The sequence below is a fragment of the Lytechinus variegatus genome, chromosome 14 (genome assembly GCF_018143015.1).
Source record: "Lytechinus variegatus isolate NC3 chromosome 14, Lvar_3.0, whole genome shotgun sequence".
Taxonomy (NCBI): domain Eukaryota; kingdom Metazoa; phylum Echinodermata; class Echinoidea; order Temnopleuroida; family Toxopneustidae; genus Lytechinus; species Lytechinus variegatus.
In genome coordinates this window covers 9,141,319-9,285,497 of record NC_054753.1, presented here as the reverse complement: position 1 = coordinate 9,285,497, position 144,179 = coordinate 9,141,319, and the positions used below count along the sequence as shown (strand labels likewise).

Genomic DNA, 144,179 nt, shown 5'->3' with positions numbered 1-144,179 from the left:
AAGCGAAACTTTGAAATGTCATAACTTTTTATTTTACATCCGATTTTAATGAAATTTTCAGCATTGTGCTTGTCTGATTTTTCTCTATTGATTCAAATCAACATTTTTCTGAGGTGGACTTGACCTTCTCTCTCTCTCTTTCCTTCTGTCACATCGATCGACCCTCTTCAATTATCCTCTACCCAGTTTGTTCATATACACTGTAGGCAGCGGAAGCGGGGGGGGGGGGGGGGTCCTGTACCCCTAAATTTTAGGTGGGGGACAGACCCCCCAAAATTTATGTTGACAACTTTTTTTTGGTTCTTTTTGCTTGTCAATTTTTTTCCTGCATCCCCCCTAAATTCAGGTGGATCCCCCTAAAATCGTTGCGGTCCGCCCTGAAATTAACCCATTTTTGATGCTTGTCAGATTATTTCTTTTGTTTTGCATCCCTTCCTAAATTTTGGGTTTATAACCTTTTTTGCTTGTCAGATTATTTTTATTGCGTCACCCCCTAAATTTCTGGTTGATAACCCCCCCCCCTTTTTTTTGCTCCACCGAGACATTTTTTCTTTGAAGACATTCGGCATCTCAAAATAAGTTCTGTGAAATTTCTGAAGTCTGTAAATCCGTCTCTGTAGCTTAATGTCTTTTTTACGTACTTAAAAAAAAAGAGTTCTTGGAAAAAATAATTCGATCTATTGTTGACAGAGAAATATCACAAATTCACATGCCACAAGTTACATAAGCCCCCTAAAGCCCTATACCGTACATGTACCTATAGTTTCACAAATAAAAGATAAATAATTTTCAGAATACCTTGTAGATCCAGTCCTTGTCCCAAAAATCAGTCTATTTCGGTCAGGATCTATGCTTGCAAATTTTTTTTTAACTCCTCCGAAACGGCAGATTTTCAGTCTTAACTTAAGTTTCACAATACATGCTATACACGGTCAGTATTTTCGTGTCTCAGTCGTGATATTCTTCTGTCCAAACATGATTGATAAACTCATAAAACTTGGTGACATTTGTGAATATTAATAAACTGAATATTCATTTGAATCATGGTTCATCACGCTTCCAGAGAAATCACAACAATCGATAACCCCCCCCCCTCCCCCGGAGTTTAAAAGTTTTGGAAACGTGCTCTGGTAATTTAGAATTACCACACATGTATTTGAGCACATGGGACTACATAAAGTCTACAACTATGCAGTTCACCAGCTTGTCTTATCTGTGAAAAGTAATCCCATTTTCTCTGTTTCCACGGTCGTCACAATAAGTGCAATTATACGTGGCACAGGACGACATCTTAAACTTTGTATCAGGTATAAATTCACATTGAAAAGTGCTGTTATAAGAGTTGATTTGGTAAGTATAATTAAGAATTGACACTATTGCCGTGTACCAGACTTTACTCCGATTTTGACTTTTTTGGGGGAACTCGGCGTGCGGAGGTACCAACTTCCGGTGCTTCAACACGGAATAGGCCAATCAGCGTTATTGTTCCCATCCAGGTAGGGGAGAGATCAGTGTGATAAACAGATAGGAAATGCAACCTAGTATAATTACTTCAGAATGAATTGGTTGTAAAACATTGCCCAAGAGAGGGCAGCATCACACTAAAATCCTTAACTGTGACACTGAATAAATGAGTGGAAAAAACCTAGACTATTTATTTCTCTCTTTATTCCCCTTTCTCTTTACAGTTCCTCAGGATCTAGATGTGAAAGCCAAAGCAACTTTGATGGCAACAAATATTCTTATTGTGAGTAAAAGAAACCTCATTTCCTCCCACCCCCCATCCCTCCATTATTTTTTGTCTATTGCTCTTTTTTCGCTCTTCTCAATCCTTGCTCTTACATTTTCTTTCCTCTTTTTTTTTTCATCACCTCTAAAGTTTGTAATGATTCTCTCGTTTAGTTACTTTTAATTAAGTTCCTACCTGCTTCCTGTGGTAGTGTTTTTTTTTTTGGGGGGGCAGTTTGTTTGTTGTTTGTTTGCATTTATTTCTGCGTTCAAAAAACACAATTCAAAATTATTTATGATTACAATATACAAAATAATTCACAATATAAACAATGTGGTCATATTACATAATAAATACAAATAAGGATGTGAGTATAAATTAATCTTTTGTAAATGTAAACATATATATATAATATAATAAACGCAGGAGACCGCCATCGTGAGCGGTTAGGCTTGAAGGATAGTTAGCTCAAGGATAGAGTAGATAGATAACTTGTAGTTTTAGTATCTTGTTCAAAAATCTTGCAAACATTTCATTGCATACAAAGAACTTTAGAAATAGCAATTTATTGATAGGATTCATGCATTCATTCCTTTGATTAACCCAAAATTGATTGGGCTATTTCAATGCAAAAGAAGACATGGGGGCTGAATCAGCCCCCCCCCCTTGTGATCACGCAATTGCGACGAAAATTGGCATGTGCGTTACCCATGGCAATCTGCAGCACTATAAAAATCTCATTGCTAATTAATTATGCTACTTTATGCGTAAAATTTAACTAAATACTTTTAGGTTCACACTCATAGGAATCAGATCAAAGTGACTGTGAAAAATGTCAACATTTCATTATTTTCTTATGTATTGAATTGTTTTCTAAAGTTATGTATTTTCTTGTTTTTTTTACTTTATGGGGGACTTTATTTTGACCATAAACAAGATGAATTAATTTGTTTTAATTAGTAAAGGAAAAATAGTGATACATTTATGAATTTTGGCTAAAACACTGTTTGCATTAGATTTGTACAGAAATTTTGTGCGGCGGATTTATCTTATTAGGGTTAATGCATCATATATAATGAAAATTAATTTTGACGTTTGTTGGCTTTCCATTTCAAGAACCCCTACATAGAAAATAGCAATAATATTGAAAATAGTAGAAATTAAAAGGGCCTATAATTTCTTCGCATTTTTTCCCTCTGAATTTCCTATTTTTTCTCCCAGATTTGCCCCATTATTCACTACTCTGAAAATAAAATGGATCTTTGTATTTGTTTTATATCATTTTACTCCAATAAAGGAATTCATGATATACGAGCAGCAGAAGAACAATAATAACTAAGATGTCTCGCTGTATGTGAGGTCTGCAGGAGCAGTGGTTAGGAGGTGGTCGGTTATCATGCATAGGAATAGATTTCACCACAAAAACTTTCACAAAACTGCCTCAACATGATGCATTATCTTTCACAGTTTGTTGCAATTTCGTTGGCAAATTTTGTAGTTAAGCATGATTCAATGTTTTTTTATTTATGAGGTCACTAGTTAACATGAAACTGACAATGGTTGTTGCAATTAGAGCAGTACCAATGATATAAATATATATTTTAATTCATACAGTGATATTGGGTGAATGTTCATGTATCTTCTATCCATAGATGTTTCTATTACAAGCGGTTTATCCCTATACATGTATAGCTGATTATTTTGTGTTTGTAAACAATTCTAGCAAACCTCTGCCATAGTAGTCTCAAATATCTTGGTAATGAACTTATTCAATTAGACATTCCTATTCCCAAAGCACAGTACTACCATGTAGTGATATTCACCATTTTCACTGTTTTGCAATTATGCAAATATTGTTTGCCATTCAATTATTGTGTCAGGGAAGTCTGTCATTAGAGTCTTTTGAGTCTTTTCAGTTAAAATGAAAAAGAAACCCTTTGCTTTCATCTCAAATACCCCTCCCCCTCTATTGAGATTACATGATTTTTATGGACATCTGTATGAAAATGCTAATATAACTGACCTATGTATATATTATTTTATTAGTATATTGCTTACTACACTTTCAAATTGTTTCAAATTACCAGATTTAATTGAAAGAATTAAAGTAACAGCCTATTATTGTTTCTTATGTAAAATCTGAACATTTAATTCTCCTGCAGTATGATATATTCTGTGCAATGATATAATGTGTTGTTTTAAATAGTGCGGTTTTCATAATAGTTATTGCTGATTTTACAGAGGCTGTTTTTTTTATTATCATGTGAGTTCAAGTTGTTTGAATTCTCATGATTCATTCTACCTATATGTGAAGAGATCAATATTCATCATAATGCCTTAAGTTTGGAACCAGGTTATTTGTTCATCAATCCTATAGAAGTGAATAATTGAGAAGATATTGACAAACCACATATTAAATTACATGGATATGTACTGAAAAAGATATGGCAATATATCTATGGATATATCTATACCATTATATATGACTACTTCAAAAGTCAATGCTATTGGGACGTTGTGCCTTACCACTTGTTATTCAGGAGTCTTTTCCTATTTTCATGAGAGGCTATAATTCTGCTTTCAAACACCTTTTGGTCTATATAATGTACTCTTTTTAATAATAATGTTATACCTCATTGTTTTTACTACATAGAGTACTATGCAGTGCAGTAAAAAATGCCAAATGTTTGTAGACAATCTCAACCCTCAGAGCTTGAGCTGCCTCAAACGTTTCAAAACCATAACCATGGTAACCCATTCACAATGGTAAAAGGGGAGCTTGAACTCAGCTTTCAATGATACTTACCACGGTAACACTGCCACACAGTCTAGTTTTTACATACCGTATGTTGTATTTATTCACAAAAAATGTCTTTACAAAAAAAATATATATCTAGATTTTTATTTTGTTAATGATATACTGTATATACTTATACCCTAAATGCATATTTTATTGAAGCCATCGCATTCAAAATTGCTTCATTGTTTGTTAATTTGTTTTCATTGTTGACAGTATTACTATTTTCAAGTTTTACAGGTTTTTAAGACGAAACAATAGACGTAAGCTTATGTGATATAATAGCATTTTTTCATGTTCTACTTGTTTAATTCAATTCAAATTAAAAAAATATATATTGTGTTTTACCAAGTTATGTTTTTTCTTCAGTAGCAAACTGAATTGTGTATGTTATACAATGCTACACTTCATGTGATCAAAGGCCGGTTACACAAAACAATTTGAAGGCAACTTTTGGGAATTTAAACCCAACTTGTCTTTCAGCCAATCAGAGTTGGTTATGAGGAACTTCTGATTGACGCAGGTTTTATGCAACTAGCACTTGATATGAAGATTCAAGTAATCCAAGAAAAATCAGAGTCAGAAGGTAACAAGTCATCGGATGATAATATGAACTTATGCCCTTGTGTCTCTGAAAAGCTGGTGCCAGATTATTTTTTTGTCATCACAATTCCTCATCAAAGTATTATGTCCGTGATCAGTTGTTAGACATTTTGCTATGTTCCACGATTTTGTGTTATTTGCAAAGCAAATGTTTTTAATGCCTATAAAGTAAAGTTGTTTATCACTTGGCTGTGTAATTTTGAGGCTGTGAACATAGAGTTTTAATAAATTATACATAGTATATTGATACCAAATTATGATATTGATGTGTATTGTGTTGATTTGATGATGAGGAAGGTGAGTGAGATTTAGTAGATTCCTGTAAAATACAGTCCACACTGGCCACTGGGAATGGACGATGGTGATGGTAGTTGTGATGATGGTGATGATTGCAGTGGTAATAGTGATGATAAGGATAGTACTTATGATGATGATGGTGGTGATGAGAATTATGGTGATGATCATGATGATAATTATGGTGATGATGTTAATGATGGTGAGGGTGATTATGATGATGGTGATGATGATCGTGATAATTATGGTGATGATGATGGTGATGGTGGTGATGATCATGATGATAATTATGGTGATGATGATAATGATGGTGAGGGTGATTATGATGATGGTGATGATGATCGTGATAATTATGGTGATGATGATGGTGATGGTGGTGATGATCATGATGATAATTATGGTGATGATGATAATGATGGTGAGGGTGATTATGATGATGGTGATGATGATCGTGATAATTATGGTGATGATGATGGTGATGGTGGTGATGATCATGATGATAATTATGGTGATGATGTTAATGATGGTGAGGGTGATTATGATGATGGTGATGATGATCGTGATAATTATGGTGATGATGATGGTGATGGTGGTGATGATCATGATGATAATTATGGTGATGATGATAATGATGGTGAGGGTGATTATGATGATGGTGATGATGATCGTGATAATTATGGTGATGATGATGGTGATAATGATGGTGATGAAGATGATGATGGTGATGATGGCAGTGGTGTAAGTGATGATAATGATGGTGTTAATGGCAGTGGTGAAAGTGGTGATGGTGATGATAAAAATGTAGATAATGGTATTGCTGGAGATGATGCTTATGATGATGATAATGGTGAGGTTATGATGGTGATAACGGTAATGATGATGATGATAATTGTGGTGGTGGTGGAAGTGATGATTATGATGATAATTATGATGACGATGATAATTGTGATGTTAAAGGTGGTGGTGGAACCGATGATTATGATGATGATAGCAGTGGTGGTATGATGAGGATGATGATGGTGGTGGTAGTAGTGGTAGATGGTGGTGGATGGTGGATGGTGATGGTGGTGCCTTTGGTGATTCCTCTGTTGCTTAATAACCTTCTAAAGCACAAAGCCTGATTTTCTAAATCTAATTGGTGACGAAATTCATTCACAACTGACTGTTGAATCGTAAATGTATTCCTTAAACTTGACGTTGTTCTTTGCGTTGTTGATTCATTACGTCATTTTTTCATAAGCCCACTCGTATGAGATAGCAAAGACTTTGCTGTATGCCTGCATTTCTTGAAAAAAAAAATCGAAAATCAATGATATGAATGCCCATGACTATCTTAACATCGTTGAAAATGGTCTGCTTAATTCCACGGATATAGGTTAGTTGACCGATGAATTTTATTGACAAAACAAAGCTTTGCCTCTAAGCAAACGGGGCGATTTTCCCCGTACTTTAGACCCTCTTAACAGAGAATAAATTAAGCCAGAATAAGGGAAGAAATTTTAAGAAATTCATTTTGCCTTCGTTGGAGGTGGTTCGAGTTATAGTTGACTTCACACATTATACGATCTTTTGTTTAATCATGGAACGTGATGACTATTACCTAATCGTGTCCTGATTGTAATCTACTCAATACAAACACATTATAAATCACGTATCCTTTGGAATAGTGCATTTAATTAGAAGTAAGAAAATACGAATGGCATAAAACAAACAAGAAAAGGGTAATTTAGCCAATTTATTATTCAGTGTTTCGTCGCTCGACATGGCCTCCATTTGGGCTAAACATAATTTAGTTTAATATACACTCCTGGGTTCCGTTTCTTATTTGCAAGGATGGTGATATACTTCGATTTGTCTGGCCGACAGTGACTTTGTTATAGAAATTATGCATATGTTATTACAACAACACTGTAAAAAATTACAGGGTAACATTTTTAACACCACGAGGGTAATCATGCGTCGAACAAATTTTGTGCATTATTTTACTCAATGCGGGAAAAAACAAGCATCAGTTTAGAATGGGCAAAATTTTCATCACACTGAATAAATGAACATGCCAAAAATGCTCAATGTTGGTTGGACAGAGAAATACCCTCAAGCTCATAGCGCATTTTTACCAAATATTTTTTAGAGAAAAGACTTTAAGGACCCAGAAAGTTCAGCCATTGGCGGATCCAGGTTATCATAACTCGCCAGGCTCAAAGAGAGCATTTCCTTTTTAAAAAACGATCTTGGTGGAGGGGGCCGTAACCCCGGTACCCCGCCCCCCCCCCCCCTCCACCCCCGCTTTCGAATCTGCGCCTGAATTAAGGTTTGACATTGACGATAGCTCTCCATTTCCCATGTTTCACACAATTAATAACATCTGATATTTTGTAAATTCATCTCATCAGTATGAAAGTGTTTTAAAGTTGGTATTTTGTCCTGGACTTCCTGGACTACAGTGCGTATAAAAAAACGGGACAGTTTTGAAAAGTCTATAAAAAACTTGTTTCAAAATATATCTATAATTTTATTTACAAATTTATCTATTTACCTGAAATATTTTGCTTTTTATTTAATTTTCTTCTACCTTTGAATTTCCCTTCATAAGTAAGATAAGAACACTTTTTGTCAACCCAAGTAAGAAGATTTGCATTATTAATCGGGAGAATTTGTAATTATTCAAATCCTTTTATTATGTGAAACACATTATGTTATGGTACCTATAAAAGACATGAATCCTATTTAAAAGGGTTATTGAATCCTTCACCAAGTTTAATTATGTCCTTGACAGGACAAACAGGAAAGGATTCATGTCTCTCAATAGCAATAATGTATTGAGTCAATTTTGAAGGAGCAAGATATGGCAGATCTGGTAAAATGTATTAATAAGTTGTGAAGCGAGCAAGCAAAAATTTCCACTTTTTTATTAAAATATCATATTTTGTTATTTTGACATAATATTCAGAAAATGATATCATACTTCGCTTTCTATGTTTCCTTTTTTTCTTGGTCGTGATTTTTTTTCATTTGGTGGGGGAGCACCCCCACCCCCGCCCATCTGTATGCCACTGTTCAAAGGCACCATAACCTTTGTAGCACACAATGAAAGGATTTGAAAAAAAACACGCTCTCCCTTACTTCGGTAAAAAAAAAATGTTCTTGTCTAAAGAAGGAATATTCAAAGCTAAAGGAGAACATATTAAAAAGGAACAACAACAGAAATATTCAAGCATATAAGTAGATTTGGAAATGAATTTTGACCGGATAATTCGAAAATTATGGCAAAGATAATGAAAAGGTTAAGATGAAGTCTGCTGATTAGCAAGAAGTCCGACCATCATATTCATCATTTTATGCCATTTTGGCGCAAGCCATTATTAACCCCAGACAAAACATTCCGTGTTCGCTCAAGCATGATTGAAACGAATTATTTTAATGGTATTTGAAGGATAAGATTTCAGAGCACCTATTGACACCAAAATATAGAGATCATGATTTGAAGCAAAAAATTTTATAGACTTTTCAAATCTGTCCCGTGTTAATACGCACTGTAAAGGCATATTAGACGAAATGGGCATTGTGTCATTTGTATACCAGACAAAGATGTGACTATGATAATGAAATGGCTATTTATAGTTCATCATTATTGGGCAATCTTGTACGAAACGGAACCGGATTCGACCATTATGAGGCTCTAGAATAAATGCGAAACCCACGGACTTCACCCTTTAAGTTAGTAAAGAGTTTAATCAGTAACTAACGAACTTTGGCTCATCACAACATTACACCAAGGTATCAAGAGAAGACGACGAAACAAGTGTGAACTCCGCCTGACCATTTAAGGACTTTACAGTTAAACCGTTTAAACGGAATATCATGTCCGACCCATCAGAAAACCAACCAATAAGTAGGTAAGTTTCTAAACTTACCTTTTAAAGCGTTTTGATATTTTTTTCGTCCATTCCATCGATCTGATTAGCCGTTCTCAGGATTTTGGGGGAATACGAATCCTGTATCGTGTAATAATTTCTTCTATAGCATTAGTCAAAATGTTTTGGAGATGATAGATATATACAACATGATTCTATTCATTAAAGTGACATATTTACTTGAGGCATGATCACGAGAGAGGAATTTCGATATTTAACTCGATGAATCTTTATTTCTTTTATCGATACATGATAGTAAATCAATATTTAAAAATAGGCCTTTCATATTTTGTCATAATCCCATACTTCCGGCTGTGGCCTTTGTTGCAATCATTTTTTTTTTCAATTAATATATCTTGGTAGTACCATTGTAACGCTGGATTGTTTATATTTTCATACCCCTAACATTACAGAGAAGTAAAGACCTATTCAAACATGGCCGCTTCACCGAACTTTGACGCGGTAAGTAAACAGGGATTTTTTTTCAAAAAAGTGGTATACATAAAATTATTTACATTTAATACATGTTTATGTAATTCCATACAGATTCATTTACTTTATCTGTATGGAATATGCGCAGTGTAAATTCTAATGGATCAGGGATCGACTAAAGTACAATCCTAATAAACATATGATGAACATTAGCAATAATTGGATAGCTGCCTTCGGATTATCTCAGACAATTTATATTATCATTCTAATTGAAGTTATCATTTTTAGCCATAGTAGTAGTAGTAGTAGTAGTAGTAATTCGCCATCGTCAATCAATAAGTCAGTAAGCAGCTCAGTAATTAATCGCCGAAATGATCCACAATGTGCTGCATTCAATCAAAATTAGATAAATAGGTACCAGGTGGGTGTTTCATAAAGCTGTTCGTAAGATAAGAGCGACTTTAAGAACGACTGGTGATCCTTACGCGCAAACCATCGCTAATGAATATACCATTTCTTGAAGTCGCTCTTAACTTACAAACAGCTTTATGAAACACCCACCTGGTACCTATTTCATGAAACGCTTGTAGGCAATTCCATAAAATATGTTCATCCGAACCCATGTATAGCCTATATGTGAGACCTTCATTGGTTTTTCTGTCTCTTATTTCTTGTTCTTTTGACAGTCTGTATTTTCTCAAAGGCGGGCTCAAAGGACCATGTTTGGTCAGTTTATGAAGTAAAGTAAGAGTTGAGAAAACAGGGGGCCGGACGTAGAGAAAGGTTGATTATTGTATGGAATTGGCCTTGTGCGTTGTTAAAGGCTTGCCGCGCTAAAAAGAAAGGGTAATATCATAAAATCCAAAGTCAATTTGGAAGTGAATAGAACGTTGATGGTATGAGATATGCGCATCACTAGAACTGAATATTATTTTCATCTTAAATTTGACCAATCAATCGATTAATCAATAAAAGAAATTATCTATGTCGTCTTGCCTAGATTGAGATGCAACCGGGCAAGAAAGTGGAATGGATGACCAAACCTGACCCAAGCCAGGTCACCGGATGTCCTCCTGGTCTCGAATACCTCGTCCAAATCGATCAGATCCTCATTCACCAGATGGTCGAGATCTTCGAAGGTAATAGGTAGTTTTCGCATTTACTACGGGAAAACTCTCTCTACAGCGCATCGATTCCTTTGAAAATGCAAACTTAACATCACAATGGAAAGCTGAGAGGTGTTTGTCGAAAGTTGGCGGACTGGGACAGCAGATCATCCGAAGATTTGCACCGGACGAACAATTGCAAATATGTCGTTGTCCAGATTCAAGAGATTCCGAGGCTCTCCCGGTCCACCAACTTTCGACAAAAGCCTCTCACCTCTCCGTTGTGATTTGACTTGCATTTTCAAAGGAATTGTCGCGTTGCAGAGTTTCCCCGTAGTAAATGGAAAAGTCTTGAATAAAACCTTATAAGCCATGCGCACACTATACGATACGAAGCGATTCTTTTTTTTTAATAAATTGCATTTTGCATGAAATATGAAAGTTCCAAGAAGAAAAATTATTTTATTTGAAGTTCGGCCTAATGTTATGAATAGTAGATTCATAATGTTACTTTGCGGCAAACTCTCTGGTCGGAGTAAAGTCCAAATCGGCTTCAAGTCGCAGTCGATGATGACGTCATTACGATTTGGAAATTAAATTTGACTTTTATTCCTACAAAAAGGCTCAAACTTGACTGAATTTCAATTTCTGAACTCTGATCGCTAATATATTCCTGGTTAGGATGTTCATATTAAACGTTATTACAATTTCTTTTAAATCAGGATCGCAACAGATAATGAGGCTGGGCTTTACAATCTTGAACAGTAAACGGATTCCAACTAAGTTCACTAGGTGGAGCAGATTGCTAAAGGCATAAATCTGGTCGTTCCCGTAACACTAAGGTTAGCGAGTAATCGTACGCTTGATTTTCTCGATTGATTCCATCGACTCCAATATACAATCAATCGTAAAAATCATGCGTACAATTAATCGCTACCCTTTGTGTTACGGACCCCAGGTCCTTGGATGGGATACTAGTATCTGGTTTATTTCTTCTAAGTATGTATTTACCAATTTACAGCTTTTTCTGAATTATTTCTCAACAACTATTTATTATTCCGGCCGTTATGTGGTGCAGATGTCTTTCAGTGATTTTGCACAGGCGTATTGGTAGAGTAGATAATCTTCGGCACCCTGAATTCGGCATTGTCATGACGCAATGCGTCATTTTGCGCCGAATTTGGTTTTGTACCTTCTGCCTCGCATCCGTGCCTGGCATACACACTCTCTCTTTCTGTCTGTGTCTCTCCCCCTCCCTCTCTTCTCTCTCACTCTCTGCCTCAATATCTTTATCTTACTCTCCCCCTCTCTCTCTTTCTTCGTCTCTAATGTTTTTACTTGTCCCTTGGCCGTATATTATAACTATCTTTTTCTATCCTCACGTTCTCATATTATCTTTTTATTCTATCTAACCTTCTGTACGCCACCACCCCCTCTCTCTCTTTCTTTCTATCATTCTTTCTTTTCCATCTTTCTTTCTTTCTTTTTTCTTTCTTTCTTTTTCTCTCTTTTTGTTTCTTTCTTTCTTTCATTGTTTTCTGTCTTTTATTTCATTCTTTCTTTCTAACTTTCTTTCTTCTTTATTCAATTATATCTTAGATCTTAATATATTAAATCATATCACTTCAACCTATTTTCTTGATCTGATTAAAATCTTCCCTAACCACCAATATTTCTAACTCAGCTTTATCTTATTTCTTTTTATAGCTGTAACAAATATTGAGATGAAGAATAAGTACGCCATCAAGAATTCTTTGGGTCAACAAATATTTTATGCCTTCGAAGGTGAGTCTGAATTAAATCATCACATATAATTTATATTTTTAATACTTAGATCATAAATCCATACATATGTAAAATATATATTTATCAGAATCGCAATCATTCTTTGTGCTTTTGAGCTGTATTATACTATCAATTACACACCTGTTAACCATTAACAAACCTGTTACACCTGATCGACTCAAGTAATATTTGCCATGCAATAATATTTCGTTTGTTATTGAAATAGGGCCCGAGATTTTGAATTGGATTTTAATTCATAGATGTATCGCGGAGTATCCATGTTGATTAATGAATAGCCACCAAACATACTAGCAATCAACACTGCGCTGATGAACTTTAAACAAATTTGATCATTTGTCAAATGATCAAATTTGTTATTGACACTTGCTCTTACAATACGATCATTTATTAATAAAGTTAAAATACCCCGCTGGAATTTTTTTTCCTGCTCGCGACCTTTAAAATGCTGGACAGATCTTCATCCATTTTGTTGAAGTAATAAATATTAATGTAGGAAATCATTAGACCAAAAATATGCAAATAATTCTTACAAGGCGGGGGTTTTCATTCGTGGAGCGTTGTGGCCCAGTGGATTAGTCTCCGGACTTTGGAACAGAGGGTCGTGGGTTCGAATCCCAGCCATGGCGTGATTTCCTTCAGCAAGAAACTGATCCGTAATGTGTTGCACTCAACCCTGGTGAGGTAAATGGGTACCGGTAGAAAGTAATTCCTTATTAAAGAAGCTGTGTGCGCTCTGAACGCCTAGCTTAGCCGGGTAATATAGGAGCGCTTTGAGCATCTAACAAGGTGGATATGTGCGCAACATGAATACCCTATATTATTATTATTTTATTATTATTGTATCATTGATTTTCTAAATTGTATCTATTCTGTTTCCTCCCAGAATCGACCTGTTGCCATCGTTACTGGTGTAGACAAGGCCGGGGTCTCGATATCCATGTGATTGATAATGAACAACGGGTGAGTTACGCCGCTGCAGTCACATCAACGAACCCGACTCCAGACCGATCAAAACTGTTACGTTATTTCAAATGATATACTTTTGGTCAGTTTGGAGTCGGTTTCGTTGGTGTGACTGTAGCGATATAATGATTAGTGAAAGATTTAGGTGACTGAGGGTATTTCAAGCCTATTTTTACACCCCTTTTCTTTGTACACATTTCGCATGTGTCACAAAATTATCTGAAAAAATACCCTTTACGAGAGTACATAACCATTGAATGGTTTTCAACCCATTGAAAGGATAAGACGTTCTTGTCAAAGAATTTTGAAAATGGAAGAGTGTATTCTTGCACCTTGTCTTCTTGTATGACGTCCTTAGTCCGCCTTGAAATTAATCACGAGTAAACGTACTGGTGGTGTTTTCGGGGTTTTTCTTTCTTTTTAGCTTTTAACATAGGCCTATCCACAATGTTCCGTCCATTCTGTAGGCGCTTTACCTTAGGTCCTAGGTCATACCGGTTAAAATTCTTCCTAAATTCTTGTAAAATCTCCAGTACGAACCTCTTATCCTCTTCCATGTTCTCTCTAGGAGGTGATGAAGATTGTTCGGCCGTTTCAGTGCTGTGCTGGGTGCTGCTGGTGCGCCGATACCGAGTGCTGTGCCTACCTCATTCAGATAGAAGCACCACCGGGCAACATCATCGGTTATGCCAAACAGACGTAAGATCATGAATTACACATTGTAAAACTGTAGTGTTAAAACTTACACCAGTTGGTGTTCATATAGGACCACATCCTGAGGTGTTGAAACAACACCCTGGAGATTGATCATAACACCAAAGAGTGTAAATGTAACAACCCAAGGTGTTGTAATATACCAATTATGTGTTAAACTAACACTGTCAATTTAACACCGGTGTAAAATAGCTGGTGTGGTCCTCTATGTACACCAGTTTACATCACAGTTTTTGCTGTGTAGGGAGTATTCGCAAATGCAACGGGAATGGAATCAAGAACACATGAAATGTATTGAAAAATGCACGTAAAATGACAATAAAGAGCCGGAAGGTCTTCATCCAAATAACTACTGTTTGAACGTATCAATCCTAATCATTACGGAGTTTTTGCTCCACGACCCACGACAGATTCAAGATCACAGAACATTTAGTGTCAAGAGCCCTTCTGACAATGAACCGCCAAGAGGTCTTTGTCAAAAAATGGATGAACCTGGAACAGCAGTTTCGTCCTAAGTTTCGGAGCTGACGAAAAATTGCAGGACGAAACTGATGTAATCATTCACCAATTTTCGACGAAAGACTTATTGTTTTTTTTTTCATTGTCTTCAAGGACATTTGACAACACATTTTGTATATTGTTGAATCCATCGTGAGTTGGGGAGCGAATACTCCATAATGTTTAGGACTGATACGTCATAAAGTCTCTATGGGGATAAGTGTATTGTCATCGTGCAGGTAACATTCCATTTGCCAAATGTGATGATGGTACACTGTTAAAAATTTCATACTTGTCGCCGGAAAAGAGCAGAGCGGATTCCAACTTAAAAAAAAAAAAATTCCTCCAGCAGATTCTCAAGAACACCAGTAATCATACTGCACTGTGTAATCTCACATGAATTTGTGCACATTTACAGAATTTGATATTTGTTGGATGTACTCTTACAAATTAATTGCAATAAAACTGATTTCCTATTCTTAAGACAGACCTGTTGTAGAAAATCTTTCGTGTAACAGAATGATTTGGTTATTTTTTCTGTAAAAGTTTTTTTAATTATTTTTCTTCTGTAAAATCTTGTTTTTTTTCTAACAATGTATGTCATATTTGGTTTACCTGATTGAAATCAATTAAACCTGTAATTTTAAATATGAAATCAAGGATCTAAAGCTTTAGGTCGTATCCGAGAGACCTAGTAACAAGTACTGGTGCCTTGCCAAGGGATAAGTGTTAGCACGCCGAGTGAGAATCGAACCAGGTCCCAGAGACCACCGCTCTATGACTGAGTTGCCACGTCTCCTAATTGTTAAAGGTCAAGTCCACCTCAGAAAAATGTTGATTTGAATCAATAGAGAAAAATCAGACAAGCACAATGCTGAAGATTTCATCAAAATTGGATGTAAAATAAGAAAGTTATGACATATCAAAGTTCCGCTTATTTTTAACAAAATAGTTATATGAACAAGCTAGTTACATCCAAATGAGAGTGTCGATGACGTCATTCACTCACTATTCCTTTTGTTTTTTATTGTTTGAATTATACAATATTTCAATTTTTACGAATTTGACGACTAGGACCTCCTTGCCTGAAGCGCTAAATACATGTACTAAAATAATGGAATTCCAAGTGTTCATGGAGGGATGAAACTTCATTTCACATGGCAATGACGAGAAAATAAAAATATTTCATATTTCATATAATAAAATACAAAAGAAATAGTGAGTGATGTCATCAGCTCCTCATTTGCATACCGACCGAGATATGCATATAACCGTTTTGTTGAAAATAAGCGGAACTTTGAAATGTCATAACTTTCTTATTTTACATCCGATTTTGATGAAATTTTTCAGCATTGTGCTTGTCTGATTTTTCTCTTTTTTATTCAAATCAGTTTTTGTTGAGTGGACTTGTCATTTTAAAAACTAATACCATGACCCTACTTGTCAGGGTAGTAGGTCCATGCTAATACTAACCTATATACTTCAAGAGCATCATAAGTTTATCACATACTACAGATAGCCATGGAGATTCTTGTCGGGATTTGAGGACACTACTTAAAGGTCAAGTCCACCTTGGAAAAATATTGATTTGAACCAATAGAGAAAAATCAGACAAGCACAATGCTGAAAATTTCATCAAAATCGGATGTAAAATAAGAAAGTTGTGACATTTCAAAATTTCGCCTATTTTTAACAAAATAGTTATATGAACGAGCCAGGTACATCCAAATGAGAGAGTCGATGATGTCACCCACACACTATTTCTTCTGTTTTTATTGTTTCAATTATACAATATTTCAATTGTTTGAAGCACAAAATGTTAAAATAATGGAATTCCACGTGTTCAGAGACGAATGAAACGTCATATCAAATGATTAGGACGAAAATAAAAATCTTTCATATTTCATATAATAAAATACAAAAGAATTAGTGAGTGATGTCATCAGTTCCTCATTTTTATACCGACCGAGATGTGCATATAACTGTTTTGTGAAATGAAGCGAAACTTTAAAATGCCATAACTTTCTTATTTTACATCCGATTTTGATGAAATTTTCAGTGTTTTGCTTATTGAACAGTTTCTCTTTTTATTCAAATCAAGTTTTTGTTGGGTTGGACTTGTCCTTTAACTTCAATAAGGCAGCTATACAGATAATGTAAATATCACACAGATAATGTAAATAATGGTAATTACTTCAATCTTAAGCTAAATTCTTTAATGATGACTCAATTCTTTGTGGTCTGTAGTAAGAGCTGGTGGTACCCACACATGGATGTGATGGATGCCGATATGAACCCGATACTGAAGATCAGAGGACCGTGCTGTATCTGTCAAACCGTCTGCTGCAGATGCGATGTGGAATTTAAAGTAAGTCCTCCCAAAGACATATTCTAAATATTACCCCTGTACAACAACATGCCCATATCAAAATAGCATAGGTCGCTGGAGAAACCATAATATTTTGTGGAAAAGAAGACTTATTCCCATAAACATTGCCGAACTCCCACGTTAGAAATATTTAGGTATTGTAACTCCAGAAACTCGTTTTTTACCCCTATACCTGTTATATAATGCACGTATCGCGTCTCGTTTTCATAGCTCAAATCACAAAAATACACATCATACACTTTCTAGTCCGGCTTATAATATGTGCAGTGTGCGGGAAAATGACCCCCTCTCACTCCGTATTGCCTTAAGGCTAATGATATGACAACACCAAGTTCACTCGTAACTTATTTGTTAAAGATAAAAAAAAATATTTCTTTCTCTGTTTTCATGGTTACCTACTACGTAACAGGTGATGTCAAACGACCTGAGTAGTGAACTAGGTGTCATACAGAAGCAATGGTCAGGTTGGCTGAGGGAATGCTTCACGAAAGCCGATCACTTTGGCATGACGTGTAAGTATTCATTCTCTTCTCTCATTTTTGGGTGGTCAATTTATTTTGAAATTTTAAACATGAAATAAAAGTATACCTATGAATGTGACACAAATGCATTGCCACATCACAAAGGCATACAACATAATTTTACCGGTAAAAGCATGCATGCTTGGGCCCGTTGCATAAAGCTTTTTGCCTGAGAAATCAGACTAACCTTAGTTTTCACTTTTTACCAGAGTTTTCTCAGGTAAAAAGTTTTATGCAACAGGCCCCTGGTGTCTCTCAAGGCAGCCTCATGTGGCCTTTTTTGTTTGATTACTATGACTAAATTTAATTATTCGTAAAATTTGCCTAAATCGTTGAATAGACTCTGAATCACTTGCCGCACAACAAACCTGTGGTGTGTTCAAGGTGTTAAGAAAGGGTGTAAACATTATGAATAGTTGGTAATAAACTCGCTAAGCCAATCTTGAATATTTTATTTGATATTTTTATAGTTCCTTCAGATCTTGATGTCAAAGCAAAGGCCACCCTCATGGGAGCTTTGTTTCTAATTGTGAGTATAATATCTGTCATTTTGCTTTTCAAAATCGATAACTCTTAGATTCGATCAACTTAAAAACTGATACAGTTTTGGTAATATCCTTATTATATTTTACCTCTTTGCAACTCCAATTGGTTATTTAGTGATTCTATCATTACCTATTTCTTTAAATTGTTTGCTCCTAAGTGAATATTTCCTTTTCCCCCTGCAATGAATAATTTATGGACAATTTTATGTTTCTATGTCCGTAGCCCATGCATATTATACATACCCCTGTTGGAAAAAATCACAGAAATATGTTTCTTTAAATTTTGTTTATCTTTTAGGAATTCATGTTTTTCGAGCAAGATCAGTGAATGTATACTACCCAGTGCTATCGTCAGAAGAGACAAAGTGGACTATTTTCAAATGGATATCAATGACAACCTGTAAAGGAAGCGAATAGGAAATAGTTATAATGTACAACAAACCTTTGCTTTAAAGGAAAGGTTATACCTTAATGTAAAATTGATTTTAACAAATATGGCAGATATATATGAGGAATATTTCACAAAAATCCTATGGAGAGTAACAGTAATGAATGTTGAAATTAGAAATTAAAGTATTGTTTTAGGTCATAGCAGCTCCTCACATTCCATATACATAGAACTGACTCTTTTATGTTTCATGATAGCCGAAAATATTTATTTTTCTCTTATTTTCTATAGAAGCGTGTATAGTAATTATATACTTGTAAATAGTTTTGAATGCACTGGTAATGTCATTTGACACTTCCTGAGAAGTCGTAAATTTATGGAATGCAAGGTGGGGTTGATGCCAGCAATCGATGTCCCAAATTTGGATTTAAAACAGATCTTAACTCGCCATATTCGCCAAATACTCGTTAATTTGTTTCCTTAATTTTACCTCTTTGATAGTTTATCACAGATACATGAGAATAAGGTTTTTAAATCCGGAGCGAACTGGCCAACAGTTATAAGTGTTGTCTCTCATTGAATGTGTGCTATGAATAACTAGTCTTGAAAATATAAATTTTTGAGATAACCATCAATAATACAGAGAATAGATTGGCCTAAACTCAAATGGTTTCTATTGCTACTTTGGTGTGATATGAATTCATTGAGTGGTTAATTAGTGTTCTATCATTCAAGTTGGGCTATACTACAACAGTAAACAGCTCAGAATGCTTCATAATGCTGGCCAAGTGTTAGTAGTTGAAGACTCGATGTGGCGCTATCGAGGCTTCTGGTTCGTTAATGCTTTAAAGAAAAATTCAAATCATTCATCGAAAGCGAGAATGAATAAATGTATTTAAAGTTATCTCTATTTGTATGTATTTATGTACATCAAGGGATTTACACACTTAAAAATGTTGGGCAACATACTGTCCATTGTGCTCGGTAATGTATGTTGGTAAAAAAACGTGTATGTATACATGATATATATGTATTCTGGGCAATTACTATCCAATTTAGCAAATGTATTACCCAATTATTAGTTTTTATCACCCAATTTGGTTTATTTTAACCAATAGTTGTGTGAACAGTATGTTGCCCAGGTTTGGTCTAAAGTTTTGCCCAACTATTTAAAAGTGTATACGCCAATATAAACTCCTCAAAAAAGGTTTGGAAATCTGACTTTGATCAATAATCCCTACTCAGTTTTAGTAAATATCAATGTGTAATTAATATTAATGAATAGATAATTTTATTTTCTTTAAAATGATACCCTACATGATATGATTGTGCCTTGAAATGTGGGGCAAGGTTAAAATTCAAAAGTTGCAAAATGACACAATATTGAAATTCTCCTTCCGTGGTGATGAAAGAGTTTCTCAGCGGTTCCTTTTAATTGTTTTCATGCACCTTAACATCGACATTAACATGGAATCAAACACACCTCTGCACAAGCAAACACATAACAAACAAACCATCACTACATAAACCACAGCAAAACATAAAAATGAAGAAGCAGGGGCTTGATTTGAATGGATTTTCATCTCTATTGACCATGTTGACACAGACAAAAGAATTATGTTCTGTATTGACCTCCATGACGAGTTTTGCTCATTTTGCAGCTTTTCAGTTCAGACCTCGTCCAACACTTTTTAATCCTGCTCTTTGTGTGATGGCATGATCATGACAAGCATGGTATCATTTTAAAGCGAATTAAATTATCTTTTGAATGATATAAAATATGCATTGTGTAAAATTGGAAGTTGGGAGAAATATGGCCGAAGTCAGATTTCTAAACTATTCTTGCTCGTTCTGCAGCTTTCCAAATCAGACCTCATCCAACACTTGTGAATCCTGTTCCTTTCATGATGGCATGATCATACAAAGCATGATATCATTTTAACGAACATTGAATTATCTTTTGAATGATATCAAATATGCATCGTGTAAAATTGGGAGTCGGGAGAAATTAATGGCCAAACTGAGATTTCCAAACTTTTTTTGAGGGGTTTATTTTTCGATTAAATTTTTGAAAACACATCATGCCGTGGCCGAGTGGTCTATTTGCTCCATGGCACCGTAAGCAAAATATTTATCTAACATTGCTCTTTTATCCTATATTCAAATACATGAGTATTTGAAATTCTATATTCATGGTATAAGAATTGTTTTACTGAAAAAAAAAACATTCGATGCGATATTATCGGCATCATAAGCGAATCATTGCCCCATGTTTTTATGTAAATCCCTACTTATACATTTATTTACTTGTGAACATTTTACGAATAAATGAATTTAAATGTACGTAGATACCACATGAAATATGTTATCTTCAAATAAAAATGTGTTCATGGTGTGTATTAGAAACTTTAAGAGTTTTTAAGGCAGGGAAATGATTTCATATTTACCATTTTTACGATATAAATATTACAATGTAGCTATTTAAACATGATAAAGGAAACAAGGTGTGACTACATTTTCAAAATGTTAGATCAAATTTTGATCCTGTTGATCAAACTGGATTCTTTTGATTATAAAAATAAAGATGTATTTTTTACCACGAATCGTTGTTAAACGTTCGAAAATTGGCTCTCTGTTCCCTTTGATTTATTTGATGTGGGATCTAAATATGCTTACTTGAGTTTAGAGACAATACCCCGTATTCTAAAGCCCGGTTTAAGTCAGGCCACAGTCTAATCTTTGTTGAAATTATGGAAAGTCAAAAATATCAAAGTTGCATTTACATTATCGTTTCCTATCTTTACTTTGCTCTTTCCTCCCTCTTTTTCGTTTTGTTTTAATGATGAAGAAATCTATTTCGGTAATCATTTCCACTCAGTTATGAAAGATTTGAGTATGAGCTGACAGATTGAACTACATAAGTATATATATATATATATATTGCATGTACTAGAATAATGATACTTTTTTCCGTAAAATCGCCACAGCATTGGCATCCAAAATTTGAAGGACTTAGAAATAAGTAAAAGAAATGAGGGAAAAATGGGAAGTTTGTGAAATGTGGTGATATTTTTTCAATATTATGCAATAAGTAAGATTTTGATCGTCAAACAAATTACAAAATTTCGCTCGCTCGCGACTTGTTTTCCCTTATTAGAAATTCTTCCCATTACACCATATTGTGACTCTAAGAAAATTGCCTCTTCGCCTATTTCTGATTTTATGTATGATGATAACACAGTACTGTACAGTACTGTGTTATCATCATACATAAAATCAGAAATAGGCGAAGAATGTATATAGGGCTAGAATGCCGTGCCGGAGATCGAACATATACATACGCACACCCACACTCTTCCATAAACCCTCCCCCACATCTCACACACACGCTCAGCACATACACACACACATGTACTGTACATCCCACCCTATTCCCACGCACCTTCTCATCCATTATAATACACAAACGTCATGTACACACACAGGATGCTCGTCATTGCTCGATTGCACTAAACAAACGCAGTACATATGCACCGATTTAAGAGACAACTGCGTGGCTTTTACATGTTTTTAACGACAAAAAAAATGCATGCTGAATCATATTCCCGATATTTTTATCACCGACCACCATCGCTTCTTAGCAACCAAACTTCTCTTTTACCTTCTCTTTTTAATGTCAAATGAGAAAGGTGGCAATCTTTATGATTTTATCAATACGATATACAGTACGGCAACAAAATGGATGCATTAGTCATTAGTGTGAGAGTCATTATAAATGTCATAGATATGTATGATATTAGATTTTCACTACCTAAGAAAGAACGTTTTCGCATTAAGAATCACCCTTTTGTTTAGTGGCAAAATGATTAAACATGTTGCTAAGTTATGTCATATGATTGCATTTCTTTTGAATTCTTCATGCAACGGCTTCATTTTATTGTTTCCTTCATTCATTATCCTCGCTTCAAAAATCGCATTCCACATTGACCATGTTGACGCATCTATGCAATTCGATGATTGTATAAACCATTGAAAATCAATAAAACATATGAAAAAATACATCTATGCATATCTGTCCTAACAAAAAAAAAATTAAAGAGCGCACATACCGACATAGATAAGCATTTAGCGGTTAGCATGCTAGTTAGGACCACTAAGAAACGAAAACTGTCATGTATTTATAAATAATTTGTAATAATGGATATCAATCTTCGCTTTGAAAATCCAAATATACCTGGGTGTCATGGCAACGAAAGGCACAAACAAAAGTGCAGTGACTATATTCTGAAAGGCAGAATTGTTATTCATTATCAGTCGTAACAGATTTTCTTTTCACGTGCTCTCTTCGTCCCATCACCCCTAGTGACCGGGTTAAACAAATTATTGGGTCAATGGACATTTTGTGTTTTCAACCGATATCTACGCATGCGTGTCGAAAACAGTTGCAGCACGGCATTGTGATGAAGTTCGCAAATTATATCTATATTATATCTATAAAAAGGTGAAGTCCATAATATATACGGATATTTGTTTGTCGAAATATGATACAGGGATCACCTCATCAATAAAACTGATCTGCTTTTTCATTGATATTCCTACGCATGCCTGTCAAAAACAGGAAAGAGTGCAGCATTTTGACGATATTGTGCACGGTTCGGATCACAGATTAAACTTAAAATGGATCCTTTTCTGTCAATAATTAGTGAAGCACTAATTCATGTTATTCAAATTAGAAAAATGACGTCACTTGTAGATTGTCATGTACAGTGGCGTACCGTGGGTCACGGCATGTGGGGGGGCACCAGCAAAAATTTCGGGTCACTTAGGGAGCGCGCGAAGCGCGCTCAGTTGTCAGGTATACTGACCTAATAGAGATATTTTAGGGACATGCAGTGCCATCAAACGAATATGTATCTCATTGATTAAATAATGCGAGCGCGAAGCGCGAGCTGAAAATTTTGATATTGAGGGCTAAAAATTGACATTATAAGCAAATTGTTTTGTAATCATGATACTTAACTGTCTCGTTAAACAAACAATGCGAGCGCGAAGCGCGAGCTAAAATTTTTGTATATACTGACCTTAAACAAGGACATTTTAAGGATTATATTTTAGAATCCATTAAGAGTATAAATATCTCACCATAGTCATCTAATGCTAGTGCCATCCTTTGCTGATTTTGTTAGAATTACATCTAAACACAGTCATGAAGCACCATTTGTAGTAATGTAATCATGATTATCATACGTATCTAACTAATCAAATACTACAAGCGCAAAAGCGCGAGCTGAACATTTAGGAAATATAGACATGAAGAGGGGCATTCTAAGGGTTGTTTGTAGGAATTCTCTAAGACCCTACGTATTTGACTAACCAAATGATGCGAGCGCGAAGCGCGAGCTGAAATTTTTGTATATATTGACCCCAAAACATGGATATTTTAAGGACTTTAGTTATACGAATCCATTAAGTCAGAGTATACATATCTCACCATAGTCATCTAATGCGAGTGCCAAGTGCTTGCTGATTTTGTTAGAATTACATCTAAACACGTGGAGCACTTTTTGAAGTCATTGTAATCATGATTATCATACGCATCTCACTAATGAAATACTGCGAGCGCGAAGCGCGAGCTGAAAATCTAGGAAATTCAGACATGAAGAGGGGCATTCCAAGGCTTGTTTGTAGGAATTCACTAAGACCCCACGTATTTCACTAACCAAATGATGCGAGCGCGAAGCGCGAGCTAAAAATTTTTTATATTCAGACCAGAAAAATTGACATTTTAAGGACTGATTTTAGGATTTCATGAAGAGCAGAAATCTCACCAATCCACTAATGCGAACGTTAGCACGGACAGGAAATGTTTTATATTAAGACCTTAAAATAGGGCAATAACTTTCAGTAGTCATGAAAAAGAATATATCACTACTTAAAACAATAATAACTCTAATTGCGAGGAAATATATTATTTTGTTGTATATTGATTTGAAAACGGGAGGCTTTAGTACAGCAGTTTTATATGTCTCGTTAAAAAGTCTATGCGTGCACCAGGAACAATGAAGACACAATTAAGCAAATAATGTTTCATAAAGTTGTGAAAATGCTTCTTATGTTATATAACATAATATAACACTATGATAAACAACAATTTCTTCTTTCCCCCACTGCGTTTCTTTTCCTTTTTCCCTCTTTTTCTCCTTTTCCCCGTTTTTTTTTTTTGGGGGGGGCCAGCCGATTGGGGGGGGGCACGTGCCCCCCCATGCCCCCCCCCCGTAGTTACGCCACTGGTCATGTACCTCCCCACCCGACGCCATTCTGATTGTAAGCCAGCTTCGAAAGAGGAACTATTCAATCGAGAACAGAAATTGGATTAAACGATTTTTAGACGATCCCTTGGGGGTATCCGTGGAAACAGCTGCTAGGAAAGTGCAAACAACGCCGATATTGATAAAAGATCAACGATTCAGATAATATCACTCACTCAATATTTTGCATTCAGACGAGGCAGGTTGCAGTGTTTGCAATTACTCCAATATCTATTCAGATCTTGCTATTTTTTCATCAATAAGCTATCAATATGCGTGAAATCGTCCATGTCCAAGCAGGCCAATGTGGCAACCAAATCGGAGCCAAGGTAAATATATATTCTTATAAATGAATATGAACAGGCCTAATCATTTACTCATAATGATTATAAGGATATATATCAAAGTATAATATTAGTGTACGCCACGTTTTTTTTTTTCATTTTTTTATAACATAGCTGTTTAAGTTTTTATTATCCTTTCAGATAAGCCGTTAAACCAGTTTTGATATATTTTCACATAGTAACCTTGAATCAGAGTGCATGTTTAAGGGGGTAAGATGAAATGTGGAAATTTGTATTTTCAAACATGATTTCTAACGAGCTTAAAATCGTCACTACCCTACCCACCCGGGCGGGTGGTCCGGGGGGGGGGGGGTAGGGACGATCAGCACTATGATTTTCAAGAAGTGAAAAGGTAGGAGGAAAGAGAAGAAAAGACGGAAGAATGCAAGAGAGAAGAACGGGAAACATAGGAAAAGAAAGGTATGGGTCGGGTAGTTCTGTTTTACCATTGTAATACAATTGTCATTTTAAAAGATTATCGTATTACCCCCCCCCCCCTCCTTCCTCTTTGAATAACCTTGCACCGCCCTTGCCTATACACTTAACGTTAATTGGATATGACACATGATGATGATTATGAAATTATAATCTTTATTTTACACCATGTCAATGAGAAAACTGCATTGAATAAAAATGGTTTGTTCAGACAACTTCATAGCAATCAAAGGCTGAAAATATAGACTGTAAAGTTTTAATAGCCACGACAAAATTGCGTGATATGATGATAAAAAATATGTCGAAATGTTTTGTTTGGTAAAGTTAAATCGAATCAGAATACGTCAAAGTCGAGTGTAAATTTGGAAATCCTTACTTTACGAATTTGTAAACATAATATTACTTTATAGTATCTGAATGAAATAAATGGAAATGTGCAGAAGTGAAACTTTGCAAAAAAATATATATTCACCATTGTCTGTGTATTATAGTCCTTAAGAGCATTTTGTGTGTGTGCATGGCGCCACGATATTTTTGTGGCATTGGTAAGAAAAAAAATCTTGATCATTCTGTTCTGTATGTCATATAAGCATGTCTGAACCGTGCCAAATCTTGATAATTTTCCGCTAAATAACCGAACACCAAAGTTTAGTATAGTTTTTTTTTTATATATCCGCCACCAAACTTTTTTTATTACTGAAGTTTGCAAGCTGAAAATTCTTGATCCAAAATAGAATTTTGTATGATATTGACTATCAACATTACTGTCGATGGATTTTTTTTCTTATTCAGAAAATAGAACTGTCGATTTAATGCGATTGCGATATAATACTATGTTCTTATTTGTTATGATAATTATGATGTATAATATATTTGGTAAATCATCTCACTCGTAGGAGCATGGAGGTTTATGCAAAGGAACACATGTAAATCGTTATTTTTTATGAGGAACTGTTGTTGTCTTAGTGATGCAACAACAAACCAAAATGACACGGATCGCTTTAAAACTTCATTCCCAAAATACAGCGGTGGATATACAGGATTTACCAGTAAGGGGGAGGGGCCCTTTTTTCTTCAAGAGTTTCCTTACAAGCCCCCTCCCCACACACACGCACACGCACCCTTGACGCCTAGGGCAATATTTTTACACACATTTCAATTGTCATTTTTGGTTTAATCACATTTTCTCACTGTAACCCCCCCCCCCCCCCTCCGCTACGCCACTGCGTAGACTTACCAACTTTTCCACATGATTGATTATGTAATTTTTGATAACCAAGATCAGGATTTATAATTACATCTTTTTTACATCATTATGATCACGAATCGATAAATATAGAATAACGTTATTTTTGGAGTCAGAAACGTCTTTATTCCCTCACATCATGCTTATGAAGTAAAGATGAATACTGTATTGTTACTCATTATCCTTCATTGCAGATTTATACAGTGCGTCCCACAAAAAGGAAACCCGTTTCCAGAGATAGATTTTGATTGTTAAAACTGTATTTTACTATAAATTTGATACTCATGATAAGATTGGAATTTCATCTCTTATTTGAAACCAGCAGCTCAGCAGAGCGTTCACGCATGGCAGATAACAAACAATACATATTGGGGCATATCAGAAACAATTTGCGCAGAAACTTACGTGTGGATCTGAATCCACTCTCATGTGAGGGATTAGTAAGAGAATCTTAACAGAAAATACAAAAGAAATGATAATGAGCCAATCGTCGATTAAGCACGATCGTCGTATCACGAACCAATCTTGTCCCTTTTTTCTGCTCAATCTGGTTTTGACGTTAAAATTTCACACTCGTCTTGCTCATTGATGCGTGAAATGTTCGTCTCATGTTGGGTTTTAAAACTAAAGAGGAATAATTGATTTACATGTATATGATTATGTAAAGGGAATATCATATTTCACTTGCCTTAGAAGAATAATGACTTTGGAATCCAGGTTTCCTTTTTTTCTGGCACGCACTATTTTCTGGCACGCCTATCAATAGTTTATTTTCACCGACTAAAAACATGAAAAGGCCCGTTAAAACTGTCGGACTGACACTTTGTCGTGTTTTCTCTCTGCTTATTCCGCTTCAGCTGCTTTCCGTGTTTAAAATACAACAGATGCGATTAGCATAGCGTATTTCTAAAGTAAACCTGACAAATAAATTTTCAATGAATGCTTTTTATCGCCATACTCACAATTCATTGCCTCCTGGCCGGTTGTGGATTGACGATCATGACCGACACCAACAAGACCGTTCCCATGGAAACCATCTCACGCGTCCTCGTTCACTTTGTTTTCTTCTTTTTGTGTAATAAGTGTGTTTTTCATACCTTGATACAAAAAGTCCACCTCAATTGATTGCAGTGCTATTTCATTACAATGGAATGAAATGAATAGTCATTTTTGTAATCAATAATTCATATGGATTTACAGTGAATGTTCGATGCCAATGTCAAAATGATCGACAGTGCAAAGGAAATGCAATGATAGTCTAATTTCTTCAACATATTAAATATGTGATTGGACAGAGAGTGCTTTGAAAAATGATGGCCTCGCGTATTGTCGCTATGCTACAGTCACAGCAACGATACGGACTCAAGGTCCCCGTCTTACAAAGAGTTACGATTGATCCAATCAATCGCAACTATGGACGGCCAGCAACGTCAACATCTATTGTGCATGTTTGTTCAAAATATTTTCTAACTATGATGTATATTCATGCATTAATTGTTTTCTTGAAAAATTCACTGTGCTTCTCTATGCATACAAAGGTCATTGTGCATATTTTTTGGAGAAAAAATTATGACACTGATGGATTTCCATAGAGTAACGATTGATCGGATCAATCGTAACTCTTTGTACAAACGGACTCCAGGGCCCCGTCTTACAAAGAGTTCGGTTTGGAGTAGGTGAGACCGTGTTGTTACATTTTTAAAACTGTAGGTTGTGTCTGCGAAGCTCACATAACCTGATCCCGTTCACAAGCCGGTTTTTACTTGATTATAACTTGCTATTGATTATAACTTGAATAGAAATAATTTTTTACGTCATTGGTATGGCATTACTTGGCCGATATTATGTATTCCACAAACCATTTTGTTACTAGTGTTAACAATTTCATACCACTTAGTTCTGGGAGGTGATCTCTGATGAACATGGTATCGACCCTACCGGCACCTACCATGGCGATTCTGATCTCCAACTCGAGCGCATCAACGTCTACTACAACGAGGCTACCGGCGGCAAGTACGTTCCGCGAGCCGTGCTCGTCGATCTCGAGCCAGGCACCATGGACTCGGTCCGATCAGGTCCATTTGGTCAGATCTTCAGACCTGACAACTTCGTCTTCGGTCAGAGTGGTGCAGGGAACAACTGGGCCAAGGGCCATTACACAGAGGGCGCTGAACTGGTGGACTCTGTTCTTGACGTCGTGAGGAAAGAAGCTGAAAGCTGTGATTGTCTTCAGGTAAATTATTCTCCTTACTCTCAGTGTTAGGTCACTAGTACATGATAGAACCGTCAGTCAAAATGATTATGACGCAAAATAATTTGAAATTCTCATAACCATGAATGCTGTGGACAAGACATTTCTAGTACGACAAAATACAGCTATATATAAAACGAGAAATGACCTGTACAAGGCTTCAGAAAATCGTGATCAGGCCTACCTTAAGCTGTCAAGAGTAAGAAGGAACTGATTTTTAGAATATTATATTCCCACTCTTATAAACCTACTGCCAGCGTCACTTCATGTTTCCTAATTGTTTTCTGTTTCACAGGGATTTCAACTGACACATTCCTTAGGAGGTGGTACTGGTTCTGGCATGGGAACCCTCCTCATAAGTAAGATCCGCGAGGAGTATCCGGATCGGATCATGACAACCTTCAGTGTTGTCCCCTCACCGAAGGTGTCGGACACTGTCGTTGAACCTTACAACGCCACACTGTCAGTCCATCAGCTGGTTGAGAACACCGATGAGACGTTCTGCATCGACAACGAAGCCCTGTACGACATATGCTTCCGTACCCTGAAGCTCACCACACCCACCTATGGTGATCTGAACCACCTTGTCTCTGCAACCATGAGTGGTATCACGACGTGTCTCAGGTTCCCTGGACAGTTGAATGCAGATCTGCGTAAGCTCGCTGTTAACATGGTGCCATTTCCACGTCTGCATTTCTTCATACCAGGCTTTGCCCCACTAACGAGCCGTGGTAGCCAGCAGTATCGAGCTTTGACAGTTCCTGAACTGACCCAGCAGATGTTCGATGCTAAAAACATGATGGCTGCCTGTGATCCTCGACATGGTCGATACCTTACGGTCGCCGCCATGTTCCGGGGGCGTATGTCCATGAAGGAGGTCGATGAACAGATGCTCAATGTACAGAATAAGAACAGCAGCTACTTCGTCGAATGGATCCCAAACAATGTCAAGACTGCTGTCTGTGACATCCCTCCAAGAGGTCTGAAGATGTCTGCTACCTTCATTGGCAACAGTACCGCCATCCAGGAACTCTTCAAGCGCGTTTCAGAGCAGTTCACCGCTATGTTCAGACGAAAGGCCTTCCTTCACTGGTACACGGGTGAGGGTATGGATGAGATGGAGTTCACTGAAGCCGAGAGTAACATGAATGATTTGGTGTCCGAGTATCAGCAGTATCAGGACGCTACCGCTGAAGAAGAGGGTGAGTTCGACGAGGAAGAAGAAGATGAACAGGAACATGCATAGGCGGCTTCCGATTTTTGTTCAAGTTGGGGCGGTAACAAATACAAAGTAACAAAACGGATACCTCGAGGGATAGATCGGGAGTGGGGTTGACTACGGACACACAAAATTATTTGTACTGGGATGAGAACTCATTCTTGACACTCCTTGTATAATAATAAATGGTCGATATTCTTCTCTTCTAGGATAAAGATCGAGATGACGCACTCGTTGCCACAAGATGGCTTCAAGGCAGGGTTGGTTTGGAAGATCGCCTGAAATTGCGAGTAACGTTGGATTGAGCGCGCACCTTGGGGATGGGTGTAGAGAAGAGAACAATCTTTGATATTGCTAACGTTTGAAGAAAGAAAGGTCGTATCCATGCTTTCTACATATATCTACATATATCTGTTTGAGAAATATTAAGAGAAACAAGGTTGACATTTTCATGCTTTAAGTCGAAAATTTGTGGACTTCAATAAATTTTGTTGGATTAAAGCATGAAAGTTTCAACCTTGTTTCTCTCTCTCTATATGTATATATATCATTGTGTGATATCTGCACAATGACGAAAATGTGTAGAGTGAGAACCATTTCATGCTACAGTCACACCGGCGAAAGTGATTCCAAACCGACCGATAGTATGCCATTCGATATAACGTAATAACTTTGATCGGTCTGGAATCGGTTTCGTTGGTGTGACTGTATCCTTATGTTCCCTCCGTTCAACGTGAAGTTCGATTACTATCAATATACTATATACTGACATTTAAGGCGCAATTGTACTCGGGACGCACAAAATACTCTTTTATTACAAAACAGTATGAAAACACGTAGCACAGAAAGGAGAAACTGCAGGGTGTAAATCTTTTTAGCACTGAATAGTCGAAATATAATCTGCAATCTATTGATTTCATTCATAAAGTCTGTCATTCAAAGTGTGGTTCAAAGTGTTGCATATCATTGTTCATAAACAATAAATTTTCGTTCAAGATAACGTTGAGTGTTAAGTTGCATTAGTCTGTTGTCTTGTTGTTTAATTGGGAAGGAATACTTTTTGGAATCATGGAGTGCATTCTTGTGACCATAATTTGGGGATGTGATAAGGCTGTTTTCTAACCTTGTGACATCGACCGTCTGGCTCGATTATAACATCTATATTGCCTATCATCATGATCATGAAACCGTCAACAGGATAGGTAGCACTTTGGACTTTGCGAGCGTTTTCAAGTGCTAGGATAAGTACTCACAATGATGCAGGTATATAGCGATTTGTTAATATTAGCAACATTTACATCATTACGAACATTTTCCTGTTGAGTCTTTGCTTTCAAGCTGCAAGGAATACATGGAAAAAAGCGAAAATCGCCACTGATTGATTAGGCTCCATCATGACGATTGCAGACCTAGAACTGGGCTCCTTGTTGAGTTCTGGACTAATTTGTCTTCTAATCGTTTGGTTCGTTAAACGTTTGATATCACGGCCAAGGAACATGCCCCCCGGTCCTACTGGAATAAGTCTCCTGGGCGATGCATGGCAGCTTTTCAAGTACGTAGTTCTGAAAAAGACGTCACTAAGCATGCTAAGTATACCATGATGGGCCTTTATTTCACAGGTCGAAGATAATTTCTATAGGAAATTGGCATAATCGTCTTTACGAAGCGTTTAAATGTTGCGTTTTGGTATAATGTTCTGGCCCCTTTGACTATTTTTTCTCTTTTTCAAGATTCAGGTGCCCGTTTCGTACACAGCAAAAACTGTGGTGTTAACCGGTGTACATAGAGGACCACACCAGTTATTTTACACCTGTGTTAAATTGGTGGTGTTAGTTTTACACCTATAGGTGTTATTACAACACGTTTGGTTGTTACATTTACACTCTTTGGTTTTTTGTTCAATCTTTAGGTTGTAATTTTAACACCTCAGGGTGTGGTCCTCTATTAACACCAATTGGTGTCAGTTTTAACACCACGGTTTTTACAGTGTAAAGACTTACAACTGCTGTAACTTGGACATTATGGCAACTACCATGGAAACCTTGGTTATGATCGACTGCTGAGCTCTGTTACCATGGTAGTTGCCATAATGGCAAAGTTACAACAGTTGCAGGTCCTTTATCAAACGGGCCCCAGGAGTTCTTTATTTTATGATAGTAACTATAAATTTTTTTTCATGCTAATGTGTAATCAGTTTGATCAATCCATAACGTTTTACGTCTTGTTTGCCATGAGAAAAAATGAACTGCGCCAATTGGAGGAGACATTTTAACACATTTCGGTCGCTTTTTTCAAAGATGTAACATTTGATACAATATTGCATTTCTCAAAATGACCATGGAACTACATAGCGATTTCTATTCTAATGACTTTTACTCTGACCCGATAACGTTTTTTTTTATCGTAGGGCTAGTTCAAATCCTCTAACTCTCTTTTCATCATGGTCTAAGAAGTATGGTGAGATCGTGTCCTTCTACGTTGGTACAAAGCCTTTCGTTATCCTGAACTCTTACTCCATCATCATGGAAGCCTTCCGTCATCCAGATCTTCAGGATCGACCAAGGAGTCGGCTGGTTGAAGAAGTAACTGGAATTAAAAATGGCGGTATTGAAATTTACTAAAGTTGTTTAATAATATAAGGTATATTTACCCAGGGTAGCCACTTCAATTTCGAAAACTGTTCTACCATCGGGCCCTGCTATTATTATTACCCCGGCTTTAGCTGAGCTGCCTATAGGCGCTCAAGCATTCAAAAAAAAATTCCTACCGGGTACCATTCACCTCACCTGGGTTGAGTGCAGCACAAAATGGACGAGTTTCTTGCTGAAGGAAATTACGCCATGGCTGGGATTCGAACCCACGACCTTCTGTTTCAAAGTCAGAAGACTAATCCACTGGGCCACAACGCTCCACAAAAAAAGCACGATTTCGACGCAATTGATCTTATGAACATAATCTGGGTTACTGTAACTACTAACTCTTTCCCACCCGCCTAAACGATTTTGAGCCTCCAAAATCTTCCCGTCTTACCCACATTTTTTTTCACTGGAAATTTAATTATTTGCCAACCAACTTGGCCCAGACCCTGTAGTCCCAGGGTTTGGAGATCACTTGATCGTTTGTTTACTTATCAAAACATACTACAGTCAATATTAGGAGCAAATGGAGCGAGTGATTATGAGAAATGTAGACGTTTTGTTTCATCATTTAAAAAATGCATAATCATCATATGCCTGAGATATATAAAACAAACATAACCTTTGATCATTATTTTGCCGAATGTGACTTCAATTTAAGCTCAGTGTTTGCAGCCCAAACATTTTTTTGTCTCTAACAGCGGGCGACAAAACAAAATCGTTCATGCATCCTCCAAATATGATGAATGCCTAATTCTTCTGTTCATTCAGGGGTAATCAAGAATAGCTAGACACTTCGCTCTAAAGACATACCGATAACCAACACCATGCTGATCAGCTGATGGAATAAGAGTGGTCACTGCCAGAAATTTTTAATATGAATTTTACGAGCGAAGATAGTGATCGACAATTAGAAAAAAAATATACTTGGAACCACCTAAATTATTCTCACTTTTATCTAGTTACTATACTAATGGTATTTTATTCAAAGACTGTTCGCAGCAAGAGCTGAATTGTACAGAACTTTTACATAAAAAACAGCATTAAACATAACAGTATCAAAATAGAATTATAAAAATACACAAAGCATAAAAAAATCTACTATCATTAATACTTTGGGGGTTAATATGAATCAACAGAATATTTTCAAATATAAGTAACTGCAGAGGTTTCAAATTTTGCTGAAGATATAGTACATGTATACGAGAAATCTATCAATCTAACAATTCTTAAATTGTTATCAAGACTGAAGACAACTGAAATATTAATCAAATTAGAATGCTCATGATTTTAAAAACAAAGGGTGCTTGAATCTTTTCGGGATTCAGCTCGTAAGTTCGGGATCATCTCCTTCTTTTACACCACTGGTTCTGTTTTATGAAATATCAATCATTTTCCTAATGATCTAATGATATAATCTGTGCACTTGTTGCATAAGAATGATTATGCGCCCATATTTCTTTGAAGCCAGGTAAAATATGTGAAAACGTGCACTATGAAACACCAAACGATATTTGACATTGCTTATCATCCTTCCCCCTTCTTCCGAGGTGATCAGTCTTCCTGTTTGAAATCCGTTTTAGGTATTGCTTTTTCCCGAGGAGGAAACTGGAAGGAGCAGCGCAAGTTCACCCATTCTGTATTTCGAAGTCTTGGAGTTGGTAAGAAGAGCTACGAAGATACTGTCTCAGCCGAAATGTCTCAGCTGAGTTCCGCCATCGAAGAAAAGAAAGGGGCTCCGTTTGATCCTGGGACTCTCTTCATGCAAGCAATATCAAACATCATCAGCACTATTATCTTCGGAACGCAGTACAAATATGACGACCTCGAGTTCAAGAAAGTGAGTATTCATCCATTTAATTCAGTGGCCTTGAAAGTAAAATGATCTAAACCATGGACCTGTCTAAACTAAGTACTACCCCCTCGTCTGAAAGATAGCAGATAAAGATATGTTTTTGGTACCAAATCTGTGTTTATTTTGTCGATTGTTATTATAGTACAGCCATCTAAAAGCCCTTATCTTTGGAAAAGATTCTACGTTCTCTTTACTAGCTAGATTGAGTGACATATCTGTGGGGCTGGGGATATTAGTACCCCGGGAGCGAATTGTCTCGTAAGTACTTGTGCACCCAACGCGAGGGGTCAGTTGGAATGACGATATGACATGGTTGATTAATTTTATTCAGAGTACGCCTCATGAATATTCAAGTACATGAAACATTCATATATATCGTAATTTCCTCCTAGGTGGATGGGTGGGTGGGATAGGGGGTCGAATGGGGTCTATCCACCCTAACGCTAACCTACACCTGTAGCATGGCCTTGGGAAGATTTTCCTTGGAGGTGCTGCGTGAATTGTTTCTCGCAGGCAGCACCCCCTGGAATTCTGGAAGGTGTGAAAAATTGATAAAATTAATATAACCCAAATGACCTTCATTTTAGAGCTAAACCACCACTCAAAAAAGGTTCGCAGTGCCCTGATGACCTGTAGTTAGATAGGTATGTAAGACATATAAGATGACCCCTTTTCTGAGACTGAACTAACAGCACTTTTCCCCATGTTTCTTTACATGTAGCTTTTGCATATGATAAACACGAACGTACGATTGACAGGAGGAGGTGGATCGACTTTGTTTCTTCCGATTCCGTTTATGTCCCGGATACCATTCGGTATGTTCAAAACAATGACGGACAATATCCGAAGTTTTAATGACTTCGTCGATTCTCAAATCGATTCTCATGAAAAGAATCGGGACCGAGCAACTCCAAGGGATTTCATCGACCAGTATCTTAATAAATTGGAGAGTACCAAGGTGGGTATTTCTGCAGATATTGCGTTTATTTTGTTTTTCTTCAAATCTTAAGAACACCACTCTTGCCCATTGATTGCCTCTCGCATTTCTCAGAGGCCCCAAATCATTAATACCTCGGACTAGTTGTCACAACTTGGGTCTGTTGCATAAAGAGAAACTTTAGTCTAAATATCAAGCGCAAGTCCAGAATACGGATGCTTCATTGGCTGAAAATCAAGTGACGCAAGATTTTTTTAGTTGCGTTTGATCGCAGCTGTTTATGCAACGGGCCCCAGGTCATATAATTTGATACGATCTGATAAGATCACTACGATTACTCCACGACTAAGTACGCCATTTGAATCGTGGCAGTGGGAACGTAAGTATTAAGACCGCAGTACATGCAACAGCCAACATCTTCACGTTTGTCTTTTCCAAAATAATACACACCCGATTAAAAACAGTTGATTTGGAGTTATAGGTGAGTGTGTGGGGCGGTTTCGGTGTATGTGCATGGAATACTTGAAAATATGGTTCTAATCAAGGAGTTGTCTCCTCACAACTCCCTGTTCTAATTGTGGTGACAATATGATAAAAACATTGTTTCTGTTCGATCGATCATTGAATTGAATTGATCATTAAGAAGTTCTTTAACCTATTTTCAGGACACAATTTCGTCATTCAGCAAACTCAATTTAGTCAGCTGCATCGATGATCTCTTCATTGCCGGGTCTGACACAACGAGTACTACCATAAGGTGGTGCATTCTATTCATGATGGCACATCCTAAGGTCCAATCACGTGTTCAAGATGAACTGGATCACGTGGTTGGCAGACAACGAACTCCAAGACTCGATGATATGAAAGACCTTCCCTACACAATGGCTGTTTTATTAGAGGTAGATCTTTCGTAGTATTTATTTCCAGATCGAATAAAGCGATGAGACTTTAAAACATAAATGAAATCTTTTATATTTCTAAATATGCTGTCGTCATCGATATGGGTTGTTGTTGTTGAGGAGGGGTAAGGCCGGATCACAAAAATAGAGTAAATTAAGTCCAAAATTAAAAAAAACCCTCATAATTGTGTAAATGCTGTGGATCAAAGACTTTTCCGATTTTATTTGGAAGGTCCAACGACTTGGTGTGGTGGCGCCACTAGGTGTGCCTCATGTAGCTGCTGCGGATACAACTATAGGAGGCTATACCATACCGAAGGGCGCCATCGTTGTGTCTAACATCTTTGAAGTTTTGAACAGCGAAGAACTTTGGAAAGAACCCGGTAGCTTTCAACCTGAAAGGTTTTTGACTGCAGATGGAGAGCTCATAAAGAGAGATGAACTAATCTTCTTTAGCGCTGGTAAGTCAGGAGAAGTCAATCTTAAGGCCTGGTCGAACGTTGTTGGAGCGGTCGTGGAGCGGTAGGGGAAGAGGGTCGAATTTCGCTCACAAAATTGGGGAAAATCGAAAAGAAAAACAATCGAAATCGAAAATGGTGAACGGTAGCGAGCGGTGATGATTTTTTTTTCTCTCCGCTCTACGACCGCTCCAACACCGCTCGGGCGGTGTGACAGGCCTTACGCACATTAAATCTTTTAGATCGAAGGATAGATAGACCAATCAAAAGACGGTCTAAAAGAAAAGGTTAAACCTATTTTCATCCTAGTTTCATTGCTCGTAGACCTAATTGCCAGATCGATAGACAAATGTAAGTTGGGCGATTTTCCCTCAATTTCAACATCTGTCTTGTTTCTATTCATTAAAGAGACGTGTGTCAAAGCTTAAAGTATGTATTAAATCAACCCAATGATGTACCCCAAAAAATAATGCTGGGGCGGTGGATATTTAATCGACTCTGGTAAAAAAAAGCCATAATAATAATAATCATCTTTCATGGGTTGTATTTATTTCCAGGTCAATTTCTGTTGAGGGTAGGGGTGTGTTGGACAGGTTTGATTCAAGTGTAGGCTGGGAGCCATTCTTACGTAGTTCTGTATGCGCCTTTCACAGTGTATCCTATAGGTACAAGTATATAAATTGTCTCATGCCTCTTTTATCATCCTCTCAGGATTTCCAATTTTCACATTAAAAGCTAGTCCTGAGCTGTCTAGTATTTTTTTCTTCAAAATTCCAAATCAACCCCTGTAGGTCGCCGTGTGTGTCTCGGAGAGCAGCTAGCCAGAATGGAGACATTCTTGGCATTTACCAGACTCCTACAACGATTCACCTTCAAGAAACCTGATAGCTCACCTGCCCTGTCTTTTGATACTGTGCTTGGATTTGCAAGGAGCCCGGTACCCTATGTTACAAGTGCAGTAGAAAGGACATGAAGATGTTCTGATGGGAAAAAAAACATACTAATCCGTTGATATGATTATTTTAATGATTTTAATGATATTACTCTTGAAAATATGCTCATCATAACTTTACGTCATAACCAATTGGAAATTGTGAACAATGGGAGGCCAAGATCTAGCATATAAATCTTTCAGCAACCATATCATGATGGCATGATAGCATTTATTTCATGCCAACATTTAAAAAAATCAAACAATTTACAACATCGTTGTGTGTCTCACTGCTGTGTAGAAGAGTGCAATGGGTTTCAAGGTACACCATGTATTTGGGCATATTCTTTAAAGTGGTAATGAAGGGAGACGCTTTGACAAATTAATGGCTTCTTCTGGCTTCCAAGGTTACAATCCTTTGATAATTTGTTCTGCATTATCATAATGAAGGTGGATATGCTATTATTGTTTTTTATGTTACATAATGGATGTTGAATGGAATAGCAAAAATTATGTCAGTCGATAATCTTGTATAGGTGCAAAAAATTTATTCATCTTTGTATCGATTAAATTCACTAGCTCATTTATTATTTCCTTTCATAACGTACATTTGACAATTAATATAAGTATAATGATAATAATAAAGTATTTTTAAAGCGCCAAATCCACATTATGTGCTCAAGGCGCTGGTAGAATTTAACACTATGTATTAAACCCGTTCTGATTATTGGCGTTGATTATCTTATAAATGATGCTCGTCATACAGAGGATATATTTTCGTACAACAAGCCACTTGATCCTGGATACAGCCCATAAGTATTTTGTTGATATCTACATTGTCTATCAATTGGAATAAATTACAATTACCCGTACGTTATGTCAATTTAACAAAAAATCATTTTTTTATATTATACATATACAAATCAATATTGTGTCTTATCTGCATCAAGTGAAATGAAACATGTAAGTGTACGTTTTACAACAAATATGATGAAAAAGGAAAATAAAAAAAATCGCGGTTAGGGTTGAATAATATGATATCATATTGTATTTTGTATTCAATAAGTATTTTCTGTATTTTGGAAAGTCTATCACGTATCAAATATCATTTAATGAAAACAAGCGAACTTTGTAATTCTATGTGTTAATATTCAAACTGACTTATTTCAATCATCAAAACCTCTAAAATCGGGGTTATTTTCACAAAACAGATGCAAATCAGAATTGGAAGGGTCATCATGAAGGGTGTGTGGATAAGTCCCTAAAATGATATAATTGTAAATCGCATTAATGAAATATTTTACAGACAAGGGACCCGTTGCAGAAAGAGTTGCGATTACACGCATCAAAAAATCTTGCGCAACTTGATTTTCAGCCAATGAAGCACCCGTAATCGGGACTTGCGCTTGATATTTTGACATGCGTTTAAACGCAACTCTTTCTGCAACAGGCCCAAGATGTACCAGAATACCGTGAGTGTGTATGTGTGGTGTATACGTGTATAGACCAATTTCACAACGTGAGAGGGCAGCAGACTGGTCGCCATGCTGCGGTGGGCGAATCAACTTTTATAGTACACAAGTCAATAGGGTATTTGGTACATTCGTTCGATTTTTTTTATATTTTGGACCAATTGAGCAGATTTCTTGTAAGATTCACAATGAGCATTAATCGGAGAAGTTCAGGTCGCAGCTGTGATGTGTTCAATTGCCACAACAATTGGAGAAAGCTTCAGGATTGGAAGCAAAGTGAATGTGAAATTCACTCGCCTTGGACTCATGAAGCCTGTTTGTGTGTGAAGCCGTACTCCCTGCATAGGTTTACAGGCAGTGATGAAGGAATGCGTCGCCAGTGGATAAAAAACATCAACAGAAAGGACTTTAAAGTTAAGAAAGATAGTGCTATCATAACAACTTTTTATGAAACAGGGCCCTGGCCCTCTCTTCCCCTTCCTCCTTCCTCCTTCCTCTCTGTTTTATTCTCCTGCCTTGCCCCCTCCTTTTGGATACTTATAGGCCTGCATAAAATGTGGTGGTGGTGGTTTTTTTTGTGGGGGGAGGGAGGGAGGATTTATTTGATGGAAATATCAGTCCCCCTCTCTCTCTCTCTCTCTCCCCCTCACTCTATGTCTCGTTCACTCTCCCGCTACTCTAACACAATTTACTAGCAACAAGAAGTGAGCTCCCTGATGAAAACCAACAGCGATTCTTGGTCATCATCAACTCACTTTTACTGACAAAACTAAGGGGAAAATGTAGCCAAAGTGCAAAAATTCATCATACCTTCATCTGTCAGATATGGCCATTGTCTTACATCGTCTACCCAGGTGTCCATGCTTTATTTTATTGATTTATGATGAAGTTAATGACACAATATCAGAGCTTATCTGTAATCTTTCATTGAATTTGTACACAAAGCCAATCGCGGTCAGCGCACTTGCCCACCGCAGCAATGGCGTCGCCGATAGAGGGCCAAATACATAAACCGGCCGTGAAATTGGTCTATAGGACCATGAATGTGTTTGCGCGGCGTGTGTGTGTGTGCGTTTGTATGTATTTCCTCGCTATCTCTCCTGCACTTTTAAAATATTGGGCAACATACTGTTCACACGAAACATCCAACTCTGGGTAGTTTTCAACCAATACTGTGTGGTCTTCACCCAAAGCACACATTATTGTTTTAAAACTGCCCTTTTAACCAATATTGTTGTGTGGACAGTGTATGTTGTCAAACATTTTAAGAGTGTATATATATATACTTGCTTCTCTTTCATTATTTTCCTTCCCTCGATTAAATCCTTCCCCTTGAAACTCATCCATCTTTACATCACGCGCACGAAAATATTAGTTCTTTTGGCAAAACTTTCAGCGCAAAATTATGAATAGATAAATGAAATAAAATTAGAACCCAGCGTGTTTCGAAACTGAAGGCTCTTGTATCTGGTATTACCATCTCCGATGCTAGAAATCTATTTGATTACCGTCTCACTAGGCTCTTTGTTTTCTTCATGTCATGTTGTGTCTGTTTTGTGGAAGGGCGTAAAACATAAAATATAAAAAAATCTTACAATCAATAAATTCAAAAGTTGTGTTGAGACACTTGCATACGAAATTATAATGCGACATAAACAGATACAAATCATATTGATTTCCTTTCAAGTGCATTTTGTTCCCCTTCGTTTTAAGTCTAGTGATGTTTTATTTTGCCTTGGGTATCGTCACACCCTCATCATGCACCCATAGATAGTGGAAGCGTCGTGGTGTAGCGGTTCTGACTATTGCCTTGTAATCAGAGGGTCGTGTGTTCGAATCCCACCATGGCCTAGCATCCTTTGGCAAGGCGTTAATCCACACTCTGCCACTCTCCACCCAGGTGTTAAATGGGTACCCGGTAGGATGCGAAAGCCTATGTAGTATGCCTAGCAATTGAGTCTCGGAACTCTTGTTGGAATGCTCCCCAGGGAGTGGAGAGGGCGCAAACATTATATGCGGGCATGCAAGGATCCGATGACCGGGGTAATAATATGTCTGTAAAGCACTTTATACAGACATCGTTCCGAAAGCGCTATATAAATGCGGAATATTAATATTATTATTATTATACATATATACACACTATCCGCAGTCTCCTCATCCAAATCACACACACACACAAAAACGCATTAATCGACTGCTTCTTGATGTGAATCAGATAATAGATACCTTGACACTGTTTGTAATGTTTTACCTTCTCATTTTATAGATGTTTACCCACACACCCTCACGCGCACCCTCACACACACACTCACCCCCACACACACAACTCGTACCAACCACACACACCCCAACACATGCACGTCATATACGCACACTATCATAATTGCCGTTCTTCACCATGTTCATAACCACGTTGTTACTCATCAACTCATCTTTACCGCTCGGAGTAATTATGTTTACCTTAAGTAAATATTGTCCACACACACAACCATTTGTCATCGAGGATGCAGTCCTACCGGTGATATCGATATCAAATCTACCGAAGTAACTCGATTTATGATGCTCAAAAATGGTAAGCTTGGAGACGGATTGTGATCAGATGTGCCTGGGTTTCTTAACGAACGATGTCATCCATTTAATGAGTCGTATATCCATGGATTTTACAGGGGAGTGCATTGAAACATCAACACCTTCTAAATCTTGTATACATCTGGGTGACCCAGGGGCCACTCCCATTGACACCATTATTACGTTACGTACGTAACGTGCCCAATCTTGGAAAAAGAGATCCTTTTTACGCGTTTCTTTGGTCGCGCCTGGTATCTAATCGTTAATGGAAGTGCCACCGGGCTGGGGATGAGGTGGTTTCGGGGTTGGAGGTTTTGTGGGATATTATTACTGTTTACAACCGTAGAACAAAAGACTCAATGAGAAGCAGTGTGTAAAATTACAAATAGTAATACGATTGTGCATAATTTTTCTATACCCCAAGAGAAAGATAAAGTTTCGTTACACTGTATTTGCAAAACATAAGGGTGCCCCTTTCGCATCTCTCTCCCACCCCCCCCCCCCCACGTCGCTCAGTCCTACTGTTTCTGCGTTGGGCGCTTTGAAAAAAAAAAGATGCAAACAAAACCAGGATAATAATTTTAATTCAACACCCAATCACGTTCTAGTAACCAAGACACCAGAAGAGGCCATTGTTGATGGTCCTTGAACCATGGAAGAATTCCTTTCAACCTCTACCTTTCCCTGGCTTTGACGCGATCGCTCAGTGGCTGTAATATAATATGAATATGAATGTTAATAGATATATACATGTTTTTCGATGTCTGTGATCGGATATTGTGAGCGTTTCGACTGGTAGGCAGTGCTATACTGGTGGTTCTTTTGTTTTGGAACTGAAACGTTATCCTTGTTTTTATACCCGGTCCGTGCTAGAAATGTTCGATGTTATAACCAGATCTAACCGAGATTTTTTATTGAAGTTTGAGGAATAATCTTTGAGACTGCATGCATTCGTTAGGATTGAATTCTACCTGAAACATAACTCTTTGAAGTATGTTTGAAGGTTTCAACTGCATCAAAGCAAATGAGAGTACGACTGCCTGATCATGCTGATAAGCAAAGGATAAAGAAAAATAAATTGTTAGGTGAGTGCTTCAATACCATTAAAGTCATGAAAGTCATGTTATGTTGTCCTTTATTGTGTTGTGTTATGTTATGATAAATTATGTTATTTAGATGATGTTTGTTATGTCATGTTATTTTGTGTTATAATATTTAATTTTTAATATGTTATATTGTGCTATGTTAATCATTACGTTGCACCATAGCATAACATAAACTCAAATATCATAGACTTTGTGTCTATTTACTCTTTACGTTTTACTTGTTTTTTCACCTTCAGTTTAAAGCTCCATATTATTGCTAATAAAGATAATATGGAGCATATTATAATATGTTCTATGATAGTGTGGTGCCGGGTTGCATGGCATTTTATTGTGTTATATCATGTTATGTAATGCTACACTGTAAAACTGTGGTGTTAAAACTGACACCAATCGGTGTTGATAGAGGACCACATCCTGAGGTGTTAAAATAACAACCTAGAGATTGAACAGAACACCATGTAACAACCACAGGTGTTGTAATAACACCTATAGGTGTAAAACTAACACCACCAATTTAACACCGGTGTAAAATAACTGGTGTGGTCCTCTATGTACACCGGTTAATAACACCACAGGTTTTGCTGTGGTATATCCCTACTGGAAATAACGCAGAGTCCCACAGTGTATTCACAGTGTGGAACACAATGGCCCTTATTCTAAAGTCGGGTTTAACTTAAACTCAGCTTTAAAGTTGTGGTTTAAGTATGGACAGCTATTAGTTACATAATTACTAATAATAGAGATATCATACTTCAGCTCATTCGGCTCTCAATACATTCATAATTGTGTAGGAAGTATAAATAGAGGATTGTCTTTACCATCGATGAATCAGGAGAGAGCCCAGTTAACATAAGAAACATACAACTTTGATACTTTTGGCTCCCCATACTTAAACCACAACTTTAAACCTGGGTTAAAGTTAAACCCGACTTCAGAATACGGGCAAATGTCAGTCAGATTTACTCAGAATTACTCACTCAGATTTGAACAGTTCAACAGTGTGAATCACATTCACATAGTCGACCGTGTGAAAACACTGTGAACATTCACTCTGCATGTCGAGGTGTCCACAGTCATGACAGTGTGAAAACATCTTCACACTGTTGAATTTGAGCATTTTTTTCCATTGTGAATCACATCTTCATATAGTCCACTTATTACGTCAGCCACTATGACTGATTAAACTAGACGTAAAATGTTTCCAAAGTAATTGGTTATATTTCAGCTTGGCGTTTACCAGCAAAAAAATGCTGTCCTGCCGAGTTCCTACGGGAGTTACCGCAAACAGAAACAGAAACTTTGTGAACACACTGTGAAAACATACACTTACACTGATGAAAGGTTCAAAGTGTGCAGTTATCCCCACACTCTTATATCTGACACAAAATTACAAAACTGCATAATGTAAGTTATTCGATTCAATCAGAACAGCATTATATAAACTAAAATAACATTTCATTTCATCTATTGCTTTTGCATTTTTTTTTAATTACAAAACAACGAAGAAAATAAAAACATGTACATATTAACTGAATATTGAACAATACAAAATATGAAAAGGGGAAATCCAAAAGGTTGCAGGGGTTGCTATACATAACACTTAAAGAATGTTCTTATTTGGTAATTTCATGGGGGTTTCACAGGCCAGAGTTACTAATTGATTTTAAAACTGTTGGATATTCGTTTCGCTTTGCCAATTTCCAAGTGTACCATGTAAAATAAAAAATCACAGCCCCTAACAATTATTGCCACACTACGCACGTAACTGTACATGCCTATTTATGGAATTTTTTACCTGATTTATTAAGTCCAACATGCATGTTTGGCATTTTTAAACACTGACTCATGTATTCATTAATGGCATTGATTTGAGGTAGACGGGTGTTTAACAATAATTGGTGCATTATATGAGAAAAAATATAAATGGAATTATTATATTACATTACAAAAAAATGGTAATAAATGTCATTATTCAATTCATGGCACGATGAAATTAAATCCCTATTATCTTCACAGATGCTTTTAAATTTTATTGGGTTAACTTATGAAGAAGGGATTAATATCTTTGATGATGTGGGAGAATTTCATCATGGTTAAGGATTGATTAGAAGAAATAACCTGTTGTCTCATGAGACAACTGGTTTATTCTTCTACTCATTGATAATATCTTTGTATTTATCTTTATATCTTTGTAATAAACATGAATATTTCAATTGAAATTGAAATAAAAAGGTATAATGTCTATTCCTAATTCACGCAAAATGATCTTAATATTGTATATTTTTTTCTTCTTCTTTCTCTTGTGTTCTCCTGTCGAAATAGAGTCTTCATCGTAATGGAAAACTGCTTTGTTCTGAGTTTTGTCTCCATGCTTCTCGGGCTCATAATGCTACTTAGTCTAGCGCCCTCATCGTCCGCCCTCCGTATCGCTAATCTCACCGTGGATAACATCACAACGACGAGTGTTTCATTTAACTGGCTGATCATTGAACTCGACAGCGACAACCAAACGGACTTACTGCGAAATTATATCAGACTTCAGTATAGTCTCAACTTCAATGTCGGTTCAGGTTGCATGTTTGTCAACGAAACCTCGAAGACATTTACCGGTATCCAGCCATACACGTCATACTTCGCTTGTGTGGACGTCGTCCGCCTCGACGGGGACGATGATGACGACGAGTGCAACTCAGATTCTGTGGTCGTATCGCAGGAAAAGGATCAATGCGTTGCGTTCACGACGGAGTTCGCAACGTGGAGTCTGCCCAACATCGCCGCCTTGGGCTGTGCGGGAGGGATACTCCTCGTCGCCGGGATCTCACTCGGAATCCAGGTCGTATTTCCGGTACAAACATTGAATGAAACGGTGGATGCTAAGAAGATGAGAGAATGGTCGAAGAAAAAGAGGACTGAGAGCGTTCGCGACTTCTTGGAAGCTGTTGATGGTGATCATGGTGATCGTACACCTTGAGCAAGTCAAGCACTCTCCGATTCTGCAGAGGTTACAGAGGTTACTGCATCATTTGCGAAAAACATTCTTTTTGAGACACCCGGGAAGCGTTTTGTGAACGTGAATCATTTCATGAGAGCTTGATGTTTTACCCGACATAGGCCTACTACGTTTTATCTTGAAGATGTACATTTAATCTCCACGGTATTATAAGTTTTTATAGGAACTTTACTCAGCCAATCAAAATCAATGAAAGTTGCCAGACGAAAAAAAAAACTAATGATACACTTTCCAGATCTGTATTAACATAGAATATCAATACCAACATTATACAGTGCGTCCCAGAATAAACGAAACCGAGATTTAGCGATCATTTATCATAACTTAATCATAAATAGAATAGACAAATGACCTACCAATTTAAAGCTTAGAATCTCCTCTTTCATCTGATATTACTTAGGTTATTTCTTATTCACGCATGAGTGAGCAAAAACCATTTGAACAAAGGATACCAAAAACTCATTTGGCGGGGGCTATCTTGGTTTCAAAAAGAAAACCACATTTCTAAAAAGTTCAATATCTGCTCTTTAATTTGGTACCAAAATTACAAAAAATGGTCAAGAAATAAAAAAGTTCTGTTCATTTGAAATAAGGCTTGTATTTCCATAATTTCATGAGATAAACATGTTTTCACCGGTTTCCCACAGAAGCTTTCGCATGGTGAACAAAAGATTTAATGCATGGCTGATCGTCAACAAAACAGAGTGTCGAGAGAGTTTGAAAGCCATCCTGGAGAACCTCTTCATTTTATGAAATTATTGAAATTCAAGCCTTTATTTCAAATGACCAGAACTTTGTTATTTCGTGACCATTTTCTGTAATTTAGGTATCAAATTAAAGAGGAGATATTGAACTTTTCAAAAATGTGGTTTTCTTTTTGAAAACCAGATACCCCCCGCCAAATGAGTTTTTGATATCCTTTGTTCAAATGGTTTTTGCTCACTCATGCGTGAATAAGAAATAACCTAAGTAATATCAGATGAAAGAGGAGATTCTAAGCTTTAAATTGGTAGGTCATTTGTCTATTTTATTTAGGATTAAGTAATGATAAATGATCGCTAAATCTCGGTTTCGTTTTTTCTGGGACGCACTGTATATACGCGTGTCATAAAAGGATTTCATAAGTACTATTACAAAACAAAAAAAAAAAACAAAACAAAACAAATGATTCAAAGGAAGTATCAGTAACAAAAGCAGATGCAAAAACTATAATGTGATGATGAAAAGTGGTCACATGACACATTTCGGTGTTGATTTGACACTGCAGCAGACTGATGATACTTGGTGTTGTACACTCGACTATTCGGCTAGGTATAACGATACGCATACAACAAGAACTATGGTGTTAACTGGGGTACATAGAGGACCACACCAGTTATTTTACACCGATGTTAAATTGGTGGTGTTAGTTTTACACCTATAGGTGTTATTACAACACCTTGGTTTGTTACACTTACACTCTGTAGTGTTATGTTCAATCTATAGGATGTTATTTTAACACCTCAGGGTGTGGTCCTCTATTAACACCAACTGGTGTCAGTTTTAACACCACAGTTTTTATAGTGCATATTTTTTAATTCAGGGTGTAAATTGCAGCGACGACACAAGGGTGTTGATAATAAGACCAGTCAATTTTAGCGAAGAACCTCCCACACGGATGTTCAATTACACCCTGCAAATTTGTCATAATAATACAATAATAATGAAGTTGTGATATGGTTTTAAACTTACAACATAAATCCGACATTGGTGTAAAGTACACGTGTGATCATTGGGTTTGCGTAGATTGACGTTATGTTGTTGTGTGCATGTGAGGGGTTTTCTGTCGAGAAATTAATCTGAGTTTTCATTGTTAACTTTAACAGTGAAAATTTAGATTAATTTTGTCCCCCCCCCCCCCTCACATCTCCCCCTTTGGTTTTCCCTATTATCACACAATGAAGTAATCGACAATTGGCAGACATTTACGGTACTAGTACTTAAAATTGAAAAAAAGTGAAGGCCTGGTAAGATTATGAGCAATAGTTCAAATAAAATGCAACAAAAGTGTGTTCGTTGCTGTGAAATGAAAAACAATAAATAAAACAAACCATGTGTAATATATTTTCTATTTTTACTCTTTCCTTTCGTAATATGCAATGTTTTACAAATGTTTTTTTCATTTATAAAAAAATTACAAATTTAAGAAATTAAAGAACCCCTGATCTATTTTTTTTTCTTTTTCTGACAAAGTAGATTTGGTTTTCAGTTTCCACTGTCTTGATTACTTGCATTAGTTTCATTTGAATAAAATTATAACTTTCTTTCAATTTCAGTTCTGATTGAATGATTTGTTTTCTTTTGGTATATATTTCATAAAAGTAATGAAAAAAAAATGTGTGCGGTGAAAAAGTAAACTTAGTCAACATTTGTCATGTAAAAACTCTCGATATGTATTGAATGTTCATAGCCCTGGACAACTCCAGGATTTCTTTCTTTCTTATTTTTAGTGGATTGGGCAAGACTATTAGTAATTCTCTTCTCAATCAAATGCTCATTATCATTATGGGTATGATCGAGTTTCACAGTCAAGATCTCGCCTTCTTATGTTCTTCTTCTATTTTATTTCTCCCTTTTCTCTTTTTTTCGGATGTTTTTTTCATATTTTTTAATGAAAAGTGGAAGAAGGGTGTCTCCCCTGACCACCCCCCCCCCCCTGTGACATCACCCATTATCGACTCAGCATATTAAATTCGTAATTATGGTCATTATCTTCATTCACAATTAATGATAATATCCAATGGCATCAAACCTCCTCTTCCACTTCCCTCCTTTATAGGGGCTGTGGAACGGGGGGGGGGGGGCTGAGTCAAAAGTGGAAGACTGACCATGTAAAAACTCACAATCTGAAGGTTATGTTTACGTTTTTGTACCGCACTTTTGGAAAAAGTGGGGCGCTGACCATTCAAAAAAACACAATCAGATGGTCATTTTTACGTTTTAGTTTTGGAAAAAGTGGGGCCTGAAGCCCCCCCCCCCCCCGGTTTATGTGGCTCCTTCTTCCTGCTTTTCCCCTCCCTCCCACCCTCTGCCTCTCTCCTCCCCCTCAAGTTCTACCGACTTTTGGGGGGCCCCCCTCTCCCCTTATCGATCCATCGTTATCGCTCTCTCCTTTCTCTTTCACTTCCTTTTTCTCCTTTCTCCCTTTTCCTCTCCCTCATACTATTTCCGTGTTCCAATTGCACTCTCGTGAAAACTTTGACTCGATCGGATCTGATCATGCTTGATATTCAAAACCTTGTCAATACCAAGCCTCTATTGTCAACAACATTCCTTTGGTATTCCAAATTAGCATAACAATTTGACGTCCTCTGATGCGTATACAGTTGGAGATTTTTTTGTACTTTTTCTATTGAATTACACCTAAAGTTGGAAGTTCATTTTATTTTGGGACCATACAGGTCTCTGTTCACTGGTTGGACTTCGTCTCTATTTAGCGGTGAGTATTTTTACTTACAATGTATGCTATTTCAAGAAGTAGGTTGGATAATCTGTTTTCACGGGATCATTTCTGTCTATATGTCCACAATATCAATTACCGTTTGTAGTGATATAATGTACACATTGGCTTTAAAAAATAGTGAAAGGTTCCTGTATTCCTTTTTATGGACTTTTTGTGTGTATATAAACGAACTGTTGATGGGCTAGCGTGAAGAGCGGCGTCGGACGGTGTGTGCGCTTTATAAGATAACACTGTTGATATTATTATTGTTATTATTATTATTAGTAGTAGTAGTAGTAGTAGTAATTGTATATTGTTATTGTTCTTAGTAGTAGTAGTAGTAGTAGTAGTAGTAGTAGTAGTAGTAGTAGTAGTAGTAGTAGTAGTAGTAGTAGTAATAGTAGTAGAAGTAGTAGTAGTATAGTAGTAGTAGTAGTAGTAGTAGTAGTAATAGTAGTAGTAGTAGTAGTAGTAGTAGTAGTAGTAGTAGTAGTAGTAGTAGTAGTAGTAGTAGTAATAGTAGTAGTAGTAGTAGTAGTAGTAGTAGTAGTAGTAGTAGTAGTGGTAGTAGTAGTAGTAGTAGTAGTAGTAGTAGTAGTAGTAGTAGTAATAGTAGTAGAAGTAGTAGTAGTAATAGTAGTAGTAGTAGTAGTAGTAGTAGTAATAGTAGTAGTAGTAGTAGTAGTAGTAGTAGTAGTAGTAGTAGTAGTAGTAGTAGTAGTAGTAGTAGTAGTAGTAGTAGTAGTAATAGTAGTAGTAATAGTAGTAGTAGTAGTGGTAGTAGTAGTAGTAGTAGTAGTAGTAATAGTAGTAGTAGTAGTAGTAGTAGTAGTAGTAGTAGTAGTAGTAGTAGTAGTAGTAGTAGTAGTAGTAGTAGTATTACTATTATTATTGTTATTATTATCATCATCATCATTATTGTTATTATTATTATTATTGTTATTGTCGTTGCTGTTGTTGTTATGTTCTTGCAGTTATTTAGCGTTTATGTCTTTTTAACATACCTACGCCATTCCGTGTAGTATTCGTGGCATTAGCCAAAGTTAATATAAAACAAATCTTTTCAAATTGATAGATTATTTATCAGAGAGGCACTTGATAGGCAGTTTCTATCAACAATTACGTAATTTCTTTTCAAAAGGAATATAGTCACTTTTTACCATTAAAAAAAGTGTCCTAAAACAAGATAAGCCATAAAATCAAAATACTTTGCAAGCGAGTTTTCAAAAGAAACTTGTTTTCTTTTATTACCCTAATTGTGTTAATTGAGACTTCGCATGGGTGGGTTGTGTTGTTGGCGGGGTCATTTTGTTTGGGGTTTTTTTTGCTCCATGATGTTAAATTCACAGTACATTTTACAATCAGCGTACTTTCCATGCACGGTTTGATAAATTCAAAGAATTGGAAAGAAACTAATTATTCTCCGAAAAAATACAACTATCACATGTCGAGATAAAACATGTTAAGAGTAGAGAGGCATACTTAAAGGTCAAGTCCACCTCAGAAAATGATGATTTGAATCAATAAAGAAAAATCAGACAAGCACAATGCTGAAGATTTCATTAAAATCGGATGTAAAATAAGAAAGTTATGACATTTCAAAGTTTCGCTTATATGAACGAATCAGTTACATCCAAAATGAGAGAGTCGATGATGTCACTCACTCACTATTTCTTTTGTTTTTTATTTTTTGAATTATACAATTTTTTTCAATTTTTACGAGTTTGATGATAAGGACCTCCTTGCCTGAAGCACAAAATGTTAAAATAATGGAATTCCACGTGTTCAGGGAGGAATGAAACTTCATTTCACATGACAATGACAAGAAAAATCAAAATATTTCATGTTTCAAACAATAAAAAACAAAAGAAATAGTGAGTGAGTGACATCATCAACACTCTAATTTGGATGTAAGTGACTCGTTCATATAACTATTTTGTTAAAATGAAATGTCATAACTTTCTTATTATACATCCGATTTTTATGAAATTTTCAGCGTTGTGCTTGTTGAATTTTTCTCTTTTTATTCAAATCAAGTTTTTGTTGGGGTGGACTTTTCCTTTAATGTTGTAGTACAGTATAAAGAGAGGAAAATGATTATTTATAATCTAAAACTTAAAATTTAAATGGCAATTTAAAGAGTGACCATGCACATTACCAATAGAATTACACTTATGAAAATGAAAGATTTAAGACTATAATTGTTGGCTTTAGCGTGATAAAGTTTCATTAAACCAGACAAAAGGTTTTTATCTCACATTTTGAAAAATAATGTATTCATAGTCACTCTTCGATTTAACAATTTAGATTTAGAGTTCATCTGGAAGCAATTGTAAACGTATATAGCCATATTTATCAACGATTCACTTTATTCACCATTTCCCGTGTCTGACGTTTATTATAGTTAATTAGGTGTTCCCCAGGGATGTGTCTTAGTTCCTTTAGAAATGTCAAAGGAAGCAAGAGTGAAAGGAAAGAATCACTGAGGCAAGCTAGGCAACAGCAAGTTCGAATTTGTGATGGTGTCAAGTTTTGTGTAACTGCCCGTGACCGGCACTTTTGATAAACTCCATCAGAAACGATCAGAGTACCCCACCCCACCCTCCTCTCTCCCCCCCCCCGACCTCCCTCTCACTCCCTCCCCCTTCTCTCTCTCCCCAACCTCTCTCTCACTCATTTTCTATCTATCTATCTGATCCATTTATTTATCTATCTAAATCTATCTCTTACATAAAGATGAGGTGTTTGGGACACCCCCTCCGCGCCGCCTCCTCTCCAAACTTCCACGCTCAAGAAGAAAATTGAAAAACAGAAAGAAAGGAAAAGAGTGAAATGTTAAATCATTTATTTATCTATCTATACCTGTCGATATATGTCTATCTATCTGTTAAATCTATCGTTATATCCTTTAATGTACTTAGTAAATAGTTACCGGCGACTGAAAAATGATAAATCACAGTCAAATAAACTAGCGTTAATCATTGGTTGATATGAGATCACGACCTATTATTGTGTACATTGCTAATACCCATCATCATCATGTTATTGGGAGTATGGATAATGATCGTTAAGGCCTATAATGACCTATAGTGGAGAGGAGAAATGGAAGAAGAACATAAGGGAGACATTATGGTTCGATTGTCATGATTGTGAAAAGGGCATAGACGGTGCTGTATCTATTTTAACATATATGTATGAAGAAGATTGTTGACAATAAATGGAGGTATACCCCTAGGTATACAGGCCACGAAAACAAGTGAATGGGCCTAAAACGAAATCTTTTTATATCCAACATTTCTAAGAAACTTTCTTTTGGGTGGGGTAAGGGTAATGTTGTCTAAATTTTTTCATATGTTCGCCTAGCTGGCAGACACGCATTTTTCATGCTCCTGTTCTTGAAGTCATATACGTGTTATTATTTGGTATCAACAGATCATTTACTAGTATCTTGTGATGTAGTGTTTCTGAATCTTTCATTTAGTATTTATGTATTTTATTCTAAGTATACCTGTATAAGACTTAATTACCTCCTCTGTAAAGCGCATAGAGATTCTGTAGAATATTATGCGCTATATAAGCATCTACTATTATCATTATTATTAAGGGTATAAAAAAGGCAAAAGCAGAAGTTGGCACTTCTCATGAAAAGTTCAGTTAAAGCCAAGCCAGCAAGCATCAACCTTAGTCCTGGGGGCCGTTTCATAAAGCTGTTCTTAAGTTAGGAGCGACTTAAAGAACGACTGGTGATCCTTTCTTACGCGCTAAACTATCGCCAATGAATATACCATTTACCACAAAAAAAATCACCAGTCGTTCTTAAAGTCGCTCTTAACTTACGAACAGCTTTATGAAACGCCTACCTCTATTGTTCAAGCATTTCCTGATTCTTTACCCGTACTGTGTAGGTTTTATATTGTAGTTGTACTTATGTATATATTTTTTCCAAATAGAATGATAACACATTTTTCAACTATACATTTGCATATTTCATACCATAAGAGGAACAATTTTGACACCAAATATATACTCATTTGGGGGGTATTTACTTTTTGAAGCGCCTTAATTTCTTCAAATATTTACGATATATAGCTCACAAAGCTATAAGATGATCAAACAGTGCGATTGACCTCATTGGATCAGATTCTACCTTTATTTGATAGGGCAAGATGACAAAAAGGTGATGTCATTATATTCTCCATTTAAACGGGGTATATATATTTACATGACCCATACCTCTCGTTCTAATGCACTTCTTTATTCTTCCATTTTCATGATTTTCATCTTTTTATTCTTCCTTTTCTCCGTTTTCACGTAACGTGGGTCACGGGAATGGGGGGCAAAAAAAATTGAGTCACTAAGTGGCCTCGCGAAGCGCGCTCAATTGCATGTATGCTTGCCTTATGGATACATTAAACGGATATGTATCTCACTTATCAAATAATGCGAGCGCGAAGCGCGAGATGAACATTTTTATATTAAGACCTAAAAGGGACATTAGAAGCATTTTATTTTCAAATCATAGTTCGTCCACTTTAAATACTGTTTTAAGGATTCATGAAGATCAGACATATCTCACCAATCTACTATTGCGAACGTAAGCACGGACTGGAAATGCTTCATATTCAGATCTTAAAGGAGGGATCTGACTTGACCATGTTTACGGAGTAATGAAAAAGAAGCATATGTCACTACATAAAATAACTCGTAGTGCAAGGAAATATGTTTGGTGTATATACTCAAAACGGGATGTTTTAGTACAATATGATTGTATTTTTCATTAAACGGGCAATGTGAGCACCAGGAATGATGAACACATAGGCACTAAGCAAATTATGTTTCATAAAGTCATGAAAAATTATTTCTTATGTAATATGATATAAAAGATATAATGAAATGTAACAAAATATGATTAATAATAATCTTCTTCTTCCACTACGTTTCTCTTTCGTTCTTTTTTTTCCTTCCCCTCTTTTTTTACAAGCCGATGGGGGGCACGTGCCCTCCCCCCGTAGTTACGCCACTGATCATGATCATGTTCATAAGGGGCGGTCGCTCATTCCCTCGTAGCGCTATCCTCTCTTCCTGCAAGTAACGGATATGGAATAGTATCAAAACCTGCGAAATATACATCCGGACAAAAATAATCTATATTCTTTATTTTGACAATATCAACCTTGTCAACAGAAACAAGTTGACCGTAAAGATTTTAATGAAGAGTGTCCTGTGATATTAGGCTCGGTTTCACTGGAAGGGTAACTGGAAACCAACGAGGATGTAATCATTAGTTATTGGATGATATCTAAACTCGTATAGTTACTCAAATGAAACAGACTCCAGACATATCAAAGCTAAATTATTTTAATGGCATATTGTTGATTGGTTTGGAATGTTTCCCGACAAAAAAAACGTGACGAAATAAAAAGAATAATTGGTTCCAAAGTTTTGTTGGTAAATTCTTATTTTGGTCGGTAACATTGATTATTTGACCAATCCAGTGGTCGCTTACAAGGAGTGCACTAAATCTTTAGAACATCCTCCTTATTCCTCAAGAACCAGTTACAGTTTATGATATTGACTGACCAGCAATAGTTTAGGGTCATGACCTCGGCGATGAAAATTAATCATATCGGCCTTTTATTGTATCATAAAAGTGGGTGTGTTGGTTATCACAACGGAACCGAAAGAAGAAGTGTTGTAGATCCGATATACCCCGGCCGGTCATCAGATACTAGCCCATACTAGCATAGTCGCATAAATTCTGTGTACTGTCTCCACTCCCTGGTGAGCATTCCAACACGCTTTCTCTCTATCCTCCTTCCCTCCCTCTCTCTTTCTTTTCCTCTCTTCGTTCAGCCTCATTCAACCTACCCTCTTTTTTTATTCTTTCTATCTTTCACAGTCGTGTAAAGCTATATCTAGATCTTTTCTGTGATGATCGATTCCACGGCCCTGGCGGAAATCCATTGATAAGTTTTTATCCCCAAACACGCCAAATGGTTGATTTATTCAACATCTTCAATGTCGACATTATGACTCTCATCAAACGATACGTATAGGCCTATGGGGGGTAGTTCCCCTAGTTCCCTCTGTACCTTTCGCTACCCCGGCTTGATGCATGCTGAGCCAGAGGAGGAAGCACTCATAGAATATGATACCATTCTGCTTAAGACCTTGCCTGTATTGTGATTTTTTTTCTGCCTGTCTTGTTGGTTTTTTGTCTGTATTGTGTAGAAACCCGAAACTGTATACTCACATGTAATGTAAGCCTCGAAGAGATTTCTGTCATGCCTGTATATTAATGCGAATCCATATTTCGGGACATCTGTTGGAATCGGTTGCATTCTTGAATTGAAAAGGACAGCCAACATAGTTACAGGCAAGCTTAGAGGAAGCGAACCCTTTACGTGATTTTGTGTCATTATCTGGTAGTTATTATACCCATGATGAAGTTGAAGAGTAGAAATGATGCATGCATGGTTGTCGTTGCGCAGTTTTGGATATTGAGAAATTGAGAGACAGTTTGCATATACAGAGGCGGCTTGACTCATGAATGCATACGGGTGAGTTACATATATATTGATGCCAGTGTACCAGTGTAAATTATGATCATCAATGATTTTTAATGGTATAATTACTAGCACTTTTTGAAGGCCCGGCCGTTATACTAAATGCACAAACATTGATTTTATTTCCGGATATGTGATTTATTTCATTATCAGTGCTGGTTTATTTTTTTCCCAATATCCAACATTTACAAATCAGAAATAAAGCTTTTAAACTTCTGCCGACCCGTAGAAAATCCGATAGCTATGAGGCCTTAGCTTATGGATTTCTTCGCATTTTTACACCCTGTGTCTTACGATTGAAACGGGAAGATATTATCGCGAAACCAAATTTGATATAGAATCCATGCATCTAAGATCAACGCCATAGCGTATTATTCACCAAATCCCGACTTCCTTGTTCATTTCTTCAACATGTCCACCTATTCTCCACTGCAAAAACTCCGGTGTTGATTCTATACACCAGCCCGGAAGCTATATATGTCCACACCAGAGAAGTATGGAAACAACACCAGTTTGGAATCAAACCTATGATGTTTTAATACTAATTGGTGTTGTATAAACACCTTTCTGGTGTTAGACCAAAACGAAACTGGTGTTGTTTAACACTTCTCTGTTGTGGACATGTATGGATTCCGGGCTGGTGTTAATCAACAGCAGAGTTTTTGCGCTGTCTTTTTTTGTGTTAATTCGGTCTTAGTCGTGGGGTAACATTATTTTCCATTCTTTGAAAATATTTCATTCCATCTTTTTTATTATTATTCTACCTTCGAACCTTTCCTTTATTTCTGGTTCACTTTCTTCACATGGTATTATCATGCTTTCTTCACTGTAAAAACTGCGGTGTTAAAACTTTTAATAGAGGACCACACCCTGAGGTGTTAAAATTACACCCTAGAGATTGAACATAACACCAAAGAGTGTAAATGTAACAACTCAAGGTGTTGTAATAACACCTATAGGTATAAAACTAACACCACTAATTTAACACCTTTGTAAAACAACTAGTGTGGTCCTCTATGAACACCGGTTAACACCACAGCTTTTGCTGTGTTTTTTCATCATTGTCATGACACTGCAAAAACGACGGTGATAATTTGACACCAGTCTGGTATCCATATCGGCGTTAGGCTAACACCAATTAGGCATTTTAAACAACACCAATTATTGTTAAACCAATATCTATTTGATTATTAACCGGTGTTGTTTCAACGCTACTCTGGTGTCAACGATAGAGATACCAGGCTGGTATAAAATTAAAACCGGCGTTCATGGCGTTTTTGTAGTATACGAAAGTCATATAATGTCATGTGTGCGCGCTTAGAGACAGATCGTCATAAAATGAAAATAAAAATAATGTAAATCGTTGTTGTTATTATTATTATTTTTATTATTGTTATATTTATCATTATTATTGTAGTTATAATTATTATTGTTATTATTATCATCATCATATTCCTCAATCTGTATGAATACATCCTTCTTATGAAGATTATTTCTGTAATATGATAGAATTGAATCAAATTACGTGTAATACTAGCAAGAAACATGACATTGTAAGAATCAACCAGTACAGTCGCGGGTTATTGAATTCATGAATAGTTTCGTACCCAGGTAAACAGCTAATTATTTTGTAAATCAAGTCAGAATTTTCATAATTAATTTTATTTAGTCACTAGATCTTTTTCTCTGTCAGGCAAGATTTTTTCAAAACTTTTCTCAAGAGAATAAATATCATGATTCTTGTTTAAATGGGACTAACATAAATACTGTATCATTATGATTTCATTTTTTTTTTGCCACAAAGTATGGAATTTGCTGCAAATTAGGCTACATCCTGGTTTGGTATGTTGAATACTTTGCTCCATACGTCATAACCTCATACGTCACTTCCGCTTTCGAACCCCATGAAGTCCCTTGGGCGTTTGATAATGATCTTGTTGAAGTTTCCTTTCTGAGCCTTAATGGAATTGTGCGGTTATTAATAACTTTGATAATTATGGGGGTGGTTGTGTATCGTTGAGGACCGAATAAATCTGCCAATCGAATCAGGGGATTATGGTTGTATGACCGCTTTGCGCTATATATTACTCGACTTCACAAGGAGGGGGGCACTCGAAGGGTACTCCATGGGCGGATCCAGGATTTATGAGAGCGAAAGGGGGCATTTTCAACCGAAAATATTGACCAGCAATAACAATAAAATGGTCCAAGAGGTGGGATCAATACCGATCATATCCCACCCCAAATTCGCACTTGGGGCATAACGAAGGCACGCACATGTGCAGAGGCGTCGATCATGGGGGCAGGGGGGGCGATCACCCCACCTATGAAAATATTGGGGGGCAAACATATCGTTTTGCCCCCCCCCCCCATAATTCCGCATGTGCAAAAATGAAATAAGATTGTAATGTTACACAGAAATCAGCAAGCGAGATCGAGATACACCAACTCGTTCTTTAATTAAAATCGTGCATAAAATGAACGCTTTTCAGATTGGAATATAAAACAAATTCGCGCTCGCATCATTTATGTAGCAAAAACCCGTACTTTTCATGTTAAAATAGGTGAATAGAATGTCCCATTTTCAGTTCTCCTCAAAAGAACTCCCGCTTCGATTTACAATAATCTTTTGTTGGATATTCATATCTTATTCTTTATTAAAAACGTCCATTAAACCCAATTTTTTTCAAATCAAATTATCAAAATTTTCAGCTCGCACTTCGCGCTGGCATCTATTGTTTTTTAGATACATCTTAACCATTGGTACCAAAAATGCTTAGAATATCGAGCTTTCAGGTCAGAATATAAAGAAATATCAGCGTGTGCTTCCCGCTCGCATTAATTTCTTGGTGAGATATGTATCTCTATCTCATGAATCATATATATTGTATATAGGCATGTGTGTGTGTCTGTGTGTGTGTGAGTTCGTTTGCTTTGTGTGATCGAGCGCCATTGGAAAGTTGATTCATGTTCCCCCCCCCCTCTGAAAAATGGATCGACGCCCCTGCACATGTGTTCACGTCAATGTGGAGTGATAAAGGTATAGGAGTTCATCCAAAGATAACGAGAAAAATAGAAATTCACTTCACCCCAGGATCCAAACCACATGCACTGTGCATTCCAGAAAAAAATCTTTGAAATTGATTTGATTAATTTTGATTGATTTTTATATATAAATCAAAACTTATTGATAATTATTGATCAATGAAACGTGTTTTTAAAGCTTTTATCCTATGACACTCATATAATGCATATTCACTTAAGAGATGGTATAAAGAATTTGAAGGATGTATCTGGAAAGAAAATGCATAGCAAGTATACTGACGTTGCAAAAAAATTTCATTTCAGCCTTTACAGTTTCATGAATATGCATAATGCATTTCCTTTTTGCCAGATTTACATTGGAATAAGGAATATTACCTTCAACTTTATTAATGTTTTTATGTCTTGTGGTCTGTTTCATTCATTGAGAGTTGTCTCATCAGTTATATAAACTGATGTCTCTAAGGGCCTTCGGATGAAAATACACAACGGGGATGTATAAATATTAAATTGGTAAAATAGGTATCAGGTGTATGACGAAAAGTCCCACATGTATTTGCAAATATCTCAAAAGGTCTGGTACATTAATGAAGAAAGGTATTTTTACTCATGGAACTATATAAGACTTCTTTTTTTTATAATTATATGTGGAACTAAGACTTCTTACTGTTCATTTAGTTATTACTATTTTCTCTTCGTCTTGCAGGGTTGGTCAACGTGACATGTGAACTTCCAAGTAACAGAAATGATCTCCACATTGTAGCGTGATAATGGCATCTATCGGTATGGTGGGGAGGCTCATCTGGATTTCTATTCTTATTGTTATAGAGACATCTCTCCGAGCTGCTTCACAGACTGTCTCCATTTCGGATATCACCCACAGTTCTGCCCTTCTTTCGTGGGACATCGCCGTTGAGGGCGCCACACTCCGGGCATTCCGGATCAGCGTTGACTGTCGCATCTGTGTCCCTTTTGAGGTCCCTGCAAACACTACCAGTACTCAACTGTCAGGACTCAAAGACAACACCCGCTTCCAAGCCTGCGTCACACCTTACACAGCCGCTATTGAATTAGGCTCAGAGTGTGTTTCATTCAGAACCAGTTTATCTCCTGAAACAGTTGGGGCATTGTCTGTTGGTATTTTCCTCGTTGTGTCTTTCTTCGTGTTGGTCGCGATGGATTTGTTATGCCGTAGACACCAAATTGAAGTGGAGGATGCAAAGCGAGATGAACTCCTTGAACAAGGATGGCAGACCTTCAAGAGAAGTAGTACGGGGAGAGTCGCGAAGAAAGTGTCAAGGGCATCAGCTGCTCCCTTGGAACCGGCTCGATCGGAGGACGATGCCTTTGATAATATTGGTGATGTCACTTTTGAAGAGGATTTACCTGAATGAACCGGTACAATCTTAAAAACAGGATTTCCCAAATGCTGAAAAGAGACGATATGTAATATGAAGAAAAAGCTAAAGACTCGGTGTGCACCGTGGTCCTGATTTTGTAAAGCTGCAACGTAAGTTGATTACTGATAGAAATATTTATCAATGTGCTAACGTGTACCAATGAATGGCTCTTTGTATTCTATATACTTTTTGGATGTGCCTATCTTCGAAGGTGTTTGGGTTTACAATGGGGTTATCATGATTCCAAAGGGCATTAGGACATTCCTTCACCACTCTGTAGTTTCACTCGGCAGTCAGGTAACTAATATCCTGTGGAAGTATCCTTTCGAAGTCTAACTGCTACCACATGCATGACACCAGAAATGACACGAAAGTTTGATCCCACGCATGACTTCTCAGACACGAGCCAATTCAAATGTTCTTTCTAATGTTTCAATCCTTCTTGCAAATTCGGCCACATTCTGGAGGTAGTCTTGAAGTTACCACTAAGCAATCAATGGAAACTTTTAAAACACAGAGAAAAAATGGTATGAAGATTGATGAGAACACGACACTGTAACGGAAGATACGATCAAAATAAACGATTGATTGTTAATCTTAGTCTATGGAAAACCATATTAAAAAATTAGTTGATTGTAAATCTGAAGTCTTTATTTGTCTTTATTTCAAAAGACCCATGAATCGCCTGAAAGATTACGATGGAACTTTATGTTCTTTCAGAGATATTGAGTGACATGGCCTTTAATAATTTTCTATTTTTTCCGAGTTCTTGACCAGTCTCATCAAGACATTAGATGACGATTTTATTTACAGTTAGGTATTTACAGTAAGGTGATCTCTCTCTCTTAGTAATTTATCATTTTTTGAAGCCGACTTCAGTGGCAAACTTTGCCGTCCAATAATGGTTAACTGCATGTACCACAGTAACAATGGATAGCAGTCAATCACAATCAAGGATTCCATGCAATTTACCATCGGATGGTAAAGTAAGTTTTGTGCATGAGGGTTCAAGTCGTAAAGAATGTCGAGATATCTTGCCAATCTTGATCTCTCTTTGGTCTGAATGGGATTTGCTTTGTGGGGAAGAATACAGTGAAAGCTCTTAGTGAAGCGGAGGGCCTGGTTAAGTTGTGTCAAAGAAAAATTAGAATAACTTTTTCGTATTCAATTAAATTTACATGTATTTCAATTATTTTACTTTTTAAATAAAAATTAATGCCTATAACAGTTGCAGTATATTTCTTTTTTATTTGTGTTTGTGGCAATACCTTAATGAAATTAATATGATTATTATGAAATGTTTATGAACGATGAATAATGCGAGACAAACTTGTGATATTTTAAAGAAATGTGTATGATTGGGAGAAGAGTGATTGAGATAGGCCTACACTGCAAAAGAACTTTTTGAATAGACCAGTTCGTAGTTACTTCATGGACAATTTTGGTCAAATGAAGATTTCAAAGCAAGATATTACGTTAAGCTTGCCTTACATAGCAGGATGAAGAAATTGAATAGACCAGGTGACTAGAATAGCACACAATGAACACTTAATGAAGGCATTTGTTGCATTCCTACTTTAAATGCATATCTTAGCATGTTGCACAATGTACTTTGCAAACTGTGAAATACCAGTCATTCGTGGAAGGATTGTTGTTTTTGTGGATGTAAATGAAAACGACAATTCAAAAGAATATATGAATAATCAAGACATCAAAGTTGGTGCTTATCTCATTAGATTTTAAAGCACCATGTCACTTTATTACAAATGACCTGCTTCTGATCATGCGTAGAATCTTTTGATCATGCGCAGAAAGGAACTACGAACTGGCTTATTAATAGGGATGACGACTTGAATTTTGCAATAGATAACGATATTTTACAACAAAATTTCACAAATGCAGTTATTTATCGGTTTCAATTCTGGCGTGGCGATTAGCTGCATTTTATCATTTTTTTTATCTATCGTGTTTGAACACGATGATCTCTTCTCCTTCTGCTCTTCTCTATCAATTATACAATTTACATGAATATGAAAAAAAGGTAACATAAAAGTAATTCATCCAAATCACACCAAATTTACCATCTATGTAAAATTCATGTATTTCCATTTTCTGTTATGGTAACTCTATAACAGAAATTTCAATTCTTTGTCAAAATTTGGAATTGTGCCATAAGAACATGGCTCTATAACATTAGGCTCATTAAGCATTAAAAATGAATGAAATATGGATATCTTGAATATAATTTTTTTTGAAGAGCAAGTCCACCCTAACAAAAAGTTGATTTGAACAAAAAGAGAAAAATCCAACAAACATAACACTGAAAATTTCATCGAAATCGGATGTAAAATAAGAAAGTTACGATATTCTAAAGTTTCACTTAATTTCACAAAACAGTTATATGCACATCTTGATTTTGATGAATTTTTCAACATTTTTCAAGTTTGATTTTTCTTTGTTTATTCAAATCAAAATTTTACTGGGGTGGACTTGACCTTTAAGAATACATGTATATGCAATGATAAACAGCCGACACTTTATTGTCCTGGTGGGTGTTTCATAAAGCTGTTCGTAAGTTAAGAGCGACTTTAAGAACGACTGGTGATCCTTTCTTATGGCAAATTGTATATTCATTAGCGATGGATTTGCGCGTAAGAAAGGATCACCATGTCGTTCTTAGAGTCGCTCTTATCTTACGAACAGCTTTATGAAACGGCCCCCAGAAATGGAATCAAGATGACGTCAGTAAAGGCACGCGCAGAATAGGAATATTCCATAGAGAGGTGTGTATTTAATGCAATATTCCATGTCGGGTGGGGGGGTTCGTGAGAGTGAGATTTCTCTACTAGTTCCAGGAATAAAGTCGGATGGTAATAATCTAAAGGAAGGAAATATGTCATATGCTTTAATAATAATAATGATAATAATGAAAATCGCAGTGTACATGAACAGTAATATTCACCATAACAATGATTATAATGATAAGTTTATTTACTAACCTAATACATACACTGTATGTAACTTATGGCTCAGTTGTGCATAGAATAACTATGAAATTAAATCTTGATTAATACTCCCGTAGTGCAATTCGCAGCATCATTAAATCATTAGTACGAGTTCAAAAGTTAAATCTACCACACACCTAAAATTCTACCCAAAGTGAAATACATGTATCCTAGTACTTTTTAATAGGCCTATGAAATGGTATGAGAATAATCGTAATTGTGGATAAAAAAGTATATCTACAATAAAACATGTTCCATGCAGTGAGCGCCACTTGTAGACTAGGACCGTTGATAGTTTACTGCCTTCGGTTTAAACTGTTATTATACAATTAATGCACATTTATGAGTGTGTTATGACCAGGTTATGACGATGCAGCACACTCGAGGGTATTTACAATTATGCGAAAGCAAGAGGCGCTTGCGCCGAGTGCTTTTGCATAATATTGTGAATGCCCGAGAGTTGCTCGCATCGGCACTAACATCACGAATCTTAAAATGTGCATTAATTGTTTTATAAAACGGGTCGGCAAAATGATTTTTTCATGGAAATCTTGTTCAAATCCCTCCAACTTGTCCGATCGCACAGACGAAGAGACCACAAGACTGTCAATTATGACATCACAGGCGTATCTACTATGCGCGCCTAAGTAAGCGCATCAAAATCCTAGCCAGCCTCTTGAACGCGTATCAGTTTTTACGTGCTACTGGAACTAATGCTGCACAAAAATTGCACGGTGTTGCACAAAAAATGCACAGTGCTGCACGAAAAATGCACGACTGGAAGGTTGCGCATAATTAAAGCATGAACACGTGACTTGAATACGCACTCACCATTGGCTACATCCTTGAACCCGTTTTATATTGCCAATTGCTGCATGTGAGTAAACGAGCGGTGTAAAGGCTCTGCGTGATGCAATATTTATCTTTTTTTCAAAAAGGTCTGCTCTTCAGATTTTTTTGCTTTCAAAGGCTATTTCTTATTTGTTTAGGGTTTTTATGGGTGGGGTGTTTTCTGTTTGATTAAAAAAAGCATAATCCATTCAGGAATGCCTGATTCTACGCCATGTAATACTTTACGCAAAATGTATTTCTGTCTGTATAGCTTTTATTTGGTCAGACTATACGCCTCATGAATATTCATAGCGACACGAAAATTTAAGAAATAGCGCAATTTCCGACCCAATGAGTAGCTCGATTGGTGTGGCTCAATCAGTAAGCCAATCCTGCAGTCGTGTTCATTGATGCAGGTTCGAGTCTCGACTAGAACGATTTTTCAAAGAGGTAAAAATCTAATATAAGTCTAAGATTTGAAGTCTGATTCAAAGCCCTTAAAACAGCCCTCTCGTGTCGTCTGCACAAGTAATGACGAAGAAAAAGTCGCTGGCGAGCCTACTCTATAGGCCTATTTCACTATGATCGTGCGGAAGATGTAATACTGAGAACCTACTTGTGACCTGTTTTGAGGGATTTGCTTTGTTTTTCTTATAGCTATTTTCTTTTAATTAAATCTCAAACATGATCATTATAAGATACATCAACAACAAAATAAGCGACGCGCAAGACGCATGAGCGGTAGGATGCGCACTCCCCGTACACATCGGTGGTTCTTCCGTTGCGCGTGTGCACGCGTTCTCCTGGCTATCCCCGTAACATGCTGCGTATCGAATGACGTGCGGAATGTAGTTCTGCTCTTGTGTACCGTGATACAGATGGGCCCAGGGACCATGCGCGTAAATTGCTACGTCAGCACCCCCGTGTGGTTCGTAATTCAGTGGAACTGTCGCATCTTGAACGAAATCTTTTGAATCTGAAAAAAGAACAAAAACAAAGAAGAGTGAGTGTTACATAATATGCAAAAGGCTATATATCGTACATGAATGTTCATATTGAATTCATAATCATTGAGATCAAATATTTTTTAAAAATATGTTGCAAATAGTCAACGTTTACGCGTCAAACTTCGGCGCAGTTGCGCGGACGGCTGTCGACACCTTTGAAATAGCCTAGCTAGTCCTATTCGGATTAAACTTACTGTAATCTGAATTGACGTGGTTTGGTCGTTCTCCGTTATTGATGTAGCTCTCTGCAAGACGAATACCGCCTGGACCGCTGGCGTAAGATAATGTCAAGTAGGGTTTACCATCAGTTCCATTCCCCCAATCATCGTAACCTAATGAGAATGGTGAGAGCAAAAATAACATTGATTGATTGATTGAGTGAGTGAGTGAGTGAGTGAGTGATTGATTGAGTGAGTGAGTGATTGATTGAGTGATTGATTGATTGATTGATTGATTGATTGATTGAGTGAGTGATTGATTGATTGATTGATTGAGTGATTGATTGATTGATTGATTGATTGATTGATTGATTTGAGTGATTGATTGGATTGATTGATTGGTTGATTGATTTTGTTGTTTATTTGATCAGTTTATTTGGACAGCTGATCTTATGTTCCATGCTACACAGCAAAAACTGTGGTGTTAACCGGTGTACATAGAGGACCACACCAGTTATTTTACACCGGTGTTAAATTGGTGGTGTTTGTTTTACACCTATAGGTGTTATTACAACACCTATGGTGTTATTTTAACACCTCAGGGTGTGCTCCTCTATTAACACCAATTGGTGTCAGTTTTGACACCACAGTTTTTACAGTGTATAACTAAGGCATAATGGGGTAATGATGTCGATCCACAAGGAAAAGAAGTCCTCACATGACGTGTGAAACGCACATTTATTTAATGACGTCAGATTTAGATTGCCTTACCCCCCCCCCACACACACACACACAATCATATAAATCCATTGAGCAAACCACTAACCAAATATCGGATTTCCTCTGCTCGCATACCCGCCTATGGTAAAGGCATGTCCGTGATCCGCGGTTACCACAATGAGAGTATCGGCACTATCCGTCATCTCGACGGCTCTTTCAACAGCTTCATGGAAGGCGATAGTATCGGTTAGTGCCTTGTATGCAACGCTGTCATGATGTGCGTGATCTATCCGTCCACCTGTTGATGTAAAGATGATTAAATAATTTGTTTTCTTAATAATTCGAACTACCACCTGAATTGATCATAATTTTTAATATCAACAAATGAGACGTTTTAAAATACCGAAATATAAGTGCACTCTTAAAAATATTGGGTAAAAATGCTCCATGATGGTAATTATGTGTCCAACCAACATTGGGCATTTCTTTTGGGCATTATTATTTATCCAGTGTGGTGAAAATGTTGCTCATTCTAAAGTAATTTCTGCTTATTTTTTAACCTTACTGGACAATATACTTTCCACATTGGGTAAAATACTACCCCAAATTGGTTGGATACATAATTACCCTCGTGCTGGTTAAAATTTTGCCCAATATTTTTTACAGTGTGGGGACATTTCCAGTCAGCGCACTAAACATGTCTCACTACTGAGGAACGACGTCACTGCAGCGATTATTGGATTTTCCAATCTGTCTGACGAGTGTTGCGAATGTTAGAGTCACAACACCAAAATATAGTTGTTAACCCTTACAACGGACGATGTTTGTATGCAAATGTTCGACGCATATTATTTTGCGAAGTAGGTCAAATTTAAGAGTCATCCAAGAGGGGGTCATTCGTATAAAGAACAAGAAAAAGTGCATCTGTTTCCACATGCCTTACTTTTTCGAACCCCGGACTTTTATTGTGCAGTCGAGCGCCTTCAAACCACGGCACCACGGCTATTTGCCGACGATACGACATATATCAAAAAAAAATTCGACCCGGATATTCGGTCTCACGCAACTCCGGCTTTATATGTCTCACACTTACTTTCTACCATAAGGAAGTATCCGTCTTCATCACGTTTGCTTAACAAGTTGATTGCGAATTCAGTCATCTCGACGATAGAGGGCTCCCCAGCCGTGTCATTCAATCTTTCAACCTCGTATCTCATATGACTTGGTTCAAACAGGCCTAGTGTTAATTTAAATTTAAAATAAAGTATCATACATTGTCTATGTTCTTGAAAGCATTGTGCGTCGTTGATGCGAAAACTCTCTAGTAGTACAGCTCGTTATGCATGATAAAGTATATATTGTGTTTGCATAATTATGTTACGTCTGAAAATGTATTGTACGTTTAAAAGGGTATCCAGCCCATACATTGTTTTAGAGAAAAGGAAAAGTTATGAATCTTTAAAAGTTGTCAATTTTGGTTGTCACTATATGCCTAACAATGGAGACTTCAAATTGGCCACATTGTGATGTCATAGTGATGCAAGCACGTGGATATAAGGCAAATTATTTATTACAGCGCAGGGAACCCATACTAACAAGCTTTGCTTTTCAGTGGGTTCCCTTTTTACATTTCTGTATATTATATATTTTTTGTGTGTTTTGCTATACATTGTTTAAACTTTGTTAAATTTTGGAATGAAAAAGAATACATGCAATCAATCAAGGAATAGTCTTCCACTTACTCCAATACATATAGCTAAAATGTCTCTTTTTTCAAAAATTTTACTTCAAATTATAGTTTTCTTTCATGAGGACATAAACCAATATGCTGCCTGGGTTATATTTAGATGACTGCCCCAGCGTGCACACGAAAATAGGTACTTATGAGAAAACCATAAAATTCTGATAACACGTAATTTACCAACTTTATACATTTACCTACCCAGTTGCCAATTTGAAATTTACAATCTTAGGGATCTCTTCATACTTTCACCATTCTGGGTTTTTTTTTCTTCTTGTTTTTCTCTTTTACAATACAACATTTTATGACCAAGGTTGCATATCCCCTTTAACTTTAAAGAACAAAATCCTTGTAAAATCTGAGATAATGTTTATAACTCGGTTTCATGCTCACCCATGAGGAACTCTGTTGATGTAGGATCTATTTGTTCGAAAGCAGTTTTATTCCATACGTAATGAGAAGAGAATGAAGCTTTATCCGATAGCCATTGATCGATCAAATTACGACTGTCTCTTCGGGAGCCTGTCGTGTTCTCGGCAGCGTACTCGGGGTCAAGGGTTGTATTGGGAAGAAAATTCGCACGACCGCCACCAAGAATGACCTGGTAATTGAGAACAAAAATACGATAAATATAGTACGATCGATATTTTTTTCTTTCTTTCTTTTCCCCCTTGTTTACTATCAAAAAAACCTAATTACACTGTATAAATTAACATTTATATTTTTCAGACAAGCAGTAAACATGTTATGTACATAATCCCTAATACATAGACATATGTAGTCAAACTGACTTAGTATATACATTCAATAGGTTGTCAAAGTCAAAGTAAATTTGTCAAGAAAAATAAGAGATATGATACATATATCTAGGAAATAAACATTGGTAATAATCATGTTTGTGAACGTGACAGATTGCCAGCTTGAAAAAATTTCTGAAACGAAACCATTTCATTCTGAACTTATTTGCTCTGAAATTTGTTTCATATGTATAATAAAACCATAATAAAACATTGCAGAAATTATAGGGAAGAAGAATAGACATTGCACAAGAGAGAAATACTTTGGCAATACATCTCCAGAAATGGGAACAGGTTGATTTAGATTAACGAATGGATGCGTATATTTCATTTTTATGATTACTTTTTTTTCCAAGTATGTACATGTAATAAACAATGTTTTGTAATGTTATTATGTAATTTTCAGTAAGTGTGATCAAATGATGACGCGATAGTGGTGATGATGATGATGATGATGGTGGTGATGATGATGATGATGAGGCGATGGTGGTGGTGATGATGATGATAATGATGATGGTGTTGATGATGATGGGTGTGATGATGATGATGATGATGATGACGATGGTGGTGATGATGATGATGATGACGATGGTGATGATGATGGTGATGATGACGATGGTAGTGATGATTATGATGATGATGATGATGGTGATGATTATGATGATTATGATGATGAAGCGATGATGATGATGATGATGGCGACGATGGTGTTGATGATGGTGATGGTGGTGGTAGTGATGGTGATGATGATGACGATGTGGTGTTGGTGATGATATGATGATTATGATGATGATGATGATGATGATGATGTTGATGATGATGACGATGGTGGTGGTGATGATGATGATGATGATGATGATGATGATGATGATGGTGATTATGATGATGATTATTATGATGAAGCGATGATGATGATGATGATGATGATGACGACGACGATGGTGGTGATGATGGTGATGGTGGTGGTGGTGATGGTAATGATGATGATGTTAATAATGAAAATAATAATTAGATACTTGATTACGGTCATAATGACAATAACAATCGTGATAATTAAAACAGAAACGAATATAATGATAATAAAGGTGTTACAATTATATTATCAATTATTTAGAATATGGATAAGACCAATATTGATGATAATAATTAGTGAATAAAATTCCATATACAAAATAAATAAAATATTTAATTAAAATGTTAATTGGATATTTCGAAAATCGTTTTCTGTTTTAACATGTGAAATTCCATTGATGTTTTTTTTTTATTTAATTGCCTTTTAGGGGAAGATGATTTAGCTTATTTAAGAACATTTAGTATATTCACATTAATAAAGTTGTTTTCTTCAACTAGCTGCCTAGCGATGTCGATACAGCCATCATCAGCCTCCTCATCGGGCACCTGTCCGTCAAACTCCCAATCCCTCTCCGGTGAGTGAGCGTACGCGGCCGCTGGGGTCGCATGTGTTATGCGAGCAGTGGTGATTAAACCGGTTGCCCTACCTTTAAAATAACAAGAGGAATAGATAGATAATGTGCATTAAAAACAGGACCCTGATTAGTGGCGTAACAGGCGGAGGCGGGGTAAGCTGCCCCCTGGCGGATTCACTGGTAAAGAGAGGGAAATGGGAGAGATAGGGAAAGAAAGAAAAAAAAGGGAAAAGGGAAAAATGAAAAGAATAGGAAAGAAAGAACTTAAATAGGGAAAATAGAAGGAAAGCCGGAAAAGAAAAGAAAAGAAAAAAGAATGTCAGGAACTACAAAATATCCTGAAATAATGGACCCATTACGAATAGGTCCATGCCGAAATACTACCGGTAATACATTAACATGGTTAGCAAGGGAGGGATATAAAATCAAAAGATAGGACTCATTGGCATGGGCAAGAATGGCGGGAAAATAGGAGAAACAAGTGGCAAAAAGAAACGGAAAATGAAGGTAGAGCCAAAAGCTTAATTGGAAAAAAAATAATTATAATTATAATAATAAGAGTATTTCTAAATCGCCAAATCCACATTGATTATGTGCTCAAGGCGCTGAGAAAAGGAATTAAGACAAATTATATGGAGCAGGAAGGGACATGGATAAAAGAATCACAGTCATGACAATGAAAGGAAACTACTGGAAGGCAATTTTAAACAAATGGGTTTTTAGAGCAATTATGAAATTATCGATATTTGAAATACTACGAATGAAATATGACAACTGATTCCACAACGATGGTCCAGCATGTGCAAAGGACCGATCCCCCATGATTTCTTAGATTTAGGAACTGAAAGCAATTTTGAATCAGAAAATCTTAAAGAATAATAAAGAAAAGGGACAAGAAAAAAGAGAAAAACCGATAACACGACCGGGCTGCCGAGGATTAAAAGAATATATAGAAAGGGGAGAACGGTGGATGGCGTCTATTAGAAGTAGCTTGCTAAATTTTATGCAATAATGGTCACAATCAGAACAAAGATATATCATCAGGCAAGGTTTAGCCAAGGGCTAGTTATATCCCCCTTATATCATGTACATGTATGTCCTAACCCAAGTTAAGCTTGACGCTGGCTAGATGTGCCGTACAAAGCCTCTTAATGTTACTTTGGCTAAATTTCCAAATCTACTATCACATAATTAAAATTTAATTTCAAAATCATTTTGAAAGGCCAAATTTTTCTGACTCGCTTCGCTCGCTGGCGACTTTTTTCATATTTGCAATGTAGTGCTGCCTCAAAATAATTCATTAATATCCGCAACTGCGTTGAAGTTAACATGTGTTGTGTATGTACCCGCGATTTGATTAAAAAGTGGGCATCTCCAATGTTTAAAAATATCACGAGGTTCCGGGGGCTCCGTACCAGACCAATGGCGATCCAAAGGGGGGAGGCACGGGGGGCATTTGCTCCTAGTGAGTTGAACTCCCTCCTCCGACATGCTCCGAAATTTTGACAAATAAAAAAATGCATAGTAAATGTTGTCATAAGCATCCTACTTAAGCTGCAACTGTAGTAGCTGTTAAGTGAGGTAAGTAAATTATCTGTTCACATGGGGCTTAAAAATCCAATGATCAGGTCATAATATGCTTCTCGCGATTTGAGTTTTCATTATTCGTGTTAGCGAGATACATATCCTGCGTTTTCATAATTTTCATAAATCAAAAGAATTCAGCTCGCGCAACGCGCTCGCGTCGATTGTTTTATTAGATAGCCATCTAGCATATCTAGTTCGTAATTCAAAAAGTGCTTAGAACGTCCAGTTTTCATCTCAGGATATTAATAATTTTCAGCTCGCGCTTCGAGCTCGCATTACTTATTTGGTGAGATAACATCTTCATGACCCAATGCAAACAGCTATCCCTTAACAGGCCCCTTTTCAAGTCAGTGGGGTCTACATTTAAAAAAACATAGCTCGCACTTCTCGCTCTATTTCGAGAAATAGGCAAAATATTTGTTGCCCCTCCTAAAACGTTCTTTTGCCTCCCCAAGATTAAAAATCCTGGTGCTGCCATTGCCCCTGGCCCGATCCTCATTGCACTGGCCCCCAAAAGTTCTACAACCGAGAACAAAACAAAAAGATGAAAAAACAGGAAAGGAAAGGAAGATGTAAGATATGATGTTATTTTCTGAATACCGTGTCAAAATCAATCTCAAAGTTAGATTCTCATGAAAAGGTGATTTTTCTTTCTCGCACGCTTCGCTCGCTTGGGACTTATATTATTAAGCAACTTTCTGCTGTGCGCGCCATGCTGTGTCCCGTCGTTTTTTTTTTTATCACGCATCGTGCTTCGCCCTATACTGCTCGGGGCACAATCACACACAAAAAAAATCCTATTCATACCATATGACCGGGAAATTTTTGGCTCCCCCCCCCGGTCACCGACCCCTGTCACGCCCTTGACCCTGATTCATACACGTGGATGTAATATTACTGAGAAAATGTTTTCCCAGGATAATTTTCTTTGCAATCTTCGGAATCTAGTTGTTTATTATTATAGACTGGGTTGTACTACTGGGAGGTTCCGTAGGGGCGATTTCCCGTTCCATGACTTTCCAAGGAGTGGAAAGGGGAAAGAAAAGGGAAAGGCAAAGGTAGTATAAAAAGACAGGTCTTGGATGTTTAACTCTATTCTGATTATTTCTTTGAAGTGAAAAGATGACGTCACATCTAGGTTCTCTGTGATCGGCTCCCCCCCCCCCCCCCCGCCTTATCAAAGTACCAAGGCTCCGCCTTTTTAATAGATCGGAATAATCCTGAACTTCCCCGTTCTTGTTTTTATTACCATCATTCATCCCAGTAATGTCACAATAAATTGAATGAGTAACATGCCTTATGGGTAATTAACAGATTGAATTTCTAGTTTTGGTTCATCAGAAGGAAAATCACGCAATGCATCGTTTTGTGAAATTCGGGTCCACTCATTAACCTGTTAACAAGTTCATCTCTTTTTTTCATTTGCTTGTTTGCTTTTTTGTTTGTTTGTTACATGTACTACTGTCTAATTCGAAGATAACATTGAATATGCTGTCAGACGATAGTCACACATGCATGATAAATTATTATGTTGTCTTTGCATGTTGTGATTATATTCTGGCACGTGAGACTTGATGAAGTCAACAAGGTAACATGTAGTTGTTTTCATCAAAACTGGAGTAGTTTCATGTGACAATTATTATGATGCTATAGAAAATATGTGGGGTAAAATGTGAAACCGTCAGTGTCGTTCTATGCCACCAGTACGATAATAGAAAAATATAATGATAAAAGATATTGCACTAAACCGCAAAAACTTGCGATGTATGAACGAAGTAATATATGCATATCATCATTACTAAAGAGATATATCATTTATTATGTCATACATTGGAACATATCTGTATTTTGATATCTAAAATGGCAGCCACTGGCCAAAACAGTATTGCGTACAATGGCAATGGGGGCCGAAAAATTCACAAGTGTGATCACAGAAATGCATATTATTAAGATTAAACGAGTGAAATATTGACGAAAAACATAATCGTTAACGAAATATATTATTAATATGTCATGTATGTGATGAATGTTGTATTTTGATATTCAAAATGGCTGCCAAAGGCCCTAAAAGTATTATGCACAATGAGAAAGTGGGCAAAGGAATCACAAGAGTAATCACTAAAATGCATAATGTGATAAATTAATGAGATACTGTTTAAAAACATATTTTCTAACGAAATTTATCATTCGGGTTTAAATTGTGTGTTAAATACTGTATTTTTACTTTCAAAATGGCCGCCAGAGATATTAACAGTATTATGCACAATGCAAAGTGGCAAACCAATATTCACAGGAGTGAGCACCATAAATGCAGGTATTAGTGATCTATGAGTAAAATATTGTTTGAAAGCATAATTTCTATTAAGCAGTTAAGAGATATCATTTATTCTGCCAGTTTGGTGATAAATACTGTTATTGGAAAGTCAAAATGGCCGGTACAGGCCCTTACGATATTGTGCACAATATGAATGGGAACAAATTATTTCAGCAGAATTTGGCTTTGCTTGGCCAGATGGTGCCAGGTAAAAATGGCAGAGGTAATAATGGCAGAGGTAAAAATGGCAGATACTGAGGTAAAAATGGCAGAAGTAAAAATGGCAGAGGTAATAATGGCAGAGGTAAAAATGGCAGAGGTAAGAACAGCAGATAAAAAGAGCAGAGGTATAAATGACAAGAGGTAAAAATGGAAGACGTGACAATAGCAGAGGTAAAAGTGGCCGAGGTACACTATTAGAAAAAACAGTAGATTCTACAGAAGAAAAAAATTTTTAAAAAAGGTTTTACAGAAAAAAAAAATAATTTTGAAGATTATAATAACAGGAGGGTTTTCCACAATTTTTCTACAATTTTACAGAACAGATATGTTTTTAAAAAGGGGAAAACAATTTTATTACAATAAATTTGTATCGGTACATGCACAAAATACAAATTTTCTGTAAGTTTATACAAATGCATGCATGTAGGATTACACAGTGCAGTAGCTAATTACCAAGAGGGTGCTGCTTATCATGCTTATGGTGTACAAAATACCCGACAGCACTTCCGCTTCCAAGGGTTATGACCATCAAGCCGTCTATATCATATTGGATGCAATAGTAAAGAAGGTTCAGGGTCTTCTTTTATGCAAAGAATCTGAATCAGACGGTACCCTCGATCGACCCCAAATTGGTTTACCAGTCAAGATTATTATTGATTTTCATAATCAGTTACATATTCAGTGCCAAACCTGGGAATGCATGCTTATTGTCATTCAAATATTTAACAAGAATAGTACAGACGACATTACAAATTAGGACATAATATTCAACCACAATCATTCGTGACAATTTCAAGGTCTAAGCTTTTCCTGCTATGTTCTTTTCCCACCTCTAACCCTCTCTGTCTCTCCACCTCTCTTATGTCTACTCTTCCTCCTTTTTGTAACGGTAAACCTGGCAAATCTTTAGATATAAAAAAAAAAACAGCTAGATAAAAAGTAATGTTATAAAATGATGAATGAGAATAGCGCAGTTTCATTTTGCTCCTGAAGAATTGAATGAAAAAAATATTTTTCGTTTGATTTATTTTTAAAAAGCCTTCACGGTACACCTCCAACGAATTCGTAAATAGCATTGTTAGGCCGATAAAGACATAATGATATGATGAAATGCCTAACCGTGACATGCACTTCTAATTTAATCTATGTACATGCAGGGGCTTTTTGACAATTCATTGCATCGGGGTTTGAGGCTGGCCATATTTTACCTATAGCTGTCATTTTTACCTCTCCCATTATGACCTCTGCCATTTTACCTCTGCCATTATTACCTCTGCCATTTTTACCTCTGCCAATTTTACCTCTGCCATTATTACCTCTGCCATTTTACACCGGGCCGGCCAGATGGTGATGTATGAGTAAAATATCGTCTGAAAACATGATTTATAACAAAATATATATTATCTTATGTAATTTAGGTGATAAATACTGTATTTCAACATTCAAAATGGCGACCAGTGGCATAAAGAGTATTATGTACAAGGGCAATGGCCGGGGCAAAAAAAGTGACAAGAGTGAGCACTAAAATGCATATAATTAAGATAAACTAGTGGAATACTGACTAAAAACATCATTGTTAATATGCCATTTATGTGATAAATGCTGTATTTTGACATTCAAAATGGCCGCCATAATCCCTATATTTATATGTACAATGCGAATGGAGAAACTAATTTTCACAAGAGTGAGAATCATAAAATGCATATGACTGTGAAATACGAGTAGAAATATTGTCTTAAACATGATTACTAACTAAATACATCACATATTGGTTGTGGAGGTAATAAATGCTGTACTTTGAAATCCAAAATGGCTGCCATAGGTCCTAAAAGTATTATGTACATTGTAACATTGGACATTTGACTCTAAATATTGCCTATAATTGTGAATTCTGATGCAAGGGTGAAATGTTGTCTAAAACCATGGTTTCTAACAATATATATCATAATGTCGTGTATTTAAGGTGATAAACACTGCATTTTTAAATTGAAAATGGCCACCATAAGCCCTTATCGTATAATATACAATTTGAGTGTAGACAAATAATGTTCACAAAAAGGGCATATGGCAGCCATTTTGAATGTTGAAATACAGTATTTACCACCTAAATTACATAAGAGATGATATATTTTGTTATAAATCGTGTTTTCAGACGATATTTCACTCATACATCACCATTTGGCCAAGCAAAGCCAAATGTGCGGACAATTTTAGGATTTTCATGGGTAATTTGCATATTTTGGCGGCCATATTGGATTTTGCCAATTTGCGGAAAATGCTCAAGGTTACACCAGTGGCATCATTCAGATTCGTAATCAGCACCCTCGAATTGACAAGAAACCATTAAAAAATATTGTATATGTAAAAAAAACAAGGTTACGCCTCTTCTATCCTGGACTAAAAGGTTATATCCAACCTTGCATGAAGGCGAATAATTCAAAGTGGAGAAATAAGTGTTTGGTTCGTCCGCAAAAGTATAACCTTAAAGGAGAATGAAACCTTTGGACCAAGATAGTTTGTGTGAAAACAGAAAAATCAAAGAAACAGATCAACGAAAGTTTAAGAAAAATCGGACAAGTAATGAGAAAGTTATGAGCTTTTTAATATTGCAATCACTAATGCTATGGAGACACTCACATTGGCAATGTGACAAAGATGTGTGATGTCACTCTTGAACAACTCTCCCCATTACTTTAGTATATATTTCACTTAAATTGCCTCTTTTATTACATCTATCAGTAGAACATGTATTCTTTCTATAGGAGGGCATGTAATACAGAATTTTAAGAATACATCATGGATAAAGAGTTTGTATCACCATACGAAAAAGCAAAAAACACATTTTCAGGGTATTTCATAGTCCATCAAAGGGAAAGTTGTTCATGTGTGACATCACACATCCTTGTCGCGTTGCCAATGGGAGGATCTCCATAGCATTAGAGATTGCAATATTCAAATGCTCATAACTTTCTCATTATTTGTCCGATTTTTCTCAAACTTTCTTTGTTCTTATTCTTTGATTTTGCTGTTTCGACACAAGCCTACTTGTTCCAAAGGTTTCATTCCCCTTCAGTTTAAGAATGGACACACTGAAGGTTTTCGACATGCACTAATTAAAAGTGGTAAAATGCAACGTTTAGAAAAGGTTGTCATTCCTCCAACTTTTAAAATGAGAGTGTTCGTTATCATCCACGGTTATGCCGTCTTCACCCACTTGGTATACATGTTGTTGGTATACACATATTCTAATATCGGGCTAAACGCATTTGGTCTACTATACACTTGGTGTTATTACCGTTTGGTCTTCAAGCCTAGTCTAGTACTCACTGATTCTAACTTTCGCCAAAGTCTATGGTCTAATTACTTTCACTTCGTCTAATAATTGTTGTGGTATTTGTCAAATTTAGATTCGTAAACAGGTCAGCTAGGCATAATAGACCTAGAGCAAGTGGATATGAGACGATGTGAGAAAAATCATCGCCGCATATTTCACGAATAATTGGTGTGTTGGCTCAGTTGGAGGAGCGTCCGTCTCACATCTGGGAGGTCGGGGGTTCAAACCCTGTCCGCCTCAGAACAAAAGACGTAAAATGATGGGAGTTGCTGCTATCCTGTTCAGCGTTCAAGGGATAAAGAGCTACGTTGATCTGGCGATGCATAGTGGCTGCCGGGCCCACGATTAATTAGGCAAAAAAGAATTTTCAGAATGTTTCTATTCTCAGACTTCTATTTTGAACAATGAAATATGGATTTTCAAATATTTATGTAAAATTTAAACAAATAGTCAACAAATGATTTTTTTTTTAAATCACGATTTGTAATGACTGATACAAGGTTGACTGTCGAGTTCAGAAAGACAAAAAGACCCCTAAAAAGCATTCGTGCCATTAAAATCTGTGTATAGCTTACCTGCCCGGTTCGCTTGAACGAGAATAGAGTCCACCTCGCTCCCAGCAACGGACGCACAATTTCCTCTTTCGGCCCCGTCATCGATTCCAAGTGTTCCGGCTTTAGCCTTCACACCGCATAAGAATGCAGTCGCAGTCCCCGCAGAGTCCGCAATTTGTTGATCCGTATTGTATGTCTGGACGAGTTTGAGACGAAGTAAAATGAATACACTAAATGATAAGTTGAAAGCGTTATTAGGGAGCTTAATTACCATTCGTGATTGTAGCTTCATGTTGGCTCAAAGAGAAACAGGGCCCCGGGAATGATTTTTTTGGCTGGGGGTGCTTAAGAAGGCCTAAATACAGGGGCGGATCCAGCTTTCACCAATAAGGGGGGGGGGGCAAAAAATTTCACCCACATTTCCCCCGATCGGCCACTGAAAGATGATTTCCGTTTGTTTCCCCGTAACAATCAATTCTTTGCATTATTGTTATAAAACATAATAATGTCATAAGCCATATTCAAATAGTGTGAGCGCGGGCTATTTTTTTTATTTCATGTATTTTGTCCTGAAAATCGAACATTCTGGGCAATGTTTGTGATCCTGAACAAAATGTGTATATAACTGATCGAAAAGGGACTTGTTGACGACCGTTTGTTGTTAGCTATAAAGCAATACATATTCAATATTCAAATAAAGTGATCGCGAAGCTCGAGCTGAAAATATTTGATATTCTTATCTGCAAAAGGGTCAATTTAAGCATTAATGCAAGCACTATGAAGGACAATTGAGAAGTGGATAAAATAATCATATTAATAATAATATGCATCATTTATATAGCGCTTAAAGTGTTTATAAGCGCTGCGTACTATTACCCCGGCTTTAGCATGGCTACCCAGATCGGGCGCATCGAGCATTCAAAGAATTTCTTCCTACCGCAGGTATCCGTTTCATTTTTCTTCATTTAGGTTTTATTTCCACAAATCCGTTATGTTACAAAACTTTGATAACTTAACTTACATAACTAAGCTGAGCAACTATTACACACGTGGACTATATAAGTATAAACAGCAAGCATTTCTTAATCAATACATGTTTAAGTACATAAAACGGAAAAGTGGAGGGAACCTTAGAAGCAGAATGCTTGTAGATGAGGTTCCCCTTTTTATACATTACTTTGATATAACTACTTAATAATAATACACGTGACAACATTTTATCAATCAAATTACACCGACAAAAACAACACAACACAGAAACGTGACAAAAAACAAAGAAAGAAAGAAACGAAGAAATCAAAAAGAACAAAAGAAATAAAGTAAGCAGCTGCCATCCAACAGAATTTAAGAAATTTCTGGATAATAAGCTCTGTGGACCAAAATGCAATAGAGCATGCTAATAAAGAGCAATTTCAGTTTGTTTCATTATATCGAAGAATAAGCTTAGCTTTCAAGTGATGTTTGAAAATATTATAAGTTTGTAGACTTTGCTTAAGCGTCATAACTAAGGAATTCCAATAAACTGGACCCGTACATACTACCGTTCTTTTCCTAAGTACTGTTCTCAACATAATTATGCAAGTGAAAGAATGACGACTGTCGGGTAGGGTAAGTATGCAAATGTTGATTCTTTTTTAATAATGATGGAAAAGCATGAGGAAGAGCATTATAGTTCAATTGAAACATAAAACACCATAAAAAGAAATTATATAAATCATGCACCTTTAATATTTTATTGTTAAAAAATAAAATGTTTGTGTGACTTAACCTATCAGAATGGCAAATTATTCGCAATACGCGTTTTTTGAAGAATTTACTACACCTGGGTCGAGAGTGGCAAGTGTAGATAAACGCCTTGCCAAAGGACGCCAGTGCTGTGGTGGGATTTGAACCCCGAACCTTGTGGTTCACAGTCCGGAGACTTATCCCCTGAGCCACAACACCTCTATATAGGGATATTATCGATCGCTCTTAATAAATGATGTCAGCGCGAAGCGCAAGATAATATTTTCATTTTGATCTAGGACCTGGACATTCTAAGGGCATTTTGTCATCATATGAAAAAAATGATTTTTTTTTCAATTCCTCTTCCTAAGCACGAAATATTCCATTCGGAAAAAGGACAACTTAATTATAAGGAATTAAATAACAATATAATTTTGTATTTATTAATCTAATAGGCCTGTAACAGCTCGAAATTTCTTGATATTAATTCCTGAAACTGGACATTTTGAACACTTTTGTAATTATGAATAAGATGCATTTTAATATATTTTTTAAAAAATTAATGAGAGCGCAAATCGCGATGTCATGAAAAGGGGATTTTAAGTAGTTTGTTCTAGAATTATATCATTACAGAGGAAATCATTGAGATACACATTACTCACCATGCTCACCGATCAAAATGTGAGTGCGCAGCGCTGGCTGAAAGTTTTTTGCAATCAAATCTGAAAAAGGATATTTTGAGAACTTTATGGAATATATACACGAACTGAATAGATAGCTGACAAATCAAATAACGCGCGTGCTCAGTGCTAGCTCAAAATGTTGATACTGACACAATAAAACGGACATTTTACAAAGCACTTTTTGAAAATCAATTTATAAATCAAACAAAATGAATGAAAGCTCGATGTCGGCGCTGAAATATGTTTTGTATATTGACTTCAAATTTGGTATTTTAAGCTCCATATCAGTGTATTGAGGAAGAATCTCATGTAGGCCTATATCTCGTCAAACATGCAATGTGAACGCGAAGCGCGAGGGAAAACTTATTTAGTGACATGAAAGAATTTTCATTTTATTTTCCAAGTCGTCCCCTCACCTTATTTCATTCACTCTTTTACATCCTCTTATTTTCTCCTCTCTTCTCCCTTCATTTTATTTTTATTTTTTGCTCCGTCAATGTAAATCTCACAAGCAAAAAAATGGTTTCACTACAAAATGAAGGTCGTTTTGGTGCCAAGAAAAAAGGGTTTCAACACAAGATGTTGGTCATTTTCTTCTTCTTCCTGTATAAGTACATACCACTTGTGGTGTATTGTCGTACTGTATTGTGGATTTGAATGCTGAGAATCCACCGTTGAAGTTGTGGTAAAAAAAACATATATATATATATATATATATATAATATTTACATATTTACATACAAATGCAGACTAACATAGTCTGACATGTTGCACCTCACTCTTGAATATATTTGCTGAGGTGCTGTCTACGGCGTCCTGAGGTAGGGAATTCCATAACCTGGCAGTGGCAGGAAAGAAGGTATTTTTGTAACATTCCGTATTTGCAAATGGAATCATGAGCTTTTGAGAATGACCTCAATTTTCCATACATTTCTCTTATATGACACACCAACCAGAATTCCAGGGGGTGCTGCATATGGAAACTAATACACGCAGCACCCCCTGAGGAAATCTTGGGGCTGCTTCAGCACCCCCACTTCCCAGGTCCATGAAGAGCAATGAAAGATCACTCGATACCCCCCTCCCCCCCCCCCCTTCCCCGCACACAGTTGGACGCTACAACACACTGTATACTACTTGGTCCTCATGACATTATTCGAAAAACCATCGTTGGTCTTTTGAACAGGACGAGGAGTGAATCTTCTCTGGAAACACATGTGAAAAGTATTCAATTGCTCATTTGTGTTCCCACTATTCTTTCTCCGACTACCGCCACAAATTCTTTCAACGACCGATGTAAATCGCAAGCTGGCTGACTGTTAATTGGAAGATGGATCTATGGATTCAAATCCCCGGTAGAACTACGTGGATTTGTAAAATAAGTCCCGGGATCTTCAAAGATTCTTCCACAAATAGTGCAAGAACACAAACAATGCAGTGACTCCTCTTATATAATGTTATGAAAAACAAGGCCAGTTTTGGTAATTCTGACCCAAGGTATTCCTCAACAAGACTATTAAAGACTATTTCACCTTTGACAGGGCCACATGGGGAAAGGTATCCCAGATCAGAGAATCCTCCTCACCAGTCTCTCCATTGAGCTGACCCCGAAGGATGCGGGAGGCCGTCGAGGTCGTGATGTCCATCCCGTCTCCTAGGAAGAAGATGACATTTTTCGCGATGCCTCGGTTCTGTTCGCGATTCAAGGCATTCCGGAGTGTTGTCTGGGCTTGGTTATTCCAGAAAGCAGCATCTGTAGTCATTAGATGAGAAAGATTTTTTTGATATCATTGATAAAAAGAGAGGACTAGAAACTTGCAAGACTTCCAACTTACATAAATTTCATGAAAAAATAATAATGTCGATAATGTGAGTGTCAACAGTGATTGAGAAGGTTAGGCCAAGTGAAAAGTAATACATTTTCAAAACAAAATCTCGGGATTCATGGGCCTGTCTTACAAAGAGTTGCGATTGATCCGATCAATCACAACTATGGACGGCCAGCAACGTCAACATATGTTATGCATGTTTGTTCAAAATATTTTCCAACTATGATGTATATTCATGCGTTCATTGTTTTCTTGAAAATTCACTGTGCTTCTCCTTGTTTACAAAAGACGTTGTGCGAATTTCCCGTAGAAAAAATCAGACACTGATGGATTTCCATAGAGTTCCATAGAGTTATGATTGATTGGATCAATCGTAACTCTTTGTAAGATGGGGCCCATGTCTAAATTGTCATTTGAATCTTGATGCTGATCTCGTCAGAAATTCATGTTAGTTATCCAATCATGTGGAAAACTAGTCTGCAATTGTAGACCCACCATCTGCAGTTTGTGTATCACAGCTGATTCAAGGAGTCTGCATAGCAGACTAGGTCTACTGGAGCTATTAAATGCATATAAAACAATTGCTTTAATCTGCATACTATCAAAGCCCAAGTGCACTTTATCGAGGGCAAAATAAGGCCAAATTAGAAGAGTTAATGACTTTCGGTTTCTAGTAACAGGAAATACAACCAGAAGGGAATGTTTGGACATTTATATCGCACTGCTTTTGATAAATGAAACTGGTTTAACATAAACAGGAAGCAATACTGAACATCAAGCACAAGACTGCGGATCGTTTCCTAACACTTGTTACAAGAAAAAAAGGCGATAACAGTTAAAAGCTACTGAAATCATTCAATCTGGCCGATAGTCAACTTGTTATTGGAATTGTCATTTTTTTTATCATAACGATTAAACGGGACCCACGTCCGCTAAGGTGTAATTGGGAACTGCTGACCCCCCCCCCCCCCCATCACACACACACAACACACGGCTTTTCATCTCCCAAAATGAACTTATCTGGCATTCTTTTTTATCGAATCATTGTATGTGAACAATTTCCTAAAGTTGAAGTAGACTCAAGTAACATAGCTGATCGGTTGGATATTTCCTGTTTTGGGGAATTTTTTCACAAACATTTTAAATCATTATCCTTTCAACTCCCCCCCCCCCTCTCTTCGTCTCTCTCTCTCTCTCTTACACACACACACTCACTTGGAAAATATTACGCTCTACCAATTTGTGTGTGGGGGATAAATTGTACACACAATCACTCAAAATCATATCATATTTATCCTCTTCATATATAACATTTGAAAACAATATATAACCTTAAAACAAAGTTGATTCAGAATTTGTAACTTAATTATTCCAAAAGTAAACTTACAGTCAATCTATACACATATCTTTGACACTTCATATTCACAAAGGGAATACAGAACAGAATCTTCTACAAAATATCTATGAATAGAATTATCGAAAAACGCAAACACACCATAGATAAATCTCATGTTGAACTTTATTTTCTTTTCATTTACAATATCAATAAATCAAAATAATTCGACGAAGTTATGATAAAAAGCATAAAAACAAATAAAGCATCAAAAAATAGTCACATACTCAGCCATGATTCAATTCAATTCAAATCAAATTTATTTTCATTCTTCAAAATGATACAAATAAGTACAAGATAGATTGATTCAATTTGAATAAACAATAGCATGAACAAAATTCAATATTGGAAAAAAATACATATTTGAAATTAATTTAAATATAAATTAACATACATGTCAAGTCAAATCAATACAATCAATATCATTAAATATAATTAAATCAATGCAATTATATATCATAAGAAGAATGGAGGGGTCCACTGAAAAGCACAGCTTGTATAATGTGGACCCCTCAAAAATAGATACAAGGAATATAGAAATATACGTAAAGTAATACATGAAGATAACGAAAAGGCAAATAATAATAGTAAATGACACGAAACAACACAACACAGGAACATGAGGTGGACAATAGGACGATTAAAACTGCCTAGAATATAGAAAGAAAATAGAGATAGGGAGAGGGATGCTAAGCTAATTTGCTGCATATATATATTATGTCTACACACATACATATATTCAACCCTACCCCCCCCCCAAAAAAAAAAAGAACGACGCATAATAAGATGATATTAGAAAAAGAAGGAGAGAAAAGGGATAAATAAATAAACAAATGAATAATAATAATAAAACAAATGAATAAACAAATAAATAGATTAATTAATTAATTAGTTAATATTTTTTTTATTTAAAAAATGAATAAAAAATAAATGAATAAGTAGTACATTATTAGTAATACTATGTTATTTCGAATGGCATATCACATGGGTTTGGAATTGGTTTCATTGGTGTGACGTCGCATTACTTTGGCTCGGAATACTTAACTTACCTTGAGCTGTGGCTAGATTTAGAATAGCGGAAAGGAAAAGTAGAAGCACCCGATATGGAGTCATGGTCGCCGCCGGTCCACCGGGATCAAATACAGGAAAACAGTACTGTATGAAGCTCAATATTGAACCTGACCAACGCAGTCCTGAGTTTCAATTCGATGATCTTTCTCTCAAATGAAAAGAAGTGCACCAGGTGCTCGGATAGAAAGTAGCTTTGAATATTTAGAAACGGATTGTAGATTGCTCAGTCTTAATCCCAAAGTAGTTCGTTAAGTTTCATCAGAAATGCGCCAGTTATCTTTGGTTTCGCTATATTATCACACTGTATCATACAGGTTTCAGGCCTATGCACAATATCGCGTCGTTTTCAAGAGGCTTGGTGTCATCATTATGTTTTGTAGGCCTATATTGTTGTAGTTGATTTCTATTGTAAAAATGTAAGTCATGTATCTTCTGCTTGTAAAGGGGGATTGGCTCATCAAACATGTCAAATAAGATGTGGTAGATTAGATAATCATGAACTTATGATGTAATATTTACCTGTCTTTATTCTTTAGATGTGACATAACATGCCCTCTCTCTCATCTAGCCATCACCTTCCCCCCCCCCCTCTTTCCCACTCTCTCTCTCTCTCTCTCTCTCTCTCTCTTCCTCTCTATCCCTCTTTCTCGACCCCCTCTCTCTCTATCCCTCGCACTGATTTCACAAAAACAGAAGGCTCCTTTAATTTTCACTACTCGTACCAGCGCGCTTGATGTGAGTTTTAGATACCGTATGTGTCCTTGAATAATAATGATTTTCATTCGTGCGGGTATGTGGCACTTTCTACCACAGCCTTGCTGTTTTAAATATAAATTGGTATGGAGAGACCCTTATAAAATAGGACGCCCCTATCAAATTGCCCTGGTATCCCCCCCCCCCCGGTTTGTATCTTGTTATTTGTTTTGTTTTCGGTTGGTGTTGATTGGTGCTCGCTTGATATTGTTTTAGGATGTATTTTACGTACTCGTGCAAAAGCATTTCTTGCGTTACATTTGAAAAGAATAATTTTGTTTTCAGACACTAGAGGGCAGTATGATAAATCTTGTTACCCAGTCATTGAAGCTGGGCATTTTTGCCTTGAAACAGTATTTTTTTATGATTTGTCAGTTTAAAAGCTATGTTTATGCATTACAAATTTTGGCAATGACGTATTTTTTCTTTTTTAAAAGGGAACCCTTTTGTAATATTACCAAATTCAGCTCTGACATTTGTCTGTTTAAGTATATTGATTGTAAGAAATACCCTAAAGGCCACGAACTATAGACGGGCCAAATTCAATAAGATTTTCTCTTCTATTCGTTTTTTATTCTCCTGGGCTACTGCCCTACCAACCGTCGAATCAAACTTTAAATAGAAGTTAAGGACGACCATGATGTGTGACAACATTATGAAGTTTTGAGGAAAGGTGTTGGGTGATAATATGAGAGGCCTGAAATAAAAATAACAAATAGATGAGCTACCTATTGAAATGACCAGATTTTCACGATATTTCATAATCATGAGTACTTTGATTTTTTTGTATCTTAATAGATTAAATGTATTAATACAGCTGCTTGAAAAGTTAGCCATATTAATCAAATGGCTCCTCTTTGATAGGGTGGATCATCTTCGTCACCCTGCCTTCGGCATCGTCATGACGCTATGCGTCATTTTGTGCCGAATTTCAGTGATACCCTTCATGCCCTATGCTTACACATCTACGCATAACACCCACCACGTTCTGATGGTCTCTTTCTCTCTCCCTCTTGCTCACCCCCTCCCCTCTCTCCCCCTCTACTTCTCTCTCTCTCTCTCTCCCTCTCTCTTCCTCACTCTTTCTAAAAGTAGGGAAGAGGTTAGAAGAATGTAAGGGGGGTCTTGGCCAAGTAACTCTACAGTGCGTATCAAAAAAAAGTTTACACTCTGAAAAAAGCCCTGGGCATTAAAAGATATACAACATACGGGTAATTCTTTTCACATGTAATCTTGGGTTTGGGTCTCAGCTATCCAATGAAAGTTTTAAAAAAAATGACAGAATGTTACACTTGAGTGAGCACTGTCCATTTGTGTAAAGCTCGCAGAAATCTGTTTGTACAGAAATGCTCGTTTTCATGCTGTGTCAAGGGGAAAGGGCGAAATCAAACTTACCCTTCGAAACATTTCTTATACAATTTCCGTGCTCTTTTAGTCAATTGAAATAAAACGGACACATTTAAGCATTTACAAATTGTAAAATTTTGCCACCCAAATGGAAATTTCAATACTTAGTGAGCACAACATTTACCCTTTTTGTGCCATATTTGAGGACATAACTAAATCTGAAGAAAAAGTTTATATTAGACATCTCCAGCGTTTTTTCACTAAGTTTTTATCATTTAAAGTGGGTTTATATTTCATTTTTCATTTAATACTTGTTTCTCCACACTTTTTCCAGGCTTGACAATGATTAACAAAATGAAAATCAAGCCTTATCCATCTCATGTAAATCGCATCTCAGTGTAAAGCAAATATCGTCACGATGGCTTCGGTGTGTGGTGGAGTGGGGTGGGGCGCAAAGTACTTTTCGAAGTGTTTTGGGCAAGAAAACATATTTAAAAAGTTAAAGTTATCTTAAAATAATTTTTATAGCTAAATTCAACGTGTTCTTCGTGATTAAGGTCTACTTTTATTCACATAACTATTTCAAAGTTCTGAGCAAATCATTTTCCCCTAACTTTTCAAAAGTAAGTGGTGCTCACTCAAGCGGAAATATTTTTCGACAATTATATCGTCTTTGCTTAAATTGATCTGTACCAATGTTAAAATGTGGAAAAATCTTCAGGGTTTTAAAAATGTTTAATTTTACAGGATTTTTCTAATTGTAAACTTTTTTATACGAACCGTATAATACCCTTACACTGTAAAAACGCTATTAAAGGTGAATCCAACCAAAATAAAGACTTGTTTTTATAAGAAAAAGAAAAATCAGACAAGTTGATAGGTGAAAGTTAGAACAATACTGAATAAACAACAATAAAGTTTTGGATCTTTAAAAGTTGTAAATACTGGTAATCACTATACCCATGAAAACTTCAAATTGGCCGCATATGGGATGTCATAGTGATGTAAGACAAGGACTACTCTTCCATTTACTCCAATAAATATTATGACTAAAATGCAATTTTTCCCAAAAGTTTTATTTCAAATTATATTTTTCTTTCATGAGGACATAAAACAATGTACTACCTGGGTTATATTTAGATTACTGCCCCAGGGGAATGGGTACTTAAGAGAAAACCACTAATCCCTGATAGTAAAGTACATGGCCTATGGGAAAGTTGTCCTTGCCCCTTGTCATAATTTACTTACCCAGTTGCCAATTTGAAATCTACATAGTATTAGTGATCTCAATTTTAAAGCAGCTATAACTTTCTTATTGCTTGTCCAATTTCTTTAAAACTTTCATCATTCTGTTCAATTTATTTTTCTCCTTCCCAACACAACATTTTATGACCAAGGTTGGATTCCCCTTTAAAAATGTTAAGCAACGCTGTTTAAGCTGGTCACTCTAACAATTGCTTAAACTTTTAAACAATTTTAAAAATAACTTGTTTAAGAGTTTAAATAAGAGTTTTTAGAGTGACAGACTTAAAAAGCGTTGCTTTACATTTTTAAAAGCGTTTTTTTTGCAGTGTCTATGTGATTGAGAAAATATAAAGTCACCTTTAACTCTTCTAGCCCCCCACCCCCCCCCCCCCAAGTCCTATTAAAATATCAGGGTGTCGTCCCTGTTAAAGTATAAAAGTTGCTGTGTTGTTGCGGTGGTTGCTACTATATACAGTGAATGATAATGATGGTGCTTTATTATCAACATAATCTAACCTGGGGCCCGTGTCATAAAGGACTTGCAACTGTTGTAATTTTGTCATAATGTCAACTACCATGGTAACAGGACTCAGCAGCCAATCAGAATCAAGGTTATCATGGCAAAGTTACGACAGTTGCAAGTAGTTTATGAAACGGGCCCCTGATATTGAACAAATCTTCTTTAGTTTCTCTCAGTGAATTCCATTTCAAACCAAATCCCATTGCCCCCCCCCCCCACCATTCCCAACGACTGGCACAGTGCATTAATACGCAAAGTAACTCAGAGTACCATCATAACTGTATACGTTCACCCATGCGTGGCAAGTTGGTATTTTTCTAGCAGAACTCGTTTTCAGTTATCACACCAAGTCAATAACGTATCTAATATCCGAATGGGAGCTGCCGAATCGCATCTAGCTCGACTTCAACAACGTCGGGAAAACCGTCGCACCAGCCATTGCTGCTTTGAAGATGCCGAGTGCCGACTTCGAAAACCATGCAGTAAGTTACCCGACGTCATCGACTACGGTGAGGATGCGTTGGACCGTCAGCCAAGGTCGTCGTCGATTTCGCCTGACATGATGGGGAGCACGTTCAATTTCCTGTCCGATGTTGACTTCCCGTATGAGAACGTTGTGTTTGAGGGTGGCGGCAGTCAGGGGACTGCTTATATTGGGGCTGTGATAGTAAGTTTTTATCTTCGTAAATATAACGTTTTTTCTTCCAACATCTTGCTTTGTAACCAGTCCCATGAAAACACTGGAATTTTCATCAAATTAATAAATTCACTAGATTCTGAACTTTTTAAATTGCACCAGGTATAGCTCTTTTTGTACATATGAATAGGTGGAATGGATGCATTCCTTTAAATTTCAATCAATTATCTTTTATATATCACCATGACATTTTCAAGGTTTGAACTTTTTTCAATGTAAACTATGTTTTTAGCACACATCTCATTGAAAGTTTCGCATACATTCGTAAATCCGAAGCTTCGTTATTCCGAAGGTTCGTATTTCCGAAGGTTCGTAATTCCGAAGGTTCGTTAATACGAAAAAGAAATAAGGTTTGTAATTCCGAAGGTTCGTTAGTCCGAAAACTAAATGATTAACCAACCTTATTTCGTTTTCGGACTAACGACCCTTCGGAACATCGAGCCTTATTTCGTTTCCGGATTATCGAACCTTCGGAATAACGCCCAAAATGTTCGGATTAACGAACCCGTTTACGTTTTCGGATTAACGAACATCGAGGTATAGGCAATTTACGTGTTTCGGAATTACGAAGTGTAACCGAAAATTTACCATCATTGCTTCTCATCGTAGATCACCGAGAGGAATCTGAAATTAAAGTGTTGAAAATATCTTGAAACGGAAAATAGGGGAAAACCGGGAGTGTATGAAATCGTCAAACGGATCCATCGATTGTACTGATCATGAGTTATTCATTCCACTCTTATGAAACTGAGCGAACCTTAATGATCCAAAAACTTTCTAATTTACATCCCGATTTTGAGGATATTTTCAGTGTCGGCCCTCATCTCCTTTTATCGAAAAAAATCTTTGCTTGGACGAGGCCTTGTTGGTTTATATTTTGCGAAGGAAATTCCCGATGAGGTTTATTTGTAAAATCGTTATTCTTCACTCTCACTTTAAGCCTAGATGCATTTATGCCAATTCGCAATCTAAATCGCCATATTGTTTAATGGTTCATAAATGTATACACGAAGAGGTGCTCCTCAGATGCTTTGTGATAAGTTTATTCATATAGAAGGAGTATCCTCTCGAGCAACAAGGAGCACAAATAAGATGATAATCAGGGTGCCATATGCTCATACAACCTTTTAACAGAAATCATTTTTGTCACTGGCCCATAGCATTGGAATGAATTACCCGAACACCTCTGATTCATAGAAGACATTAAACAGTTTAAACGAGAAATGGCAAAAAGAAAAAGACATTTGGTGTGTAATAGGGACTAATGGTGGAATCTATTGTACTCTTTCTCCTCATTTTTGTACATATCTTATCTTCTTTTCATTTTTATTGTGTATATGTAATTTTCATTTACTTTTAGGTAACATTTGTAGAGTATCATATTTCATTGATTTTGTTATTTTCCTTAGTTTATCATGGTTATTTCATTATTTGATTTTTAATACTAGTATTTATGCTCTAATTTGTGTTTATATTTGAATATGTCACCATGTTTGATATTTGTGTTTGTTTACAAAGTGCCCCAACAAAAACCAGCTTGTTGCTGATTGGGCTACCCTTCTCTTGAATATTTGAAATAAATGAATAAAAATTGTTTCTTTGAAGAAAAGTTGGAATTGCAGAAAGAGTGAAATTTGATAGTCAACCATTTGTAGGAACAATCCATCATTTTAGAGTGTGTAATTCACTGTCATACTCAAAACATTGCAGGGTATCCCAAGATAATCTAACTGGGACAGTTTCATAAAAGCTGTTCTTTACACAGGTCTGGTGACCCGTTTTCAGGGACCAGCCATTTTGATTCACATCAACTACAGTCGAAATCCGATCTATATAGATAAAATTTATTTTCAACAACATTTGAATGCAACGTGTACATGTTATTTTTTTATTGTTATAGAAAAAAATATTTTAATATTATTATGATTATTATCATTATCATTGTTATTATTATTATATCATAACAGAAGTAGTACTAGTAGTAGTAGTATAACCATCATCATTATTATTATTATTATTACTAGTAGTAGTAGTAGAAGTAGTAGTAGTAGTAGTAGTAGTAGTAGTAGTAGTAGTAGTAGTAGTAGTAGTAGTAGTAGTAGTAGTAGTAGTAGTAGTAGTAGTAGTAGTAGTAGTAGTAGTAGTAGTAGTAGTAGTAGTAGTAGTAGTAGAAGAAGTAGTATTTTATTACTACTACTATTATTATCATTATCATCAATATTACCATCATTATTGTCATTATTCTTGTATATTTTTATGTTATCAAATTCTGTATCAAGGAGCTGGAGCGTCTCGGGCATCTTGAAAAGTTGCGTCGATTCGGAGGGGCTAGCGTGGGCTCCATCACCGCTGCTATGCTTGCATTAGGGTATACCTCAGACAAGTTCCTTGATGTCATGAAATATGGACCATTCTTCAACGATGCACTCGGTAATACGGTACCCACTCTCTAAAATTGAAATGTAGGGGAAGGCGGGGTAAGTTGAGCATTGGGGCAAGTTGAGCCACCACCCCCAGGCCAATAATGAATGAGTCAGACATTGTGGTGGTGTCATGTATTGATGACCCATTACATAACCCTTAACCCCACCACATTGTTTTCAACTTTGAAACAAAAAGTAAGTTTTAGAGGGAAAAGTACAAATTTCAACAACAAAAAATAAAAAAGGTGTGAAATATGTTAGTGGTTTTTTTTATCCGCACACGTCTTTGAATATAATAAAGAAATAAGAACAATATTGTTCAGGTATGAATTTTCATTCTTGTCATATAGTCTTTTATATAATGGATGCATAAGAAATGTGTGGATGTGAAAATATCGCATTAAGTTCGGAATGGGGTAATTTGAGCCAGCCAACATGGGGCAAGTTGAGCCAAAGTAGTTCTTAATGTAAGGTAATGTATAATAATAATGAAAATGAAAAATTTAAAGCCATTGATATGCAGGCAGAAAGGAGCAAATTCACATGACAATTCTTTTACTTTTAGAGGATGTTAGTATTTATAGAGAATTAGCAAGTAAAAAGACTTTAAATAAAACAATTTGACATGTTGGTTCTTCCTGCATACATCCTGTAGGCCTACATATTTTTTGTGGCTCAATTTACCCCAGAAGGTGGCACAATTTACCCCACAGATGGGGCAGGTTGAGCCATTTGACATCGTTTTTTTTTTCAAAGTTCACGATGACTTTCATTGTAGGGGTAGAAAGTTAAATATAGGTGAAAAAGATTTTCTAAGAATCAAATCTAAAGGGTAGCTAGGTACTTATTTCTACAATGTCATTAGTCATATCAATTCTAACATGCAAAATGCAAAAAGTATCACTACTTACCCCGCCTTCCCCTATCATTATTATTTTGGTAAAGATATTATTTTGAGAATGCTATGTGTTATGGGGTCCCGTAACACAAAGTTTAGTGATTGATCATGGAGCTACTTTATTTGATTGATTGCATTGAGCATTGTGTGTGATTCATAATAAAAATCAGCTTCGCCTGGCTGAAATATAAGTCATCTGGGTGATTTCAAGTCCGGTGTTGGCCTTGGTGTTTAAATTTGGATTGTTTCCTCTAGCTCCAAAACTTATTCAGAGTTCTAAAACTGATCCAGATCACATTTATTGACATCTCAACAACTAGCGAGTGACTCTTCGGGACCATCTTCATTCTATATTTGGTGTTATACTCGTGTAATAATTGGCCTAACCTTTTAAGGAGAAATAAGTGAAAGGCAATTGCAGTCTTTGTCAAATCAGCCGAATCATAATGTCGCATACATGCAGTCAGCACCAACAAAAGGACTCAAAGCCCATCGATTATGATTGCGCTATTCAATATAATATATATTGTAATAATAATAATAATAATTGGCATTTGTATTGCGCTTTATCAATCTACGACTGTAATTTTGCGGCTAACATTCTGCTTGGAATGCTATGAATCCAGTGACCGGGTATTAATAATTGTAAAGCACTTTGAACATACAATTATTAATACCCGGTCACTGGATTCATAGCATTCCAAGCAGAATGTTAGCCGCAAACTTGCTAAACCAACCACAATGACGGTTGTTTCCTACCGGTACCCATTGGCGGCGGAAGCCAAAAAAATTAGGGGGTGTCCATCTGAAATTTTGGGATGGACACAGGTAAAAAATTGGACAAGCGCTTCAAAAAATTTTAGACAAGCAAAAAAAAAAGGTCATCAACCTAAATTTTAGGGGGGACAACACACGTTTCAAGGGGGGTCCACGTGACCTTAGGGGGGGACGTTGGAAAAAAAAATGACAAGCAAAAAAAAAGGTTATCAAAAAAATATTTAGGGGGGAACGAACCTCAAATTTACGGGGGGGACACGTCCCCCCCCCCCCCGCCTGGGTGAGAGTGGCAAGTGTGAATTAGAGTGGTGGGATTCGAACACACGGTCCTCTGATTACAAGGCGAGAGTCAGAACCGCTACACCACGGCGCTATTGTAATAGCTTTAATCGGTGAGGAATCTGGGGCCGATTGCACGAAAGGGTCTTTGCAAGAACCGTCTTTCGTGTCGCCCATTTTATATTATGATGCGCCATGTGAAACCCATATTGACTAAATTACCCGCAAAGTGCAAACTCATTATTTTATTCATCCTTTAAAGTAAACTAAATCTTAGTTTATAAAGTGATGTGATATATCATGAAATTGTGTACAAATTGATTTAAATGCTAGCTCACAAATTTTATTTGTTTACTATACATTTCAGAAATATCCCGCATACAGCGCATCATAAAAGATAGTCGACACGAAAGATGGTCCTTGGAAAGACCCTTTCGTGCAATCGGCCCCTGCTTCCCCAAGTGCGACTGCCCATGTACTAAGTATGGAAGCTTAAAAGTGCCACCGAGATGTTGAGATAATTATCTCGGGAAGTCGACATCTTGATAGCAAAATATAAGATGACGAGATCCTGGATCTCATCATGTTGACATCTTTTAGAAGAGATGATGAGATGACGAGATCCTGGATCTCATCATGTCAACATCTTTTAGAAGAGATGTTGAGATGACGAGATCCTGGATCTCATCATGTCAACATCTTTTAGAAGAGATGGTGAGATGACGAGATCCTGGATCTCATCATGTCGACATCTTTTAGAAGAGATGATGAGATGACAAGATCCTGGATCTCATCATGTCAACATCTTTTAGAACAGATGATGAGATGACAAGATCCCGGATCTCATCATGTCAACATCTTTTAGAAGAGATGTTGAGATGACAAGATCCCGGATCTCATCATGTTGACATCTTGTAGAAAAGATGATGAGATGATCTTGTCATCTCAACATCTCTTCTTAAGATGTTGACATGATGAGATCCAGGATCTTGTCATCTCATCATCTCTTCTACAAGATGTCAACATGATGAGATCCAGGATCTTGTCATCTCATCATCTCTTCTACAAGATGTCAACATGATGAGATCCGGGATCTTGTCATCTCATCATCTCTTCCAAAAGATGTCAACATGATGAGATCCAGGATCTTGTCATCTCATCATCTCTTCTAAAAGATGTCAACATGATGAGATCCGGGATCTTGTCATCTCAACATCTCTTCTAAAAGATGTCGACATGATGAGATCCAGGATCTCGTCATCTTATCTTTTGCTATCAAGATGTCGACTTCCCGAGATAATTATCTCAACATCTCGGTGGCACTTTTAAGCTTCCATAACTAAGCATTTTTTTTTAATTGTTTAGATGCTCGATGTGGTCCGTGTAGCATGGTTCCGAACGTCCTCCGCAATCTCGGATGGCACCCTGGTCGGTCCTTTTACCGCTGGATGGGGGAAGTGGTGGAGGAGAAGTTGGGTAGCCCAAATGCCACCTTTCGGGACCTCTACGAGGCGACAGGCAAGGAACTTTGCATAGTGGTCACCAATCTCAGTCTGAAGATGGAAGAGTATTGCCACGTGAAGACCACGCCCCTTTTGCCGATCAGAGCCGCCGTCAGGATGTCCATGGCCATTCCAGGTGGGTAGGCTATCTAGGAAGAATGGCTCAGAGGTTATGACAGGAGAGCGGTCTCGTGCGTCCTTTCTGCGCATGATCAAAAGATTCTATGCATGATCAGAAGCAGGTCATTTGTACTAAAAGTGACATGGTGGTTTAAAATTTAATGAGATAAGCGACAACTTTGATGTCTTGATTATTCGTATATTCTTTTCAATTTTGGTTTTCATTTACATCCACAAAAAACAATGCACAGTTTGCCAAGTACATTGTGCAACATGCTATGATATGCATTCAAAGTAGGAATGCAAAAAATACCTTCATAAAGTGTTCATTGGTGTGCTATTCTGTTCACCTGGTCTATTCAATTTCTTCATCCTGCTATGTAAGGCAAGCTTACGTAATATCTTGCCTTGAAATGAAAGGTCATTTGACCAAAATTGTCCATGAAGTAAACTACGAACTGGTCTATTAATACCATGGTCACATTTGTTCTGCGGCGGCCATACGGCGAGTCGAAAACAGCCGTTTAAACATTTTTAGTCCAACTACATATAGGTGGTTTGAATAAAAATTAATAAATCTGCTGTTTTCGATCCGCCGTACGGCCGCCGTAGAGCAAATGTGACCAAGGTATAACTGCAATGGCATCATTGATTATGGTTGGCTATTGAGCACTGCTACCATGTGGTAGCTCCCATTGGACAACATTTACGAAATAGTAACTTTCATGCAACGGGGATCTGGAAAGTACGTGGTTTCGAAACTATGTATATTGTGAAATTCAAACGTCATCGGTCAAATTCGAAACAGTTAAATTCATTATGAATTTAGAGCTTTTGAAAAGTAGTAAAAATTGTGTATATTTACAATAATTTTGTCCCAATATTGTCTACAATTTTTTTTTTCAAACAGGTGTTTTCTTTCCATTCCAATGGAAGTACATTGATCGTACTGATTTGTATGTGGATGGAGGTGTGCTCTGTAACTACCCAGTTCATTGCTTTGATGGTAAGGTTCCTCCTCTTCTCTTTTTTAAATTTATTTTATCATTTATTGGAGTTTCGTCATGAGGGTGATATTTTCTCCTCTTCGCTATTCCTTCGTTATTTTATCAACTTGTTAGACATTAATTTGTATTCAGATGATCGCCACTCCGACCGCATTCATAATTCATGACTTCGTCTGCATTTACCTAAAATTGCACTAAGGTCTGAGCGTATGACCAGTCAATCTAAATCAGTCAAATATAGACGCCGGATGAGGTCCGTGAACGTCCGGGAGGCAAAATTATTTTTCCCACCGCAGTTGTGGAAGCCAATGTGAATATTCATGACTTGCGTGGACTTGACCTTTACAAAATTGTGGTCGTTCGCGTTGCCATGAATGAATGAATCAGCGCTTTCAAATTGCCGGTACCCTTATTGGCATTAGGCTTCGGTGTAAATCTAGATCCAATTCTTATAAAACTAATCAAATTCTCATTAATGACAGGAAAACATTCTAGGCTAAGTTATAGCTAGCCCAGGCTAGCGCATTTACTTTAAAATCTTGACCTGTCTATACAGTGCGTATAAAAAAAAACGGGACAGATTTGAAACGTCTATAAAATTTTTGTTTCAAATTATGATTTCTATATTTTGGTGTCAATACGTGCTCTGGAGTCTTATCCTTCAAATGCCTTTAAAATAATTTAGTTTCGTTCATGCTTGAGTGAACACGGAATGTTTTTGTCTGGGGTAAAAAAGGAGGCTTGCGCCAAAATGGCATAAAATCATAAATATGGTGGTCGGACTTCTTGCTAATCAGCAGACTTCCTTTTAACCTTTTCATTATCTTTGCCATAATTTTCGAATTATGCGGTCAAAATTGATTTCCAAATCTACTTATTTGCTTCAACGGTTCTGTTGTTCCTTTTTTAATCTGTTCTCTTTTAGCTTTGAATATTCCTTCTTTAGGCAAGAATTTTTTTTTTAAACCAAAGTATGGGAGAGCGTGTTTTTTTTTTCCTTTCATTATGTGCTACAAAGGTTATGGTGCCTTTGAACAGTGGCATACTGAGGGTGGGGGCTCGGGGTGCTCCCCCCTAATAAAAAAAATTATTACCAAGGAAAAAAGGGGAAAGAAAAATAACAGAAAACATAGAAATTGAAGTATGATATCATTTTCTGAATATTATGTCAAAATCACAAGATTGGATATTTTAATAAAAAAGTGGAAATTTTTGCTTGCTCGCTTCGCAACTTTTTAATACATTTTACCCGATCTGCCATATCTTGCTCCTTTAAAATTGACTCAATACACCATTGCCGTTGAAAGACATGAATCCTTTCCTGTTTGTCCTGTCAAGCACATAATTAAACTTGGTGAAGCAGGATTCAATAACCCTTGAAAATAGGATTCATGTCTTTTATAGGTACCATAGCATAATTTTTTTCACCAAATAATTATTAAAGGTACCATAACATATTTTGTTTCACATAATAAAAGGATTTGAATAATTACAAATTTTCCCAATTAACAATGCAAATCTTCTTACTTGGGTTGACAGAAAGTCTCTTCTTTTCTTACTTATGAAGGAAAATTAAAGGGTAAAAAAGTTTAAATGAAAAACAATATAATTCAGGTAAATAAATAAATTTGTAAATGAAATTTGACAGCATAATTCGAAAATTATGGCAAAGACAATGAAAAGATTAAGAGGAAGTCTGCTGATTAGCCAAAAGCCTAATCAAATTTCTAATTTCTGCCATTTTGGCGCAAGCCTCTTTTTGAACCCCCGACAAAAACGTCCCGTGTTCGCTCAAGCACGAACAAAATTTATTTTTTTTAATGGCATTTCAAAGATAAGATCTTAGAGCATCTATTAACATCAAAATATAGATAAAAATAATTTGAAACAAATTTTTCATAGACTTTTCGAAACTGTCCCGTTTTTTTTATACGCACTGTATAGGCCTATGCAGGGCCCTGGGAAGGAATTTAACTCGTATTTTCCCGATCCAGATCCGATGTGTTTTTTATGAAGCTAATAAACTGAAATTATTCCACGGACCATTTTTAAATATTCCTCTATATACAATATCAAAATACTTTACTATGTAGTGCTCCAAAGTATGAAAAACATGACCTCGAGTTTGAAGAAATGGTATATAGAGGTTTGGAATTTTTCCTCACATAGATACAAAGCTTTTGGCACGTTTTGGGGTGTTTAAAAAGCACATTTGCACTTATAAAAGTGCTGATAGTTTGAAAACATGCACATGAACCCATATTTTTTATGTTTGCACCTCTTAGGTATACCTTCCTCTACAACTTTGCAAAATTTGGCGAAAATGCCATGGACTTCATTCTAACTGTGGTACTTCGTTAACTATATCATGTATATAAGGGATGTTTTTCCACTTTTCAGTGGACGCGGGCCGCGCGTGCACTCGTTACGGGTATAAGAAATATCTGATTTTCAAGAAAAAGGGTGGTTTTGAAAGACTGGTCAATCGCGGGGTCAAACTTATTTAGGGTATGTGTTTTTCCAAAGCTTTTTTCAAAAGACTAGCCAAACGTGTTTAGGGTCTATGTGCCCAAGCTTTCCCCCACCCCCCCCCCCCCCCGGGACATTTTCTGGTGATAATAATAATAATAATAACGTTTTATTTACCCAGGGTAGCCACTTCAGTTAGGAAACTGCTCTACCAGCGGGCCCTGCATAACACAACATGTTATTATTACCCTTCTCCAATCTAAATGCTGAGCGCCTAGCAAGAAGGCAGAAGGTCCCATTTTTATAAGTCTTTGGTATGACTCGGCCGAGGATCGAACCCACGACCTCCCGTTCATGAGGCGGACGCTCTACCGCTGAGCCAACTTGTTTTGGGGCCAAAATGTGTAAATAAAGACCTCGAAAAACTTGTCTAGGAGGTTATTTTGGAAAAAGATTAAAAAAAAACCTTTAGGGGGTGTTTGGAAATAATTTGGTCACGTATGTGTGCAGCGATCACATCCACATTTCCCCGCCCAAAACTGATTTTTGTTAGTTTCTTTAAAGCTTAGGGTGGTCAACAGTTATTTCCTAGTTTTATTCTTAAACAAGATCGTTGTATCTAATAAGCCCTAACTAATTAGTGCAAGCGCGAAGCAAATTTTACACTCTGAGCAATGTTGATCACGAACATTTCTACTTGAATCAGCATGGACCATACGCCCATGATCCCTTTAAGCTGAGAAATTACTCATCGAACTATAATTTGTATAGGCCTATCCCTTAGTAGCTTGAGTTGTGAGGGTCTATGATTTAAGAACCATTCATTTAATGCTAAAATGCAGGCATATGAATATGGTAATAATTATGATGTTTAACTTGAAATAAAATAAGCATGTAGGCCCATTGTTATTTAGAAATGTCTTATCATACCTAATGTGAAGTTTGCATCGAGAGTTTGGGTACAAAATTAATCATAGAGGCAGTGTCGTAATGCGCCAAAAATTTTGAGGGAGGTAGATATATGCATGAGCTGGTGGGTGTTCATATAGCTGTTCGTAAGTTAAGAGCGACTTTAAGAACGAGTGGTGATCCTTTAATTCTTGTTGTAAATTGTTGAAATTATTGAATTGACGATGCCTTAGCGCGCCGGAAGAAGGGTTCACCAGTCGTTAAAGTCGCTCTTAACTTACGAACAGCTTATGAAACTGCACCCTGTTACCATCCTCCAGATGCCTAATGGCACATCGGGCCCCCACCGAACGTCTCCACCTTTGCCTATCAGAGGCCACATCTCTGCCTTCTTACTACGTCCTCCATCCAGCCAAGGTCTTTCCTTTTCCTACCGTTTGCCGCCAAGTTGTTTTGGGCATTTCCCTTTTTCATTTTCCCTTCTAGTGCCCAGGTCAATGCTGTGTTGATATAAAGTGTGTGCCCGATACATTTCCATCTTCTCCTCATTGTTGCCGTGCTCAGTTTCTCCAGTTATTGAGAAATGTCTTACCATACATTAGTCTTTTCCTTGGTCATTATTTTTTTTGGGGGGGGAACGGGGGGGGGGCAAAGAAGCCCCCACCCCCATCTGTTCACCACTATAGAGGTGGATATCCATCTCGATGGTACAAACATAATTATTACAACGTAGAGAATTAGACCCGATTTGTGAAATATGTGAGGGGTGTTGGGATTTACAATTGATTTTGGGATGAAATTCTTAATAAAAACACATGTTAAAAAGAATGTAGTCCTATATATAACAATTTTATGGTTATTTCCGTTTCAGACGTTTACAAAAAAAATAAAATAGGGGCAGGAGCTCCAAGCGCCCCCCCCCCCCCCCCCTCCAAGCTTCCGTGGCTGACAATGTGGTATTTTTTTTTAGCACCAGGAATGATCCACGTATTCCGTCTCCCAGTCCATGATCTTTGGTAAGCCTAATAACCAGTGGCGGCGCCAGACCACGATAGGTTTCTCTGATAGGTAGTTGGTATTATCATTTATCTTTGGGACATACCGTATAACCAGTGGCGGCGCAACGATAGGCTTTAATATTTTGATAGGGGGTAAAATGTGCTGGGTACCGTCATGAACTTGGTATAGAGGCATTTTATATACTGTTCTTTATTTTGTTCCTCGTTTTTCATGTTTCTATCTCCACATTTCACTCAATCCTTTTCATTTCTCTCTCTCTGTGTTTCTTCATCTGCTCATCATTGGGCACACACATTTTTTTTCTTATTTCCTCCAATTTTCTTCAATTCTCTCGCTCTGCTCTTTTGAACCTTTTTGCCGATTGAAAAACCATATCTTAAGTATTAATAGAACCTACCCTTTTTTACCCACTATTTTTTCTTCTTCATGATCAGTATATAACTAAGTAATCAATAAATAATAATCATTTAATAATTGCAACGTTAGTCTTGCAAGTTGGTGTATTCTGTGAACAGATTAATTCATGGATTGAAGAGTAGGTTCACATTTTAACTTTGGGATTGGCTACGAAAATTCTGAGTGTAATAGTAATAAAGACTTTTTGATGCCTTACATTGTATTGTAACAGCGGGACTTTTTGATGAAACCAGAAGCATATTTAAGGTCAGGCTAAAAGTGAACGTCTTTTTGCTTAACTTGTTGCTTTTGGTTCAACAGTATTAGTCACTGCGCGGCGGCTCGAAAATATTGAGCCTTATTTTAAACTCAAGCGCTAGATTTCTCAAACTGGTTGTGATTTTCAAATGCAATACTCCACACAGACATTGCAAGCAAGAGCTCACGATCGCATTAATTACCAAACTTGAACACATATGCAAATTCGGGGTTAACAGCTAGTGTTCCACTATCTTCGACGAATACTTGAAAACATCATTTTGCGACCTTTTTGGGTTATATCAATTGCAAAACTTAAAAAGCTCTTGCTTGTAAGTCGATCTCTCAATTTCAAAAGCACCTACAACATTTAAAACCTCACCACTTTAATGAAAGAAACGTACAAACCATTGCAATTTTAGCATATTTTATAGCGAATATTGTCAATTTTCAAATAATATATTTTCGAGGTAGTAAAAGAATATCGTGAAAGAATTCCAAAATGAGTAAGATGCACGGGGCACCCGTAAGTGATTCTGCAATTAAAGTTCTTTGAAATGCCTTAATTTTTACAAGTGTACTTTATTTTTTATGTAAAAACAAATATACATTATGTTACAAAAATGATACATGGTATACACAAATGAAATCCGCTTGGAGCAAATTTGCAGAAGAGATGACGATCTGCAGATATAGGAAATAAAAAGAGAGGAAGAGAAAAAGTATTTTAAGTTATGTTCATAATACATGGAGATATCTATTGTTTGTATCCGTGACTTTTAACATAGCCTATAGTGACAGTCTCAATGAAAATTTTCATGACAAATGAAACAGAACATGTCGACGACACGAGTCTATATTACATGGAATCATAATAACTTAAAGGGAAATGGAACAAGTGGGCTTGTGTGAAAACAAGAAACTTCAAATAGGATCAAAGGTTCGAGAAATATTGGACAAAACTGGGCAAGTTATGAGCACTGATTTGAATATTGCAATCACTAATGCTATGGACATCCTCCCATTGGCAATGCGACAAAGATGTGTGATGTCACATGTAAACAACCTTCCCTTTAATGGACTAACATACCCTCAAAATATTTCAATATTTCGTCCGGCAAATTGTCAGATCTTACAACCTTCCTTGATTTTGATTGGCCGAGAACTTGTCGGATAGAACGCAAAACACGCTCCCCAGTTCTTCCTTATATTAAGATTTGAAAGGAAACCAAAACCCCAAAAGAGAAGTGATCCCTTTGAAAAGAATAAAATGAGAGGAATAATTAGAACACAAGTTTCTTCAGAATCGGTTATGAAAGGAGCAAGTTATGGAAGTTTGAAAAGTCTTGTACTTTCTATTGGGATCATCAAAAATGCTTCAAAATGGCCGATTTTGTGGACAACTCAATTAGTTTTGTACATAAAATCAAATTTTCCTCATTATCTTTCAAATTGCATTTTGTCTCCTGGGCACAGCATATTCATGGGAAAATATAATTCACGCCACATTTGTCAAGGTCAGGAGAACATGATTTGAAATTGTAAAATAAAGGGGGGGAATCTCAAAATTTGTGTACAAAACAAATGGAGAGTTGTCCACAAAATCAACAATTTTGAAGCACATTTGCCAATTTGAGGATCCCAACAGAAAGTACAAGATTTTGTAAACGTCCTTACTAGCTTATTTTAACAATTCCTCACATTTTACTCTTTCCAATAATATTACTTCTCTTCTTGGGTTTTGGTTTCTTTTCTTAACCATACACATTAAAAACTGGTGTTAACCGGTGTACATAGAGGACCACACCAGTTACTTTACACCGGTGTTAAATTGGTGGTGTTAGTTTTACACCTATGTGTTATTACAACACCTATGGTTGTTACATTTACACTCTTTGGTGTTATGTTCAATCTATAGGGTGTTGTCCTCTATTAACACCAATTGGTGTCAGTTTTAACACCACAGCTTTGACAGTGTATTAGTACGATCACTCACCTTCCCAACGGAAAGAAACTGGTCTAGATGATGACCTAGCACGTACAGTTACCCATAGTACAGGCACAGGCACCTTCACATTTGCAGCCATCGGCACACTTGCATGCAGCATCTGGAAAAAAAGGAGATTTTTTAAAAATCACTCCTTAGATGAATACCATCGCTTGGAGAAGTCTCTGATAATGAAAATGCAGTTAATGGAACACATAACTGTCAGCATGAAAACGATCATCTATATTGTACAGATTCAAAAAGAAAGTTGCTTTTTCGGGGTATAAAAGCTATATTCAAGAGTAGCATTCTAAGATATTGTCACATCGTGGTAGTATAAAAAAAACATGCTGTTGATAAAAGAATAATTATGCCTTTTTATATCCCCCCCCCCCCAAAAAAAAAACATAAAAAAAAACCTGCACAGTATACGGGTTCCGAGACGCATCTTCCATTACCAAACCAAACTAAACTCCGAATTCGCAATATATTTTCAATTATGGATATATGTCGGTATGATTGATCGATATTAGGACCTGTTTCCAACAGCATAATGTTGGCATATTGAACTAGAATCAATTTAGCTATAGGTTTGTTAATTATTCAGCACAAAAATGTATAGGCCTGCACTTTGCTAAGAATGAATTAATTGGCAGGATTTATTGACAATTATGTCCACTCTAAAAATTCGAATGGCAAAATCAACATTTGAAATGTTGGAGTGGCAACCTTTTCCAAAAAAGCTGAATACATTTTAAGTGTTGGGCCAAACCATTTAAAGTGGTAAATGCAACATTTAGAAAATGTCGCCACTCCTCCAACCCTTCAAATGTTTAGTTAACATTTCTATTTTTAGAGTGTCGAATTCGATTGGCGACTCACTTGAACATTTTCCACAGCAAGTTCCATCTCCTTCCTGACAGCATTTTCCTGTGATGCAGCACTCTCCACCCCCGCAGGCACACTCTTTGCCCTCTGGAATAAAAAAAAAGTTTAACATAATAAGTGTCACTTGTGTGGAACTAAAATATATTTCAAAATATCTTATTTTAAGACTGCAAATAAAGCAAAGTATGATAACATTCGTTATCCAATAGTTTACATATTAGATACAACTAAATCACCTTTAGGACAAAAAGATAAGCTCGGCGGAGTATAAACAAAAGCGAAAATTCAACTTCGAATATGAACACTACTTTATTGAAACATTTAAATATTACTGAAGTAACAAAATTAGACTTAATGAAAGGGGTGCAAAAAGTACGATACGCATGGGCGACGCCATATTTCAATAAACTTTTTCGTGTATTCTCACCTCTTTCTATTCATACTTTCTCATCTCATTCTACTTAATTCCCACTAAAAATATCAACAATAGCAATCTATGGTTAGGGACGCTCACGCCCTTCTAGCATGTCTAGCCGTGGTATCATCTCTGGTTATTCAACAACCCCTCGAAGGCAGCGCATGGATTTTGTCCCAATGTCACAATTGGCCTTGCATGGAGATTTGTATATGTGCCCTATATGGAAAGGCGACATTCTCCTTTCAAATTAAAAACAAATGCCGAATGCAGACAATTATATTCAGGTAATATACCACTTGGCGCTGGGCGACATCAAACGCGTCGGGAGATGCGGCACGCGAGCTGAGATTAACCCTCGATTGATCCTCTGTACCGCCCCCTCCGTGGCGCCATTTCAGCATGATCATTAAAACAATATAGTTATTTTATAGACTGAGATGTCTTACCTTGGCAACAGAAACACTTGACGTCGGGTCCAGGCATGATGATGATGTATCGAAACTGGTGATTCTAAGAATAATTAGGTAGTCGTCTTTTAGAGGAGCAGGTTCGGCCAACAGAATGATGAAGACTGGCTTTCCGAGTGGGTTTTATGTCTTTTCATCAAGTTCCGTGTGCAAATCCTTCAGAAATTGTCGGTGCACCCGGCCCAGTTCAGCCCTTGGCCTTGGGGGTGTGGTCAAGGGCGAGTGCTTAAATTTGCACACGTTATTTTTTTAAACCATCAAAATGGGGCGTTTTTGTTTGGAAATTCAGAAGTCGACTTTTGCACGCCGCATCTTTCAGGACGGGGGGGGGGGGTGTTATAGGCGGATGCACGGTCCGCAATGTATAGGCCTACATACCCCCAGCGATTAACGAAAAATTCACGAGCCCTGACGATAATTGGTTTGATAAAAAAAAATTGAGACATTTGATTTTCACGAAAACCCCAACAAAAAATAACAAGCTTCATTTTAAATTTTTCATATTTAAGTTTTTCATGTTTAATTTTTTTTCACATCAAGTAACATAATAAATCATTTAAAGGTCAAGTCCACCCCAAAAAATGTTGATTCGAATTAATAGAGAAAAATCTAACTAGAATAACGCTGATTTTTTTTTCCTCAATGCAAAATTAGAAAGTTAGGGTATTTTTAAGTTTTGCTTATTTTTCACAAAACAGTGATATACACAACTCAGTGACATGCAAATGAGTCTTTCGATGGTGTCCATCACTCACTATTTCTTTTGTTTTTTATTGTTTGAAAGTAACAATAACTAATTTTTTACAGATTTGACAATAAGGACCAGCTTAACTGAACTATATAGTATTCAAAAAGGCTAAATCCACATGTTCAGGGAGGAAATAATCACTGTTTCAATTGAACACAAGGAGAATTAGAATATTTTAGATTTCATATGATAAAATACAAATGAAATAGTGAGTGGATGACGTCATCAGTATCCTCATTTGCAGGATGTGCATATAACTGTTTCGTGAAAATAAGCGAAACTTCAAGATATAATAACTTTCTTATAGTTTACATCCGATTTTGATCAAATTTTCAGCATTACGCTTGTTGGATTTTTCTCTTTTTATTCAAATCAACTTTTTGTTGGGGTCTACTTGTCCTTTAAAATCAGAGGAGTGGCTTTTTCCCTTTTTCGAAAAACACTTTACCTGATTTGATACGTGTGACTTCTATTTTGTATATATGTTTGTTTACGATATACCTCTACTGTTACACAATAATAAACATAATTATGCGTAATACTTATATGTAGGCATATACCTTGTGTTCTAGTTGTAATGGTCTACCGGCAAGAGAACTCTCTATTTAGGAACCATTTTCATATTGGGTATCCCTTAATTGCCATCGGTCGACGGGTCTTTCAACTTTCTACGTGTTTGTATTCTTTTTGCCAGAAATAAAATAAAACAAATTAAAATAAAACAAAATAAATTAAGTCATACATGAATAAACAAATAAATGAATGAATAAATAAATAAATGAACAAACAATTGACCCCCACATGCAACTGATTGAAGAATGGTGAATTAATTTATAGGTTTAAGTGCAAAATAACTTGATTAGGCCTCTTACAAATAAAAAGAAGAAATATCAAAATACCCTATGCAGCAATTTCTTTGACAGTACTTTGCACTCGTCTTTCGACTGCATGAGTAATACCCCGGTCATATTTTGCTCTACGTACGGCGAGTCGAAAACAGCCGTTTTATTCATTTTTATTCAAAGCAGCGATTAATTATGTAGCTAGTACAAAAATGTTAAAACGGCTGTTTTCGACTCGCCGTATGCCATCGTAAAGCAAATGTAACTGATGTATATATGTAGGTTCGATGACCTCACTATTCTGATTTTCTTGATTAAAATACCCTTTGTATATTAAACAAAACACGAAAGCAAAGTCCTACGACTGGAGCAGAGTGGGGAATTTTTCTGTATTGCGTAACATCTTCCGATTAGCCTTTAGCAACAGTTTTGCACTCGTCTTTAATTGCCATCGTCTTTGCACTCGTCTTTAATTGCCATCGTCTTTGCACTCGACTGCCAGAGCAAAGGTTCTGGGACCCCAGTATTATGGTTTTCTGGATGTCCAAATGCCCTTTGTATATAAGCAATTCACGAAAACAAAGAAAAGAGGGGAGCGAACATTTTTAGATTTGTTTTTCTGTATTACGTAATTTATCTTCCGATCAGCTTTCTTCAGCAACAGTTTTGCACTCGATCGACTTTGCCATCGTCTTTGCACTCGACTTTCAGAGCAAATGTCCAGGGACGCCTTTGTTATGGTTCTCTGAATATTATTTCACGAAAACAAGCAGAGATGATTTTTTAGAATATATTTTCTGTATCAATGCCTTGGTCACATTTGCCTTACGGCGGCCGTACGGCGAGTCGAAATCAGCCGTTTTGTTCATTTTCATTCAAACCAACTATATGTATCTGGTACAAATACATTAAAAAGGGCCGTTTTCGACTTGCCTTACGGCCGCCGTAGAGCAAATGTGACCAAGGTATTAGTAACACACGTATCTTCTAATCAACTTGGCTTTTGCAATAGTTTTGCACTCGTTTTTCGACTGCCAGATTAAAGGTTCGATGACCCATCTATTCTGATTTGCTTAATTAAAGGACAAGTCCACCCCAACAAAAACTTGATTTGAATAAAAAGAGAAAAATTCAACAAGCATAACACTAAAAATTTCATCAAAATCGGATATAAAATAAGAAAGTTATGACATTTTAAAGTTTCGCTTATTTTTAACAAAACAGTTATATGAACGAGCCAGTTACATCCAAATGAGAGAGTCAATGATGTCACTCACTCACTATATCTTTTGTTTTTTATTGTTTGAAATATGAAATATTTTGATTTTCTCGTCATTGTCATGTGAAATGAAGATTCATTCCTCCCTGAACACATGGAATTCCATTATTCTAACATTTTTGCTTCAGGCAAGGAGGTCCTAGTCATTAAATTCGTAAAAATTGAAATATTGTATAATTCAAACAATAAAAAACAAAAGAAATAGTGAGTGAGTGACATCATCGACTCTCTCATTTGGATGTAACTGGCTCGTTCATATAACTATTTTGTTAAAAATAAGCGATCAACTTTGAAATGTCATAACTTTCTTATTTTACATCCGATTTTGATGAAATCTTCAGCATTGTTCTTGTCTGAATTTTCTCTATTGATTCAAATCAACATTTTTCTGAGGTGGACTTGATCTCTTGTAAAATACCTGCTGTATATTACTAGTAAACAAAGCACGACAACGAACCTACGAACATAGAGCAGTATGGAGAATTCTTTTCTTTATTGCATAGCATCTTCCGATTAGCTTTTAGCAACAGATTATTTTGCACTCGTCTTTGCGATCGTCTTTGCCATGGTCATGGGCGGAAATCCCTGCGGGGGTGACAGGGGTCGCGTCCTCCTACCCAAAATAGTAGGGGGACACAATATCAATTGTCCCCCTACTATTTTTGGTCTTTTATGATGGAAAGAAATACATCAATAAAAATCGAAATAATACATGCATTTTGGAAGGGAAAATGAAGAAAGGGGGAAAGAAAGAAAGAAAGAAAGAAAGAAAGAAAAAGAATTGAAAAAGGAGGAAAATTGAAAAAGAAAAATTAAAAGGAGGGAGACGAGTGAATAAAATAAGGTCAAGGGAAGACTTGGAAAATGATATGAAAGTATATTTCATGTCACTATACTAAATTTTTGCTTCGCACTCGCATAGCCTGTTCGACGAAATACATATCGTGTTTAATAGGCTAATATGTATCTTAAAATATCAATTTTTGAAATATACATATACGTCGAGATTTTATTACTTTGTTTAATTTACAAATTGATTTTTAAGTGCTTTGTAAAATGTCCGTTCTATTGTGTGAATATCATTTGCAGCTTTTTGTGCTATGCGCTCGCTTTATTTGATTTGCCAAGTATAGGCCTACATATTGTCTCTGTTTACTCCAAAAGATTCTTTATATATTAATTATATAACAAATTACTAAAAATCCCCTTTTAATGACAGTTAATCAAAAATTCCGTCCGTGATTTGCACTGGCACTATTGTTGAAAATATATCAACTCCTAAATGCTAATCATGATTACAAAAGTGTTTAAAATATCCAGTTTTCAGGCCTCAATGTCAACAAAATTTACTCACTCATTATGCTTATAACATTAATGAATACGGTAGATAAAATTTTCATGAATTCGTAATAACAAAACTGTCGCTTTTTCAGAATAGGAATAAGAGGATAGTCATCATTTTCATACGATAACAAAATGTCCTTAGGCCAAGAATGACGAGGTCTCAGGTCAAAATAGTGATTAAAATATCAGCTCGCGCTTCTCACCCGCATCATTTATTAAGTGCTATCCATTTCCACTTCACAATACCCCTACACAGTGCTTTAGATAGTGCTTAAATTCACTTTTTTCATACCTGAAAATCAAGTATTTTTCGCTCGCGCTTCGCTCTTGCATTATTGATTTTCATGATAAAAATGAAATGTATTCAGAATGTCCTGATTCTGCCTAACTCTAAAACACGCACACACATTTTTATTGAGATACGCAGCTTGATCTTTATTCAAAACGTGCTAAAATTATCCAGTTTAAGATCAAAATATTTTTTAAAAAATCTTTTCGCGCTTTGCACTCGCATTATTAATGTAGGAAAAGACCAAATTTCCCATCCCTTTTCATGATTTTACAAAACATGAATAGAGTGTCCCATTGTAAGGTCTGAAATCTCAATTTTTCCGCTCGCGCTTCGCGCTTGCATTAATTGTTTGGTTTTATACCTTTACCGTTGATGATTATAAATAGTGCTTAAAATGTCAACTTTTTAGGTCGGAATGTCAAAAAAATTTCAGCTCGCGCTTCGCGCTCGCATAATTCAATAGTTGAATTATGTATCGTTTTAATGGCTAACTGCAAAACGTCCTTAACTGGTCCCTTACAGATCAAGCCAGAACCGCTCGCAGTAATAATTATTTAGCTACATACGCATCTTGTTCAGGTTAACACACATTGCCCAGAATATTCAATTTTTAGGACAAAATACATGAAATTAAAAAAAAATTCAGCTCGCGCTTCGCACCCGCACTATTTAATTATGGCTTATAAGATCACTACACTTTTTACTGTTTTTTTACAAGTTAGAAATGACTGTTAATACATCGGCGTTTTGCCCCTTTTTACTGTTTTTTTTTACAAGTTAGAAATGACTGTTAATACATCGGCGTTTTGCCCCTACCCCATTTTTTACGACCAAGAAACAAAAAGAGTAAAGGAAAGAAATAAGGGTGAAATATCAAGCCTATTATTTTCCAATTGTCATGTCAAATTCTATCACTAACTTTTATTATTGTGATAAACATTTTGACATTTTTGCTCGCTCGCTTCGCTCGCAACTTCTATAATTTTTACGTGATACGGCGTATCAAGCCCCCTCAAATTTTTTGGCTCATTACGCCACTGGACAACCCCTTCAAAGAAACAAACAAAAATCAACTTTGAGCGGACGATCGGGAAGAATTTATGGGTGAAAAAAAATCGCCCCCCCCCCTATTGGCGGGAGCTGGATCCGCCTCTGGTCCCCCCCCCCCACCTTCGGGGAGAGATTTTCGCCCATGGCCATGTTTGCACTCGAGGTCCAGGGACCCCAGCATTGTTATGGTTCTCTGAACGTCCAAATGCCATTTTTATAAAGCAATTCACGAAAACAAAGAAAATACCAGAGCGATTTTTTTTTATATATCTTTCTTTCTGTATTACGTAACTTTGCGATCAGCTTTTCTTTACCAACAGTTTTGCACTCGTCTTTAATTGCGATCGTCTTTGCACTCGACTACTAGTACCAGAGCAAATTTCCGGGGACCCCAGCGTTGTATTGGTTCTCTGAAAATTAATTCACGGAAACAAGCAGAGCGATTTTTTTTTTAGAATATCTTTCCTGTATTACGTAATTAACACGCTTATCTTCTTTGGCAATAGTTTCGCACTCGTCTGCGCGCTTGTTTTCTTTTTTCCATTAAGACCATTTAAGACCATGCGATGTTCCTGATCTCTTCAGAAGTTTGCTTTCGTGAATCGTTTTTATACAAAGGGCATTCAGAAAACCATAACAAAGGTGTCCCTGGACCTTTGCTCTGGTAGTCGAGTGCAAAGACGGGTGCAAAAGGATCAAAAAAGAAAAGCTGATCGGAAGACAAGTTACGCAGTACAGAAAGGACATATTCTGAATTCTTCACTCTGCTCATCGCATGGTAATTTTCTGAATGTCTAAATGCCCTTTGTGAAATAAACAATTCACGAAAACAAACATATGAAAAAAGCAAAGTGATGAATTAACAATATCGTATTCTATATTACGTAACATATATCTTAAACCAACCTGTCTCTTCTTATCACTCGTCTTTGCACTCCACTGTCCGGTGATCTCACTCTTCTTCACGGGCTCTCGAAAAGCACCCTAAACACGTATTTTCCATATTCTGAAAAATGCACCCCTTAACAAGTATTGGCGTCTCAAACCCTACCTTTAACAAGTATTGAAAACAAAACGATACTCTTGGCAAGTATTCCCTGAAATGAACCCCTAAACAAGTACAGCGATATATTGTTGCCACGGGTCCGTCGGTCGTCGGTTTTACCTTCACACTATTTTGGTTTCGTACCCCACCTTCCGCAACTCGTGCAAATAGGACTCTAAACACGTAGTGTTGAGGCAAAAAGGACATCCTTAAAACATTTTAATTTTGTTTTATCATCCCCGAAAATTTGACCCTAAACACGTAGCTTTCCTAGCGAAATAGATATCCTTTTTTCATTTTGTGTTTTTTTTTACACCCTCATCACGTTACGTACGTAATGTGCCCTATCTTGAAAAAGACATCCCTTTTACGTGGTTTTTTTTTGGTCGCGCATGGTATCCACTCGTCAATGTAATTCCCCCCCTCCCGGGTTTTCTAAATGTCCTTTGTATACAAACAATCACGAAAACAATCCTCTGAAGAGATCAGAGTGAATAATTTGGAAATATCTTTTCTGTATTACGTAATATATTATCTTCTGATCAACTTGTCTTTGGCAAACGTTTTGCACTCGGTCCTAGCCTTTGGTCCTAGCCCTCGTCTTTGCACTCGGTCCTAGCGCTCGTCTTAATTTGCACTTGACTGCTAGAGTATATCGGCAGGTCTAATCAGCTAACATGTCTTACGTAAGTAAACGCAAATTCGGAATTAACCATAGTTATTCGCAGGCAGATTGTAGACAGTCCCAGATATGATATAACGTTAATGCGCTAGCCTATAGGCTAGCCATATAAAAAAAAATCCATGATTTATTGATCGAAATAGACATAAAATGAAATACTCCGAAAATTCCTTTGCCCTTGATCGTGGCCCGGCAGCATCTGTGCAGAGCCATATCGACGAGGCTCTATCCCTTTAATTGTTGAACGCCAAACAGGGTAGCAGCAACTGCCGTCTTTGAACGTCTTTTGGTCTGACGCGGCCGGGGATTGAACCCTAGACATCCCGGTTGTGAGACGGACTCTGTACCAACTAAGACAAGTATTTTTTCCGGTCATTAATGGCAATTTGATAAGTGTTTAAGAATTGGATCTAGATGGGCCGATATATCAAACTAAGCCTAGGGCCAATAATGGTTACGGTACGGCAATTTGAAGGTGCTGATTCATATTCATGGCAACGCAAACGACCACAATTTTGTGAACATGCGTATTCTTATTCAAGTCATGAATATTCAAATTAGCTTCCGGAATTGAGGTAGAAAAAACAATTCTCTGGGGCGCGTCCGGGAGGCCAACACGGCAGTTTGAGGGGGGGGGGGGGTCAAAAACATCCGGCTTCATTCGTAGACTGCCGTGTTGGCAGAGCATTCCGGGGTAGAGTTTCCCTGTTGGTCCGTGCAGCTGTCGTGTTAGGTCGTGGGGTTCTTGTTGACGCCCTGATGATCCATGTAGAAGACTTGCTTGCATGGTGCGTCAGTGTAGATCCGTGTGTAGGGATACCTTGTAGTTGTCTCGAGTACAGTCATGTCAACGCTATCAACGCATAATCCAGGGCAAAAGTCCCGGATCATGCCGGCATTGCCGTGTTGCTTTGGCGTAAATCCGGGGGGATATTATGGAGAGGGGGGATGGCGTGTACAAATAGCCCCCCCCCCCCCACACACACACACACACACTCTCTCTTTATAAGAAAGAAAATATATTTTAATTAATCCGTTTAAAATCTTTAAATATCTGTCATAAACAACCATCATATTTTAGCATTTCTATTTGAAAGTGCGATTGCATTGAAGACCCCAAAAGTGGTTATTTTGGCTTGCTCGCCTTGCTCACTCATATCTTTAAATTTCTGGTAGAAAATGCGATTAAAAACTAGAAAAATTGTTATTTTTGGCTCACAGATCGCTTCGCTCGCTCACAAAATAAATATTAAAATGTGTGTAAGGGGGCCAGTGAGAGTGTGTGCTTATACCTAAGTGTGAGATCGACAGAAAAAAAATCGTCAAAAAAAACAATCATCCCCCCCACACTCCTCCACGCCGATGTCGTGTTGATTCTTGAGGATCCCTGTTTAAATGTGACTGGGTTGTACGCGAGCCTGTCAATGCGTGATATATTATTTACTATTTCATGTGTTGTTATCATTTATAGGGTGGTGGTTGTCCATGAAGCCGGAAGATAGTTTCCTTCGTAGGTTGCAACCCTTGAATGATGTTGGCAAACTACTCACAAAGAAAGCTCGCTTCGGAACATTCAATGAGAAGACTCTAGGTTTCATTCTGGTCAGTCAATCTTACATTCAATTTTTTTTTTATTACTTTTTCTTCTCACTTTAAATCAAGTTACTTCAATTTGACGCAATCAAATTTACAAATTCACTTGAATTCAATTCAAATAATCATTGCAATGGCGGATGAAATACGTCTTACTAATTTTTTTTACCGTAACCTCGAGGAAGTACTCTGAGGTGTGTTTTATATTACTTATGAATTTGACGTCACAATCTTACTGCGCCCTCCCTTAGATGCGTACTTTAATTTTGAGATTTATGATAATTATACGCATCCCTCTCCTCCACATGATGATGTTACATTAATTGATTATTTCAATGATTTAGTAACATCTAAAATAGTCATCCAACCGATCTTTCATGTTTACTTTTAAGGGATATTTAGATCATTAAGTTGTCTTGCTTTTTCATCATTCTTGCATGGCACAAACACACAAATATCATGCCAGACAGTATCTATAAACGTATTCACAGATTAATGACAAAAAATGAAACAATATTTTGTATTCCGATTCATCTCAGTTTAGCAATCATGACCAGCATGTTCTCGCAACAAACCCAGCCCTACTACCGATCCCAGCTCCAATACCAAACACACGGTTGGCAAGGTAACTGGATATAATTATTTACCAAATCACATTTTATTTCATTTTATACAACCGATTTCATTGATAGGTCCTTTTTTCAACATTTAAATGGAGGAGCCGTGGTGTAGTGGTTCTGACTCTCGCCTTGTAAACAGAGGGTCGTGTGTTCGAATCCCACCGCGGTCTGGCGTCCTTTGGCAAGGCGTTAATCCACACTTTGCCACTCTCGACCCAGGTGCTAAATGGGTACCCGGTAGGATGTGAAAGTCATTGTAGCTTGTCCAGTATTGTGTGCGCCTCACAGGCGACTGACTGGAATACTCCCCAGGGAGTGGAGGATGTGCACACATTGTGTGCGGGAATGACTGATTGAATCCGATGACCGGGGTAATAATATATCTGTAAAGCGCTTAGAAACGTCGTTCCGATGGATTAAGCGCTATATAAAAGCGGATTATTATTATTATTATTAAATGACCACAAATGACCTTGATTTTGGTATCAATTGCATTGTGGACCTCATAATACATGAACTATGTATACATAATTGCACGATTGTTTCATGAATATGGAGTACTATATTATGCGTTTCCATAGCAATAAGCCATAGCTGGTCACACCCATAACTTACTAAATGGTCAGCTATCAGCAGGCATCTTCTCGCGAGCGTTTCATCAATATTCTCGTCTGGCAGGTTGTCAGATGTGACAATTTCTTTGATTTTGATTGGCTAACAAGTAACCGTCAAATAAAACAAAACTTGTCCGATAATACGCTTGACAACTTCTTTCATGGAATGCTCGCCTGATGACCAATCTTAATGTATTGGGCAAGTTTGGGGTCGTAAACTGTCGAGGCGTATCATTAACCTGTTTTCCGGGTCAGATTTTAAACTTTTCTTGTACTTATATCCAAAATTATTTTATTTCTTTCTTTGTGTTTTTTATGGGGGTGCTTTTTTTGGGGGTCGTCACTTTTTTAAAAGCTTGGAAATGCCCCCCTTGAGTGGGAATATGTGTACTTATTATGTTAAAGTGTCCTTTTGAAAAAAAAATAAGTTGTACACGTTATAATCAGTGCAATCACGTAACTTGTTTTCATTGCAGTCTCAGTGCATTTCTGGATAATTCATGATCGATGCTGCAAACTGAGTGACATCATAGACTCTCTCATTTGGATGTAACTGGCTCGTTAATATAGCTATTTTGTTAAAAATAAGCGAAACTTTGAAATGACATAACTCTTATTTTACATCCGATTTTGATGAAATTTTCAGCGTTGTGCTTGTCTGATTTTTCTTTATTGATTCAAATCAACAATTTTCTGAGGTGGACTTGACCTTTAAAGGGGAATCCAGCCTTGGCCATTAAATGTTATGTTGGGAAGGAGAAAAATAAATTAAACAGAATGGTGAAAGTTTGAAAGAAATCGGACAAGCAATGAGAAAGTTATAGCTGCTTTAAAATTGAGATCACTAATATTATGTAGATTTCAAATTGGCAACTGTGTAAGTAAATTATGACAAGGGGCAAGGACAACTTTCCCATAGGCCATGTACTTTATTATCAGGGATTTGTGGTTTTCTCCTAAGTACCCATTCCCCTGGGGCAGTAATCTAAATATAACCCAGGTAGTATATTGTAGTATGTCCTCATGAAAGAAAAATAAAATTTGAAATAAAACTTTTGGAAAAAATGACATTTTAGCCATAATATGTATTGGAGTACATGGAAGAGTAGTCCTTGCCTTACATCACTATGACATCCCTTATGCGGCCAATTTGAAGTCTCCATGGGTATAGTGATTACCAATATTTACAACTTTTAAAAATTCATAACTTTCTTGTTGTTTGTCCAATATTGTTCAAACTTTCACCTATCAACTTGTCTGATTTTTCTTTTCCTTATAAAAACAAGTTTTTATTTGGGTTGGATTCCCCTTTAAGTATACTTTCGATGGTTCTCTTTGTTTAGAGCACACCAAGTATTTATGAAGCAGCATGAACGTGAACTGAGGAAGCATCGAATCAAAACCGACGCCATGACTCGTTTTGTCAAAGTTCTGAACGATAACAACCTAGACGGAAACGATAATATCGACATTGGCGAGTTTCGGCGGGCTTGTGCACAGGTCAGAGGGCAAACTTAAATCTCTGAAAAAAAAACTTATCGCACTAAATATGATTTTGGTATTTATAATTTTTTTTTTCTTCAAAATGTTGGCGATTAAATAATATGTGTGCTTCATTGATTAATCATAAGTGTATTATCCCGACGTTAATGATGCTCTCTTCAAAACTCCTCTTAACCTCGTTTTAGGTTTTTTTTTTAAATATTCATCATTTAAAAATAATGAATACTGATAAAGTATAGTTTAAATTAGGTTTTTATGATTTTCTTTAAGGTTCAGTTTAATGAGCAAATTCATCAAATATATTTGGGCCGGGGTAATGTCATGATATATAGGAGTTGAATATGAAGCGATGAGAGGAAGATAAAGCAGTAGTTGTGATACGTGGATAATTATAAGAGAGAGGGGGCGGTTAGCGGAATGGAATGAATATAATCAATATAAATATATTAAAACAACGCATCTGTTGTGTATTTTACATGAAAAAAGTAAAAAATATTACTGCAGATTTCATGGAAATGTAGGTATTTTCAATGTTAAATTACCAAGTCTTGCAGACGACTCATTAAAAGTGCTTTCTTATGATCCGAAATCTTTTATTTTTCGTTGCCATCTCCCTTCAGACCAATGAGTTCACATCATCTCACGCGAGGGCGCTCTTTGGCGATCGTTTGATGTCTGCCACAGAAATGTTTGAGCTTCTAGATATCAATAAGGATGGACGGGTAAAAAAAAACCTTTAAAAGTTCATTTACAAACGAATAACACAATTCAGGTCGTGTGGTCCAGTGGTTAGAGCATTAGACTCATCGCAAGGTTGTGAGTTCAAATCCCTGCATTGTCTCCACTTTGGTTTTAAAAAGGCCCGAGAGTAATATCCGTCGTCTGTAAGGACAGCCACCATGACTGATTAACCTCGACGTAAAATGTTTCCGACGTAATTTTGTTATATACCAGTTTGGCGTTTACCAGCAAAATCTCTGTCCTGCCGAGTTCCTACATGTATAGATTCCATGAACAGAAACAGAAGTTAGAGAAATGCACAATTTTCTTAAACGTGAAGCATATAGGCCTACATGGGTTGTTTCTTCCCTTAAAAGGAGAACGTTTTTATTTTGCTCCTTTTATTCTTCCAGTGTATCGATGAGGAAGTTTCTTTAAGATCGAGTCTCTGGCCTGGTAGCCATTCCGAGTTCAATTTTACTTTCTCAAAAAATAAGAGCGTAAAATATACACCTTCTCCCAAATCAGTATTATGTTGTATACTATTATAGTTCTTCAGTGATTCATGAATTTCTTGATTTCTTCGAAATTATTGAAGTAGTTCACCGATGTTTTCTTCTACTTAAAAGTTAGACTACCACGAATTGATGAACCTGGCCGAGTGGAATGGGGTTGGACTTCAAACACATCTCATTGGGGCTGGGCGGATGGATGTTAAGAATCTTACCGAGCTCATCACTGGCCTCTTCCAGTCCCTCGTGATGAATGTTAAAAGATCCTTCCTAGAGGTGAGTCAGTAGCGTGTTTTCGCTCTTCGACGCACGATGGGTTCACGAACACAGTCAACTTATTGAGAATGTCCGTCTAATGACATTGAACAGCTGGGAGGTCTTTGTCAGAAATTGGTGAACCGGAACTTACAGCAGTTTCGGAGCTGACGAAAATTTGAATATTAGTCCAGTGTCCAGGACGAAACTGCTGATTTGATTCACAAAATTTTTGACAAAAACTTCTTTGGTTTATTTTCTTTTCCATGAAGGGCATTTCACAATACATTTTCTCTGTTCTGGAATACGTCGTGTGCCGTGGGAGTGAAAACTCCTAAGTACCAGACTTGAGCCGTTTCATATAGCTATTCGTAAGTTAGGAGCGACTTTAAGAACGACCTCTGTCCTTTCTTACGCGCTAAACCATCGCCAATTTATTGTACCATTTACCGCAAGAAAGGATCACCAGACTTAAAGTCGCTCTTAACTTACCAACAGCTATATGAAATGGCGCCTGCCCCGTAGCCCGAGTGTGACGGGGGATGGGGATAGGCCATTGAGCGCAATCAGGTGGATTTGAAATCTTGGGAACAGATATTTGATGGCGTATATAGGCCTACCTGACATACACTACGTCGTGTGCAAGCTGAATTTTCTTGCATACTAAATAAAAAAGAGGAATTTCAAGCACCGTTTGAAGTTTTTGGTTTTTCAACATCTAAAAAAAATGGTTGGCTAACAGAGGCGTCGATCAGGGGGAGGGGGTAGTTAGTGGTTGCTATTAATGCACATTATAGGACAGACAATTTATAATATCACAGTATGTGTGGAGGTTGGAACTTCTCCCTCACCACCTAAAAATAAACTTTATTACAAAAAAAAGGTCTGTATTGAGTTTGAAGATCTGAGTATACACATTTTTTAATTCACTTTAGTTTCTTGGATAGATTTCACCCATGATCATTTTCTGGTTATTGACAGAGTGATGACAATGAACGAACAGTCTTGATCAACACTGTTTATATGAAGTGTCTTGACTTCGATGGCGAACCAGAAGATTGGGACTTCCTCGTTGAGGTATTTTAGCTATCCCACCATCCTTTCATTGACTGATCATTTTATATCAATTATCATATATCAGATTTATTTTATCTATTCTTTTATCATCATTCCACACAAACTTCTCGAAGAAAAGTCGAAGGCGGCATATAAATTGCGCTCTTACTAGTTTCGTTTGAATTCTTTAAAAAAGAGAAATATTTACATTACATTGTAATATTCATTTACAAAAATAAAATTCACACACAAGCAAACTCGCACACCAATACAATATAGATCCCCTTGATAAAAAAAATTCGTCAATAAAGGCCGAGGGCTCCTTTTACTCCATTTTCCCCTTTGTATAGAAAATGCGTGTACATATTTGCCCCCCCCCCCCTCCGCTCACACACCATTAGTCAATCTTAGATCCACCACTGGGGGCTACCACTGGGTATCGTTTCTATAAGACTAACAAATGCACCATTTCTATACAAATGTACCATCAGCCAATCAGGTTGGCGAGTTTCGATAGCTTTTAACTATTATTGCGAGTTTGTTATCAATCAAGTTTAATGAAACGGGTCTCGCATCTTCAATCCTGATTAGTAGCATATAGCATCATTATTATAATCATTTTCGGATTTCTGTTTTCATTTTTTTTCTTGGGAGTGGTTATGGTGTTGAATTCGCTTCAAATGTATTTGATTATTCCTTTCTCAATTTCAGCAAGGAAAACGGGCGCTTCAGGCCTTCTTATACCACAAGCGGACGTTGGCAGAAAATGCAAGTCCTGATTCTGGTGGCGAGAAAGCTAACTCATAATTTGCTGCTGGTATCTCATACAGGGAAGTAATGATCGCCTTTCAGACAGTGATTCTGAGCCTTCTTGGAAAAAATCTAAAAAGTACACTGTTTTTTATCATGCCTTTTTCAACAGGGGTGGCATTTAAAATGTTTCCGTTACAATATAGCAATTTTTCTCTCTGTGAGTTTAACATTTACTACAAAAACAATGATTTAAAATAAGTTTACAGGGTTTAGGCGAATGCGAAGCAAACAATATTATGTGCTCCATGTTACTAACGTTTTATCAATAAATTATTTGATATGAACAATAATTCGTTTTGTAACTTCAAAAGAAAACAAGAAAGTCACTCACCTACTATATTGTTGCTGTAATTACGTTTAACTAATGACATTAATACCGATTCTATTGGCATAGATGTCCGAGAAACCCGAGTTAACATGTTTTTTCTTCAATATTCTAAAATTCATTTATTTCGCATCTCTAAAACACAAACAAGATACATTGCATCCCGATTGTTAATTAGTTAAATCTATGTTATTATCAGAATATTTGAAGTAAAATTTTTGTGTCGTTGCATCCTTTTTGTCGTGAATTCATTCCTCCTTCGATTTAGTCATTACCAATATCTCCATCATGACCACCATCATCTCCATGGCCTTCATCATCATCACACCGTCACCCTCAGCTTTATCATCTTCATCTTCATACTAAAAATATTGCATGAATCGATGTTTCGTATTCAAAATATATGCCCATTCTGCTTTATAAATGTATTGATTAATTTAATTAGTTTTAGTTTGGGATTGTTTTTTCTTTTTCAAGCAATCTGCTTATGATGACAATCCTCCTGCAAATTGTAAATATCATATAATAATTTGGTAGTTAATCGTTTTTGTCTGGAATTATTTTTTAGTACACTTTATTTATGATTCATGCCAAAAATGCTAACATATTATGTTTATTATGTTATGGAAAATGTATTATACGAATTTTCCATGGATACAGAAGAAAACAATAAATCAAATCAAATCAGATCAAACAATAAAAGGACTCCATTATAAAGTAAAATAACATTTTTTAATGGATAAAATGACATATTACCTATGAATTGGATGTGAGGGATTAACAAAAAGTCAATAGGCCTACATCTAGGCTACTCCCTGATTTACATTAAATCATTAATGATGAAAAACTCATTTGCAATACACAATATAGGGAATTATAATAATATAATTGCCGTAGAATAAAATGTTGTTTATTTAAAAATAGGAAGTAATTTTTAGAAGTCCCAATATACAATATACCATAATGAATATCGACTTTCATTTTCTGGTCTAATTCAAAATCACTTTTATGTTCACAAAATCGATGATCCTTAAAGGAGAATGAAACCATTGGAACAAGATAGCTTGTGTGAAAACAGAAAAATCAAAGAAACAGATCAACGAAAGTTTGAGAAAAATCGGACAAATAATGAGAAAGTTATGAGCATTTGAATATTGCGATCACTAATGCTATGGAGATAGCAAATTGGCAATGCGACAAAGATGTGTGATGTCACTTGTGAACAACTCTCCCCATTACTTTAGTATATATTTCACTTGAATTGCCTCTTTTATCACATCTATCCATAAATCATGTGTTCTTTCTACATGAGGGCATGTAATACATATTTTTTAAGAATACATCATGGATAAAGAGTTTGTATCATCATAAGAAAAAGCAAAAAGAGACATTTTGAGGGTATTTTATAGTCCACCAAAGGGAAAGTTGTTCATCAGTGACATCACACATCCTTGTGGCATTGCCAATGTGAGGATCTCCATAACATTAGTGATTGCAATATTCAAATGCTCATAACTTTCTCACTATTTGTCCGATTTTCTCAAACTTTCTTTATTCTTATTCTTTGAATTTTCTGTTTCTACACAAGCCTATTTCATTCCAAAGGTTTCATTCCCCTTTAATAATGTCCGCTACAGTTTTTACTGATCGCAAATACTATACTCTAAATCATTCCATATATCATATTTCGTCGTTTGGAATAAAAATCATATCAAAGTTTATCACATCATGGAAATATTTCTATTGCGTCTTTAGTATACCTCCTACCCTCTTAATCGAAATAAGTCTTAAAAGTTTCATTCTCTTTTATATATGTATCTTTGTATGCTATTATGCTGCATGTATGTATAATGGCACATGTATATTGTTGGTGTTCTGTACCATGGGCCTGGGTTGAATTTGAAAATTCTTTTGCTCAACAAAGATAAAAACAAATAAAATCATCACGTCCATCAGTGAGATTGGGTGAGTGCTAATTTTCCTTGCAAATAGTCATGTTACAAACTAAACTCTTGTATTTGTTCCAGTATTTCCCCATAACATTTAATAGTACTGATGAACCCAAGTCATGTAAGTGTGTATCAGGGGGCGCGGAACGGTTTTCAAAGTGGGGGGGGGGGGGGTAGTCCAGATGCTGGCCCTTCGAGATTTTTTTTTCCTCCACTCTCTGCGCACCTGTCCATCCACTGCACGTTTTATGCTACACTGCCCTTACCGTGATATCGCGCGAATCCCAAATTTACTCCTCTCCCTCTTCTAATGCAGTGTGGAGAAAAACGTGCAGTGGATGTTGCGCAGAGAGCTAGAGTGGAGGGGAAAATAATCTCGAAGGGATGAATCTGGACTAGTTGGGGTTGAGCCAAAAGTGGGGGAGGGGGCTGACCATGCAAAAATCACAATCATAATTATGGTCACCTTTACCTTTTGGTACATAGTTTTTTGGGGAAAGTGGGGGCTAAAGCCCCACTAGCCCCCCCGCTTCCGCGGCCCCTGTGTATGTTAATACATATAGACAAATACACAAAAAATGATAACGTACACTTTACTGCTGTATGATTAAAAGATATCAAATCTAATTACCCGTTTTCCATTTCAAAATCAATAGGCAGCACGATTTCAAATATTTTCAATCTCAACTAACAACATATACCGCACGCTAAGTAAATAGTACTTTTATGAATATAGTTTAAAAATATAGAAACAAATGCAACTGCGAATAATCGGGTATCTTCCATCAAACCTATAGTAGCCTGGGCTGGTGGGAGTCACCAGTCACAATGCGTAGGATGGAGTAAAAAAAAAAATCAGTTTTTCCTATTACTTTATTCAGCCATTTTAGTTGATCTACGCTATTTAGGTATTCTATGCTATTAGATTGCAGCATTATTACGCCATTTACCACTGAGTAATCTACATCCGGGTTCTCCGAAGTCTCGTTAGGGAGTTTTCGCCTCCACGATGCACGACTTAGTCAAGAACATAGAAAATGTACTGTCAAATGGCCTTTATGACAAAGAACGACCAAGAAGTCTTTGTCGAAAATTGGTGAATCAATGCAGCAGCCCCGGTCTAACCACATATCTGCAATTTTCCGTCAGCTCCGAAACTTATTACGAAAATGTTTTTACCAGTTCTTCGACTTTCGACAAAGACCTCCCAGTTGCTCAATCGTCATGCGACGAGTATATTTAAACCATTTACTATGTTATTGAATCTTTCCTCGTTGCAACTGCGCAAACTCCCTACTATAACGATCGTCAGAACCATAATATATCACTATTAGCTATCATACAGTGTCTAACTGGTTTAATGACTTTTCCCCATTCTGTTTTCGTTTATTAATCTAAAACATTAGCGTAATAAAAGAAACCAAAGGTAGAATTAGCGACGCGCATGACGCAAGTGCGGTATGGTCCGCGCTTCCCGTACACATCGGTGGTTCTTCCGTAGCGCGTGTGCACGCGTTCTCCTGGCTATCTCCGTAACATGCTGCGTATCGAATGACGTGCGGAATGTAGTTCTGCTCTTGCGTACCGTGATACAGATGGGCCCAGGGACCGTGCGCGTAAATCGCTACGTCAGCACCCCCGTGTGTTTCGTAGTATAAAGGAACAGCCGCATCTTGAATGAAATCTTTGGAATCTGAAATGAAAAGAAAAGTAGCAAAGACGTTATCATCACATTTCCTTTAATTATAATTAAGCCTTTGGATCAGTAAGAATCCACTGTCAGGAGTAACTGGAATGAGTATTAAGGTTTTCTCTAGAGATATGTGATAATGTCTAAAGAGGTAACTTATCAAACTGCTGATGTACAAAATTGTAAGGTTTGGCAGATTACACGAAGAACATGACTGTTTTAATGGAAATAAGCACCTCGACATACAGAGGCTAGCTGAGCATTCGCACGCACACGCAGTGTCGAATTTACTAGTCCCGAACAGTTGATATGTCAGGCCATGTTAGTTTTTGGCATACTCGGACATACGTAGTAATCGTATGGTGTAAATCCGGTGTAACGTGTATAATAATAATGGGCTTTAAACTCACTATATTCCGAATTGTAGTGGTTTGGTCGCTCCCCGGTGTTTATGTAGCTATCAGCAAGACGGATCCCACCAGGACCGTTGGCGTAAGATAATGTCAAGAAAGGTTTATCATCGGTGCCATTGCCGCTATCATCATAACCTGAAATAAACAACGGTGACAAATGAAACATTAAAGACGTAAATGTTTATCGGTTGACTGACTGATTAATAAAGTACCAAGAAAGCCAATAACAATATCATCACTTGAAGCCGCGTAGCCAGGGGCCCGTTGCATAAAACTTTTTACCTGAGAAAACTCAGGTTGTTTTTACCGGAGTTTCTGCCCTGTGTTAAAGTCAATGGCAGAAATCAGACTAACCTTAGTTTTGAGTTTTTACCAGAGTTTTCTCAGGTAAAAAGTTTTATGCAACGGGCCCCAGGATTTAATTTTGGAGGGGGCGGTAAGTGCACGCGAAGCGTTCAAACCGGTGCAAACACTTACAGAGCGCGCGAAGTTCGCTCCCTATAGTGGGGAGGGTGCAGGGAGGGGGAATCTCCCCCTATCGCACGGAGTGCGAAATTTTAGATATCTCATCAAATTTCAATCAAAATAAGACGTCTCTTGCTTCCTAATACCCTTATCGACACGAATTCAACTGACTTGCTGTGATTAAAAACAAAACCTCTTTTCAAAAGAAAAGATGATACAAAATGGGAAAAAGAGTAATGAATTCAAAATAATTCCTCTTACTGCGCGAAGCGCGAAAGCTAATACGCTTTATTTAAAAAAAAATGAGAACAAAAGTGATATAAGATACCTACCATGGTCACATCAGGTTTGATTGTAAAAACTTTAGCCACATTAAATTTATTTAACTTACAAAAGAGACTGTAGAACGCTAATACATGCAGTGTTCTCTTCCCACGAATGGGAAGTTCTGAATTGTATAAATTTCTCTGAAACTTTAACCTGCTCTAATTTTTATATTTCTTAGATAATACAAAGAAAAATTAAGCTCAAAATGTGAAAGGGATGCTAGAAGAGGCACTGTTCCTTTCCCATGTACGCGAAGCACGGATACTTCTGTTACTTATTTTGGAAGAAAAAACAAATGTGTAATTTTGCTCAATATTAAACGCTTCGTTTTGTATGATTAAGAAATTTCAGTGATATTGGAAATTTTAAATCAATGGTGCAAAACCAAAACAGGATAGGAGATGGATTTGCAGCGATAAAGAATAAAGTTTCATCGTATACCTATTTTTGCATATCTCATAGCAGGACACGAATCTAATGCTTTCCCCTTTGAGCAGAAGCTTTAGAAACAAATTGCTTGCATTTTGGGACTCGGGGATTGACGGTATAAAAGTTCACCCGCTCTGAACAGAACAGCCGAAATTTTGTGTCAGTGCAATTTAAAAAAATACTTTTCATATTATCCATGACATTGGAAACTTTATAATATCTGGCAAGAAGCGATTCCCATGCCGGGGAAGGGGGAAAATGGAGTAGAAAAAAAGTGTGGGAAACAAAGGGGAAAGGCAATTCTGATATTTTCCAGCGCAGAGCGCGGAAGCAAAATCTTGTATGAAGAGAGAAACGAACATCTCATTTAGGTTTTTATTCTATTGACATGTTTGACACAAAAAACAATAAAGCTATGTCCTTCTTCCATTTTATACTCCCTTCGCCTTTTCTTTTTCTCCCTTTCTCCCTTCTTTTTTTTTTGGTGGCGTTTTTTTTTCTTTGGGGGGCGACCGCCCCCCCCTGGCTACGCGCCTGATCACTTCAATTCCAGACTCATTTTTGATGGTTTGTTTTTAAATCAATTCTTTTAATCAATCCATTCATCAATGAACCCTTCCTTGAATCAATACATACCAAATATCGGGTTTCCTCTGCTCGGATATCCACCCATAACAAACGAATGTCCATGATCAGCGGTTACCACAATCAACGTATCGGCACTATCCGTCATCTCGACGGCTCTTGCGACTGCTTCATGGAAGGCGATAGTATCGGTTAGTGCCTTGTATGCAACGCTGTCATGATGTGCGTGATCGATCCGCCCACCTAATAATAGAATAAAATATGATAATAATATTAAATAGGCCCGTTATCACACCATTTTCATAATTTTTCTGTTTATTCCTCTTTTCTGGATCTTCTTTAAATTGTCCTATCCTATGAGTAAAGGCTGGTGTTGATAAAGTTTATTCGTAAAATTAATGATAACCATTTCAACTCTTTAGGTCTTATAGATATTTAACGTTACAAACCAAGCAGGGGCGTTCGGCGAGAAGGCTAAATTAGACCAAAAGTTTGATAATTCAATTGATCCGTATTGTATAAACATGATAAACACCCCTTACACGCATATAGCAACGATGGTGCCTATCTCCGCCGTCTGTCAAACAGAAAAATACTCAAATCATTTTTTTTTCATTTCACTAGTCTGTATTTATTTATTAATGACAGTACACTACTTTTGTAATTATTACTTTTCAATCATTCTCCAGTTAAATCTAGAATATCAATCTGCTTATGAATTTTCGTTTTACAGATTTTTTTTTGATATTTCATCTTTTTTTCATTTTTCATGATCGACTGGGCTACAACGCTCCACTTTATCGTCATGTAACTTAAAGTTCATGATACTAAAGAACAGGATGAAAAACCGAAATATGAATTCGGTTATATTGGCCTCGTGCAAACCGGTTAGTTGGAATCGCTCCGACTTACTTTCTACCATAAGGAAGTATCCGTCTTCATCGTTGCTCAACATGTTGATCGCAAGTTCCGTCATCTCGGCGATAGAGGGCTCACCGCCAGTGTCATTCAATCTGTCAGCCTCGTACTGCATATGGCTCGGTTCGAACAGACCTGCAAATAATTAACAGATGTAATCAAAAAATGTATTTCCAATTGAATGCCCCCACTGGGGACGTTTCTGCAGTTGTCATGGCATATTGTTCAGATAAAAGTACACTGGTTCAGTGAAAAAAACGGCTTGTGTCCACTTGCTCAACGGTGCCGATTTTCTAATTTCGTCTTAACACCGTCATGACTCTAAACCCATGCATTTGATAACAAAATTTTGGTCCAATGGCCGTTTCGTCAACCATCACTTAGATTAACCTTGGTTTAGTGACCAGAAATTGAGCAGACAACCTAATGTCTTGATCTTGCTCTTGTTGACCATAGATAATCTTAAAAGGTCCAAATGATCATATGTTGATGAAGATGTATCCGACATTTTACTTTTTGCCGGACATTGTGGTAAATAATTGTAAAGACAATCGAATTGATCATCATTTACCAATATTTTGATCGGATACATAATAGACCTACTAAAAATCATAGGGGTAGCTCTTTTGCTCCAACCTGAAGAATCAAAATAAACGTGAAAGGTTTGTCATTATTCAATGGCCTAAAAAAAATATTTGCAAGTCAATTAAATTCTCACCTAGGAGAAACTCGGTGGATGAAAGATCGACTTGTTCAAGAGCAGTTTTATTCCACACGTACTCTGACGAGAACAAAAATTTATCCGATAGCCATTGATCGACCAAATTGCGACCGTCTGTTCGGTAACCTGTCGCGTTTTCGGCAGCGTACTCGGGGTCAAGGGTTGTATTGGGAAGGAAATGTCTGCGACCGCCTCCAAGAATGACCTGAAAATTGAGAAATAAATAATAAATATAAAATGGCCGATATAGGTTTATGATTCACTACTTTATGTTTTCCATATTCCCATAAACGATAAAACGACAAATATCGACAAACCTTTTCTGTAAATGCAATTTCTTAACAAATTACTCTTTATTGATGGGTGATTTTTTTTCGGTAAGAATGTTCGGTCTATGCGGATTACACGATGATAGTTTAGAGGCAAACTAGAGAGATACTTAACACTTTTTTAAGGCTCCTGAAACACCACAGGTGCCCGTTTCATAATGGACTTGGAACTGCATGCCATGGTAACGGGGCTCATCAGCCAATCAGAATCAAGGTTACCATGGAAGTCCATGGTTGCCATAATGACAAAGTTACAACAGTTGCAAGTTCTTTATGAAACGGGCCCCTGGATTTGATTTAATCAAGGTACCTTGCCGGGGTACCTTGTTAATAGTCAAAGCTGCAACTTTCCTGCAGGAATCCGGATAGCTGCTTTTCATTGCCAATCCTCAACGATCCTAACATTTCATTATCATGATTATAGCCAATGGGGATTCGGGAAATTTCAAGCCACTGCGAAAAGACGAATTCTACCAAACAATTAAAGCCCGACTCCTGCAAAATAATGAAGTACAGACGTCTGACTAGTAGCCCTAGGTAACATGTGTCTATTTGATATCCTGTAGTTGGTGAATACGACCTGTGGATCTTGTTCCACCGGCTCCTGCCCTTTTTTTTGGGGGGGGGGGAACTTGAGAAAACTTCTCAGTTAACTTACATTAATAAAGTTGTTTTCTTCAACTAGCTGCCTTGCGATGTCGATACAGCCATCATCAGCCTCTTCTTCGGGCATCCATGCGTCAACCTCCCAGTACCTCTCCGGTGAGTGGGCATACGCGGCCGCTGGGGTCGCATGTGTTATGCGAGCAGTGCTGATTAAGCCTGTAGCTTTGCCTTTGAAATAACATGAAGACGGTGATGAAAAAAATAGTGATTTTGTCACTGAGTAGATCAACCTTTTAAATATCGTTTGATATTTGATAACTCTAAGATACCCTATTATTCGTGTGGGGAAATGAGGTCAAATCTGGGTCGTAACGTCCCTGACGCCGCCCTTAAAGGTGCACGCCCCCCCCCCCCTCCGTCGCGGTTGGACAGCTTTGTACTCGCCGCCTTCTTCATGAGAAAGATAATCGACGTAATTTGCATGCAGCTGTTAATAATCAGCTAGTCGTGCACACGCTCCTACCACGTACCGGTATATGCTACGCTGAATTTCGCTGCATCGGCATTGGCACAAGCATCTGCTGACGTCACATTACGCGGCAGAAGGATGCTGAACTAACCTGCCAAGATCTTCAAACAGCAGCCGAAGTGTACGCGAACCATAGAGTTAAATATAACTCTATGACGCGAACTGAGAATCACCAGAGCATGGGCATTCGGCCGGAAAATGGCATCTGCGTACGCATCGTGTACGTTGGTGTCAATGGGCAGCTGGCGCGGCGGCACCGTCCGCAGCGCGTACGTATGTCCAACAGCGCCCTCTGACTACGGGAATCGTGCACCTTTAAATGAATATAAACGAAAATACGATGCACGATTATTAATATATACCTTTATATTTTACATATTATTATTATCAATAAACTATATACGCCTAATGGTTCATGGAAAAAAAACTGCTAAATTGTGTTCATCGATATGCCTACTGGGTCACTCGATATTCAGAGAGAAATAGGACAAAATGAAAAAAAAAATAATAAATAATATTCATGCAGTAACATCATTGATATATTTTCTACCTGCTCGGTTCGCCTGGACTAAAACCGACTCCACCTCGCTTCCAGCAACAGACGCACAACTTCCTCTTTCGGCCCCGTCATCGATTCCAAGTGTTCCGGCTTTAGCCTTCACACCGCATAAGAATGCAGTCGCAGTCCCCGCAGAGTCCGCAACTTGTTGATCCGTATTGTATGTCTGGACGAGTTTAAGAAAGGAGTTATATGAGGTTAATAGTGAACTAATAGAGCATTATATGTTACCCATCGAAATAAAAAAAAATGGATGGAGCTCGTTGCATGCTGCCGCATGCACGATCTTGGAGCTACAAGTAAAGTACTCCATGACACAATTAAAAGTATATGGGGCCATACATCTGCGCATATACGCTTCCGTACTCCTTGGTGGTTTTCTTTTTTTTCTAACTTAAGGCCTGGGGAGCGTTTCATGAAAGGACTTGTCGGACGTTTTATCCGACAAGTCCCATTTTATTCGACAGTTACTATAGTAACAGTGCCTCTCAGCCAATCAGAATCAAGGAAAGATGTCAGATCTGACATCTTGTCAGACGAAAATATTGATGAAACACTCCCCTGGTCACACCGCCCGAACGTTGTTGGAGCGGTCGTGGAGCGGAGAGAAAAAGATCATCACCGCTCGCTACCATTTACCATTTTCGATTTCGAATTTTGTTGTTTTTTTTTCGATTTTTGTTTAGGCCTGGTCACACCGACACCGCCCGAGCGTTGTTGGAGCGGTCGTGGAGCGGTAGGGAGAGGGGTTCGAATTTCGCTCACAAAATTGGGGGAAAAAAAACAATCCAAATCGAAAATGGTGAACGGTAGCGAGCGGTGATGATTTTTTCTCTCCGCGGCTCCACGACCGCTCTAACAACGCTCTGGCGGTGTGACCAGGCCTTAAGCAGCACACTTTCCATAAACGATTCTAACTTAAAGTGATTGGTTAACATTGGTTTGACTTTTAAAAAATCTGAGCTAGAAGGTCACAGTTGTCACCTGTGTCTGCGATATGTTACAAAAATGAATCCCAGAAAAAATTGCGTTCGAAAATAATTATTTAGTGCTTCCAAAATCAAATATAAAGTGACCAGAAACACCATCTTAATGTCATCCCATACACTTATGTGTATCATTTAGGTGTCTATAAGACGCCTATTTACATAATCCGCGTTTGCCTTGTAGTTTTAGCTTTTCATTCTCAATAATGGTTGTTTTAAGGGTTTATTAGTTCTAATACATGCACTTGTACACATGTTTCATCTTGGTTTGAAATTTTTTTTAAATCGGCTGCTCACAAAGTTAAACCTTTAAGGCCTGGTCCCCGGGGGGCCACTTCCATTCACGAGTGGATACCATGCGCGACCATGAGGTCTCGAAAAGGACCCTAAACACGTAATTTCCATATTCTGAAATTATGCACCCCTTAACAAGTATTGGCGTGTGAAACCCTACCCTTAACAAGTATTGGAAACAACACGATACTCTTGGCAAATATTCCCTGAAATGAACCCCTAACTAAACAAGTACAGGAATGTTTTATTATTACGAGTCCTTCGGTTGTCGATCGGCTTTACCTTATTTGGTTTAGTGCGACCCCACCTTCACCTCGCGCAAATAGGACTCTAAACACGTAGTGTTGGGGCAAAAAGGACATCCTTTAATGGCTTTATAAAACATTTTAATTTTGTTTTATCATCCCCGCAAATTCGACCCTAAACACGTAATTTTCCTAGCGAAATAGATACCCTTTTTTCATTATTTTGTGTTTTTGACACCCTTATCACGTTACGTACGTAACGTGCCCTATCGTGAAAAGGACATCCTTTTTACGTGTTTTTTTGGTCGCGCATGGTATCCACTCGTCAATGTAAGTGGCCCCCCGGGGCCTGGTCACACCGCCAGCCCGAGCGTTGTTGGAGCTGTCGTGGAGTGGAGAGAAAAAATCATCAGCGCTCGCTACCGTTCACCATTTTCGATTTTTGTTTTTCGATTTTTTTTCCCCAATTTTGTGAGCGACTTTAATTCGACCCTCTCTCCCTACCGCTCCACGACCGCTCCAACAACGCTCGGGCGGTGTGACCAGGCTTTTATGTTTATACTGGAATGAGAATGTTATACATTGCGAGTGCTCGTATAAGGATGTTCATGTTCGCTTTCGTGTATTTTCGTTCGGCGACGCGTACGGCGTAATCAGCGACGCAGAGGTAAATGAATACGTGTTCCAACATTGTCCAATAAAACATCCGCCGTGTATTAAAACCATCGCTTCCGAGCACTTTCGCAACTTAAACGCAGCCGCGTGTGTGACTATATATAGCCCTTGTGAGTGTGTGTTTCATCAAAATTTGTTGTGATTTTTATTAACTCAGAAGCTTTGTTACCATGGTAACTGTTAGATAAAACATATTTTGTCGGATTAAACGTCCGACATGTCCTTTCCCGAAATGTACGTACTGTTGTATAATGCAATTTAATGTTATTACATCTGCACTCTTAAAAAGGATTGATCAAATGACCAATCTGTTGGTTAATTGACCGATAAAATTGGTCAATATCAACCAAAATTTTTGATTTGAACCAATAATTTGGTTGCTTTTGACCAATTTTATTTGGCGGACACATATTAACCAACAGATTGGTCATTTTGACCAATCCTTTTTTAGAGTGTGGATATAAGACTACACCTCACCAAATACGAGACTGGGTTGTGTGATAATGAGATGGTTTCACGTATAACAATCCTCACCATGTCTTCTGTTGGCTTACCAAGTTAACAATGAAAGAAAGGACGTTTACCCAAAGGTTGCTCTTGACCTTGAAGTTTGCCCGAGGTCTGCCAGACAAAACAACAATTAAGTGATGCATTTTCATTTAAAAAAAAACCCGCGTCAAATTTGGTAAGGTTGCCCCTTGATCAGACTTGATATACCTCTACTGCGCTGTCTCACCTTCGACAGGGCTACATGAGGAAAATCATCCCATGCCAAGGAGCCCTCCTCACCAGTCTCTCCATTGAGCTGACCCCGAAAGATGCGGGCAGCGGTCGTGGAGGTGATGTCCATCCCGTCTCCTAAGAAGAAGATGACATTCTTCGCGATACCTTGATTTTGTCCGCGATTGAGGGCATTCCGGAGTGTCGTCTGGGCTTGGTTGTTCCAGAAAGCAGCATCTGCAATATGCGAAAACAATATATCTTGACATAAATTATATTGGGAGCACTGGTCACAATCATCTCCCGGGGACTTCCGATTTATAGGATTTCAAAACCCCCTCATTAACATTAAGTACTTGTAGGAAACAATGGTATAAAACCCATAATGGATACTTATCAACCACGACTTCAATATTTAATGACAGATTAAATTATTTTTAGAAACAGAGGGGGTACGAGGGGGATTCGAACGTACCGACCCCCCTCCCCCCATCTCCCGCATCTTTAAGAATATGGGTTCGTTATAGCTAGTTTTCATGCTTATAGCGTACAGACGTCTTTCATCATCACGCATTCACACAAAAAAAAAACATTTGTGTCATATCAAATTGATGGGAGTCGCTTATCATGTTTATACAATTATCAACAAATTTTCACGTTTATGTTTTCCCTAAATATAATTGTCTCAACTTGATCCTAAATGACACGGCATTATTCACATTATCAAGTTTATCCCAAGTGAATGAAACAAGGGTGCGTTATTGCTGTTTTCAAGCTTGTAAATTTTGATCCTCATGGCCCCCATATTCCTTATCCTTAGGGGTGTGTTTTTTGTGGCTATTGATGGTTATTTGATTGGTGCTTCCAGCTACTTAAACTCTCTTTGAAAACGCCTTTATTCCCTTGACGCATTATACTGGAAATTTACATTACTGATTCGGCTGTATTATTATAGGGTCAATTTGAGGCACTTTAGGATTTACATAATTTATTCAAGTTTGATTACTTTTGGTCAAACTTCAAAGTTGTAATGAAAAGAGAGTGCAAACAGGGAAACAGTCAAAAGTCGTGGTGGATTAAAAACAAAAAGTGCATACAGAGATTATACTGCTATAAAAGGTTAGGGACCAGTAAATAATTGACCTAATGCACTCCGAAAGAATTACTTCATATCTACTGTATCTTGAAATGGCTGTTGCAATAACAGAATAATCCTTCCTTCTTTTTATCATTTATCACCCATTATATCCTTTCATTCATTGATTTGATAAAGGCAATGTATGACAGCTACTTTGGAAGGTTTGTATCGAATTGTTCTACTACAAGATCATCTAGCTCTTAATTAAAACGTTATTATTTAACACCATCATGACTAAACTCACTTTGTATAGGCCTGCCTTCAGTTTTGTCTTATAACCGTTTTTCCCAAATACCCAAATATCATACTGACTATAGGTCTAATTTATAGTGTCATGCAGAGATGGTCTTAATTCGAGTTCGTCTACTCATAAGTATAGGGGCCTGGATTAATAAGTTATACCATCGACTTGATTGATATAAAATGGATAATTAGAATACCCATGTATTAGACCAAATAGATAATAGACGAAAACTGGAAAAAATGAATTGGGTAAAAGACATCAATGGCATAATGAGCCAAAGAAATTTAGGTAGCCATATATGGAGTATCGAGCATTTTTTTTTAAAGTTGTGAGCACATAAGTCACCAAGTGCATTTGCACAATATACTTCAATTTCACGTCAGAAAATCGTTTTGCTCCCTAGACAAAGCGTTGTGGCATGTGCCTGTAATCCAAGCTACGTGGGAAGTTACAAATTGATGCAGAGGTTTGAGGTTCGAGACCCTGGCCACGTCTTTCGGATGGTTAAATGGCGTTGAAGGTCGGTCCCAGATGTAAATAATCATATCTGATTGATACACCTGTGATAAAACTATAAACATACAACCTCGCTTTCGAGTTTCTTTAAAAAAATAAGGCGTCCTGCCCCGGCCCCCACGGGAAAATGCACACGACCATATGTATCTTCTTACTAGTAACCATTAACTTCTTTTGATCCTGCCTTTACCCAGAATGCAACACTTTGATGGTGTTATGTCATGGTATGTAATCTGTTATGAGACCAATGATAGTGATTTAAAAAATATCTGGTTGCTCTTAACCATGTTTGTAACCTCCAAATTAACACAAAATAACATCGACTGTGCATGACCTACACTTTGTGTTTCCAAACATCGTCATCATGCCACAGTTGTTGTTGGCCTAACACATTCACAATGTATCGTTTAACAATGATATGATCTTGGTAAATGCAGTGGCCGAGTGTTATAAGGCACTTGACAACAGACACTTGAAAGTCTAGGGTTCGATACCCGGCCAAGGTACTCGTGCCCGTGAGCAAGGCAGTTAATCAACAATGGACTTTTATCCTACACTCAAATAAATGAAAAATGATAGACGCATCCTTGGTAACTATGTGAAGCCTTGTTTGTTCTTTATTATTTTCTTGACCACTCTTTGTATAATATCTTTGGACGTTCTTATATTTTGTAAACATGTATATTTCAGCCAGTGGCTACTAGTATTGCCAATACTAGATACTACTTCAAAATGCTGCCACTCGCATCGTTTCTCTTTCCACCAGGCGCACTCACATTACTCCTATTTGAAGATCCTTACATTGGCTCCCTGTAAAACAGCGTATTATGTTCAATATTTTGTTGTTAACTTACCATTGTGTTCATGGCTCATCTCCCCAGTACCTTATTTCACTGATCAAAAGTTATACCCCTTCAAGATCCTTACGTTCCTCCCTTTCCAATTCTCTTGTTACCCCCAAAGTTTCCAAAACCTGTGGTGAAAGATCATTTGTTTACTCATCCTCGAAGCTATGGAATAGCCTCCCTCATAACATCAAACAGTGCTTGACTTCTGAAACTTTCAAAAATTACCTCAAAACATTTCTGTTCGATTGTTCTTAATTTCTTTTATAATTTCCTAAAAAGCGCCTTGAGCACTCTACAGAGTGGATTTGGCGCGATATAAGTCTAATTATTATTATTAATTATTATTAATAATAAACCATTACCATGATTACTATTCTATTCTATATTCTATTCATCTCTGTGAGATGTGTGCATTAACTGAAACCGATCGGTGATCTGCATGTGCTAGAATACAAGTGGAGGGATCCATGTTCAGGGTTTTCATTATTGGGTGGGGCAATTTTATTGATTGGTAATTTATCTATTTTTTAATAAAAATAAAGGGGGATGTCGTCGGCCAAGAAAAATTGGACAATCGGGAAAATGGTTTATTGCAAGGTAAAAGATGATAACTTATCTCCCAAAATTATGACAAGGAAAAAAGGTGTTTTAGAATAACTTATGAATGAATGAATGCTACCCCCAATGCTCTCTAAGTCATGTCATAGACCTACTGATCCCTTACAAATACAAAATAATGAAACCTTCTTTTTCGACATTTCATGTTGCTAAAATTCAGGGATATATGTTGCTAGAAGGAAACTTTTGACAGGTGACACGACAATTGCTCCTGTCTTAATATACCATCGGGTTAGATTTCATATTGTAATTGGTTCAGAACAATGTAAAACGGGGGCAAGTACGACTGTACTCTGTAAAGAGGACTGTATATTCAACGGAAGAAGAATTAAGGTTAATTTCGTTTTGGAGATTATAGATTTTATGCTTGGCTTAACGTGCAGATTTTCTATCTGAGCAAATTCATGTCGCCAGAGCAAATTTCATGACACCATAGGAATGTCTATATTGAAGAGTGATGTAATTTTTTTCCCCCGATTGAATAATAGGGATTAGGAATCTTATTTCGTCCTTGTCCTTTTCCTTGCTTCATCCCCTTTGTATTCGGTACTTAAGCGATGGATGACTGCACCCAAATTATTTTCAGTACTATAGTATTCCGATCAGTGCTGCAACACCCCCCCCCCCCTCCCCCACCTGCCTTCATGGGCTTCAGCGAATAGGATTATCTTTTGTGTTAGGGGACGCGACAATAGATCCCCCCCCCCCCCCATCATGAACAAGGATAATTCACTGCGCTGATTCCCATGCCCCACCCCCTCCCCGTAATGCTTCTACCACTTGAAACAAGAGAGAGATATATGTGTATATATAGATACTATTCAACTTAAAAATAACAAGGGCAAATTTACCGTCACTATGGCTTTCGCTTTCTAGTAACAGGAAACCAAAGGGAGCGGTTGAACTTGACATTGTAGTCTTCATCTTTGAAAATATAGGCCAGATAAAACTGGTTCATAATTATAGACAGGAAAGGCATAAAAATAGTATTAATAGAGAATACTTCAGTACTAGCCTTGCCCCGATCCGGCACGTAACCACGGTAACTGCTTATAATCACACGTTTTACCGCTATTGCGGACGTTATACGCAATAGAAATGAAATATGCGTTGATAAAAAATAACAGTTACGAATGTGTCATACAGATTGTTTAAATCAATTAAGAAAACAAAATTCTAATTACGTGTGTTAATCACAGTATTAGGCCATAATGTTTATCAGTTGTAGGCTTTCCAGAAGAGACACCACGATATTTCGATAGCGGTGGGACAGGTAAATCAAGGCGTGGTGCAAGTGGCCGAGTGGTCTAAGGCGCCCGACTACACAATGAAAGTCCGTGGTTCGATTCCCGGCACGGCCATGACCGAGGCGTATTCCTTTACATTGCTCTTTTTTTATCTTGCATCAAATTGATACTTAAAAATTATCGATAGGCCTATCGCAGAGTTAGATGACCTGGGTCCGTTGCAAAAAAAATAATAATGAGAGTTGGTTTAATCGCAAGTCAAAACATCAAGTACAAAAATTGGTTGAAAATCGAGTTGCGTTTGATTTTATTTAGAGTTTCGTTTGATTGCAACTTTCTGCAACGGGCCCTATATCTTTTTTATCTTCTTTCGTCTACATCCCTTATTTCTTCTTTTATTCGTTTTTGCTCACTAATTTTACATTTGGAAAATCATAGATGCGATTCCCCGCTCCCCCCCCCCCTCCCCCGACCTATGGGCCCACCCCTGTTATTACCTTGGTTCGAAAGGCTGAACCTACCTTGAGCCGTGGTGAGAGCTAGAAGAGCGGAAAGGGAAAGCAGAAACACCAGATATGTTGTCATGATCTCAGCCGGTTCACCGGGGATGAAACCAGAATAAAGAAATACAGTGTGGTAAGCTACAAATCGAATCTGATAAAGGCGGTTCCTTCCCAACACTGGTTTCACAAGGATGATCTAAGGGGGGTTCGAATGAAAACACTCTTTTGGGGAAGAGTGCGTATTGGACAGCTTCGACCAAATCAATCCACATGCAGTTGAAGCCAGTTTCACTGCTTGATTGCCCTCGCCATCAATATCTTTGTATTTCGTCGTGGTCACTCCCCGTCTTGGGTTTTTAGAGTCTTAAAGCAGGCTTAAAGCTTGATAACAATGGTAGTCACACCAATGAAACCGACTCCAAACCGATCGATGGTATGTCATTGCAAATAACGTAATAGCTTTGATCGGTCCGGACGAGGCTTTGTCGGTGTGACTCCCTGGTTTAGGTGTCTCTGTTCTCAGCCTATTGTTATTCTCGTAGAACTTTGAACGTTGTTTGCTGTTACCTAGGGATACCCAAGGAACATTCTGAAACGCAGGTATATCATCATGATCATGAATGCTTCTATAACATTCAACTTAATAGATTTTCTTGTCATTATTTTGAAATTAGTTGATCAGTTTTTGTTCCATTAGTTGGCCCATTGTATTACAGTATTTAGTATTTCGAGTTTTTGCCACCGCGACTCAGAACACTTTCGAGAACATAGATAATGTATTGTCAAATGCGCTTTATGACGGTAACCGAAAATTGGCCATTGTCGAAAATTGGCGAATCAATGACTGGGGTAATAATATATCTGTAAAGCACTTACAGACGTCGTATCGATGTGCTAAGCGCTCCATGTATGCGGATTATTATTTATTATAAAAAAAACAACAGTTTTGTCCTTGACTCTCGACAAACTACATTTTTGCAAATCGTAGGACGCAACTACTGTTTCGATTCACAAATTTTCGACAAAAACCACCCAGCTTTTCATTGTGAATTGACTTGCACTTTCAATTCATATGAAGTTTTTTTAGAATTCGTCCTCCTTTGCGATGTGAAAACTCCTTGGTATCTCAGTGCCCGGGGGGGGGGGGGGCACTTCCACTGACGAGTGGATACCATGCGGGACTATGGGGTCTCGAATAGCATTCTAAACACGTATTTTCCATATTCTGAAAATGCACCCCTTAACAAGTATTGGAAACAAATCGGCACTCTTGGCAAGTATTCCCTGAAATGAACCCCTTAACAAGTAAAGCGATATTGTCACGGGTCCATCGGTCGTCGGATTAATAATTTTACACATCATTTGGTTTAGTACGGCCCCACCTTCCAAAGCTCGCGCAAATCGGACTCTAAACACAAAGTGTTGGGACAAAAAGGACATCCTTTATAAAACATTTTAATTTTGTTTTATCATCCCCGCAAATCTGACCCCAAACACGTATCTTTCCTAGCGAAATAGATACCCTTTTTCATTATTTTCTGTGTTTTTTACACCTGTATTACGCTACAAACGTGCCCTATCTTGAAAAAGACATCCTTTTACGTATTTTGTTGGTCGCACTCGTCAATGTAAGTGCCCCCCCCCCCCGGGCTCAGTGCGTGTACTCGGAGTTTGCTGATTGTTTCAGGATTAGGCCCATGGTATACCCATGAATTCAGCTACATACTACGCTCTATAAATTCTGAAAGCGAATTCATGCGAATCGTAGGTTTCACCATGGAGTTATCTAAAAGTTGCTCAATATATTGGTTTCGTAATTGGCCTTACGTGTGTTCCTATTGCGTCCTTGTTGTGACGTCACTCAAAAATTTAACAGCATCGAGGGCCGATTGGACTGCTCCATATATTAATTACAATCTAGTCTCCGACTTTAGACTCGGCATCATGTAATATGCGAAAATAAATGGCACTTGACTGCACACAGACATGATATAAAAGTCTTTCTCATGATAATAATAATAAGAAGAAATGAACTCGGAAAATATACTTTTAAAATGGAAGAGTAAACATAAAGGAAAATGAAGAAAATGAGAAATAAAAATGAAGCGAATAGAAAGAAGGGAAAAAATATTTAGCGGTAATAGTTAAAGGTCAATTCCACCCCAGGGAAAAGCTGACTTGAATAAAAAGAGAAAAATCAAACTAGCATAGTGCTGAAAATTTCATCAAAATGTAAAATTAAGAAAGTTATGACATTTTATAGTTTCGCTTATTTTTCACAAAACAGTGATATGCACAACTTTGTGAGTCAGTCGATGATGTTAGTCACTCACCTTTTCTTTAGTTTTTTATTGTTTGAATTATACAATATTTCATTTACCATAGATTTGACAATAAGCCCCAACCTGACTGAACCGTATAGTATTAAACAATGCTAATTCCGCATGTTCAGTGAGAAATTAATCGTTGTATTACTTGATAATGAGGAAAAAATAGATTATTTCATAATTCATAGTATACTAAAATACAAAAGAAATAGTGAGTGGATGACGTCATCAGTCTCCTCATTTGCATACCAGCGAGGATGTGCATATAACTGTTTTGTGAAATTAAGCGAAACTTTAGAATGTCATAACTTTCTTATTTTTACATCCGATTTTGATGAATTTTTCAGTGTTATGCTTGTTGGATTTTTCTATTTTTATTCAAATCAACTTTTTGTTGGGGTGGTCTTGTCCTTTAAGCATGACTGGTCGCCAATATACCCAACAAACGACTATTCCCTGGTTGGGATTCACTGATCGATATATAGAGGTATAAATAGTTATATCAACGTAACTGACCAACCAGGTAAGTAAATCAGATAACCCACAATTCATGCTATTGACGCAGCAGAGAAGCTTAGAAGACCTCCATGGCGCTTGAAGGACAAGCCCACCCTAAAAAAAACTTGATTTGAATAAAAAGAGAAAAAATCAACAAACGTAACACTGAAAATTTCATTAAAATCGGATGTAAAATAAGAAAGTTATGACATTTTAAAGTTTCGCTTCATTTCACAAAACGGTGATATGCACTTCTCGGTCGGTAAGCAAATGAGGGAACTGATGACATCACTCACTCACTATTTCTTTCGTATTTTATTACATGAAATATGAAATATTTTGATTTTCTCGGCATTGTCATGTGAAATGAAGTTTCATTTCTCCCTGAACACGTGGAATTCCATTATTTTAACATTTTGTGCTTCATGCAAGGAGGTCCTAATCATCAAATTAAAAAAAAATGAAATATTGTATAATTCAAACAATAAAAAAAAGAAATAGTGAATGAATGACGTCATTGACTCTCCCATTTGGATGTAACTGGCTGGTTCATATAACTATTTGTTAATAATAAGCGAAAATTTGAAATGTCATAACTTTTTTATTTTACATCCGATTTTGAGGAAATTTTCAGCATTCTGCTTGTCTGATTTTTCTTTATTGATTCAAATCAACATTTTTCTGAGGTGGACTTGACTTTTAAATAGAAACATTCCCAAAGTCCAACAATGCAAATGCAAAACAAACCGCTATCGTAAAAGTTCCCTGCTCTGCCTCAACTCAACCAAATTAGTCCTTCTTGAACATGATAAAGTAATGATATACTCAGGTTCTAATTTTTCATATTTGCTAATAGATGAAAATGTAATTTCAACATTATGACTTGTTATTTTTATTTTGTCTTGTGTCCAATTCTATAATTTAATGCCTTTGGTTGATTTCTATCTTGAGTGAATCATCAATTTATCAAACTGCTAAGACCTCTCACGATCCATTCAATAATTTACAATCCTCTGTTTCCATGATATACAAATGTTGACAAAGAATCATGTATATGTATGTATATATATATATATATATATATATATATATATATATATATATATACATGATTTTTTGTTTATATCATATATATTTATGATATATATATATATATATATATATATTACTTCGGGAATTTTATCCTTGAATAGAATGCTCGATTCACAAGGTTGACTGGAGGTTCATCGATTTGCAACTCTGAGTTTCACGCAACCTTACGTGAGGTGCGATCTTCAGGCAACTGATAAAACTCTTCAATACCATTGAACAATGCATATGTCGCGCAAAGCGCGTTACACCCATAGAGTTATATAAACCTAGTACGTATTTAACTCTATGGTTACCCCAAACACGCACATAGCGGGCGCAGTAAACTTGGTAACCAGTTGATGTTCGACATTGGGGGGAGCCGAATTGATGTCCGTCCTAGAGGCGCCGAACTGATGTTTTACCTTCGGTTGCGCCGAATTTATATTCGACCTAAGGGGGCGCAGAATTGATGTTCAGCTTATAGGGCCGCGGAATTGATGTTCGACATTAGGGGGAGTCGAATTGACGTTCGACCAGGGCCCCAAATTGATTTTTCATTCTAGGGGGCGCCGAATTGATGTCCTACCTAGGAGCGCCGAATTGATGTCCGACCTAGATGGGCGCCGAATTTATGTTTTAATTAGGGGTGCCGAATTGATGTTCGATATATAGGGGCGCCGAATTGATGATCGACATAGGGGCGCTGAATTGATGTTCAACCTAGGGGGTGCCGAATTGATGTTCAACCTGGGGGCGCCAAATTGATGTTAGACCTTTGGGCACCACATTGATGTTCGACATAGGGCGCCAATTTGATGTTGGTCCTTGGGCGCCAAATTCATATTCAACCTATTGAAGGGGTGCCAAATTAAAATTCGACCTTTCGGGCGCCCGTGCCATTTTTGGCGCTTACGCTTACATCAAATTCTTAGTTAGATGCCCATCCTGTTCCTGATTACGAGAGGTGCTTAAAAAGTTCAAATTGTAGGTCAGAATATCTAAAAATTTCACCTCGCTCTTCGCGCTTGCCTCAATTGTTTAGTTAGGTGACGATCCTGTTCATAAACAAAGAGATAGAGCCTCGTCAACTTGGCGCTGCACAGCGGCTGCCGGGCTCTCGATCGATTTGGCAGTGCAAATGAAATAAAATATTGATTTTCATCTTTTTGTCCAACTTTAGGTCGAAATATAAAAAAATTTGAAGCTCATGCTTCGCACTCGCATCTAATGATTTGTTAAATTCCCACCTGTTCATGTTCACCAATAGTGCTTAGAATGTCCACATTCTATGTAAGAATATAAAAAAGTTTCATCTGCTGCTACTCGGTCGCATAAAATGATTTGTTAGATACCCATCCTGTTCATGATTACCAAAAGTGCTTAGAATATCCGATCGGGAAACATATAGATAAATATATTTTTGCGCCCCCCCCCCCCACCCCATTGGCGAAAGTTGGATTCGTCCCTGGTAAAGAAATTACAGCTCCCTCTCACATAATTTTAGTAAGGCCTACTCTGATTGAACTAAATTAAACTAAACTAAATTGAAACCCCAAAGAACTTAAATTCTATCCTTTTTGTTGTATCTATTCTTTTCAAACAGTGGTATTACAATACATTCATGCATATGAACACATTAATTTGTTTTTCACGTGATTATGAATAAGATAACTCAACATGCATTTAAGGCACATATTGTGTTTGCCTGGCGGGGAACGCCATTTTCCGAAAAGCCTTTTGCAGGGTGCCAAAATTAGTTCGCCCCTCACCGGAAGCGCCTGTATAGACCCCC

General features: G+C 37.1%; 9 protein-coding genes and 1 long non-coding RNA gene across 17 annotated transcripts in view; 7 read left to right on the top strand and 3 right to left on the bottom strand.

Moving 5' to 3' along the window:
* The window catches only part of LOC121427201 (phospholipid scramblase 1-like), a 15,970-nt gene extending 10,587 nt beyond the window's left edge, over positions 1–5,383 (top strand). For both annotated transcript variants that reach the window (XM_041623475.1, XM_041623476.1), the window contains exons 8-9: positions 1,689–1,747; positions 3,027–5,383. In XM_041623475.1, coding sequence (XP_041479409.1) covers positions 1,689–1,747; positions 3,027–3,068 — 101 coding nt within the window. In that variant the 3' untranslated portion in view covers positions 3,069–5,383. The remainder of the gene's footprint in view (positions 1–1,688; positions 1,748–3,026) is intronic.
* Positions 5,384–9,143: 3,760 nt separating this feature from the next.
* On the top strand, positions 9,144–19,186 carry LOC121427655 (phospholipid scramblase 1-like). Of its 2 annotated transcripts, none has more exons than XM_041624167.1 (10): positions 9,144–9,319; positions 9,751–9,799; positions 10,770–10,908; positions 12,583–12,660; positions 13,565–13,641; positions 14,213–14,343; positions 17,104–17,224; positions 17,655–17,757; positions 18,237–18,295; positions 18,610–19,186. In XM_041624167.1, the coding sequence occupies exons 1-10, from the start codon at positions 9,285–9,287 to the stop codon at positions 18,637–18,639; spliced, it is 822 nt and encodes a 273-aa protein (XP_041480101.1). In that variant the 5' UTR covers positions 9,144–9,284; the 3' UTR covers positions 18,640–19,186. The 2 variants fall into 2 exon arrangements, with proteins under 2 accessions (XP_041480101.1, XP_041480102.1); XM_041624168.1 differs by having other exon boundaries at positions 9,147–9,315.
* Positions 19,187–25,160: 5,974 nt separating this feature from the next.
* LOC121427504 (tubulin beta-4B chain-like) lies at positions 25,161–30,856 on the top strand. The gene is made up of 3 exons (XM_041623933.1): positions 25,161–25,336; positions 28,930–29,265; positions 29,579–30,856. The coding sequence occupies exons 1-3, from the start codon at positions 25,280–25,282 to the stop codon at positions 30,527–30,529; spliced, it is 1,344 nt and encodes a 447-aa protein (XP_041479867.1). The 5' UTR covers positions 25,161–25,279; the 3' UTR covers positions 30,530–30,856.
* An 852-nt stretch (positions 30,857–31,708) lies between these two features.
* LOC121427503 (cytochrome P450 2J4-like) lies at positions 31,709–38,725 on the top strand. Of its 2 annotated transcripts, none has more exons than XM_041623932.1 (7): positions 31,709–32,054; positions 32,910–32,983; positions 34,722–34,978; positions 35,715–35,951; positions 36,596–36,829; positions 37,062–37,290; positions 38,079–38,725. In XM_041623932.1, exons 1-7 carry the CDS (start codon positions 31,897–31,899, stop codon positions 38,258–38,260), a joined length of 1,371 nt encoding a protein of 456 aa, XP_041479866.1. In that variant the 5' UTR covers positions 31,709–31,896; the 3' UTR covers positions 38,261–38,725. The 2 variants fall into 2 exon arrangements, with proteins under 2 accessions (XP_041479866.1, XP_041479865.1); XM_041623931.1 differs by having other exon boundaries at positions 32,910–33,106; positions 38,079–38,723.
* Positions 38,726–42,879: 4,154 nt separating this feature from the next.
* Positions 42,880–46,503, top strand: LOC121427660. Its single transcript, XM_041624174.1, has 2 exons — positions 42,880–43,346; positions 45,690–46,503. Exon 2 carries the CDS (start codon positions 45,703–45,705, stop codon positions 46,336–46,338), a length of 636 nt encoding a protein of 211 aa, XP_041480108.1. The 5' UTR covers positions 42,880–43,346; positions 45,690–45,702; the 3' UTR covers positions 46,339–46,503.
* A 3,129-nt stretch (positions 46,504–49,632) lies between these two features.
* On the top strand, positions 49,633–62,074 carry LOC121427582. 2 transcript variants are annotated; one of them, XM_041624043.1, is made up of 2 exons: positions 49,633–49,855; positions 60,173–62,074. In XM_041624043.1, the coding sequence occupies exon 2, from the start codon at positions 60,237–60,239 to the stop codon at positions 60,858–60,860; it is 624 nt and encodes a 207-aa protein (XP_041479977.1). In that variant the 5' UTR covers positions 49,633–49,855; positions 60,173–60,236; the 3' UTR covers positions 60,861–62,074. The 2 variants fall into 2 exon arrangements, with proteins under 2 accessions (XP_041479977.1, XP_041479978.1); XM_041624044.1 differs by lacking the exon at positions 49,633–49,855 and adding an exon at positions 56,113–56,418.
* Positions 62,075–64,736: 2,662 nt separating this feature from the next.
* On the bottom strand, positions 64,737–85,627 carry LOC121427581 (alkaline phosphatase-like). 2 transcript variants are annotated; one of them, XM_041624042.1, is made up of 9 exons: positions 85,243–85,627; positions 82,504–82,724; positions 78,581–78,759; positions 70,449–70,620; positions 68,722–68,929; positions 67,681–67,824; positions 66,694–66,885; positions 65,904–66,041; positions 64,737–65,678 (listed from the first exon to the last, which is right to left on the bottom strand). In XM_041624042.1, exons 1-9 carry the CDS (start codon positions 85,304–85,306, stop codon positions 65,374–65,376), a joined length of 1,623 nt encoding a protein of 540 aa, XP_041479976.1. In that variant the 5' UTR covers positions 85,307–85,627; the 3' UTR covers positions 64,737–65,373. The 2 variants fall into 2 exon arrangements, with proteins under 2 accessions (XP_041479976.1, XP_041479975.1); XM_041624041.1 differs by having other exon boundaries at positions 70,449–70,624; positions 78,585–78,759.
* A 3,774-nt stretch (positions 85,628–89,401) lies between these two features.
* LOC121427507 lies at positions 89,402–121,463 on the top strand. 2 transcript variants are annotated; one of them, XM_041623937.1, is made up of 11 exons: positions 89,402–89,796; positions 92,106–92,256; positions 95,569–95,841; positions 96,736–96,831; positions 114,398–114,528; positions 115,059–115,144; positions 117,097–117,253; positions 117,877–117,978; positions 118,606–118,764; positions 119,725–119,820; positions 120,511–121,463. In XM_041623937.1, exons 1-11 carry the CDS (start codon positions 89,503–89,505, stop codon positions 120,604–120,606), a joined length of 1,641 nt encoding a protein of 546 aa, XP_041479871.1. In that variant the 5' UTR covers positions 89,402–89,502; the 3' UTR covers positions 120,607–121,463. The 2 variants fall into 2 exon arrangements, with proteins under 2 accessions (XP_041479871.1, XP_041479872.1); XM_041623938.1 differs by lacking the exon at positions 95,569–95,841 and having other exon boundaries at positions 89,406–89,796.
* LOC121427508 lies at positions 102,295–105,732 on the bottom strand. Its single transcript, XR_005971698.1, has 4 exons — positions 105,624–105,732; positions 104,754–104,846; positions 103,881–103,992; positions 102,295–102,568 (listed from the first exon to the last, which is right to left on the bottom strand). It is a non-coding gene; the product is annotated as an uncharacterized LOC121427508 (long non-coding RNA).
* A 2,802-nt stretch (positions 121,464–124,265) lies between the features above and the next one.
* On the bottom strand, positions 124,266–138,817 carry LOC121427481 (alkaline phosphatase-like). Of its 2 annotated transcripts, none has more exons than XM_041623897.1 (9): positions 138,486–138,817; positions 133,394–133,614; positions 130,449–130,623; positions 129,422–129,597; positions 128,432–128,639; positions 127,708–127,848; positions 126,847–127,038; positions 124,987–125,124; positions 124,266–124,579 (listed from the first exon to the last, which is right to left on the bottom strand). In XM_041623897.1, exons 1-9 carry the CDS (start codon positions 138,571–138,573, stop codon positions 124,281–124,283), a joined length of 1,638 nt encoding a protein of 545 aa, XP_041479831.1. In that variant the 5' UTR covers positions 138,574–138,817; the 3' UTR covers positions 124,266–124,280. The 2 variants fall into 2 exon arrangements, with proteins under 2 accessions (XP_041479831.1, XP_041479832.1); XM_041623898.1 differs by having other exon boundaries at positions 138,510–138,815.
* Positions 138,818–144,179: the final 5,362 nt, after the last annotated feature.

Bases quoted from the DNA above. Each gene is read 5' to 3' on its own strand.
- LOC121427581 (XM_041624042.1), bottom strand. From the start codon at position 85,306: ATGACTCCATATCGGGTGCTTCTACTTTTCCTTTCCGCTATTCTAAAT. The intron at 70,621-78,580 runs GCTATACACAGA...TTTTAAAGGTAG, and splicing joins CAAGCGAACCGGGCAGGTAA to GGCAACCGGTTTAATCACCA. The intron at 65,679-65,903 runs GTAAGTTTAATC...TTCTTTTTTCAG, and splicing joins CCACGTCAATTCAGATTACA to ATTCAAAAGATTTCGTTCAA.
- LOC121427504 (XM_041623933.1), top strand. From the start codon at position 25,280: ATGCGTGAAATCGTCCATGTCCAAGCAGGCCAATGTGGCAACCAAATC. The intron at 25,337-28,929 runs GTAAATATATAT...CATACCACTTAG, and splicing joins GCAACCAAATCGGAGCCAAG to TTCTGGGAGGTGATCTCTGA. The intron at 29,266-29,578 runs GTAAATTATTCT...TCTGTTTCACAG, and splicing joins AAAGCTGTGATTGTCTTCAG to GGATTTCAACTGACACATTC.
- LOC121427660 (XM_041624174.1), top strand. From the start codon at position 45,703: ATGGAAAACTGCTTTGTTCTGAGTTTTGTCTCCATGCTTCTCGGGCTC.
- LOC121427582 (XM_041624043.1), top strand. From the start codon at position 60,237: ATGGCATCTATCGGTATGGTGGGGAGGCTCATCTGGATTTCTATTCTT.
- LOC121427655 (XM_041624167.1), top strand. From the start codon at position 9,285: ATGTCCGACCCATCAGAAAACCAACCAATAAGTAG. The intron at 12,661-13,564 runs GTGAGTCTGAAT...GTTTCCTCCCAG, and splicing joins AATATTTTATGCCTTCGAAG to AATCGACCTGTTGCCATCGT. The intron at 14,344-17,103 runs GTAAGATCATGA...TGTGGTCTGTAG, and splicing joins ATCGGTTATGCCAAACAGAC to TAAGAGCTGGTGGTACCCAC.
- LOC121427507 (XM_041623937.1), top strand. From the start codon at position 89,503: ATGGGAGCTGCCGAATCGCATCTAGCTCGACTTCAACAACGTCGGGAA. The intron at 114,529-115,058 runs GTCAGTCAATCT...GATTCATCTCAG, and splicing joins AGACTCTAGGTTTCATTCTG to TTTAGCAATCATGACCAGCA. The intron at 118,765-119,724 runs GTGAGTCAGTAG...GGTTATTGACAG, and splicing joins TTAAAAGATCCTTCCTAGAG to AGTGATGACAATGAACGAAC.
- LOC121427503 (XM_041623931.1), top strand. From the start codon at position 31,897: ATGACGATTGCAGACCTAGAACTGGGCTCCTTGTTGAGTTCTGGACTA. The intron at 34,979-35,714 runs GTGAGTATTCAT...CTTTACATGTAG, and splicing joins ACGACCTCGAGTTCAAGAAA to CTTTTGCATATGATAAACAC. The intron at 37,291-38,078 runs GTAAGTCAGGAG...CAACCCCTGTAG, and splicing joins ACTAATCTTCTTTAGCGCTG to GTCGCCGTGTGTGTCTCGGA.
- LOC121427481 (XM_041623897.1), bottom strand. From the start codon at position 138,573: ATGACAACATATCTGGTGTTTCTGCTTTCCCTTTCCGCTCTTCTAGCT. The intron at 133,615-138,485 runs GTAATAACAGGG...CGCATATTGCAG, and splicing joins GTTCAGCCTTTCGAACCAAG to ATGCTGCTTTCTGGAACAAC. The intron at 127,849-128,431 runs GTGAGAATTTAA...AATTATTTGCAG, and splicing joins ATCCACCGAGTTTCTCCTAG to GTCTGTTCGAACCGAGCCAT.